This window comes from Rhinoderma darwinii, chromosome 6 (assembly GCF_050947455.1).
Source record: "Rhinoderma darwinii isolate aRhiDar2 chromosome 6, aRhiDar2.hap1, whole genome shotgun sequence".
Lineage (NCBI taxonomy): Eukaryota > Metazoa > Chordata > Amphibia > Anura > Rhinodermatidae > Rhinoderma > Rhinoderma darwinii.
In genome coordinates, this window is record NC_134692.1 from 12,730,567 (window position 1) to 12,851,878 (window position 121,312).

Genomic DNA, 121,312 nt, shown 5'->3' on the forward strand with positions numbered 1-121,312 from the left:
CTTCAGAAATAAAATTCCGGCTGCCTGCACTCACCACTAGAGGGAGCTCACTTCATACTTATTTTGTTATAGAGTACAATGAATAAGCAGTGAGCTCCCCCTGGTGGTGGCTATAGGCACAATGTTTATGCAGGGAATTTGTAGCGCTGTACCGGGAGAAAATGGAGCTCCGACCGCTATGAAAATATATTATGAAATCAATTGGCACAGAATTTTGGAACTATTCAGATTTAAAAAAAATAAAATAAAAATGATCTTCAAGGGTGGACGTTCAATTTAATGGTACGTTCACACGGCCTATTTTCAGTCGTTTTTCAGGCCGTATACGCTCAGAAAAACGGCTAAAAATACGTAGGCTGAACACCTCCAAACATCTGCCCATTGATTTCAATGGGAAAAACTGAGTTCACTTCCCACGGGGCATTTTTTAAGCGGCTGTTTTTAAAAATGGCGCGTAAATAAGAAGTGCATTTCACTTCTTGAGCCATTTTTCATTGGGTCAATAGAAAAACGGCTCCAAAATGGGCCGTACAAAACACTTGATGCTGAAAATCCGGGGCTGTTTTCCCCTCTAAAACAGCTCCGTTTGCCGTGTGAACATACCCTTTAGGGTATGTTCACACGGCGGGGGTCCGTAACGGCTGAAATTACGGGGATGTTTCAGCCTGAAAACATCCCCGTAATTTCAGCCGTACCGGCATGTGCAGGCGCTTGAACGCCGCGTCAATTACGGCCGTAATTAGCGCTGCTATTCATTGGAGTCAATGAATAGCGGCTCCAATTACGGCCAAAGAAGTGACAGGTCACTTCTTCTACGCGGGCGTCTATTTACGCGCCGTCATTTGACAGCGGCGCGTAAATATACGCCTCGTGTGAACAGACAAACGTCTGCCCATTGCTTTCAATGGGCAGATGTTTGTCAGCGCTATTGAGGCGCTATTTTCGGGCGTAATTCGGGGCAAAAACGCCCGATTTACGTCCGTAAATAGGCCGTGTGAACATACCCTAAGCCTTGTAAGGAGACGGCAGTGCTATAAATGGCACTTGATGGGTGTGGAATTTTCACAGGGTTCCGAAGTTTTATGCTGCTGGTGACCACCCCTGTCGGAGCGGTGATGGAGGCCATTGGTTATCACCTAGCGTTTTTAGATCCAGTTAAAACGGATGACGACTTTTATGGCTTTTCTGTGGTGGTTTGAAATGCAGGAAAATAAATGTTTGCAAATATTTTCCGCTGTTAATGGGCTTTTGATAGAGGCAGGAGAGGAGTCCTTATGGCCGAGTGATCAAAACTGCGCTGAGGATTGTGACTCGACAGGATTAACGATGACCAATTAAAACCAAGCCGGAAGATTCCTGGAAACATGTCCCTTTTTTTCCTTCTGCTTTTTCTTAGAATTGTTCATTTACAAGTTGAATTACAGATAAGGTGAACGTTGCGGCACAGCACAATATGTACAGTAAATGTCCTTTGATCCATAGCGATGATATGTCAGGTGATTGCTGTATCGGTGATATCTATGGACATCTTGTCAGCGCACATGGAGGAAAAATAGGAGCGGATCCATAATTCAGACGTACAACTGGAAACTAATTTGTAACAACGTTTCCCCTTAAGTCCCCATGACCATTAGGCCAAATTCAGACGAAAGTAGGGAAACTCGGACGTGAAAAATGGCAGTCCCCCCCGTGCGAGTCCCGTTTTGACGGATCCCCATAGACTTGCGTCTATGGAGGGATCCGTGAAAACAGGACATGTTCTATCTTTCAACTGACCCTTTATATGGTCCGTTGAAAAAACAGCCGTGTGAACAGCCCCATTGAAATACGTGTGTCTGTGTGACAGCCATTGTTTTAGCGGCCATCACACGGATGTTTACCACAGTCGTCTGAATTCGGCCTTACAATTTTATTTTTATTTTTTTAGTCCCACTAATGGGACATCTGACTTTCTGATCGCTGATATAATACATTGCAATACTTCTGTAACTGCTATTTATGTTCTTTAGTTCTGGCTCCTTTTTAGGGTGGATTCACACACGGCAGATTTTGTTGCAGAAATTTCTGCTACTAAAGTCCGTTCGACTCATCCGTTCCATTGCAGAAACAAACCCGTTCAGATGAATCAAACTGATTTTCAGTCGCAATTTTCTGCAACACAATCTGCTGCATCTGACGAAACCCTTAGTTCTGCTCCATTAGTGCACATCTACGGTTGGTGAATCCAGCTGCTCTACCTTTTGCTAGACAAAGATTGTTTGAAATCCAATTTAATTAGTAGCTCTATTTATCCTCCATGCTTTACACTGCAGCTCTGCTTATTTAGATTGACTGCTGTGTATAGGCACAAGCTTAGCAGAAAGTCATGGAGAGTTGATTTCTATTAGAGCAAGGGGATAATGATGATAAACTACAAGCAACTCAACCACCAGCGAGAAAAATATACAATCAAGATAAATGTTAGATTTTTCCTAGTTTTACATAACGAGAAAGGGAGCGAAAGGCTGAAGCTAAATGCCAATTGACTTTTTTTTTAGTTCTCCAATAATCAAACCAGATAAGTTATGTAGAGTCACAGGAAGCCAAGCGCAGCAATGCCAATAAAGCCGCTTCTAATGTCGCTGCAGAGCTGGAATAGTAATTCTTTCCAGGCTCCAAAATTAGATTCCTTTTCCAGAACTAACATCCTGCTGGTGTCTTGCCAGGTGCGTAGCGTCATTGACTCATGGATCTATATCTTAAAATACTCATCTATAAGGGATCGTGCACATGTATGTCGAGCTGTATTAACTGTAATGTCCCCAATTGTGGGGTTATAGGTCATATACGGATGTAGCAGAGCTGACTTTGTTATATGGCACAACTCGTGGTGATATCAAAATTAATGATATTAAAGTAGAAGGACTCTAATAAGGGTATGTGCACACACACTAATTACGTCCGTAATTGACGGACGTATTTCGGCCGCAAGTCCCGGACCGAACACAGTGCAGGGAGCCGGGCTCCTAGCATCATACTTATGTACGATGCTAGGAGTCCCTGCCTCGCTGCAGGACAACTGTCCCGTACTGAAAACATGATTACAGTACGGGACAGTAGTTCCACGGAGAGGCAGGGACTCCTAGCATCGTACATAACTATGAATCTAGGAGCCCGGCTCCCTGCACTGTGTTCGGTCCGGGACTTGCGGCCGAAATACGTCCGTCAATTCCGGATGTAATTAGTGTGTGTGCACATACCCTTAGCAAAATACATCTGAAAATCCGGAGCTGTTTTCAAGCGAAAACAGCTCCTGATTTTTAGACATTTTTGTAGCAACTCGCGTTTTTTGTGGCGTGTTTTACGCCCGTTATTGGAGCGGTTTTTCAATGGAGTCAATGAAAAACGCCTCCAAAAACTTCCCAAGAAGTGACATGCACTTCCTTTTCGCGTGCGTCTTTTTATGCACCGTATTTTGACAGCGACGCGTAAAATTAATCCACATGGGAACAGAACACCGTAAATCCCATTGCAAGCAGTGGGCAGATGTTTGAAGGTATAATGGAGCCGTTTTTTCAGGCGTAATTCGAGGCGTAAGCGGCCCGAATCACGTCTGAATTCAAGAGAAAACCGCTCCTGATTTTAAGACAATTTTTAAGCCACTCGCGATTTTCACGGCCGTTTTTGGAGCTGTTTTCTATAGAGTCAATGAAAAACAGCTCCAAAAAACATCCTGCACTTCTTTTTCTCGGCCGTTTTTATTTATTTTATTTTTTCAAAAACGGCCGTGTAAAAAAACGTGTCATCGGAACAGAACAACGTTTTTCCCATTGAAATCAATGGGCAGATGTTTGGAGGCGTTCTGCTCTCGATTTTTTGGCCGTTTACGGCCTGAAAAACGGCTAAAAACACTCTGTGTGAACGTACCCTTACAGGGAGACATAAAGTGTCTTCAGGTCCACGGCCCTAAAACTGAATTACATTATTAAAAAATGTTTCCTTTAAAATTGACTCTCTGCCCTGAGCTACACAAAAAAATTGCAGTCCGAAATAGTTGGATTTTTTTTCCCTTCTCCAGCATATTGGGCCTTCAGTGCTCTAAGGAAGGGTAAAAAATTCCTCCACGTAAACCACTGACTGCAATAGCATCAACAAGACATTATCGATTAGGATCTATTCACATGGTGCGCTGAATTACAAACCCAGCTCTGCTACATCCTGTAGCGTAATTTGAAGAATTTGGTCCTGATCCAAAAACTTTACCGGTGGCCCCCCAACCAGCAGCCCAAGTAAGACCGCAAACTATGCCCTCCCTATAGCTATGTCCTTGGCTACTTCTGCACCAGATGGGATCAGCAACTATGCAAAAGCGAAAAAATCATAAACGTGTTTGATGAAGCCCTATTATCTGCTGCAATTTTTGTTTGTTTCTATGGATGAAATGTCACCCTATTCATGAGATTATACCCAGAGGTGGGGCTGTTATAACCACAGCAAGACCCTACACCCATATTAATCACCCATCTGAGGCCCATCCCCCGAGCTTTACAGCGAAACAATAATTACAATATATAATACATGGAGGGTTATTGTAGTAACTCGGTCGAGATCCAGATGAACAAATGAAACTCATTTATAAAGCCGTCGTTACTGGCGGCGGTGGAGAGCTCAGCTGCGGAGCGGCCCGAGGCTTTATGTGATGAATCAATGGATGAAAGAGAATTTTGTAAAATTTTGCGTATATCGGGGTCAATAAAATACATTGAGGAAAATTCAACAAAACTTGTGCAAAGGAAAAGTATAACAGTTGCACATAGCAACCAATCAGGTCGCTGATTGTATTGTCCAAAATTAGGCTTGAAGGACCCAACATGATTTGGGTAAGTGTGATCTATGCGCGTCAGACAGGTGACCTATCCATGGACCCTCGTGCGCCTAGAACAGGCTAAGTCAAGTTATTCTGCTGGTTGCTGTTGGAAACAGTCAACAAGCTTGTTGTCAGCCATATTCCTGTAACGCAGGGGGACAGTTAATTTTTCCTAAAAGACAAATTACCAGAGCATGCTGCATGTAGACATTGAAGAAGCAGGGAATGCTGGGGGATTACAGCTCTGAAGTTTGCAGAATTGTGAGGTCTAGGGTATTTAAATCTAATCTTTGATATGATAATTCTAAGGTTTACCTACTCTTTTTAATTTACAACCAATCAGGGAGCACAGCTGAAAAACCCTGAAAGTCAGAGAGAAAAAAATGAATACAAATGAATTTAAAGGGACAGATAAAATATACAGGAGTTATCAATATACTGCCAGAGTGTGGATTTGCTTCATTTCCAATTCTCTGCACTAAGTGACTGCAAAGCGCAACAAACTTACTTAAAACAGTCAAGACGAAGAACTTAATGAAACATTCATATCCGCTACTGATGCCGTCAGATCTTCAGAATTTAGTTGATGCCCTCCTCGAAGACACATTGCAGAGACGAGGCCTGCCAGGGATTTACATAATGATTGGGTGACCCAGTAACGCTGCGCAGAATGTCATCACTTCCAGAATCCATGGGATGATTTCCATTATTTCTCCGTATGACAATATTACAATGCGCCAGTTCCTAATTCATGGAGGATGAAAGAAGAAAGATCCACATAATACACAGTCAGGAATTGTCAGATTGTCCCAACCACATATAAGGTGACATGTGAGAACACTCCCTGTTATAAATAATACTGCACTGATACAATGTAACGAGATACAACATTGTAATAATACTACAGACCATTATAGGAAAAGTTTTGTAGGCATTCCTCTAACTTTACACGTATTACCATGAGGTGGAGGCAGTGACTGTGCCGCTTTTACTAATATACACCGATCAGCCATAACATTAAAACCACCTGCCTAATATTGTGTAGTCGCCCTCGTGCCGCCCGTACAGTCCTGACCATCGAGGCCTGGACTCCGCTGATCTCTGAAGGTTCCTGTGGTCCCTGGTACAAGACGTTGGCAGCGGATACTATAAGTCCTGTAAGGTGTGAGGTGCGGCCTCCAGGGATCGGACTTGTTTTTCCTGCAGATCCCACAGATGATCAATCGGATTGTGATCTGGGGAATTTGGAGACAAGTCATCACCTTGAAGTCTTTGTCATGTTCCTCATCATTCCTGCAGTGTGACGGGGGCAATATCCTGCAGTGTGACGGGGGCAATATCCTGCAGTGTGACGGGGGTATTATCCTGCAGTGTGGCGGGGGCATTATCCTGCAGTGTGGCGGGGGCAATATCCTGCAGTGTGACGGGGGCAATATCCTGCAGTGTGGCGGGGGTATTATCCTGCAGTGTGACGGGGGCATTATCCTGCAGTGTGGTGGGGGCATTATCCTGCAGTGTGGTGGGGGCGTTATCCTGCAGGGTGGTGGGGGCGTTATCCTGCAGTGTGACGGGGGGCAATATCCTGCAGTGTGGCGGGGGAGTTATCCTGCAGTGTGACGGGGGCATTATCCTGCAGTGTGACGGGGGCAATATCCTGCAGTGTGACGGGGGTATTATCCTGCAGTGTGGCGGGGGCATTATCCTGCAGTGTGGCGGGGGCAATATCCTGCAGTGTGACGGGGGCAATATCCTGCAGTGTGGCGGGGGTAATATCCTGCAGTGTGGTGGGGGCATTATCCTGCAGTGTGACGGGGGCAATATCCTGCAGTGTGACGGGGGCAATATCCTGCAGTGTGGTGGGGGCATTATCCTGCAGTGTGGCGGGGGCGTTATCCTGCAGTGTGACGGGGGCAATATCCTGCAGTGTGGTGGGGGCATTATCCTGCAGTGTGGTGGGGGCATTATCCTGCAGTGTGGCGGGGGCAATATCCTGCAGTGTGACGGGGGCAATATCCTGCAGTGTGACGGGGGCAATATCCTGCAGTGTGGTGGGGGCATTATCCTGCACTGTGGCGGGGGCGTTATCCTGCAGTGTGGCGGGGGCGTTATCCTGCAGTGTGGCGGGGACGTTATCCTGCAGTGTGGAGGAGGCATTATCCTGCAGTGTGGCGGGGGGGCATTATCCTGCAGGGTGGCGGGGGGGCATTATCCTGCAGTGTGGCGGGGGGGCATTATCCTGCAGTGTGGCGGGGGGGCATTATCCTGCAGTGTGGCGGGGGGGCATTATCCTGCAGTGTGGCTGGGGCATTATCCTGCAGTGTGGCGGGGCATTATCCTGCAGTGTGGAGGGGGCATTATCCTGCTGAGTGGAGGGGGCTTTATCCTGCTGAGTGGAGGGGGCTTTATCCTGCAGTGCGGCGGGGGCGTTATCCTGCTGAGTGGAGGGGGCATTATCCTGCTGAGTGGAGGGGGCTTTATCCTGCAGTGTGGAGGGGGCTTTATCCTGCAGTGTGGAGGGGGCTTTATCCTGCAGGGTGGCGGGGGCATTACCCTGCAGTGTGGCGGGGGTGTTATCCTGCAGGGTGGCGGGGGCGTTATCCTGCAGTGTGGCGGGGGCATTATCCTGCAGTGTTGCGGGGGCGTTATCCTGCAGTGTGGCGGGGGCGTTATCCTGCACTGTGGCGGGGGCATTATCCTGCAGTGTGGCAGGGGGCGTTATCCTGCAGTGTGGGCGGGGCATTATCCTGCAGTGTGGGCGGGGCATTATCCTGCAGGGTGGCGGGAGCATTATCCTGCAGTGTGGGCGGGGTATTATCCTGTAGTGTGGCGGGAGCATTTTCCTGCAGTGTGGCGGGGGCATTATCCTGCAGTGTGGCGGGGGCGTTATCCTGCAGTGTGGCGGGGGCGATATCCTGCAGTGTGGCGGGAGCATTATAATGCAGTGTGGCGGGGACATTATCCTGCAGTGTGGCGGGGGCGATATCCTGCAGTGTGGCGGGGGCGATATCCTGCAGTGTGGCGGGAGCATTATAATGCAGTGTGGTGGGGGCATTATCCTGCAGTGTGGCGGGGCGTTATCCTGCAGTGTGGCGGGGGCGATATCCTGCAGTGTGGCGGGGGCATTATCCTGCAGTGTGGCGGGGGCATTATCCTGCAGTGTGGCAGGGGGCATTATCCTGCAGTGTGGCGGGGGCATTATCCTGCAGTGTGGCGGGGGTATTATCCTGCAGTGTGGCGGGGGCGTTATCCTGCAGTGCGGCGGGGGCATTATCCTGCAGTGTGGTGGGGGCATTATCCTGCAGTGTGGTGGGGGCATTATCCTGCAGTGTGGCGGGGGCGTTATCCTGCAGTGCGGCGGGGGCATTATCCTGCAGTGTGGCGGGGGCATTATCCTGCTGAAAGAGGGCACTGCCATAAGGGAATCCCGCTCCCATGAAGGGGGCACTTGTCTGCAGCAATGTTTAGGTCGGTGGTACGTGTCACATCCACATGAATGTCATGGACCAAGTAATTCCAGCAGAACATTGCCCAGAGCATCACACTGCCCCCACCGGCTTGTCTTCTTCCCATAATGCATCCTGGTGCCATCTCTTACCCAGGTCAGCGACGCACACGCACCCGACCGTCCACATGATGTAAAAGAAAACGTGATTTATCAGACCAGACGCCTTCTTCCATTGCTCTTTCCTCCAGTTCTGATGATCATGTGTCCATTGTAGGCGCTTTCGGCAGTCGACAGGGGTCAGCAGGGGGCGCTCCGACTGTTCTGCGGCTACACGTCCCCATATACAGCGAGCTGCGATGCTCTGCGTGTTCTGAGACCTTTCTATCATAACCAGCAGTAACTTTTTCAGCAATTTGCGCTACAGTATCTCTTCTGTGGGATGGGTCGGACGGGCTAGCCTTCACTCTCCACACGAATCAATGAGCCTTGGGTGCTCATCACCTTGACAGAACCCCAATGGACCGCATTATAAGTCATTTTGGAGTGGGTTATAAGTGTCTCCTGACGCCTCCACATACCTCCAAGGGAACATAGAATTAGGCATGGTGACCTACAACATGTCGAATCCTTGTTTTATGCAACAGAAGACACCAGGGGAGACATTAGACTGTCAGCACTATGTATGGCCGCCTTATTTTACCCAAACATTATATGACGCCGTTACTGGGCAGGGGGCCCCATTACAGTTTTTACCCAGGGGCCTCCTTCAAGTGAGATGCAGCCCTGGTTTCAGTGACGTTTGACCGATCTGTTACCAGGAGGCACTAAACAACCTTCTTCCTGCTGATCTCTTCCTGGAAATCCTCCAGCCACACGTCACACAGGAGTCGGACTGAGACATGTGGAGATTACTGTCAGGCCGAGTCTTCTTGTAGGGTATTTGAACCTTCAAAGGGAATTTCCTACAATAGGCATTTAGTTTATATGAGGTTATTGGTTAGGCCATAAATGCCTGTTCAGTGCGGGTCCATGAGAATTGATAGATATAGATAGAGAGATAGATAGATAGATAGATAGATAGATAGATAGATAGATAGATAGATAGATAGATAGATAGATAGATAGATAGATAGATAGATAGATAGATAGATAGATAGATAGATAGATAGATATGGGATAGATAGAGATAGATAGATAGATAGATAGATAGATAGATAGATAGATAGATAGATAGATAGATAGATAGATAGATAGATAGATAGATAGAGATAGATAGATAGATAGATAGATAGATAGATAGATAGATAGATAGATAGATAGATAGATAGATGATAGATAGATAGATATGAGGTAGGTAGATAGATAGATAGATAGATAGATAGATAGATAGATAGATAGATAGATAGATAGATAGATAGATAGATAGATAGATAGATAGATAGATAGATAGATAGATAGATAGATAGATAGATAGATATGGGATAGATAGAGATAGATAGATAGATAGATAGATAGATAGATAGATAGATAGATAGATAGATAGATAGATAGATAGATAGATAGATAGATAGATAGATAGATATGAGGTAGGTAGATAGATAGATAGATAGATAGATAGATAGATAGATAGATACATAGATAGATAGATATGAGATAGATAGATAGATAGATAGATAGATAGATAGATAGATAGATAGATAGATAGATAGATAGATGTGAGCTCCACTCTTGGCTTGTAGGGGACGTGGGCGGGACCAGATGACGGAGGGGCGTGGTTTGGGGCGCAGTCTCTGCCGGTCGCTGTCACTCAGTCTCCGCTGCTGCCGCTGTCCGTGGTGCTGGAGCGGCCGCGGTGCTGATCTCCCGGGGGATCTGCGTTTTGGGGTCACTATGTTCCCCGTACTATAAGGCTGCACTGGTGCCAGAGGGGCCCCTCGTACTCAGGGATGAGGCTCTCTGCAGGGACCGTGCTCTGTCTCCTGCTCATCACCTGCTGCTGCCACCACAGGGGCCTGGGGACCCGGAGTCACGGTGAGTACCGGCGGGGGGGTGGGGGGGATTATATCACCAAATTATAAGCCTGGCTGCTGCAGAACATCTTTAGAATCCTCCCACTGACTGTATATACAGAGTTGTTTATGTGAATGATCCACAGAGCTCAATGGAAACTGCTCTGTAATAGAAAACACCGCCCCCTATAGACCATGCACTGTCTACCCCGGCTGGGGGCTTCTTAAACTTGAGCATCAGCGTTTTTGTTGTTGTTATTGTTATAATTATTATATTATTCTGGACGGTGATGATGATGATGATGATGATGATGGTGATGATGATGATGATGATGATGGTGATGGTGGTTATGATCTTGACTCTTCGTCTTCTCTCCTGCTGCCACCACAGGGACCTTACACCCCTACATCCTCCTTATGCTGCTTTTCCCTCATTTCTTGCTTGGCTGCTGCAGAACCTCTTCAACTTGCAGCTGCCACTCCTCACTTGCAGCCACTACAGGAACCTGAGAACCCCAGATGCTCCATATACATTGGGCTCTCATATCCTCCCTACCCCCAGACTTCTTACTTAGCTGCTGAATAACTTCTTTAAGATTCTTCTACTGACAAAATGTACAATGTGGTTTATGAGAGTATTTCATGCCTCTGTGGGGAACAAATAGTGTCCCCTATAGATGAGACTTGTTTTGGGGGCTCCTTACACTTTGTGATGATGATGATGATGATGATAGGGAAGGCTTGTTGGCACATGGGTGTAGCTACCAAGATATCAGGCAAAGCTACTTCTATGGGGCCCAAAAGTCAATGGAGCCCAAACTCAACTAAGAGATGAGGGTCTTTACTTTTCTTGGACTTCCTCGCTGCTGGAGTGGGGCCCTATTCCAAGTTTTACTATGGGGCCCCATGATTGCTTCTGATATCTGACTCTGGAGGACATGGGGATGAACTTGGTGTAAGATCATATACAGAATAATTATAAGGAAATGAGAATGTCATTTAGTATGTGGATATATTGGCATAAAGTGACATTATTTCTATAGGAAACACATAGAGAACAATTTATAATCTTCATGATATGATGGCGAAAGGGAAGACGTGTTACCAGTGTGAGATTAGTGACGGCCATTATAGCCTGATGTATAGGGAAGGACACTTACAACCAATATACAATATATACATGACAGAGAACTACTGGGCTGTTGATCAAATGGTCATTCATGTAACATCTATCCTCCCTGCCCCCTCCACTATTAACATGTCTGTTCAGCTTTTCCAAACATGCCTGTTATTTCCAAAGAGTAGGGTATAAGTGGCTGCCAGGTACCTCTGATGCCGCTTATCTCAGGGGACAGAGAGGATCAAGATACCTGTGACATTAGTTGGGCTGCACCAATAGAGAATTGCATTGAAATCACTGCCCTCGCACTAGTACTTTGGGGGTTAATGGGAATAATGGTGCCCACCGGTTCAGCTTTACTAGGACATTCTTGTCTTTGTGACTGGTTTTCCTTTAAGTGATACAAACTCTAAATAGTTATTACACATGAATTATTAAATATTTACACTCCGTACTAAACAATGTACTGCATATACCCAAAAAAGATGTCTTGCTATGTTTGATCCCATGCCACTTGTAATAAACAGATGTAGCAAAGCTGATGTTGCCCTTTAACTGTTGTCTGTGTGCATCATAATAACTCACTGATGTCAGATAAGAGAGTAGGTTTTGCAGCAGTCCTATGTAAAACCGGAGATAATGCATACTGATGTCATGAGTTGTGCCAAATGACAAACTCATTTATACTATTTATAACACACTCAGCTCCACTACATTGATAGTCTCAACCTCTCCTTCTGATATATGTTTTAATGTGACATGCAGCATCAGTCTAAAGATGTGACCGATGACATGAAGATGAATTATACATCACATGTTATCCCTTTGATGGGGAAACACTTCTCTATTCTACTTCTTTTCCTTGCTGGTGGTTTAGTTATTTGTAGTTATAATCATTTTTTCTCTCCATGCTCTGACTTCCTGTTAAGCTTGTGCTTGTGCAATGTGAATAAGCAGTGTAGCAGTGTAAAGCATGGGGGATATAGTAGCAGCCTAAGCCTCTAAAGAAACAAGATTTGGGTTTTAGACTACCTTGGACATATCTGATAAGGGTTTGGGTATCTAAGCAGTGCTGCTCCCTTTGCATTTACATTGGCTGATCAGAATATCGGGTCAGGGTTGAACAAGACCATTTGGGCAGAGGGTGCCATAGCCCCTTGTTAAGGTAGAGCGTTCTTTAGAGCAGGGCCTGCAAAAATAGGAAATGCAACTGATCCTGGCTATAGTGGATCATATAGGGGCTGATGAACTGGGCCCAGATCCTTCTGCCTCTCGTGAGGGTTAAATCCAGTGTTGGTAAATCTGCTTCATTGTAACTTTTTGACTTTCTGTCCTGCCATATAGAATATCATCACTAATCTAGGACCAAGTAATGTGGTTACAGTGGAAATTCTTATAAATTATAAATTCTGTAGTTTGATGAATCACTACAGCTAGGGCTGCACGGCTATAACGCGGCCAGGACACATCACCTGTTATTTTGGGCTGTCCCGGCAGCAACATAAAACTGAAAAGCTCAAACTTATCTGCAATTCTACATTGTATCTGCATTGTGTCACAATTCCTCTCCATTTTCAAGATCTCTGCTTTCTATCAGTAAATAGAAATGTTCTTTTTTTTTTTACTATCAAAGGTGGAAAATCTGTACAGACCTAACACTGAGAATTTGTTACAATTGTATCCAGTCTAGACAATCCTCTGTGATCTAAACAGGCTGGACTATAGATTGATACATTGTAGCAAACTATCAGGACAGGAGAGAGATATGCGCTGCTGATATAGACTGGATACAATTGTAACAAACCCTCATGTGTGATGAATATTAGGTCTGTACAGGGTTTTAGCTTCTGGATGTAAACATGAAAGTTTTAATTCACTGTCAGCAAGCAAATACCTTGAAATGGTGGGGAATTGAAACACAAAGTATTTTAGAAAGTTGAAGATTTTTTTTATTATATATGAATGATTATGTTTTATTTACATAGAACCCTATTACTAATTGTATCATCTGAGCTCTATATTTACAGGCACAGGTATATAGGGGCATGGAACGTTGTCTCCATCATAGTAATATAGATCCATATCATTATTCCCCATAATGAAATTTCCCTTCTAACCACCATAACAATTTGAGGGATTAAATCAGGGAATTATTATGTAGGTCAGATTATGATCAATTCCAATGTATGAAACCAGTATGACCATTTAGCTACAGTGTTTGCCGGGCACGTTTGGTATATATGCCAGGGTGTATACATGAAATGTGTCTGTAGCCTTCTATGAGCCCAACTAATGACAAAACAGTGTCCCGTTAGTGGTCCTATGTTGGCATACCTTTTCTTTAGTTTATTGAAATGGGTAGTCGACTTCTTTTTTCTAATACAAAGATCCCGCAAAAATACTGTACCTTGCAGTATATATGTGTTTTTTTAACAATGAAAGTCAATGTGCGCCGCATGAAACTGATGGCTTAAAGCTTCATATATACAGGCCATAGGTTTGGTGTATATATTGGGAGGTTTGCAGTGTGAACAGAGCCTAATATATAGTGATTATTGTTCTGAACTCTCGTTACATTCGATCCCCTGCCCAGTGATGCTGGAAAACACCAGGAATTTTTATTTCATGGAAACTTATTGATAAACCCCAGAACCTAAAGTATAGCATCCAAATGACTGCAAAACCTACATCTCCCAGTGCAGGCGTTGAGTCTCACAGTCCTATGGTCATTTACAAAATCTATGGCCTATGTGCCAACTTGCAGCACTACGCACCCCATCATCCCTGGCCTGCCTGTATTCTATATTATTTGCCTCTTTTCGTTGTTGATGTATCTATATAATATCTTGATATTAGTAGAAATTAATGTAACCTGAACATGAGAATAATTTCATATAAGCAACTTGTATCATATCGAACCTTGTATCACATGAGCCACAATATACAGGTATCCCACCCCCTACCCATCTTATAGCACAGTGGATTCCGTATTGTATATGTTCCTTTTCTTAATTGCATAATATCCTTATAGCTTAAACAGGGGAGCTCAAAATTGCCATTCGTTGTTTGTATATATATATATATATATATACAGGGTGGGCCATTTATATGGATACACCTAAATAAAATGGGAATGGTTGGTGATATTAACTTCCTGTTTGTGGCACATTAGTATATGGGAGGGGGAAACTTTTCAAGCTGGGTGTTGACCATGGCGGCCATTTTGAAGTCGGACATTTTGTATCCAACTTTAGTTTTTTCAATGGGAAGAGGGTCATGTGACACATCAAACTCATCGAGAATTTCACAAGAAAAACAATGGTGTGCTTGGTTTTAACGTTACTTTATTCTTTCATGAGTTATTTATGTCATTATGGGTGTCAGGACCGAGCATTCCTAGATGAACAGTTTCCTGGAAAGTGGATTGGTCGTCGTGGGCCAGTTGAATTGCCCCCTAGGTCTCCCGATCTGACCCCCTTAGACTTTTATCTTTGGGGTCATCTGAAGGCAATTGTCTATGCTGTGAAGATACGAGATGTGCAGCAACTGAAACTACGGATACTGGAAGCCTGTGCTAGCATTTCTTCTGCGGTGTTGCTATCAGTGTGTGAAGAGTGGGAGAAGAGGGTTGCATTGACAATCCAACACTATGGGCAGCACTTTGAACACATTTTATAAGTGGTCAGAAACTTGTAAATAACTCATGAAAGAATAAAGTAACGTTAAAACCAAGCACACCATTGTTTTTCTTGTGAAATTCTCGATAAGTTTGATGTGTCACATGACCCTCTTCCCATTGAAAAAACTAAAGTTGGATACAAAATGTCCGACTTCAAAATGGCCACCATGGTCAACACCCAGCTTGAAAAGTTTCCCCCCTCCCATATACTAATGTGCCACAAACAGGAAGTTAATATCACCAACCATTCCCATTTTATTTAGGTGTATCCATATAAATGGCCCACCCTGTATATATATGCGTGTGTTAAATATTTATATGTGCGCGTATGTGTGTGTGTGTGTATATATATATATATGGGTGTGTAGGTGCGTGCGTGTGGTTGTTTGTATGTATATATGTATATACATATATATATACATATGTATATGTATATGTATATGTATATATATATACACACACACACATATGTGTCACGTGTGTGAAGTGTATGTTGATTCAGATGCTGACGTTACTCATGCCTGGTTTTCCACCCCCTCTTCCTCCTGTGACTCATCCCACGTCAAATATTGAAGATGGCCTTTACAATTGTTAGTATTCTGCGTAGCACTTGTGTGGGTGGTCATACCACCATTTATTATCCCCCAAAGTCCTACATGGGGAGATTAGGTGCTTTAGCTCATTCCAACTTCATTATCTTGTCATCGTTTTATACAAGGAGATCATATGCAGATACTACCTTTGCCTATTCATTGCAATAATCATTAGTTCTCAGTAAGAACAGCCAGGGGTTGTATGTCATGGTTGGAAAAAGATGTAGCAGAGTTTAATGTGTGCCCAGATCTATCTGTAGTTGTACAGCAATGAATGGATAGATGATAGAAACAAGGAAATATTGTATCCCTGTTTTCTGGGATTTTCGTCTGTGTATTCTGCCACCGCTCCTCTCACATTCATCTGACGTCAGTGAGGCCAATCATCTGCTACGTCAAGTAGAGATGGGAATAGTCTGACATATGAAGAAGCTCTGGTAATTCAGCTGGAAGGTCTCTGAGGATTTCAGACACAGATTCTCACCCCCCCCCCCCCCCCCCTCCCATCAGTTTTTGGTTTTACTGTGTCAATGTTCTTGTTGATCTGGATTCATGTCATTATTATAGGATTCAGTATTTTGTGGGGTTTTTATAGTGAAAGGACTGAGAATCTTCAGCCATAGATGAAAGCTTGTGAAGGTGGAGAGAGGAGAATGGATGAGGTGTGGGAAAGAAGATGAGCAGTATATAGTGTGAGTATAGGATGAGGAGATGATTAGTGTGTAGTATAGGGATGAGGAGATGATTAGTGTGAGTATAGGATGAGGAGATGATTAGTGTGTAGTATAGGGATGAGGAGATGATTAGTGTGTAGTATAGGGATGAGGAGATGATTAGTGTATAGTATAGAGATGAGGAGATGATTAGTGTGTAGTATAGGGATGAGGAGATGATTAGTGTGTAGTATAGAGATGAGGAGATGATTAGTGTATAGTATAGGGATGAGGAGATGATTAGTGTATAGTATAGGGATGAGGAGATGATTAGTGTGTAGTATAGGGATGAGGAGATGATTAGTGTGTAGTATAGAGATGAGGAGATGATTAGTGTATAGTATAGGGATGAGGAGATGATTAGTGTATAGTATAGGGATGAGGAGATGATTAGTGTGTAGTATAGGGATGAGGAGATGATTAGTGTGTAGTATAGGGATGAGGAGATGATTAGTGTGTAGTATAGGGATGAGGAGATGATTAGTGTGTAGTATAGGGATGAGGAGATGATTAGTGTGTAGTATAGGGATGAGGAGATGATTAGTGTGAGTATAGGATGAGGAGACGATTAGTGTGTAGTATAGAGATGAGGAGACGATTAGTGTGTAGTATAGAGATGAGGAGACGATTAGTGTGTAGTATAGGGATGAGGAGATGATTAGTGTGTAGTATAGGGATGAGGAGATGATTAGTGTATAGTATAGGGATGAGGAGATGATTAGTGTGTAGTATAGAGATGAGGAGATGATTAGTGTGTAGTATAGAGATGAGGAGATGATTAGTGTGTAGTATAGAGATGAGGAGATCATTAGTGTGTAGTATAGGGATGAGGAGATGATTAGTGTGTAGTATAGAGATGAGGAGATGATTAGTGTGTAGTATAGGGATGAGGAGATGATTAGTGTGTAGTATAGAGATGAGGAGACGATTAGTGTGTAGTATAGAGATGAGGAGATGATCAGTGTGTAGTATAGGGATGAGGAGACGATTAGTGTGTAGTATAGGGATGAGGAGATGATTAGTGTATAGTATAGGGATGAGGAGATGATTAGTGTGTAGTATAGAGATGAGGAGATGATTAGTGTGTAGTATAGAGATGAGGAGATGATTAGTGTGTAGTATAGGGATGAGGAGATGATTAGTGTGTAGTATAGAGATGAGGAGATGATTAGTGTGTAGTATAGGGATGAGGAGATGATTAGTGTGTAGTATAGAGATGAGGAGATGATTAGTGTGTAGTATAGGGATGAGGAGATGATTAGTGTGTAGTATAGAGATGAGGAGATGATTAGTGTGTAGTATAGAGATGAGGAGATGATTAGTGTGTAGTGTAGAGATGAGGAGATGATTAGTGTGTAGTATAGGGATGAGGAGATGATTAGTGTGTAGTATAGAGATGAGGAGATGATTAGTGTGTAGTATAGAGATGAGGAGGTGATTAGTGTGTAGTATAGAGATGAGGAGACGATTAGTGTGTAGTATAGGGATGAGGAGACGATTAGTGTGTAGTATAGGGATGAGGAGACGATTAGTGTGTAGTATAGGGATGAGGAGACGATTAGTGTGTAGTATAGGGATGAGGAGATGATTAGTGTGTAGTATAGAGATGAGGAGACGATTAGTGTGTAGTATAGAGATGAGGAGATGATTCGTGTGTAGTATAGAGATGAGGAGACGATTAGTGTGTAGTATAGAGATGAGGAGATGATTATTGTGTAGTATAGAGATGAGGAGATGATTAGTGTGTAGTATAGAGATGAGAAGATGATTAGTGTGTAGTATAGAGATGAGGAGATGATTAGTGTGTAGTATAGAGATGAGGAGATGATTAGTGTGTAGTATAGGGATGAGGAGATGATTAGTGTGTAGTATAGAGATGAGAAGATGATTAGTGTGTAGTATAGAGATGAGGAGATGATTAGTGTGTAGTATAGAGATGAGAAGATGATTAGTGTGTAGTATAGAGATGAGGAGATGATTAGTGTGTAGTATAGAGATGAGGAGATGATTAGTGTGTAGTGTAGAGATGAGGAGATGATTAGTGTGTAGTATAGGGATGAGGAGATGATTAGTGTGTAGTATAGAGATGAGGAGATGATTAGTGTGTAGTATAGAGATGAGGAGGTGATTAGTGTGTAGTATAGAGATGAGGAGACGATTAGTGTGTAGTATAGGGATGAGGAGATGATTAGTGTGTAGTATAGGGATGAGGAGATGATTAGTGTGTAGTATAGGGATGAGGAGATGATTAGTGTGAGTATAGGATGAGGAGATGATTAGTGTGTAGTATAGGGATGAGGAGATGATTAGTGTGTAGTATAGGGATGAGGAGATGATTAGTGTGTAGTATAGGGATGAGGAGATGATTAGTGTGAGTATAGGATGAGGAGATGATTAGTGTGTAGTATAGGGATGAGGAGACGATTAGTGTGTAGTATAGGGATGAGGAGATGATTAGTGTGTAGTATAGGGATGAGGAGATGATTAGTGTGTAGTATAGGGATGAGGAGATGATTAGTGTGTAGTATAGAGATGAGGAGATGATTAGTGTGTAGTATAGGGATGAGGAGACGATTAGTGTGTAGTATAGGGATGAGGAGATGATTAGTGTGTAGTATAGAGATGAGGAGATGATTAGTGTGTAGTATAGGGATGAGGAGACGATTAGTGTGTAGTATAGGGATGAGGAGATGATTAGTGTGTAGTATAGAGATGAGGAGATGATTAGTGTGTAGTATAGGGATGAGGAGACGATTAGTGTGTAGTATAGGGATGAGGAGACGATTAGTGTGTAGTATAGAGATGAGGAGATGATTAGTGTGTAGTATAGGGATGAGGAGATGATTAGTGTGTAGTATAGGGATGAGGAGATGATTAGTGTGTAGTATAGAGATGAGGAGATGATTAGTGTGTAGTATAGAGATGAGGAGATGATTAGTGTGTAGTATAGGGATGAGGAGATGATTAGTGTGTAGTATAGAGATGAGGAGATGATTAGTGTGTAGTATAGAGATGAGGAGATGATTAGTGTGTAGTATAGAGATGAGGAGATGATTAGTGTGTAGTATAGGGATGAGGAGATGATTAGTGTATAGTATAGGGATGAGGAGATGATTAGTGTGTAGTATAGAGATGAGGAGATGATTAGTGTGTAGTATAGAGATGAGGAGATGATTAGTGTGTAGTATAGGGATGAGGAGATGATTAGTGTGTAGTATAGAGATGAGGAGATGATTAGTGTGTAGTATAGAGATGAGGAGATGATTAGTGTGTAGTATAGGGATGAGGAGATGATTAGTGTGTAGTATAGAGATGAGGAGATGATTAGTGTGTAGTATAGGGATGAGGAGATGATTAGTGTGTAGTATAGAGATGAGGAGATGATTAGTGTGTAGTATAGAGATGAGGAGATGATTAGTGTGTAGTATAGGGATGAGGAGATGATTAGTGTGTAGTATAGAGATGAGGAGATGATTAGTGTGTAGTATAGAGATGAGGAGATGATTAGTGTGTAGTGTAGAGATGAGGAGATGATTAGTGTGTAGTGTAGGGATGAGGAGATGATTAGTGTGTAGTATAGAGATGAGGAGATGATTAGTGTGTAGTATAGGGATGAGGAGATGATTAGTGTATAGTATAGGGATGAGGAGATGATTAGTGTGTAGTATAGAGATGAGGAGATGATTAGTGTGTAGTATAGAGATGAGGAGATGATTAGTGTGTAGTATAGGGATGAGGAGATGATTAGTGTGTAGTATAGAGATGAGGAGATGATTAGTGTGTAGTATAGAGATGAGGAGATGATTAGTGTGTAGTATAGGGATGAGGAGATGATTAGTGTGTAGTATAGAGATGAGGAGATGATTAGTGTGTAGTATAGAGATGAGGAGATGATTAGTGTGTAGTGTAGAGATGAGGAGATGATTAGTGTGTAGTGTAGGGATGAGGAGATGATTAGTGTGTAGTATAGAGATGAGGAGATGATTAGTGTGTAGTATAGAGATGAGGAGACGATTAGTGTGTAGTATAGAGATGAGGAGACGATTAGTGTGTAGTATAGGGATGAGGAGACGATTAGTGTGTAGTATAGGGATGAGGAGACGATTAGTGTGTAGTATAGGGATGAGGAGACGATTAGTGTGTAGTATAGAGATGAGGAGATGATTAGTGTGTAGTATAGGGATGAGGAGATGATTAGTGTATAGTATAGGGATGAGGAGATGATTAGTGTGTTGAGTTCTGTTAACCTGTGAGTCCTGCTTTCCCTGCCCACTCATACAGAAAGCCTAGTACTAGTATGTGACATGTGGTTAAGGGTTAAAGATTCCCATGCAATGACTCTTGGGTGGTAGGCAACAGCTGACACGTGAGTATGGGCCCCTATATTGGACTCTTTAGCCTGGGCCCCTGACTACAGTACCACCTCTACTGCCTTGATGGTGGCCGTGAAAGCAGGACTCGCAGGTCTCTTTATGAATCCTGCCAACATTTAAAGGGATAATTCAGGATTAGAAAAAAACATCTACTTTTGGTCAGAAACAGCACCACTCTTGTCCATGGCATTGTAATTTATCCCCATACTGCAATTCCTGACACGGTCCATGGACAGGAGGAGGCGCTGTTTCTGGAAAAACAGTAAATCTCTTTTTCTAATATCGGACAAACTCTTAAAACAATAATCATAGAAAACTATATATTTCCAAGCTTAGCCCCACTTTACACTTAGGGTATGTTCACACGGGCCATTTTCAGCCATTTTTCGGGCCGTTAAACCCCCCCCCCCCCCCCCAAAAACGGCTAAAAATGCAGGGGCCGAACGCCTCCAAACATCTGCCCATTGATTTCAATGGGAGAAACGGCATTCCGTTCCCACGGGGCATTTTTTACGTGGCCGTTTATAAAAACGGCCGCGTAAAAAAAGCCTCATAAAAATAAGTGCATGTCACTTCTTCAGCTGTTTTTGGAGCCGTTTTTCATTGACTCAGTAGAAAAACAGCTCCAAAAACAGCCATAAAAAACGCCGCAAAAAACGCGAGTTGCTTGAAAAACGGCTGAAAATCATCTGTTTTCCCTTGAAAACAGGTCCTTATTTTCAGCCGTTTTTTGTTAAGCGTGTGAACATACCCTTATGCTCAGTCCATGTCTCATTTTTTTAGGCACGTTGGAGGTATATGTTGGCAGTATTCTACAAAGCATGCCCCTGACGTATGCTTCCGACATATGCCACTGTATGGCAAACAGTGGCATACGTCGGCCATTGAAAAAAATGTATGCCACGTAGTATACGTTTTTTTTTTTTTACTGTGTTCAACTGCATAGAAATGTGTGGTAGACCAAGCTTTTATATACGGTTAGAAAAGAGGTATGCCAGCCCAGTATATGTCAAAAGGGCACTTTTTTGCCATACGCTGGGTGCATCGACTGCTAAGGGCGTATACACAGACTCCGACGTGCCTGAAAAACGAGATATGACCTGACGCTTATGTGACATTGTCTCTTCACACTTTCTGTTCTGTGTTTTCCCCAGGTTGCCTCTTTGATCTGCGGGTTTGTTCTAAGGAGGAGGTTTGTGTACAAGGTAAGAATCCAAAACACAAGCATGAAAATCCATATGAAATGAGTTCAAATAAAACTCCGCCTAAAACTGAAAACAAGTCGGTTAACTAATGTGGTCTGTATTGAGGCCTAATGATCATATGCCCTAAAAAGTGATAACCATTATTCTGATGATGTCATCGCACCAGCATGTGTAGTCATTAAAGAGGACCTGTCGCCTCTCCTGATGTGTCTATTGTAGTAAATACTTGTATTCCCCATGAAATAACAATTCTGGAACATATTTTCTTAGAACTCAGTTTTGTGACATTCCTCTGTTATTCCTCCTAGAAACATGAATAAATTCCCCTTGTCAAAAGGGTGTTTCCCTACAGTCTCATTGTCAGCACTGATTGGACAGTGTCAGTCTGTGTTGGGACACACCCCCAACTGGTAATCCCGACTTGTCAATGTATTCATACATTTCCAGGAAGAATAATATAGGGACAGCACAACATAAAGTTCAAAGAAAAAATCTGGAATTGCTATTTAATGGGGAATACAATTATTTACTAAAACAGACATGTCAGGAGAGGTGACATGTTATCTTTAAAGGTAAAGCCGATCATATCAAGTGACATGAAATGTATACCACTCCAATGTCAGCTTTATTGTGGTCAGTTGTTGGGCTTTAGGGGGGCCTTGGAATGGGATTGTGGGCAGGTGGTGTAGATCCTCAGCCTATTGCCCCTCTGTTTCTGCGTAAATTAGGCACAACTTGTTGTCATTGGCATCCTGTATGGGTATAATCAATGTACAGTTTTCTAATTACTAGAGTTGCAGTACCAGAAAAAAAAATGTGAAAACCGTTTTCTAATATCTTACTCCTATGCTGAGATATGAGCACTTGAAGTTACAGGCCTAAAGCTGGAGGCAGCACTTCTGAGAGAGTCTGATTTCTGTCAGGTGCAGTGTTGTCATGGAGACATTGTGTAGATTCGTAAATGTACACACATAACTGCCACTATTTACATCAGGTGGAATATAGATATTGTTGTATGTGGTTTTTCGAATCCACACCAGGTGTCCATGGCAACACAGCACCTGACAAAAATCAGAAGCTCGTCATCAAAATATCTCAGTAGTGCAGCCTCAGGCTTTGGGCCTGTAAATTCAAGTAATCATATCTCAGCCTAGAAGTAAGATATTACAAAACAGTTTTCACATTACGAATGTAGGCAACCAGGCCCTTTTGGTAGGTCTCCTTCAATTGGGGGAGATTCTGAAGAAGCATGTTTTTAGAATACCTAGCCATTTGCCGTATATGCCAAATCCCATGCATCGCTAATGTTATGCCTTATGATTTCAGATGGCTTGTTTGGTCAGTGCCGTGATCGGTCTGAAAGGGATGTGGACCCGTTCCAGGTGACACCGGGTACACTGCAGCAGCTGCAGGCGGTACTCCGTCGACTCACAGCAAAAGGTAGATCAAAATAAAAATCCTTATTAGAAGCGGTTATTAGACTTCAGATTATAAATTTTCTGATTACATTGGAAATGACAGGACTCTCCATCTCAAGGCTCACTAGGCCTGTCGTTCTTAATGCTTTATGATTAATGGCCAAAGTCACTGCTGTCTCAGTTATTTTCATACTCTTATTATTTGATGTCTCCCTTCATTTAAAGATCCCATTTGGTCAACTCACACTTACAGTATTTTTAGGGAAACTGCATAAAAATGAATTCCCCTAATACAGTGATCCCATACCTGTGGCTTTCCAGCTGTTGCAAAACTACACCTCCCAACAAGCTTGGAGTTGTAGTTTCGGAACAGCTGGTGGCCAGATGTTGGGGATCACTGCCATAATAGATACTCATAATCATAGACGCATTGCAAATCCATAAGCAGAATACATTAACCCTAACAGTAATTTTCTGGGAATAGGGAAACTTGATTATTGGGGTAGGTAATCCTATTCTTCAATTATCGACAACCCCAAAATCGAGTTAATCTGATCCTTGAAGTCTCTTTGTGCAGGGTTGTCATGGAAGGATGAGGTAACGCAACGTGTGATGGCTCATGAGATGGGACGAATCCCACAGCATAAGTCCTTGGAACCACTTGACTTTCTGGATGAGGACAGGTAAAACAAGGGTAAATTTGTACGAGAATATTTGGTGAATATTTTATGAAGTTGGGTTCACTTATATTCGTGGTGGGAAGGAACATGCACTACTAAAATCTAAAAATCTAAAAATAAAAAGTGTGAAAAACATATCATATCCCAGGGGGAAGAGCTTCCCAGGCTAGGAGAACTTTGAATGCAACACATTGCTGTAGAAGCATTATGGTCCCAAATTTCTGCATAATTTATAACACGGGTAAAACTGATCGCAAACTTGGTCTCCTCGATCATATACGAGATTATAGAACATTATCTAAAAGGATCAATAATGGTTTGGTAGGAAATATACTTATATATCATTGGAGAGGAAGTTGAATCTCAGTGTCAGGCAGCTGCTGCTACAGCCACTGCAGTATTTGTATGTATTAAATCTGTAGAGGTGTAGATGATATCAGGGTGTGTTTAAGAATAAATACAGCTCTAGTACTATCTTTTGAAGCAAATATGATTCAATACAAAGCAATTCTCACACAGTGAGGGCCGGCCAGGGCCTCTACTTACTTCATTTTGTACATGTATGTAGAAAGATAATAATTATATTACAACCGTTGTATAAGGAGTTTCAAAATCTTTCTGTTTTAGGTCTTCATTACCCCTTTCATCTGGACGGTCAATTCAGCGACTTACGGGGGCAGGTGCAGTTCCACTGCAGAGATGGAGCAATCAAGCGGATACCCGGCAGTACTTCAGACCTCGGGTTTCTTCATCAGATTCTTCACCTCTGACACAAAGGCTTCCTGGAAACTTCAAGCAGAACATATCTCCTCTGTTGGATCGTTACTTGACATACTTCCTGCTGTCTTTACAGTCTGCCAATCCTCAGGTGGGCACCAGCCTGGGAAACGAATAAACGTTTATTGTATGTAGTGGTTATATTGTAGGGTACCGAAGAAGTTTGGTACAAAAGCAGATGAACTGCTATAAGAACAGTAAGACATAGAGAACTGCTTATTAGTAGTTTTATTATGTCCAGAGAGTCATTGGAGCATTGTCCAGAAGCCACTGTGCAGGTACCTGCTGGCAGTAACTGAGAAATATCCTACATTTTGAAAGTCAGCATTACAATATGAGTTTAGTCTGGTGAGCAGCTAATACAGAGCTCCAAATCCGCTGTATAGACATTGAATTCGATTTTAGAATTCTTGCTATCTGCAGCCACCACTAGGGGGAGCTTAGGAGGTTATTGCATAGTGTTTAAACATTCAACTCAATAATAAAACAGTATGCAGTAAACTCATAAGCTCCCCCTAGTGGTGACTGCAGACAGCAAACATTTTGTCATTAAACTTTATGTCTATGCATTTGGAGCACTGTATCAGAAAAACATGGCTCTGACCGCTAAAAAGATATATTAAGATATTAATCAGTAGAGAATGTTGGACCTAAAAATGACTTGATGAAAAAGGTGAATATTTTCTATAAAGTGGATGTAAGGTATGGAAATAATTTTAATTTGAAAGAAGCTGAATGACGGGGTCCCACTACCTGTAATATATGAATCTACCTGGTAGCAGCTATACACTGTGGCTAATAGAGGAGGGTCCCAAACAGAAGACATCTCTATAATAAATCAGACTGGATAGATAGATAGATAGATAGATAGATAGATAGATAGATAGATAGATAGATAGATAGATAGATAGATAGATAGATAGATAGATAGATAGATAGATAGATAGATAGATAGATAGATAGATAGATAGGATAAAACTTAAGTAACTTTGTAAATACATTGTAGAAATTGCCATGTACTTATCCAGGGCTACAGCCTTTATTATAATTAAGACCTACCTTTACATTTCTGCTGGTTGCCCCTGGAATTAGTCAGCAGGTTTGTCGACAGCCACGCCCCTAAAACTGTGAGAAGCAGCTCTCCAAAACTGAGAGCAACTAAGTTTACCAGATAGGACATCCTCTCCATGGTGGCTGACCTAGTTTGTATGCACAACCCCTGACAGCAGAAGTGGTTGATACCCAGCAAAGTGCAGTATACAGAGAACATAGAGCTGTATATAAAATGTGTCCTGTACAAAGCAGATCAAATGGATACGGGACCTTTAAAGCTCGGCCAATCTTCCGGCCATCTTATTGTCTTGTGTTTTAATTTCCGAGAGCTCCAGCTATGAAGTAACATAATACTTTTTACTGTATATGGCTTCCTGTTCGCAGTCGGAGTTTGACTTGCCGTATCTCTCCTCCATCTTCCAAAATAAAAACTAAAAGAAAGCGCAGAACATATTGTTGTGATGTGACTCCGGGGAGAACCACGGCTTCCAATGTGCAGGCAGATAATCACTGGATGAGTCATTTCCACCGCAACACTTTCTGCGTAGACGCTCCATAATGAAAAAACACAATGGGGAACATTTAAGATAAATGTCACATCTACGTGATATTGAAGTATTTCATAGAAAACCATGGGGAAATGTATCAATTATCACACAAGTCTGGATCCTTTTAAATGTCTGAGGTCCTCATAGACATAAGAACTTTATTACTAAAATTAGGACCATTCAGGATTAACTTAATTTACATTTCAAGTGAAACCATATCCATTGCTTTTGTTTAGTGCAAATTTACCATCCACACTCAAAGAGGTGTTGAGAGATTACATATACAGCAATTCCGTCGTTCCTTCATTTTTAGGTCCAACACACAGTACTGATTAATTTCTTATTATCTTTATAGGGGGTTAATGCTCCATTCTTCTCATAGATAGCTCCAAATGTCCTACAAGCTGTAACAAAAGGATAAAACTCTATCTCCCTGCAGCCACCACTAGAGGGAGCTTAAGAGCTAACTGCATACTGCTTAGACATTGAACTGCCCCTAGTGGCGACTGCAGGCAGCCAGAATCACAATTTATCATTTACAATATTTCCGAAAAATCTTCCGGTCGATCCTTTCCAAATCCCCCGCCACAAGAAACACAATTAAAATTAATAAATTCCTGGCAGGGCTTCAGATTTTCTGCTGAATAGAAATGACAGATCTTCACATGGAGGTTGTCACACAATGACCTCTGTCACTAATTCACGGCCTAAACATATTCAGGCCACCGCAGAGAGATAACTTGAAGATCCTGGGCCCCAATGCAAAATCTGTACCAGGTCCCCATCTACCATGTACCATTAAGGCCTCATGCACACGACCGTATTTTTCATCAGTAATTACGGACCCATTCATTTCTATTGGCCACCGTCACCTTTCAGTATTTACACAGATGGGTGTCCGTGCTGAAAAAACGATAGAACCCGTCCTATTCTTGTCAGTAATTACGGCAAGGACTCTCCCATAGAAGTCTATGGGAGCTTCCGTAAATACGGGCGGCTACGGATGTGCATCCGTAAACCGTCCGTATTTAGGAAGCGTTGCTATGCAACATGCTGATGACATCATATGTACCCTTCCAATTTTTTGCTTCATACCAAAAAAAAAAAAAAACACAGTGGAAGCCTTCCTTGTGTTACTTTATGCCAAATCCTTGAAAATCTTGGTAGTTGGTTACCAATCTCCCCCCTAAACCTTATAGGACAGAGGGTTGAAGTGACCCTTGGGCGAGCTTCCCCTCCATCATTTGATAAAGAGGAAACCTACGCAGGTTCACACTGTCCATAGGAAAAAGTAATGGGGTCAACCTAAGCTGCCCCTGCCTCCATCCTTGGGCCCCATCGTAACCCCAGAGGCTGCACCCCGGTATCCAAGGAATAATAAGGGTCATATGGGATACTAAATCTGGTGATTCCAATAAGGGTGGTTGTCGGTCATCCTCTGACCTCAGGGTCTTCATTGGGTCTTGCAGAATCTGAATATCAGTCTCATGTGAACCTCTTATTGTCTCTAGCCAAGCTATCAGGACCTGACCCGTGTGAGGAACCCATCTCAACATGTCTTTGCTGCTACTCACACCTGGCCAGAAGGAACCAGGAGACTTATCTACGGGAGGTATGAGGGCGGACGGGACACCCCGCCGCTGCCCCTTCAGGTGCCCAGTGACATCGATCATTCGTGGTCAGAATTAAGGAGGAAGCTTCCCCGTGACAACCTGGACGCCGGCCCCGCAGATGATATATCAGAAAGTTCCGAGAGGATCGAGAGGATGAGCCAGATCAACCGCATGCCGGACGCTGAGCTGATTCGTCAATCGGAAAGTCGAGAGGAAGGCGGAAGGACATTCAGAGGTCATTACTCCGAGACTTATTTGGCAGATTACAAACATTTGTATGGTGCCAGCTAAGTATTATATAGGGAAATATCACCAGTAAGGTTGGAGTCTTCTTCTGTAAAGTTGTTAAAACTTCATCTCATTTCTTAGTTCATCTGTTTCTGGGAAAGCTGGGTGACAGTCAATATACCCACCTTGTCCCTCAGCTGATAAGTTTGACTAGTTCTAATGGGACCATAGGATATATCCCTGCATTAATAGGAAGACTTGATGTTCAGGAGTTCAAGAAAGCTTGGTAGGGGGTCGTAATGGTAATGCTCTTGATACACTAGCCAAGGCATTGTGGCTTGTTTGCGGCCCTACATCCCCAGCCATGGGTCACATGCCGCACCAGTTGCCCCCTGGCTGTGCCCCTTGTGTAAGGGTGGCAATACCGGTTGTCACCCAGCTTTCCTAGAAACATAAATAGAACAGCTTGAAAGTAGAAGCTCATGGACTTATATCGCACATACCACGTATAAATGAATGTGCAATATTCTTTATAGTCTCGAACTGTGGCATTTTTAATCAGAAAGGGCTGGTCAATGTATATCGCGTTATTCTGACTATAGGGGGCCCATACGCGTGGCAATTACGCGTTTACGGAGCCTGTACAGCGGCCCACGGAGTCTCTACTGCTCCATATCACGCGTCACAGTATGGTGCCTACCTTTAAATGATCTATAATATGGCAAGAAACATGCCACAATTTTATTTCTTGCAGATTCTCCTAAAATCTTTTGGGGAAAAAAAACCTCTGCGGCCCATAGAATTGTACGGGCGTCATATTACGGCTACAGACAGACCACGCAAATCTATAATAGGACCGTACAGATCAGTAATATGGTCACGTACTTGGGGCCTTTAGTTTAAAAATATGCTCAAATTCTGGTGGGTCTTGGTCCTTTGTTTCTTCCATCTGACCTTGGGTACATCTTATCATCCAGTGCGCCTTATAATCCGAGAAATAAGGTGAAAGGTCCGGGGAAGATACAATAAACCCTTGTGATTATCAGCTGATATTGATGGTGGGATCTGCGCATACATTACTCTTCTTGCACAACTCATTACTCATGGCTTTGTCTGGACGGAGATATTGAGTGATCCATCTTATGTGTCACAGGTTCGATTGGGATTCAGAACACAGCGGAGGTTCAATCAGCGCCAGAGATGTTAGAAGCGCAGGGCTTAGCTGGCGTGCTGGAGAAATACGGTGTCGACTTGAAGCAGCTCAGTGAATCTCAGATGGAGCAACTGCTCCAAATGCTCCAATCAGATGCTCTCCAAAACCAGGGTGAGAATGTCAAAGGTCTCCTGATTCATGAATATAATGTCAGAACTACAGTAAAGACTGACACTAGCACAGTCAGAGCAGTATATTATTTATATCAGAGCTATTTCAGGAGCCCCATCCCCACCCCTATACAGATAATCACACAATTTGTTTAAAAAAAATCCATCCTTCCATTTGTATTCATTTTTCAAGTGTTCCCAGAATTTCATACACTGCAAAATACTCCTTTCTTGAAGCACCTATGGCAATTCTTATCTTATTCATGAATATAATGTCAGAAATTCAGTGAAGACTGACACTAACACAGGCTGAGCAGTAGGATGACTACATAAGGCTAATGAATATAACTCTGCATAAAAAAAACATGTACATGCCATTTTGACAACCTTAGGTTTATGGGACTTTATGACTTTTGCAGGAACAAGAAGCGGAGACAGAAGCCTTCCAAAACGAGTGAGTGCACTATTATCACGTGGTCAGAAATCTTCCCATAATACACTGCAAATGTAGCACAGCTAAGTAATTTAATGATATCACAATATGATTTGGTTGTTGTTCAGTAGTCTGGCTGTGTAGTCTGGACCGCCCCCTCAGACTAAGACAATCATGGAGGCGGTCCTGACTACACAACCCAACTACTGAGCAACGACTATGTGTTTTTTTTTTATTATTTAAAGGAACAATACGGGGGAAAACTGAAAGACTGTGTTATGCCTAGTGCAGGACTGAAGAGGGGACGAGGCATGACACTGTTCTCTCTTCGAGCACCTTTGTCATGCACCCCCTTTCCCCTCAGGCCCTAACATAGGGTATCTATTTTCCCTGGAGTTTTCCTCTAAACTCTTTCTCCTGCGATATCTTCTTCTAGTAAAACAAAACTAAAAAAACTACTGTAGTCCGTAAAAAAAAAATCCTTGCCAATTTAAAGAAAACCGCCCCACACAAAAACAAAAAAAATAAGCAGTAAATTGTTTTTGACTGATCCTCTTTGGTCAACTTGTTAGTATTTGATTCTGTTACTTTTATATTATTACCTGCATGGGAATGTCTATCATTTTTAAAGGAATTGTACTGGATTTTGAAGACCGCAGCGTGCTCATTCCGTGAAATGCGCAGCAAAATGCGCACATAAAATGCTTGTGTTTTTCTGCGGAAATGCTGCGTGTTAACCCAGCCTTAGGCCCCATGCACACAACCGTAGAATTTGTCTGTAATTACGGACCCATTCACTTCTATTGCCCACGGACACCTTCCGGTATATTTATGGTAAGGTGTCCGTGCCGTAGAAAGGCTCCGCAAAAGATAGGACATGTACTGTTTTTTGCTTTTTACTGACCATGCTCCCATACTTTATATGGGAGCATGGCCCGCAAAAGTGGGTGGCTGTCCGCGGCCGGCCGTGCCCGTAATCACAGACTGTGATAACGGGCACGGTCATGTACATGGGGCCTTAGGCCCCCTGCACATAGGACGGAAATGCTGCTGGAATTTCTGTGCAAAAATTCAGCAGCGTTTTACAGTAGCAGCAAAGTGGATGACATTTGAACAATTCTCATCCAGACGCTGCAGAAAAAATATGCAGAAAACATGTACGTAAATCGACCTTCGGTGCGGATTCTCAATCTGCAGGATGTTCATTTATCTAGCGTAAATGCTGCCGAATTCCCGCACGAAAATTCTGCAGCATTTCCATCCTGTGTGGATGTGGATTCTGAGCTGTTATGACTTTAAGGGCTTATTTAGACGAACGTGATATACGTCCGTGCAACGCGCGTGATTTTCACTCGCGTCGCACGGACCTATGTTAGTCTATGGGGCAGTGCAGACTGTCAGTGATTTTCACGCGCCTCGCACGGACCTATGTTAGTCTATGGGGCAGTGCAGACTGTCAGTGATTTTCACGCAGCGTATGTCCGCTTCGTAAAACTCACGACATGTCCTATATTTGTGTGTTGTTCGCGCATCACGCACCCATTGAAGTCAATGGGTGCGTGAAAATCACGTGCAGCACACGGAAGCACTTCCGTGTGACGCGCGTGATTCGCGCAACAGCAGTCAAAACTATGAATGAAAACAGAAAAGCACCACGTGCTACAAACATACAGAGTGTCATAATGATGGCGCCTGCGCGAAAATCACGCAGCCACGCAACATATACGCTGCTGACACACGGAGCTGTTAAGTACCTTTTGCCCACGCAAAACGCCGCATTTTTTGCACGCGCAATACGCACACGCTCGTGCCTTACAGTGCTAAACAGAGGGACATTTATCAAAACTGGTGCAAAGAAAAAAAGTGAAGTAGTTGCCCATAGCGACCAATCATCTTTTGCCTTTTATTTTGCATAGGCCCTTTGTAAAATGAAAGCAGCAACCTGATTGGTTGCTATGGGCGGCTACTTCACTTTTCTTTTGCACCAGTTTTGATAAATGTCCCCTTGGTTTGGTCCAGATTTATCAAAACTGTCTAACAGTTTCAACCAATCACAGTGCAGCTTTCATTTTTCCAGAGCTGGTTAAGAAATGAAAGCAGAACTCTGATAGGTTGTTATGGGCAACAGGGACAGTTTTATTGTTAAACACTATCGAATAAATCCGCGATATACGGGCATGTGGTTATTACTCACTACATTTCTTAGGCAGATTCATGAGCCTGAAATCTGGGTGACAGCCCCATGAGTGACCCTATTGGTTATCACCCAGCTTTCCTAGAACACCAGCCATGTTAATGTGCTATGGATATAAAGGATTGTCGCATTTCTAAGTGTTTAGAGCTGATGAAATTGCGGCATTACCGTGACTTGTGCAGGTCCTCCAAGACATGGGCGCTTTGCAAAGATAGAAGATATTTCGGCCATGATGGAGACCGTCATATGACTTTTCCCTCCATAGCGAACCATTGAGGTCTGACGTAAGTTACAGTAGTGCCACGGTTTTACCGAAAAGTGTTGGTTACTCCGTGGAGCCTAAGGTCATGTTCACTTGGCGTATTTTGTAAGAAGAAAAATAACGAAGCGTAATACGTCAAATTAATGTGGACGCATTTGATTTGAGGGTTTTTGACCGCGCTTTTTTCATGCGTTAAGCTTCCTATTGAATTCAACAGGATACACCACGTGTAAAACGCGCCAAGAATTGACATGATGTTTTTTTTTACATGACATGTAATTACATTTTTACATTTGGAAAAACCAAGGTGTGGGCACTAAGGACACGTTTTTTCTGGTGCGTAAAACGCGCCGAAATACACGTAAAAAAACAAACACGTGTGAACAGGGCTTTAGCCATAGGCAATTGCGGATAAAAATGACGGTCATGTGCATGAGGCCTAAGGCCCTGTTCACACGTTTTATAAGATACTGACCTATCAGAAACTGACCCATTCATTTCTAGCAGCCACGGACACCTTCCCGTATATTTACGGATGCGTATCCGAGCCGTAGAAACGACCCGCAATAAAATAGTAAATGCGCTCCTATACTTTTTACAGTGGGCACGGTCCGCAAAAGCAGGTGACAGTCCGTGGCCCCACCGCGTAGTATTTACGGACCGTAAATACTGCACGGTCGTGTGCACGAGGCCTTAAATGACGATGATTTTTCCTTCTCAGATCTCAGAAGGAGAGATGCAGCATTCCTCTGGGGCTCAGCCACCCTTCCCACCTCCAGACATTATTTCAAGGGACATCTCTCCTGCCCCTGTGGGACAAAATGCTGATCAGCGTGACGGGGACAACCTGATGAGCGCCACCCCCGCCTCTATCACCACCCACCTGGCACCTGATGCACAGACAATGGGAGAGCAACAGTCTCATGTGCTGGCCGCCATCAACGACGGGTCCCAGAAAAACCTGGAGAAGAAAAGTTACCAAGAAACTGGAGGGATCCCTGATGATTCTGAGCAGAAAACCCAAGAAGCTACTGAAGACTACGGCTACATCCTCACAGATCAGAAGTAAGTATCTGCGATGTCACCCAATATCAAGGCCGGGAGAAGGGAAAGCGGCAATTAAGAGGGAGGAACGTGCGAAAACTCCAGTAGTCAACTCATTGATAAAGAGCATGTCCCTCTAAAATCACAGATGATTAATAATTATCCATGAGACCGACGTGACTTTAATGTCGCCGTTTTACCGCGCTCACAAAAATCGAGGCAAACACTGTGCCAAAAATAATTCATGTAAATAGACCCTAATGTATATTGTTGGAAAAGCTGGCTGACCAGGGGTGGTCATTGGAAGAGTCCACCACCTCGAAACTTCTAAAATTGTAGATATCTGCAGCCGCCACTAGGGGGAGCTCACTGCATACAGGTTTATACAGCTTCCATTGAGTTCATAACCCTTATTGCCCAGGAGCCATGGCAATGCTCGGTCCACCCCTATGCTCGAACATCAAAATGTGTAAGCGCCCGAAAGTTTTTAAAAACTTATGCCAAGAAAAACTTTATGTCATTATTTCCTGCTCTTGGTTTGATAAATCCCCTCACCCCGATTTATGGAAATGTACTCATAGCTAAGAATTATTACAAGCAATTGGAATATTTTTGAACTCTGCATGGAGGATGGGGAGACAATTTTATGCCCAATAAATGCCACTTTCACCTCAACCCTGCCTTGAATGATTATGAGAGTCTGCCATTTTAGCGCCAATAAGTGTGCTTAATTATCCAGGGGAAGATGATGGGGGTTTAAATCTATAATTGAATGGCTTGTACACAATTATGGCTGCTTTTAAAAAAAACAAAAAACAACAAATAAAAAACAGCGCCACAACTGTCCACAGGTTGTGTGTGGTATTGCATCTCAGTCCCATTTACTTCAATGGAGCTGAGTTGCAGTACCACACACAACCCGTGGACAGATGTGGTGCTGTTTTTGCAAGGAAGCAGCCATGATTTTTAAATGCTAATAGTAGGCCTCTAGGGGGCAGTATGCTACAATTAGGGCACTTTGTAACAGCTTTTTTGCATCATTGTAGTGAGCCAGTTAAAAAAATCTAATTCACACAATGCAGCCGAGCACCTTGTGGGTCTTAGGGCATACTTGGCATACGGCATATGACACATGGTCCGCATATTTATTTTTTATTTTTAATGAACTTTTGGTTCCTAATACACATTTTGATGAAACAGGCATAAGCCCAGTTGTTACTTCACAGCGACCTCTTTTGTGGGTCCCAATGCATTATTAGGTGTAGTACCGCTAAGTGGCCAATGCAGTCGCAACACAGAACCTGTAGGGGGAGCAGCACAACCACAACCCAGCTGCAAGACCAAGCCCCCCTTTAACTTGAATCCCCTGTGCCCCAAAGCAAAAGCTGTAACAGAGCTACAGCCCCCCAACGATCACATCATTTGTAGTACTGGTTTCATATGGGACAGAAGGAACATTTGGGCCCCCTCAGGCTCCAGGGCCTGGGTGCAATGCAACCTCTACACCCCTATTGTTATGCCACAGGTTTTAGACGACTGCTATAGAGGTAGAAATGTTTTAAAGAGCGTCATAGATGATATTATATAACTTAGTAGGCGATCACTGATTGAGGGCACTAACCTCCAGTAACATCTATGGGGGTGGGAAGGTCACTTAACCGTGGGAAGGGCCACAGCCCTGGGCTTACCTCCACCCCTCTGCCTTTCTCCGTAGGCCTCTGAGCCTGTATAATGGGGTTCGTCTCTTGGATATCCTGGCCCGACGCTTCCACATGTCCACTTCCAGCTTCATCAACATCAGGTGAGGAAGAACAACCTATGATACGTAGCTCTAGACAGACGCGATCATCTAAAAACAGGACACACTACGAGAAAGGTCCAGATATAAGAGGTCAAGGCTTGAGTTACATGTTCTGGTCGCCCCAAAGTCAGATCGGATCTAGAGATGAGCAAATCTGTGAAAATTCGCCAATAATAAAATTTTCCTATGACGGAGCCGTAATACCCGCTATATAACACTATGGAGGCTAAAATAAGGATCGGTATTAAAGTATTTCAGGCTCTGTAATAAGCCCGATAACAAAACTAATCTCCATAAGCTCATCCAGATCCAATCAGTGTAGTAATCTCACTCTAAGGCCTTATTCACACTGACGTGTCCGTTTTGCGCGATCAAAAGTTCCGTGTGTCAGCAGCATATGATGCGTGATTTTCGCACAGCCGGCATCATGATGACTCTCTGGTTTTATGTTTAAGCACGTGGTGCTTTTTCTGTTTTCATTCATAATTTTGACTACTGTAGCGCGAATCACGCACGGCACCCGGAAATGCTTCCGTGTGCCGAGCGCGAGTTGCACGCACCCATTGACTTCAATGGGTGCGTGAAGCGCGAAACACGGGCAAATATAGGACATGTCGTGAGTTTTACGCAGCGGACATACACTGCGTGAAAATCACTGACAGTCTGAACGGCCCCGTTCACTAACATAGGTCCGTGCGACGCGCGTGATTTCCACGCACGTATTATACTTTCGTGTGAATAAGGACTTAGGGGGAGTTCACACTTGAGTTTTTTGACGCGGAAACCGTGTCGAAAAACGCGCCAAAAAATGGCCAAAAATGCCTCCCATTAATTTTCAATGGGAGGAGGAGGCGCTCTTTCCCGCATGCGGAAAAACCATCTCATGGGAAAAAAACAACATTCCCTATCTTCAGGCGTTTACGTCTCTGACCTCCCATTGACATCAATGGGAGGCGGAGAAAGCGTATTTCACTGCGTTTTTGCTCAATGGCCGCAGGCGAGAAACGGTAGAAAAGTATACACAGCCTTTATAGTGGACCCGTCACTTTTCCCAGTTTGGGTAAACAGTTATATTCCCCATGAAATAAATATTCCAGAACATATTCTCTTAGAACTCTGTTTTGCCATTCCTCTATTATTCCTCTTAGAAATGTATGAATAAATTGACAGCTGGGTGTTACCATTCCCCTTGTCAAAGACTGAGCACTGATTGGACAGTGTCAGACTGGGTACGGACACACCCCCAACTAGTAATGCCCGGTTGTCAGTTTATTCATAAATTTCTAGGAGGAATAACAGAGGAACGGCACAACATAGATTTCCAATAATAGATGCTGCAGAATCGTTATTTTATGAGGAATACAATTATTTACTGGCGTGTCAGGAGAAGCGACAGATGGGACATTATATTGATAAATCAGACCTGCCGCATCTCCACATCTTTCTACCTCATATCAAACACCCAAACTGCACCAAATTCCACTGCAAACACATATCATAAATAGTATTACAGACCCCCAAAAACTGTTTATTGCTCATATTGCATCATTCCCTCCCACTTTGGGGTTTCCTGCAAGGTGAGTGAGTTAGGTTGCCTAGCAACCACAACTTCCTGTCTGCGTGACCACCATTGGTTTTCATGTAGCTACAAATAATGAGGTGGTCATAGGAATTTTTATCTGCCGTACAATAGACTGCTTTTCCATGGTGCAAATGTGAAGGTCCCTCTCACTCAAGCAAGAAGAAGCCATCGTGTCGCTTCAGGATAGAAAAGATAGACAAGATGTACGGCCATTTATCTGATGTCTGTGTATTGAGACAGAAGTCTGGAGGGTTATTCTCTAGCAAGTGGAGACTATAAATGTAACTTTACTTTATTGCCATGCAAGTTGCCCCGCAGCTTTTGCACTTCGGGCCGGGTGCCCCCTTCACTTAGATCTCGAGAGCTGCAGATTTGGAGTCACAATATCCACTGTGAAGTAGGTTTTATAACAGAGGTTGGGAGCGGGGAGGAGACGTGTGTGAAAGTGCACCCCAAACTCAGGTGCCAATAATGCCCCCTGCCCAGGGGCGTAGCTAGAGGCTCATGGGCCCCGATGCAAAAATTCTTACTGGGCCCCCCCCCCCCCCCGCAAACTTCTCACGGCCGACGGTCCGCAGCTTTCAGCTGCATCGCTGGGTCTCCTAAGTGACCCAACAATGCAGCACTAGCAGCCGGGGGCGTCACTAAGGCTGGGTTCACACACCCTATTTACGGACGTAATTCGGGCGTTTTAGCATTGAATTACGTCCGAAAATGCGGCTCAAAAGCGTTGGCAAACATCTGCCCATTCATTTGAATGGGTCTTACGATGTTCTGTGCCGACGGTCATTTTTTTTTACGCGCCGCTGTCAAAAGGCGGCGCGTAAAAAAGACGCCCGCGTCAAAGAAGTGCCTGTCACTTCTTCAGACGTAAATGAAGCCGTTTTCCATGGACTCCATGGAAAAACAGCTCCAATTACATCCGTAATGGACGCAGCGAAAGACGCCTGCACATGCCTTTATGGCTGAAATTATGGTGCTGTTTTCTCCTGAAAACAGCACCGTAATTTCAGCCGTAACAGACGCTGCCGTGTGAACATACCCTCAGGGCTTAAAATGTCAGGGAAAATAGCCCCAATACATATGTGTCCGCCCCAAAAAAAGTGTGTATAGGAGACAGCATAGCATATCTATAGCACTACGACCCTATAAACTATGGATAGGATTAGATACAGTGGCTCAGCAGACAGTATCACACATGATAGGATTAGATACAGTGGCTGGGCAGACAGTATCACACATGATAGGATTAGATACAGTGGCTCAGCAGACAGTATCACACATGATAGGATTAGATACAGTGGCTGGGCAGACAGTATCACACATGATAGGATTAGATACAGTGGCTGAGCAGACAGTATCACACATGATAGGATTAGATACAGTGGCCCAGCAGACAGTATCACACATGATAGGATTAGATACAGTGGCTCAGCAGACAGTACCACACATGATAGGATTAGATACAGTGGCTCAGAAGGCAGTATCACACATGATAGGATTAGATACAGCTGCTCAGCAGACAGTATAACACATGATAGGATTAGATACACAGCTCAGCAGACAGTATCACACACGATAGGATTAGATACACAGCTCAGCAGACAGTATCACACATGATAGGATTAGATACAGGGCTCAGCAGACAGTATCACACATGATCGGATTAGATATAGGGCCCAGCAGACAGTATCACACATGATAGGATTAGATACAGTGGCTCAGCAGACAGTATCACACATGATAGGATTAGATACACAGCTCAACAGACAGTATCACACATGATCGGATTAGATACAGGGCCCAGCTCGCTGACATTGCGGCTCCAGCGCTGGACCCAGGATAGGTAAGAATAATAATTTTGCTTCTTTATGTGTTACTGATTATTTTTGTGTTTGTGTTTTTTTTAAAGGTTCGGTTGTTGGACTTCGGATACGAGGACTTCAATGACGGCGTTTTTTTTATTCTCAATAAAATGGTTAATGAGGGTTGTTTTTTTATTTCAATAAAATATTTTTTCTATGTGCTTGTATCTTTTTAAACTTTATTATCACCGCCTTAGTAATGGCCGCCGGCTGATTGACAACCTCCATTACTAAGGCGGGGCTTAATGTTAGCCGGTGCAGAGGCTACACTAACCCCCATTATTACCCCGGTACCCACCGCCACCAGGAGCACTGGGAAGAGCCGGGTACGAACCAGTACCCGACCATCTGTAGTGACGGGCAGGCAACGGGGTGGCCGCAGGCTGGTAGTATTAGGCTGGGGAAGGCCAAAAACAGTGGCCCTTCCCACCCTTGTAATGCTGCCTGCTGCTGCTGTGTTGCATCTGGCTGGTTATGAAAATTGGGGGGGACCCCACATCGTTCTTTCCAATTATTTTTTTAAATGACGTGGGGTCCCCCCCATTTTTCATAACCAGCCAGATACAATAAAGCAGCAGCAGCCTAGCATCACCAGGGTGGGAAGGGCCACTGTTTTTGGCCTTTCCACTCCTGATGCTACCAGCCTGCGGCCACCCCAGTGGCCGACCATCACTACAGATGGTCAAGTACTGGATCGTACCCGGCTCTTCCCAGCACCCCTGGAGGCGGTGGGTACCGGGGTAATAAAGGGGGTTAGTGTTAGCCTCTGCACCGGCTAACACTAAGCCCCGCCTTAGCAATGGATGCTGTCAATCAGCCGGCGGCCATTACTAAGGCGGTAGTAATATAGTTGAAAAAAAAACACAAAGACATAGAAAAAATATTTTATTGAAATAAAAAAAAAAAACCCACACAACCCTCATTAACCATTTTATTGATAATAAAAAAAAGCTGTCATCGAAGTAATCCTGGAATCCGACGTAGTCCAACGACCGAACCTGTAAGAAAACACACAAAAAATTATTAGTAACACGTGTGTTAGGGTTAGATACAGGGCCCATGTGTGATACTGTCTGTGGGACCCTGTATCTAAGCCTACCACAACGTAGGCTTAGATACAGGGTCCAGCAGACAGTAATCTTATACAGTATAAGTTTACTGTGTGCTGGGGCCCTGTATCTAAACCGACAGTGTGGTAGGCTTAGATACAGGGTCCCACAGACAGGATCACACATGGGCCATGTATCTAAGCCTACCATGTGATTGTCTTAGATACAGGGCCCAGCAAACAGGATCACACAATCTGTGATCCTGTCTCATGGGCCCCCTAAGCCTGCTACATCGTAGGCTTAAAAGGGTTGTGCAGTCCCTAAACATTGATGGCCTTTCCTCAGGATAGGCCATGAATAGCTGATGTGTCTGGGTCCGACTTCCGGGACTTTCCTGGTTCCGGATCGCAGCGGAGGTCCTGACGTCACAGCGCTATGCGCCGCGCACAACATCGAGAGGACAGAACTTCTGCCGCGGCTGAAGAGGAAGGTAAGATTAGTTGCCCTGACTGGCGGGGTCCGACTCCCGGGACCCACCAATCAGCTGTTTTGAAGGGGCCGCTGCACTCGTACAAGAGCTGCTTCCCCTTCATTTCACTACTTGCTCACACTGTGAATCGCCGACACCGATTCACAGTGTGACCGGAATGAAGGGGAGCAGCTCTCGTACGAGTGCTGCGGCCCCTTCAAAACAGCTGATTGGCGGGTCCCGGGAGTCGGACCCCGCCAGTCAGGGCAACTAATCTTACCTTCCTCTTCAGCCGTGGCAGAAGTTCTGTCCTCTCGATGTTGTGCGCGGCGCATAGCGCTGTGACGTCAGGACCTCCGCTGCGATCCGGAACCAGGAAGGTAAGGTCAGTCTGTTACTATAGTAACAGGGGCCCGCGGCCCGAGTTACTATAGTAACTTTTTATTGATGTGGTGCGGGGGGCTGTGGGCCCCCCTGGCTTCGGGGCCCGGTCGCAATTGCGACCCCTATAGCTACGCCAGTGTAGATATGAGATAGATAGATATGAGATAGATAGATATGAGATAGATAGATATGAGATAGATAGATATGAGATAGATAGATATGAGATAGATAGATAGATAGATAGATAGATAGATAGATAGATAGATAGATAGATAGATAGATATGAGATAGAGAGATAGATAGATAGATAGATATGAGAAAGATAGATATGAGAAAGATAGATATGAGAAAGATAGATATGAGAAAGATAGATATGAGATAGATAGATAGATAGATAGATAGATAGATAGATAGATAGATAGATAGATAGATAGATAGATAGATAGATAGATAGATAGATAGATAGATAGATAGATATGAGATAGATAGATATGAGATAGATAGATATGAGATAGATAGATAGATAGATAGATAGATAGATAGATAGATAGATAGATAGATAGATAGATAGATAGATAGATAGATAGATAGATAGATAGATAGATAGATAGATAGATAGATAGATACTTTGTCTGTTATGCTAAACTGTCAGCCCTGAGGTGTGACTGCTCAGCATGACAGACATACACACACACACACACACAGTGAAGGGGTTAAGAGCTGGATTACTAGTTGCTACTTACATCTGCTGTGGGGTCAGAGAGCAGCTGGTACTGCAGGGGAGCAGCAGACACGCACACCATCTTCTTGCTGTAGCCATTCCTTTCCCTCTGAACAGGTCACGAGGAAGAGGGAAACAGCAAGAAGTGAGCTGATTGGGTGGACAGTACGGTGGGCGGGGCTGGGTCTCGTAAGATGAGTGGATTCATCTATCATTCATTTTCCACCCTCTTGTTCCCCCTCCACGCAATAACTCTCTGACAGCTGAGCTGCCACCAATGCTTTAAGCTACATTGCTGGGTCTCTTTTGTACCACAGCAGGGACCCAGCAATGTAGAGTAATCATTGCAGCGCTAGTGTGGTGAGGGGGGCCTGCGGGCCCCCCTAGCTACGGGGCCCGGTCGCAGTTGCGACCGCTGCGACCCCTATAGCTACGCCACTGCCCCTGCCCACTTCCCTGTCCTCCTGCCGTTATCAGAGAAGAGATTTCCAGCATGGGCGTAACTATAGCCGGAGCACCAATAGCAGCTGCTAAGGGGGGCCAGAGGCTAAGGGGGGCCAGAGGCTAAGGGGGGCCAGAGGCTAAGGGGGGCCAGAGGTAAGAGGGGCTAGTCAAGTGCCAACATTACTTTTGTGGGGAAAAACATCTCTCTCTCTAGCTCTATCCCCTGTACTCGTGTCTGCAGCTTAATTTACCATCATCTAGGTGGTGGGGACTCATCCCAGTCTTTGTTAGGGTATGTTCACACGGCTTATTTACGGACGTAATTCGGGCGTTTTACGCCTCGAATTACGTCCGAAAATGCGCCTCGATAGCGTTGGCAAACATCTGCCCATTGAAAGCAATGGGCTGACGTTTGTCTGTTCACACGAGGCGTATATTTATGCGTCGCTGTCAAAAGACGGCGCGTAAATAGACGCCCGCGCCAAAGAAGTGTCATGTCACTTCTTCAGACGTAAATGGAGCCGTTTCCCATGGACTTCATGGAAAACCAGCTCCAGTTACGTCCGGAATGGACGCGGCGTTCAAGCGCCTGCACAAGCCGTTACGGCTGAAATGACGGGGCTGTTTTCTCCTGGAAAAAGCCCCGTAATTTCGGCCGTTACGGACGCTGACGTGTGAACATACCCTTAGGGTATGTGCACATGCAGAGTCAAAAACGTCTAAAAATATGGAGCTGTTTTCAAGGGAAAACAGTCCCTGATTTTCAGACGTTTTTTTCACTGCGTTTTTTACGGCCGTTTTTGGAGCTGTTTTCATTGGAGTCTATGAGAAAACGGCTCCAAAAACGTCCCAAGAAGTGTCCTGCACTTCTTTGACGAGGCTGTAATTTTACGAGCTGTCTTTTGACAGCGACGCGTAAAATGACAGGTCGTCGGCACAGAACATCGTAAAGCCCATTGAAAGTAATGGGCAGATGTTTGCCGACGTATTGGAGGCATTTTTTCAGACGTAATTCGAGGCGTAAAACGCCTCCATTACGTCTGAAAATAGGTCGTGTGAACCCAGCCTAAGAGTATTCAACAGTGCCCCAATAACATTGCTATGCAGTGCCCCAATAACATTCCTATGCAGTGCCCCAATAACATTGCTATGCAGTGCCCCAATAACATTCCTATGCAGTGCCCCAATAACATTCCTATGCAGTGCCCCAATAACATTCCTATGCAGTGCCCCAATAACATTCCTATGCAGTGCCCCAATAACATTCCTATGCAGTGCCCCAATAACATTGTTATGTGGTGCCCAAATAACAGTACTATGCGGTGCCCCAATAGCAGTGCTCGACAGTGCCCCAATAGCAGTGCTATGCAGTGCCCCAATAACAGTGCTATGCAGTGCCCCAATAACAGTGCTATGCAGTGCCCCAATAACGGTGCTATACAGTGCCCCAATAACGGTGCTATACAGTGCCCCAATAACGGTGCTATACAGTGCCCCAATAACGGTGCTATACAGTGCCCCAATAACGGTGCTATACAGTGCCCCAATAACGGTGCTATACAGTGCACCAATAACGGTGCTATACAGTGCCCCAATAGCGGTGCTATACAGTGCCCCAATAGCGGTGCTATACAGTGCCCCAATAGCGGTGCTATACAGTGCCCCAATAGCGGTGCTATACAGTGCCCCAATAGCGGTGCTATACAGTGCCCCAATAGCGGTGCTATACAGTGCCCCAATAGCGGTGCTATACAGTGCCCCAATAGCGGTGCTATACAGTGCCCCAATAGCGGTGCTATACAGTGCAGTGCCCCAATAACGGTGCTATACAGTGCCCCAATAACGATGCTATACAGTGCCCCAATAACAGTGCTCGACAGTGCCCCAATAACAGTGCTCGACAGTGCCCCAATAACAGTGCCATGCAGTGCCCCAATAATAGTGCCATTCAGTGCCCCAATAACAGTGCTATACAGTGCCCCAATAACAGTGCTCGACAGTGCCCCAATAACAGTGCTCGACAGTGCCCCAATAACAGTGCTCGACAGTACCCCAATAACAGTGCCATACAGTGCCCCAATGACAATGCCCAATAACAGTGCTATACAGTGCCCCAATAACAGTGTTTGACTGTGTCCAATAACAGTGCTATACAGTGCCCCAATAACAGTGCCCCAATAACAGTGCCCCAATGACAGTGCTCCAATAACAGTGTTATACAGTGCCCCAATGACGGTGCTATACAGTGCCCTAATGACGGTGCTATACTGTGCCCCAATAACGGTGCTATACAGTGCCCCAATAACGGTGCTATACAGTGCCCCAATAACAGTGCTATACAGTGCCCCAATGACAGTGCTAGACAGTGCCCCAATAACAGTGCTATACTGTGCCCCAATAACGGTGCTATACAGTGCCCCAATAACAGTGCTATACAGTGCCCCAATAACAGTGCTATACAGTGCCATACAGTGCCCCAATAACAGTGCTATACAGTGCCCCAATGACAGTGCTCGACAGTGCCCCAATGACAGTGCTCGACAGTGCCCCAATGACAGAGCTCGACAGTGCCCCAATAACAGTGCTATACAGTGCCCCAATAACAGTGCTATACAGTGCCACAATAACAGTGCTATGCAATAAGGGTATGTGCACACGCAAACTTAAAAATGTCTGAAAATACTGAGCTGTTTTCAAGGGATAACAGCTCCTAATTTTCAGACGTTTTTTGAGCAACTCGCGTTCTTCGCTGCGTTTTTTACGGCCGTTTTTGGAGCTGTTTTTCAATAGTCTATGGAAAACGGCTCCAAAAACGTCCCAAGAAGTGTCCTGCACATCTTTTTCGCAGCCGTTTTTTTATGCGTAAAAAAACGCAGCGAAAAATGCTCCGTCGGAACAGAACGCCGTTTTCCCATTGAAATCAATGGGCAGATGTTCGGAGGCGTTCTGCTTACGATTTTTCGGGCGTTTACGGCCCGAAAAATGGCAGAAAATAGGTTGTGTGAACATACCCTTACTGACCATCGGAAAAGACAGACATACACCTGGTCAATTATCCAGGCAGCCTGTACAGGTGTACACTCCCTCATCCAGTCAGCCGGGGCAGTGAGTATGCGCGCTCACCCATGCAGACAGTCAGGACAGGCGGATGTTCACTCCCTTTCATCTTCTGAAGACCCTCCATGTTAGAATTTGATCTAGAAGCCTGAAGATGTGACCGGAAATACTGTTACCTGCCATAGCACTGGGAACTATGGGAGCTGATGTGGCCTTGAGAAGAGACGGGGGCTTCAATGGGTGGTTTAAGGTCAGGATCACACACACGCAGTTTTGATGCAGTTTTAAGTACAATTTTTGTAGACACAAAAGAAAGGAGAAACATAAGTCTTTTCTTTATACCTTTTCTTCCTTTTGGATCCACTTATGGCTAAAAATATTGAGCCAAAAACTGCACCGAAAACTGCATCAAAACCTGTGTGTGTGATCATGGCCTAAAGATTTGATTAGACAAAGCAGGCTGAATAAAGTGCACGTTGCCCTGGGAAGATAGACCCCCACTAATACAGCATGTGAATTGAAGGCTCGCTGGGATAGGACCTGATAATGATGACTGACAGGCAGAGCCAGCTCCATGTTTATGTGAGCCCTTGACCGGCAGAGTGACCGTAGGCCCTCTGTGCACGCCACACTATACCATACAGATGTACATAGCATAATGTAGCAGAGCTGAATAGGTCCTTTGACTCAACTCATCGTGTCAATACCTGATTTTTTTTTATAGGTCTGCAGTTAAACCTCCGGAGCGATCTTAACTCATTGCAGAATAATGGTGCACAAAAAAAACCTACAAAGTCAAACAAATTGAGCTCTGCTACATTTTTCATTTACCCTATATCATTTTGGTAAAAAAAAAAAATGACGCTTTATAAAAGATATGTAGTCCAGGTATTTTGAAAGTACTTCTGAGAGTAACTTTGATGCTCCTTTTATCTTTCTACAGTATGGCAGGATCTGCTGTGACATTCAGGATCAGAAAAAATCGCCAGAACCTAACACTAACAGATATTACCGACCATGCAAGTGAGTCAATTCTGTGTTATCCTTCTTATTTTATACACAAAAAAAAACAAAAAATAGAATATACATTTAATTGTCCCTGCAAAACTTTTGTCATTCTGCTGTGCTTGATGGATTTTAGTTAAGAGATTGCAGTACCGGCAGACTGCCACATGGTGGCATACAGAGCTGGCATTTTCTCATAATCTGCATGTGAAATTGGTGATGACACAAAAATCCTCTTATTAATGAACTTGCTAATTACAAAGTTGTGATCTTAAAGGGTAAATGCCAAATTTTTAACAGGGCGCCACAACTATCATGCGCTATTTGTAGCATTGGTTTCCTCATATTGGGCAGAGAGACCTTATTAGGCCGATTGTTTATTTAATTGATGTAAAAGAAGAACTTTTTGCATTTTGGATGTCCCCGTCTTTCAGATCTTCATTCCAGTAAACTCTCTTCCTCTTTCAGTGGCTCTGAAGTCAGACCTGCAAACTGCGACGGGTGTGAAAATTGTCCAGACGGGCATTGGACAGGTGAGGAAGACTCCGATTTATATACCCAGATCTAGAAATGACGTTTTATATTCATTACATTGATGACATCAACTCTTGACGAGTATATATTGTGTCGGCGGATGTGCAGCTCTGGACTTAAAAACAATATATAAGTCTGTATCTTTGGGCATTGCTCACCTAAAATGTATTTTCTTTTCACTCTTGGCCATAAGGGCACAGATACAGTCAGTGACTCCAGTTTAGCTGCATTGTCTGATGGAGTTTGAGGTAGTTTGAAATCCATCTATTGCCTCATCATGGTCTTAAACTACTGCTCTGTCCCTCCCTCATGCTTTACACTGCAGCTGTGTGTTTAGATTGGCCGCAGTGTCAGTGCATGGAGCGCGGATTACCAGGATATGAAATTATGAGGCAATTGCCAGGAGTAAGGTGAGGTAGACGAGCCTCTATAAAGGGGGTTCGCTTTCTCTTTAAAAAGTAATTTCCCAATATTTTAATACAGTAAATCAATGAGACCTGTTAGGTGCTGGATTATGAAATAAAATAATAACACAAAATCTACTACTATAACATTGTCTTGTAATCAGAGTGCCGGTTTATCAGACTTTCTGGATTATCAGATTTGCTGGATTATTGGATACTGTTTTGTGTGAATATTTAGTTTAAAGGGGTTATCCCGAGAGATCAGATTGATGGGCTATCCTGGGGATAAACCATCAATATCTGATCGGTGGGGGTCCGACTCACGGTACTGAGCTCAGATGAGTGCTGCTGCCCCTTCAAACAGCTGATTGGCACAGGTGCCAGGAGTCAGAACCTCACCGACCAGATATTGATCCATTTTTTCCCGTGCAGATAACCCCTTTAAGATTAATCCAATGAATGTCTATAATAAAGGGGTCACAATAGTAGACAGTCAGGATTTCTGGCTGGGTTGCTCTGAGAATGGGCACCTAGAAGGACATGGTAAGTGGGCAACTGGGCATTGGACAGCCGGGCTGAAGAGATCTAAACCTAGAATGGCCTCTTTGAACAGATCACTCCCAGAGCGCCCCTCATGCTGGCACCACACTCACTCTCATATAGACGCTGGGGGCGCCTTTTTGGTCCAGACCTATGATAGGACTCATTCCAGCTGCTATGGGGCCGAGCAACAGAGGTGAGGCGCAGATGAGGAGTGGAGACCAAAATAATCACAAGCCATTCATGTTCTGATGGAGCGAGGCCTCATCCATAGTTTTGCCATCGGGCCCCATGCTTACACCCATGGCTGAAGAAGGTTCCATTGATCAGTCAAGTGGTGGAGGTCCAGCAGGTAGGACCCCCACAATGGGTGACCATTTGTAACTGATTCTCCTCCATTGAAATTAGAGATTTCCATAACCGCCATTGAGAGGGACAATACGACAATACATGCACAGCCCCCTCTCCTGTGAAAATGGGAACCAAGACCCCGTTGTTCACAGGATACAGGTTCCATCTCGGGTCCCTGCTGATTTGACACTATGACACGTCTGATTGACAATCCCTTAATCTGATTGAGGGTTATTGTCCACACAGGACTCCTGAGATAATCTGACATCATTTGTTTCCAAACTGGATAAAATCTATTATGACCTAAATCAAATCTTTAGGGGGAGTTTATATAAAAATGATATCCCCACCCCCTCCCTTGCAGCTAATTCTGAATACAGGCGTCTACGTAATGACTTAATCGCACCTGCTAAACATTAACGTTCTACACAACAGAGCGGATACAAATAAAACCAACATGAGACCACAACCTAGACAACTAGTAAGGGTATGTTCACACACACTATTTACGGACGTAATTTGGGCGTTTTAGCCCCAAATTACGTCCGAAAATGCGCCTCAATAGCGTCGGCAAACATCTGCCCATTCATTTGAATGGGTCTTACGATGTTCTGTTCAGACGATCATTTTTTTTAAAAGGCGGGGCGTAAAAAAGACGCCCGCGTCAAAGTGCATGTCACTTCTTGAGACGTAATTGGAACCGTTTTCCATGGACTCCGTAATTGACGCAGCGAAAAGCGCCTCAACATGCCATTACGGCTAAAATTACGGTGCTGTTTTCTCCTGAAAACAGCCCCATAATTTCAGCCGTTACGGACGCTGCCGTGTGAACATACCCTTACATTACAGCGTCCCAGCTAGAGATGTATATTAGATGTAGTGGAGCCAGAAATGTTGGGTGTAATCTGCAGATTTGGGGTCTCTTTTCCTTCGCTGTGTTGGCCTCTGTAAATCCACATTTTGGCTCCATTTCACACGGATTTCAGCGCAGATTCCGAGTCAAACTCTACATCAAATCTGATGACAGTCCACATCCCATGCATGTCAATGTTGGTTCCGCAACCCTGTTCACATTCTACGGAAAATTTCTGCGCGTATTTTTGTCTACACTGTGGAAAAAATAGGGAAAAACTAGCATGCTACTTATTTTTGCGGATTCCACGCAGAAAAGACGAGGATTAGCCTCATTGATTGACAATGGGGATAATCCTCATGCGGATCTGCAGCAGATGTGGTCATGTTTCTGGTGTGATGTCATATGCCTCCTTTCTGCTGTTCTCCCTCCCCTCTCACAGCATGCACCTCTCACACACAAAGAGTGATTGCAGCTGCATCCCCCTCCCCTCCTCTCCTCCATGTATTCTAGTTATTTTTTTTATACTATAGAGGCTGTAGGGGGAAAATAACTAAAGGATGCTGGAAGGGGAGGAAGATGCAAATTTCCACGACTAAGATATATTACACGGTTTCATATATTCACATGTACTAATGATTTATTGAAGTGATACAATGAAGGGGTATTTTATGGAATAGCTGGTATCTTCCAGTACTTGACATCTGATTATTATGACGTTGTGAACATTTGAGCGATGGCATTAACATACGGCAATTACTCTAAAACGGTCATTACTAAAAGCTGATGAGTGAGCGGGACATTCGCCACTATATGGCCTGTCTGATAACACAGATTATTACACCATGGCCAATTAAAGGGGGTCATCTGACAATAAGGCAAATCCTCCCTCACTGCTGCTTACCAATAGTCACTATAAGGCCCGTATATTCACCAGGCCATAGTGAAGCAATGTCTTAAAGCAGAATTTGGACAAAACTTTTTTTTTTCCCATTTTAAGGTCCCCACCCCCCAAAACAGAAAGATCAACTTTTCTACTAATCTCATACAACCCCTATAATCTGCTTTCTGAATAGCTTACTTTGCTACTAAGGGGAATAATAATATTATATCAAGGGATTGTCATTTAAGAGGTTGACTAACATATTTAGCTAAATTCTGGTTACCAGCACCTGCCTCTAGAGGGAGCCCGCTGCATGTAAATTTATACATCTCCCAAAGAGTTCACTTAACTCTATGACTGTGTGACGGTAAGCAATGGATATGGAGCTCGGTGTCTGAAAAGGATGCTACGACCCCTATAAAGACGTACACCGCGTTCCAAATTATTATGCAAATGTTATTTTTCGCTGATTTTCCTAAATAGTTGATGCAAATGACAGTCAGTGTAATCTTCAAGCATCAACCGTTGGAGTATAATGCGAATTTTATTGAACAAATCTCCTAATGATAACAGATTTTTTGTTAGAAGTAAAAAACTCAAAATGCTTCACATTATTATGCACAACAGAGATCAAAACATTTTACAGGTTGTAAAGAGAAATAAAATGGTAATTTGCTGAATTTGCAGCATCAGGAGGTCATATTTACAGAAATCAAAAGCTCTTTCAATCAAAAAGAACTTACCAGGCCAAGTTACATGTAACATAGGAGCCCTTCTCTGATATCACCTGCACAGCACAAGTTACATGTTACACAGGACCCTCCTCTGATATCACCTTCACAATTCTTGCATCCGTTGAATTTGTGAGTATCTGGACAGTTCCTGCTTGAATATCTTTGCAGGATGTCAGAATCGCCTCCCAGAGCTTCTGTTTTGATGTGAACTGCCTCCCACCCTCATAGATATTTTGCTTGAGGATGCTCCAAAGGTTCTCAATAGGGTTGATGTCAGGGGAACATGGGGGCCACACCATGAGTTTCTCTCCTTTTATGCCCATAGCAGCCAATGACACAGAGGTATTCTTTGCAGCATGAGATGGTGCATTGTCATGCATGAAGATAATTTTGCTACGGAAGGCACGGTTCTTCTTTTTCTACCACGGAAGAAAGTGGTCAGTCATAAACTCTACGTACTTTGCAGAGGTCATTTTCACACCATCAGGGACCCTAAAGGGACCTACCAGCTCTCTACCCATGATTCCAGCCCAAAACATGACTCCGCCACCTCCTTGCTGACGTCTCAGCCTTGTTGGGACATGGTTGCCATTCACCAACCATCCACTACTCCATCCATCTGGACCATCCAGGGTTGCACGGCACTCATCAGTAAACAACACTGTTTGAAAATGAGTCTTCATGTATTTCTGACCCCACTGCAACAGTTTCTGCTGGTGAGCATTGTTTAGGGGTTGCCGAATAATAGCTTTATGCAACCTTGAAGTTTGCGGGACTCCAGAGGCACCAGCGGCTTCAAATACCTGTTTGCTGCTTTGCAATGGCATTTTAGCAGCTGCTCTCCTAATCCTATTAATTTATCTGGCAGAAACCTTCCTCATTATGCCTTTATCTGAACGAACCCGTCTGTGCTCTGAATCAGCCACAAATCTTTTCACAGTACGATGATCACGCTTAAGTTTTCTTGAAATATCCAATGTTTTCATACCTTGTCCAAGGTATTTCACTATTTCACGCTTTTCGGCAGCAGAGAGATCCTTTTTCTTTCCCATATTGCTTGAAACCTGTGGCCTGCTTAATAATGTGGAACGTCCTTCTTAAGTAGTTTTCCTTTGATTGGGCACACCTGGCAAACTAATTATCACAGGTGTCTGAGATTGATTACAATGATCCAAAGAGCCCTAAGACACAAGACCACCCATGAGTTTAATTGAAAAACTAATAATTAAATGTTTATGACACTTAAATCCAATGTGCATAATAATTTGGAACACGGTGTATTCTGAAACTTTATAGCATGGACATTTTATGAAAATGAATTGGTCAAAGAGTTACTTTCCCTTTAAATAACCACTTCACACACCGCAACATAATAGTACAGCGTTGGGAGTGGATGTCAGCTGTAACATACGCTGTCACCCTGCTGCCACCTCTCGCGGTTAGTCCCTGTGTTAGTCCCTTAAAAAAAAAAATGGCTTCGTCAACAGAAACAGGCTTGTTTAATTTGGTGGCAACAAAACAAACAAAATCGCTGCGTTCTTAAAGAGAACCTTTCACCTGCCCAAACATGTGCAGCTGAGTGCAGCGTGTAATGGGGAGGGCTGCACAAATCCTGGGCACTTTAAATTTTTTTCCTATTCTCCTTCGTTATTTAGATATCGGTGCCGTTATATTTGGCGGCTGACAACAAGAGCTGGAGAGAGGAGTACGCACCTCCGCCGCTGTCATGTCCTGGTGTCAACTGCAACTACATCCTCAGCACACAGATACAGTTGAATATAGTAGTGGAGCAAGGAGCTGTCAGCTCCCTGCTCCACTATTCACTATGTAACGCCTGCCGTGAGCGGCGGGTAAAGAAGACACGATGCAGTGACGTTATCACGCTTGTCTGCGATGAGCCACACACTGTGTGTGGGCATTATACTGTTTGGGGAGGCACTATGGAGGCATTATACTGTGTTTAGGGGCACTATGGGGGCATTATACTGTGTTTAGGGGCACTATTGAGGCATTATACTGTGTTTAGGGGCACTATGGGGGCATTATACTGTGTGCAGAAGCATTATAATATGTGGGGAGGCACTATGGGGGCATTATACTGTGTGTTGTAGGCACTTTGGGGGCTTAATACTGTGAGGGGGCACTATTAGGGCATTATACAGTGTTTAGGGGCACTATGGGGACATACTACTGTGTGGGGGGCACAATGGGGCATTATATTGTGTGGGAGACATTTTACTGTGTGTGTTGTGGGAACTATGGGGGCATTATACTGTGTAGGTGCCACTATGGGGTAATTATTCTGTATGGGAGTATAATGCCCCCATAGTGCTATGTGTGAGGGCACTATGGGGCATTATTCTGTGTAGGTGCCACTATGGGGTAATTATTCTGTATGGGAGTATAATGCCCCCATAGTGCTATGTGTGAGGGCACTATGGGGCATTATTCTGTGTAGGTGCCACTATGGGGTAATTATTCTGTATGGGAGCACTATGGGGGCATTATACTGTGTGGGAGGCATTTTACTGTGTGTGTGTTGTGGACACTGTGGGGGCATTATACTGTGTGTGGTGGACTATACTGTAGGGGGCACTGTGGGGGGCACAATACTGTGTGGGAGACATTTTACTGTGTGTGTGTTGTGGGCACTCTGGGGGCATTATACTGTGTGTGGCGGACTATACTGTAGGGGGCACTGTGGGGGGCACAATACTGTGTGGGCTGAACTGGGTGTGTATGGATGGGGATCAGGCGAGGTTAGAGTCGTGACTTATTGGGGAAAAAATGTATCCAATAATCTATAAAATTCCAATAATCTGTCATCTCTGGACCTTAATGTGCACGATTATGGAAAAGTCCAATCTATCAGAATGTAAACAATCAGACATGATCATTTATATATATATATATATATATATATATATATATATATATATATATATATATATATATATATATATATACACATATACAGTTAGGTCCAGAATTCTTTGGACAGTGACACAATCTTCATGATTTGGGCTCTGCTGTCACCAGATTAGATTTGAAATGAGACATCTGAGATGCAATTGAAGTTTAGACTTTCAGGTTTAATTCAAGGGGTTGAAAAAAATATCCGGTGAAATATTTAGGAATTGCCGCCATTTTTCTACACAGCCGCCTCATTACAGGGGCTCAAAAGTAATTGGACAAATTAACATTACCAGAAATATAATGTTGTTTTAACACTTTGTGGAGAATCCTTTGCAGCAATGACGGCCTGAAGTCTGGACCCCGGAACATCACCACACGCCGGGTTTCCTTCCCTGCGACGCTTTGCTCGGACTTTACTGCAGCGTCTTCACTTGTTGCTTGTTTGTGGGTCTTTCTGCCTTAAGTTTTGTCTTATGTAAAATGCTCGATCGGGGTAAGATCTGGTGACTCGGCCATTGCAGAATATTCCACTTCTTTGCCTTATAAACTCCTGAGTTGTTTCGCAGTATGTTTTGGGTCATTGTCCATCTGTACTGTGAAGCGACGTCCAATCACCTGCTGCATGTGGTGGAATCTGAGCAGAAAGTAAATCCCTGAACACTTCAGAAATCATCCATCTGCTTCTGTTTTCAGTCACATCATCAATAAACACTAGTGACCCAGTGCCTTTGGCAGCCATGCATGCCCATGCCATCACACTGCCCCCACCGTGCCATCACACTGCCCCCACCGTGCCATCACACTGCCCCCACCGCGCCATCACACCGCCCCCACCACGCCATCACACCGCCCCCACCGCGCCATCACACCGCCCCCACCGCGCCATCACACCGCCCCCACCGTGCCATCACACCGCCCCCACCGTGCCATCACACCGCCCCCACCGTGCCATCACACCGACCCCACCGTGCCATCACACCGACCCCACCGTGCCATCACACCGACTCCACCGTGCCATCACACAGTCTCCACCGTGCCATCACACAGTCTCCACCGTGCCATCACACCGTCTCCACCGTGCCATCACACCGCCCCCACCCTGCCATCACACCGCCCCACCATGCCATCACACTGCCCCCACCATGCCATCACACTGCCTCCACCATGCCATCACACTGCCCCCACCATGCCATCACACTGCCCCCACCATGCCATCACACTGCCCCCACCATGCCATCACACTGCCTCCACCATGCCATCACAGTGCCTCCACCATGCCATCACACTGCCCCCACCATGCCATCACACTGCCTCCACCATGCTATCACACTGCCTCCACCATGTGTTGTTTGGTAAAGTCTAATCCGGCCTTTCTATATTTGAGGCTGATTAATGGTTTGCACCTTGTGGTGAACCCTCTTTATTTGCTCTCATGAAATCTTCTCTTTATGGTAGACTTAGATACTGATCCACCTACTTCCAGGAGAGTGTTCTTCACTTGGATAGATGTTGTGAAGGCGTTGTTTTTCTTCACCATGGAAAGGATTCTGCTATCATCCACCACTGTTGTCTTCCGTGGACGTTCAGGCCTTTTGGAGTTCATGAGATCACCAGTGCGCTCTTTTTTTTCAAGAATGTATCAAACTGTTGATTTGGCCACTCCTAACATTTGTGTGTTTCTCTGATGGATTTCTTCATTTTTTTCAGTCTAACGATGGTCTGTTTCACTTGCATTGAGAGCTCCTTTGACCTCATGTTGTGGGTTCACAGCAACAGCTTCCAAATGCAAATACAACACCTGGAATCAACTCCAGACCTTTTACCTGCTTAATTGATGATGGATTAACGAGGGTATAGTCCATGCAGCCCATTAAATAGCTTGTGAGATAATTGTCCAATTACCTTTGGTCCCTTGAAAAAGAGGCGGATACATATTAAAGAGCTGTAATTCCTAAACCCTTCCTCAAATTAGGATGTGAATACCCTCAAATTAAAGATGAGAGTCTGCGCTTTAAGCCCATAGTGATTATATAACTGGATATTCAATATGTTTTGGTAAACAGCTAAACTGCCAAAACTGTCCCTGTCCAAATAATTCTGGGCCTAACTGTTTTCTCCTTTTGGGCATGAGGCCTATTCTGAGTTTTACTATGGGGTCCCAGGATTTCTGTATACGCCCCTGGTAGAATGTATCCATGTCCATCCAAAGCCCATACTGGACTAGATGACATAGTGATAGCTGAGATGACAGAGTTTATACAATAATGTGTGGTATATTGCTGCAAATAGAAGAGATCGCAGGACCATCCCCCCATCCCTCCGTGATCACATGGAAATCATCACTAAGTCGCCATGACAACCCTTTTTAGAAGTCACATTCCTGTATTGGGCTGATTGCATAATATATAATAGTGACCAGGACTGATCAATAAGATTCTAGATACATCTCCTGAAAATCAGTATTGGTCTAGTGACCTAGGAAAATTACCTTCTGTCTGTGGATGTGAAGAAAAAACCTCTGGAGACTGTATGTCAGTTATTCTGGATGTGACAGCTCTGGATTCTGTATGTCAGTTATTCTGGATGTGACCGCTCTGGATTCTGTATGTCAGTGATTCTGGATGTGACAGCTCTGGATTCTGTATGTCAGTTATTCTCTATATGACAGCTCTGGATGCTGTATCTCAGTTATTCTGGATGTGACAGCTCTGGATGCTGTATGTCAGTGATTCTGGATGTGTCAGCTCTAGATGCTGTATGTCAGTGATTCTGAATGTGACAGCTCTGGATTCTGTATGTCAGTTATTCTCTATATGACAGCTCTGGATGCTGTATGTCAGTTATTCTGGATGTGTCAGCTCTGGATGTTGTCTGTCAGTGATTCTGAATGTGACAGCTCTGGATGCTGTATGTCAGTTATTCTGGATGTGACAGCTCTGGATGCTGTATGTCAGTGATTCTGGATGTGACAGCTCTAGATGCTGTATGTCAGCGATTCTGGATGTGACAGCTCTGGATGCTGAATGTCAGTGATTCTGGATGTGACAGTTCTGGATGCTGTATGTCAGTGATTCTGGATGTGACCGCTCTGGATGTTGTATGTCAGTGATTCTGGATGTGACAGCTCTGGATGCTGTATGTCAGTAATTCTGGATGTGTCCGCTCTGGATGTTGTCTGTCAGCGATTCTGGATGTGACAGCTCTGGATGCTGTATGTCAGTGATTCTGGATGTGACAGTTCTGGACGCTGTATGTCAGTGATTCTGGATGTGACAGTTCTGGATGCTGTATGTCAGTGATTCTGGATGTGACCGCTCTGGATGTTGTATGTCAGTGATTCTGGATGTGACAGTTCTGGATGTTGCATGTCAGTGATTCTCTATATGACTGCTCTAGATGCTGTATGTCATTGATTCTGGATGTGACAGCTCTGGATGCTGTATGTCAGTGATTCTGGATGTGACAGCTCTAGATGTTGTATGTCAGTGATTCTGGATGTGACAGCTCTGGATACTGTATGTCAGTGATTCTCTATATGCCTGCTCTAGATGCTGTATGTCAGTGATTCTTGATGTGACAGCTCTGGATACTGTATGTCAGTGATTCTGGATGTGACAGCTCTGGATGCTGTATGTCAGTAATTCTCTATATGACAGCTCTGGATGCTGTATGTTAGTGATTCTGGATGTAACAGCTCTGGATTCTGTATGTCAGTGATTCTGGATGTGACAGCTCTGGATACTGTATGTCAGTGATTCTGGATGTGACAGCTCTGGATGCTGTATGTCAGTAATTCTGGATGTGACAGCTCTGGATGCTGTATGTCAGTGATTCTGGATGTGACGGCTCTGGATTCTGTATGTCAGTGATTCTCTATATGACTGCTCTAGATGCTGTATGTCAGTGATTCTGGATGTGACCGCTCTGGATGTTGTATGTCAGTGATTCTGGATGTGACAGCTCTGGATGTTGTCTGTCAGTGATTCTGGATGTGACAGCTCTGGATGTTGTATGTCAGTGATTCTGGATGCTGTATCTCAGTGATTCTGGATGTGACAGCTCTGGATGCTGCATGTCAGTGATTCTCTATATGACCGTTCTAGATGCTGTATGTCAGTGATTCTGGATGTGACAGCTCTAGATGTTGTATGTCAGTGATTCTGGATGTGACAGCTCTGGATACTGTATGTCAGTGATTCTGGATGTGACAGCTCTGGATGCTGTATGTCAGTAATTCTGGATGTAACAGCTCTGGATTCTGTATTTCAGTGATTCTGGATGTGACAGCTCTGGATGCTGTATGTCAGTGATTCTAGATGTGACAGCTCTGGATGCTGTATGTCAGTGATTCTGGATGTGACAGCCCTGGATGCTGTATGTCAGTGATTCTGGATGTGACAGCTCTGGATGTTGTATGTCAGTGATTCTGGATGTGACAGCTCTGGATGTTGTATGTCAGTGATTCTGGATGTGACAGCTCTGGATGTTGTATGTCAATGATTCTGGATGTGACAGCTCTGGATGTTGTATGTCAGTGATTCTGGATGTGACAGCTCTGGATGTTGTATGTCAGTGATTCTGGATGTGACAGCTCTGGATGCTGTATGTCAGTGATTCTGGATGTGACAGCTCTGGATTCTGTATGTCAGTGATTCTGGATGTGACAGCTCTGGATGCTGTATGTCAGTGATTCTGGATGTGACAGCTCTGGATGCTGTATCTCAGTGATTCTGGATGTGACAGCTCTGGATGCTGTATCTCCGTGATTCTGGATGTGACAGCTCTGGATGCTGTATGTCAGTGATTCTGGATGTGACAGCTCTGGATGCTGTATCTCAGTGATTCTGGATGTGACAGCTCTGGATGCTGTATCTCCGTGATTCTGGATGTGACAGCTCTGGATGCTGTATGTCAGTGATTCTGGATGTGACAGCTCTGGATTCTGTATGTCAGTTATTCTCTATATGACAGCTCTGGATGCTGTATCTCAGTTATTCTGGATGTGACAGCTCTGGATGCTGTATGTCAGTGATTCTGGATGTGTCAGCTCTAGATGCTGTATGTCAGTGATTCTGGATGTGACAGCTCTGCATTCTGTATGTCAGTTATTCTCTATATGACAGCTCTGGATGCTGTATGTCAGTTATTCTGGATGTGTCAGCTCTGGATGTTGTCTGTCAGTGATTCTGAATGTGACAGCTCTGGATGCTGTATGTCAGTGATTCTGGATGTGACAGCTCTAGATGCTGTATGTCAGCGATTCTGGATGTGACAGCTCTGGATGCTGTATGTCAGTGATTCTGGATGTGACAGCTCTGGATGCTGTATGTCAGTGATTCTGGATGTGACCGCTCTGGATGTTGTATGTCAGTGATTCTGGATGTGACAGCTCTGGATGTTGTCTGTCAGTGATTCTGGATGTGACAGCTCTGGATGCTGTATGTCAGTAATTCTGGATGTGTCCGCTCTGGATGTTGTCTGTCAGCGATTCTGGATGTGACAGCTCTGGATGCTGTATGTCAGTGATTCTGGATGTGACAGTTCTGGATGTTGTATGTCAGTGATTCTGGATGCTGTATGTCAGTGATTCTGGATGTGACCGCTCTGGATGTTGTATGTCAGTGATTCTGGATGTGACAGTTCTGGATGTTGCATGTCAGTGATTCTCTATATGACTGCTCTAGATGCTGTATGTCATTGATTCTGGATGTGACAGCTCTGGATGCTGTATGTCAGTGATTCTGGATGTGACAGCTCTAGATGTTGTATGTCAGTGATTCTGGATGTGACAGCTCTGGATACTGTATGTCAGTGATTCTCTATATGCCTGCTCTAGATGCTGTATGTCAGTGATTCTTGATGTGACAGCTCTGGATACTGTATGTCAGTGATTCTGGATGTGACAGCTCTGGATGCTGTATGTCAGTAATTCTCTATATGACAGCTCTGGATGCTGTATGTTAGTGATTCTGGATGTAACAGCTCTGGATTCTGTATGTCAGTGATTCTGGATGTGACAGCTCTAGATGTTGTATGTCAGTGATTCTGAATGTGACAGCTCTGGATACTGTATGTCAGTGATTCTGGATGTGACAGCTCTGGATGCTGTATGTCAGTGATTCTGGATGTGACAGCTCTGGATGCTGTATCTCAGTGATTCTGGATGTGACAGCTCTAGATGTTGTATGTCAGTGATTCTGAATGTGACAGCTCTGGATACTGTATGTCAGTGATTCTGGATGTGACGGCTCTGGATTCTGTATGTCAGTGATTCTCTATATGACTGCTCTAGATGCTGTATGTCAGTGATTCTGGATGTGACCGCTCTGGATGTTGTATGTCAGTGATTCTGGATGTGACAGCTCTGGATGTTGTATGTCAGTGATTCTGGATGTGACAGCTCTGGATGCTGTATCTCAGTGATTCTGGATGTGACAGCTCTGGATGCTGCATGTCAGTGATTCTCTATATGACCGCTCTAGATGCTGTATGTCAGTGATTCTGGATGTGACAGCTCTGGATGCTGTATGTCAGTGATTCTCTATATGACCGTTCTAGATGCTGTATGTCAGTGATTCTGGATGTGACAGCTCTAGATGTTGTATGTCAGTGATTCTGGATGTGACAGCTCTGGATACTGTATGTCAGTGATTCTGGATGTGACAGCTCTGGATGCTGTATGTCAGTAATTCTGGATGTAACAGCTCTGGATTCTGTATTTCAGCGATTCTGGATGTGACAGCTCTGGATGCTGTATGTCAGTGATTCTAGATGTGACAGCTCTGGATGCTGTATGTCAGTGATTCTGGATGTGACAGCCCTGGATGCTGTATGTCAGTGATTCTGGATGTGACAGCTCTGGATGTTGTATGTCAGTGATTCTGGATGTGATAGCTCTGGATGCTGTATGTCAGTGATTCTGGATGTGACAGCTCTGGATGTTGTATGTCAATGATTCTGGATGTGACAGCTCTGGATGTTGTATGTCAGTGATTCTGGATGTGACAGCTCTGGATGTTGTATGTCAGTGATTCTGGATGTGACAGCTCTGGATGCTGTATGTCAGTGATTCTGGATGTGACAGCTCTGGATGCTGTATGTCAGTGATTCTGGATGTGACAGCTCTGGATGCTGTATGTCAGTTATTCTGGATGTGACAGCTCTGGATGCTGTATCTCAGTGATTCTGGATGTGACAGCTCTGGATGCTGTATCTCCGTGATTCTGGATGTGACAGCTCTGGATGTTGTATCTCCGTGATTCTGGATGTGACAGCTCTGGATGCTGTATGTCAGTGATTCTGGATGTGACAGCTCTGGATGCTGCATGTCAGTGATTCTGTATGTGACAGCTCTAGATACTGTATGTCAGTGATTCTCTATATGACTGCTCTAGATGCTGTATGTCAGTGATTCTGGATGTGACAGCTCTAGATGTTGTATGTCAGCAATTCTGGATGTGACAGCTCTGGATGTTGTATGTCAGTGATTCTGGATGTGATAGCTCTGGATGCTGTATGTCAGTGATTCTGGATGTAACAGCTCTGGATGTTGTATATCAGTGATTCTGGATGTGACAGCTCTGGATGCTGTATGTCAGTGATTCTGGATGTGACAGCTCTGGATGCTGTATGTCAGTGATTCTGGATGTGACAGCTCTGGATGCTGTATGTCAGTGATTCTGGATTTGACAGCTCGGGATGCTGTATGTCAGTGATTCTCTATATGACCGTTCTAGATGCTGTATGTCAGTGATTCTCTATGTGACGGCTCTGGATGCTGTATGTCAGTGATTCTGGATGTGACAGCTCTGGATGCTGTATGTCAGTGATTCTGGATGTGACAGCTCTGGATGTTGTATGTCAGTATTTCTGGATGTGACAGCTCTGAATGCTGTATGTCAGTGATTCTGTATGTGACAGCTCTGGATACTGTATGTCAGTGATTCTCTATATGACCGTTCTAGATGCTGTATGTCAGTGATTCTCTATATGACCGCTCTAGATGCTGTATGTCAGTGATTCTCTATGTGACGGCTCTGGATGCTGTATGTCAGTGATTCTGGATGTGACAGCTCTGGATGCTGTATGTCAGTGATTCTGGATGTGACAGCTCTGGATGTTGTATTTCTGGATGTGACAGCTCTGAATGCTGTATGTCAGTGATTCTGGATACTGTATGTCAGTGATTCTCTATATGACCGCTCTAGATGCTGTATGTCAGTGATTCTGGATGTGACAGCTCTGGATGTTGTATGCCAGTGATTTTGGATGTGACAGCTCTAGATGTTGTATGTCAGTGATTCTGGATGTAACAGCTCTAGATGTTGTATGTCAGTGATTCTGGATGTGACAGCTCTGGATGCTGTATGTCAGTGATTCTGGATGTGACAGCTCTGGATGCTGCATGTCAGTGATTCTCTATATGACTGCTCTAGATGCTGTATGTCCGTGATTCTGGCTGTAACAGCCCTGGATGCTGTATGTCAGTAATTCTGGATATGACAGCTCTGGATGTGGTATGTCAGTGATTCTGGATGTGACAGCTCTGGATACTGTATGTCAGTGATTCTCTATATGACCGTTCTAGATGCTGTATGTCAGTGATTCTCTATGTGACGGCTCTAGATGCTGTATGTCAGTGATTCTCTATATGACCGCTCTAGATGCTGTATGTCAGTGATTCTGGATGTGATAGCTCTGGATGTTTTATGTCAGTGATTCTGGATGTGACAGCTCTGGATGCTGTATGTCAGTGATTCTGGATGTGACAGCCCTGGATGCTGTATGTCAGTGATTCTGGATGTGACAGCCCTGGATGCTGTATGTCAGTGATTCTGGATGTGACAGCCCTGGATGCTGTGTGTCAGTGATTCTGAATTTGACAGTTCTGATTCTCTATATGACCATTCTAGATGCTGTATGTCAGTGATTCTCTATATGACCGCTCTAGATGCTGTATGTCAGTGATTCTCTATGTGACGGCTCTGGATGCTGTATGTCAGTGATTCTGGATGTGACAGCTCTGGATACTGTATGTCAGTGATTCTGGATTCTGGATGTGACAGCTCTGGATGCTGTATGTCAGTGATTCTGGATTCTGGATGTGACAGCTCTGGATGCTGTATGTCAGTGATTCTCTATGTGACGGTTCTATATGCTGTATGTTAGTGATTCTGGATGTGACAGCTCTAGATGCTGTATGTCAGTGATTCTCTATATGACCGCTCTAGATGCTGTATGTCAGTGATTCTCTATGTGACGGCTCTGGATGCTGTATGTCAGTGATTCTGGATGTGACAGTTCTGGATGCTGTATGTCAGTGATTCTGGATGTGACAGTTCTGGATACTGTATGTCAGTGATTCTGGATGTGACAGCTCTGGATACTGTATGTCAGTGATTCTGGATTCTGGATGTGACAGCTCTGGATGCTGTATGTCAGTGATTCTCTATGTGACGGTTCTATATGCTGTATGTTAGTGATTCTGGATGTGACAGCTCTAGATGCTGTATGTCAGTGATTCTCTATATGACCGCTCTAGATGCTGTATGTCAGTGATTCTGGATGTGACAGGTCTGGATATTGTATGTCAGTGATTCTGGATGTGACAGCTCTGGATGTTTTATATCAGTGATTCTGGATGTGACAGCTCTGGATGTTTTATATCAGTGATTCTGGATGTGACAGTTCTGGATGTTGTATGTCAGTGATTCTGGATGTGACAGCTCTGGATGTTGTATGTCAGTGATTCTGGATGTGACAGCTCTGGATGTTGTATGTCAGTGATTCTGGATGTGACAGCTCTGGATACTGTATGTCAGTGATTCTCTATATGACCGCTCTAGATGCTGTATGTCAGTGATTCTGGATGTGTCAGCTCTGGATATTGTATGTCAGTGATTCTGGATGTGACAGCTCTGGATGTTTTATATCAGTGATTCTGGATGTGACAGTTCTGGATGCTGTATGTCAGTGATTCTGGATGTGACAGCTCTGGATGTTGTATGTCAGTGATTCTGGATGTGACAGCTCTGGATATTGTGTATCTGTTATGTTGCAGTCTGTGCAGTTGTCCCTGTCTCATCTTATTGATTACAGGTTAATGTGGGGGAAGGGCTCTCAGTGGGGACATGGGGGGGAGGTGTCGTCCAGCTGCAGGAAAGGGGGGTGAACATGGCTGGTGTCATTCTGCCTCTGGGTGGGGGAGGGAGGACGCCTGCGAGAGGACTCACGCCTCTTTTCAGTAACATGGAGCTGTTGTCATGGTAACCTCTTTTGATGTGACAAGTGCTGTGATTGTGACGGAGAAGCTGATGTTCTAAGGAGCTCACGGTGGCAGAGAGAGGGTACAAGAGACCCCCATCCCACACCCACACACCCTGCCTGCCGCTCCCATCCACCTCCTCCATCACTGCTCTCCATCCCTCCCTGTGCCTCACTTGCCCGTCTTTTGTGCCCTCTCGGTATTGTCCATCCACCCTCATCATCCCATCCTTGAGAGCCTCTCATTCGTTGCACACACAGCCTCTCCTAGTCGCCTCGCTCACACTTTTCCCAGACCCCCGTCCTTCCCGCTTCTTCCCATTCCATCTCTAATTCCTCCATTTGTCCCATTTTATTGTCTCCCTCTATTTGCGTCTCTTCCTGTGGGCCCAGAGCTTTGTGTGTGTGACATGAATAACGCGCGGGCCCCTAAGATCCCAGTTTTGTCACCGTCCCCCTCCCCTCCCCTTGGAGAAGTAAGGAGTAAGGAGGCGCTCAGGTTGACCTGTCCTCAGCTGCCATTAGGTAAGTTCTTCGAGAAGAGCTCTTCTCCACTTCTGTCGGGGCGGGTCGGGTGTTGCCTCAAGATGGAGAGAAGCATTTTTTGCATTATTGTATATATTTTTTTCCATGGCGCTTCTCTTACCAATGTTCTTTTTGATTACCAAATGTGATCGATATTGCGCGGCGCCGTGTGGGCCCTTTTAGCTTGAGATGGGGTTAATGCACATGAAGCAATCTTGGGTTCTATGTTCACGTTGACCTTGAAAAAACCGATTAACCTCCAGAGCTTGCCGAGTCTGGATTGCAAGCTCTGTGGGCACAGCAGTGTCCATTGGAAATGTAAATGCAGGCCTGGGCAGCAGAGTGGGTGATGTCACGGTCATTGGATGTATTATGTATACAGATATAGGATACTAGTCCAGTATATATATATTAATGTCGGAGTCTGTACAGCCTGTTGTTTCCACCATTGCACAAAATATTCTATAGAGTGTAATATGTGTCAAATATCAGCAGAAGAGCCGGTCATGTATCAAGGTTCGGTTTCTTGTATCTAATCTGAAATCACATGATCGTAGAATTGTATCGGTTTTTGGATTGTTGAGATTGTGCCGTTTCATTTGTATCGGATCTGATTCAATGCTACAAAATATTCTAAAAGCAAAAATGATAAGGCTTTCAAAAAGTGGCAAAAGTGGCGGAATCTTTCAACCATGATGTGTATATTTAATGTTTTTGGATATTTTTGTCTCGGGGCCTTCCACCTGCCATGGCAATAAGTTCCTTTAGATTAGTTCTTCTGATATGATCGTTCTTCCGGATCACTTATACATTTTGACAAAAATATTGCAAACTGTTTCCAAAGACAAAGAGATGCAATACTCTGCACCTGTTGGAAATAGTGGGTGTCCCTGTATTGCATGGACATTGGTGGTCCTCCAAAGTGGCAGACGTTCGTGGCTCACTACTCTGGCTAGTACATATCAAGGACCCCTTCTATTTTCTATATGTGACCTCATAACAAGTGCTCTATTCCTAATAAAATAAAAGGCATGAGGGTGTCCAAACCCAACCCATGCCCATCCTCTGCCAAAACGTGGCCTAAAACCTGCAGAAATGTAGTAACACCAAGTAACCCTTTGCAGGACTCTACTGTAGTCTACTCCTCAGGTTGATGTATATCTTCTGAACTGGTGAAACAAATCTACAGTCTTAACCCTTAAATGTAAGTAGTATCTTAAGATCGGTTAGAACAGTGGTCTCCAACCTATAGGTCTTCAGCTGTTGCATAATGGGAGTTGTAGTTTCCCAACAGTAGAGAGAGCCATAGGTTGGAGACCACTGGGTAAGGCCCCATGCACACGACTGTAGTTTTTATCCGTAATTATGGATCCGTAATTACGGATAATCTGCAGACCCATACATTTCTATTGGCCACGGACACCTTTCCGTACATTTACCGATGTGTGTTCAGGCCGTAGAAATGATCCGAAAAATATAAAACATGTCCTATTCCTGTCCGCAATTGCAGCGAAAAACTCCCCCATAGAAGTCTAAGGCTGAGTGCAAAATTGTGGACAGCTACGGTACTGCATCCCTAGCCGCCTGTAATTGCAGAAGCGTTGCTATGCAAAAGCAGGGGATTGCCCAAAAAAATGGAGCCTGAGCGATCATGTGACCTTTTCAAGGGGTTGGGATTTACTGGTGACATTAGTTGTAGCCTCCCTTTTTTTTTTTGCGGATATGTAACGGACCATATTTGCGGACAGATATGCGGATGACTTGCGGATGACTACGGATCGCGTGCATGGGGCCTTAGAAGATAGGCAGGTTCCTCATTAACCATCAATGTTGAGTTCTCCTTGGACTGTGTACAATTTTAGACAAAGGTCAACCCAAAATATCATCACTCCAGAACTCCGATATATTTCTTATAGCCCAATCATATGTTTCGCAAGTCTTGTACTGTAGACTGACATGAGACGTTCGTTGGGTAAATCATTTCTGTGCATAAATAACTATAATAGACAGGAAGAAACCTGAATGAATATGAATTTTTTTCATATTCAATGCAGGATGTGATATTCAGATTTTGAAATTATCAGTTTTGCATTAAAAACAATATGAGGATTCTGACAAATCTGATTACTAATACCAGCTGAGATGGGGGATGGTATGGTGTGAGTTCTATATGAGGTTGTCAGGCAGCATGTCCATAGCAACCAGTCTGCCTTATATTACTCAGGTTGAATAGAGATCTAGGGCACAGAAGACCCAAGGACGTTTGGCGATGCTTCTAGTACACTTTTCCCTGTCTTTTATTGCCTTAGTAATCAGATTTTCAGAAACATAAATATAGGTGGAGAATATCCACGTCCAGGTCATAACGTAGGTTACATGAATCCTGTGTCTCAATAATCCAGAGATCTTGTGTCCGCATTATAGAGCGCCACTGTATTCCATATACAAGGCTGTTACAATGGTCCGATGTCCTGGTATAAACACAAGAGACTTTCTTTTTTACATATGTTAAGTCTATTTAATGAAACCTAATGAAATATTATCCTATATGAATAATTTCCGGGAATAATCGGTGTTCTTTCTTCGTACACAGAGGAGCAATGCCACCACCACATTCCCTCATACCTCTCACTTTGGGGACACTTTCCGATTTGTTCTCCTCATCTTTATCGCACTGGCCTGCATAGCTGGAATTGTCATCGCCTCTGCTGTTATTTTCTGTCTAAGACAACATGCCAAACAGCGGGAAAAAGAGCGGCTTGCAGGGCTTGGGCCCGAAGGAACCGGAGACTCCACTTTTGAGTACCAGGTAATATTCTTATACCTAGGGGGCAGTAGTATAGTAGTTATATTCTTGTATATAGGGGCAGTATCATAGTAGTTATATTCTTGTATATAGGGGGCAGTATTATAGTAGTTATATTCTTGTATATAGGGGGCAGTATTATAGTCGTTATATTCTTGTATATAGGAGCAGTATTATAGTAGTTATATTCTTGTATATAGGGGGCAGTATTATAGTAGTTATATTCTTGTATATAGGACCAGTATTATAGTAGTTATATTCTTGTATATAGGAGCAGTATTATAGTAGTTATATTCTTGTATATAGGAGCAGTATTATAGTAGTTATATTCTTGTATATAGGAGCAGTATTATAGTAGTTATATTCTTGTATATAGGAGCAGTATTATAGTAATATTCTTGTATATAGGGGGCAGTATTATAGTAGTTATATTCTTGTATATCGGAGGCAGTATTATAGTAGTTATATTCTTGTATATAGGGGCAGTATTATAGTAGTTATATTCTTGTATATAGGGGCAGTATTATAATAGTTATATTCTTGTATATCTGAGGCAGTATTATAGTAGTTCTATTCTTGTACATAGGAGGCAGTATTATAGTAGTTATATTCTTTTATATAGGGGGCAGTATTATAGTAGTTATATTCTTGTATATAGAGGGCAGTATTATAGTAGTTATATTCTTGTATATAGGGAGCAGTATTATAGTAGTTATATTCTTGTATATAGGAGCAGTATTATAGTAGTTATATTCTTGTACATAGAGGCAGTATTATAGTAGTTATATTCTTGTATATAGGGGACAGTATTATAGTAGTTATATTCTTGTATATAGAGGGCAGTATTATAGTAGTTATATTCTTGTATATAGGGGCAGTATTATAGTAGTTATATTCTTGTATATAGGGGGCAGTATTATTCTTGTATATAGGGGGCAGTATTATAGTAGTTATATTCTTGTATATAGGGGGCAGTATTGTAGTAGTTATATTCTTGTACATAGGGGGCAGCATTATAGTAGTTATATTCTTGTGTATAGGGGCAGTATTATAGTAGTTATATTCTTGTATATAGGAGACAGTATTATAGTAGTTAAATTCTTGTATATAGGAGCAGTATTATAGTAGTTATATTCTTGTACATATGAGCAGTATTATAGTAGTTATATTCTTGTATATAGGAGCAGTATTATAGTAGTTATATTCTTCTACATAGGGGGCAGAATTATAGTAGTTATATTCTTGTATATAGGGGCAGTATTATAGTAGTTATATTCTTGTATATAGGAGACAGTATTATTGTAGTTATATTCTTGTATATAGGAGCAGTATTATAGTAGCTATATTCTTGTACATAGGGGGCAGTATTCTAGTAGTTATATTCTTGTATATAGGGGCAGTATTATAGTAGATATATTCATGTATATAGGGGCAGTATTATAGTAGTTATATTCTTGTACATATGAGCAGTATTATAGCAGTTATATTCTTGTATATAGGGGCAGTATTATAGTAGATATATTCATGTATATAGGGGCAGTATTATAGTAGTTATATTCTTGTACATATGAGCAGTATTATAGCAGTTATATTCTTGTATATAGGTAACAGTATTATAGTAGTTATATTCTTGTATATAGGAGGCAGTATTATAGTAGTTGTATTCTTGTATATCGGGGGCAGTATTATAGTAGTTATATTCCTGTATATAGGGGGCAGTATTATAGTAATTATATTCTTGTATATGGGGGGCAGTATTATAGTAGTAATAGTCTTGTACATAGGGGTAGTATTATAGTAGTTATATTCTTGTATATAGAAGGCAATATTATAGTAGTTATATTCTTGTACTTAGGGGGCAGTATTATAGTAGTTATATTCCTGTATATAAGGGGCAGTATTATAGTAGTTATATTCTTGTATATGGGGGGCAGTATTATAGTAGTTATATTTTTGTGCATAGGGGGCAGTATTATAGTAGATATATTTTTGTGCATAGGGGGCAGTATTATAGTAGATTCTTGAACATAGGGGGCAGTATTATAGTAGTTCTATTCTTGTACATAGGGGGCAGTATTATAGTAGTTATATTCTTGTATACAGAGGGCAGTATTATAGTAGTTATATTCTTGTATGTAGGAGGTAGTATTATAGTAGTTATATTCTTGCATATAGAGGGCAGTATTATAGTAGTTATATTCTTGTATATAGTGGGCAGTATTATAGTAGTTATATTCTTGTATATAGGGGCAGGATTATAGTAGTTATATTCTTGTATATTGGAGCAGTATTATAGTAGTTATATTCTTGTATATAGGACAAGTATTATAGTAGTTATATTCTTGTATATAGAGGGCAATATTATAGTAGTTATATTCTTATATATAGGGGGCAGTATTATAGTAGTTATATTCTTGTATATTGGAGCCGTATTATAGTAGTTATATTCTTGTATATACAGGGCAATATTATAGTAGTTATATTCTTTTATATAGGGGGCAGTATTATAGTAGTTATATTCTTGTATATAGGGGCAGTATTATAGTAGTTATATTCTTGTATATAGGGGCAGTATTATAGTAGTTATATTCTTGTACATATGCGCAGTATTATAATAGTTATATTCTTGTACATATGCGCAGTATTATAATAGTTATATTCTTGTATATAGGGGCAGTATTATAGTAGTCATATTCTTGTATATAGGAGGCAGTATTATAGTAGTTCTATTCTTGTACATAGGAGCAGTATTATAGTAGTTATATTCTTGTACATAGGAGCAGTATTATAGTAGTTATAGTCTTGTATATAGGGGTCAGTATTATAGTAGATTCTTGAACATAGGGGGCAGTATTATAGTAGTTCTATTCTTGTACATAGGGGGCAGTATTATAGTAGTTATATTCTTGTATACAGAGGGCAGTATTATAGTAGTTATATTCTTGTATGTAGGAGGTAGTATTATAGTAGTTATATTCTTGCATATAGAGGGCAGTATTATAGTAGTTATATTCTTGTATATAGTGGGCAGTATTATCGTAGTTATATTCTTGTATATAGGGGCAGGATTATAGTAGTTATATTCTTGTATATTGGAGCAGTATTATAGTAGTTATATTCTTGTATATAGGACAAGTATTATAGTAGTTATATTCTTGTATATAGAGGGCAATATTATAGTAGTTATATTCTTGTATATAGGGGGCAGTATTATAGTAGTTATATTCTTGTATATAGGAGCAGTATTTTAGAAGTTATATTCTTGTATATAGAGGGCAGTATTATAGTAATTATATTCTTGTATATAGGGGGCAGTATTATAGTAGTTATATTCTTGTACATAGGAGCAGTATTATAGTAGTTATATTCTTGTACATAGGAGCAGTATTATAGTAGTTATAGTCTTGTATATAGGGGTCAGTATTATAGTAGTTATATTCTTGTATATATGGGCAGTATTATAGTAGTTATATTCTTGTATATAGGAGCAGTATTTTAGTAGTTATATTCTTGTATATAGAGGGCAGTATTATAGTAGTTATATTCTTGTATATAGAGAGCAGTATTATACTAGTTATATTCTTGTATATAGGGGCAGTATTATAGTAGTTATATTCTTGTATATAGGGAGCAGTATTATAGTAGTTATATTCTTGTATATAGGGAGCAGTATTATAGTAGTTATATTCTTGTATATAGGAGCAGTATTATAGTAGTTATATTCTTGTATATAGGGGGCAGTATTATAGTAGTTTAATTCTTGTATATAGGAGCAGTATTATAGTAGTTATATTCTTGTATATAGGGGGCAGTATTATAGTAGTTTAATTCTTGTATATAGGAGCAGTATTATAGTAGTTATATTCTTGTATATAGAGGGCAGTATTATAGTAGTTATATTCTTTTATATATGGGGCAGTATCATAGTAGTTATATTCTTGTATATAGGGGCAGTATTATAGTAGTTATATTCTTGTATATAGGAGCAGTATTTTAGAAGTTATATTCTTGTATATAGAGGGCAGTATTATAGTAGTTATATTCTTGTATATAGTGGGCAGTAATATAGAAGTTATATTCTTGTATATAGGAGGCAGTATTATAGTAGTTATATTCTTGTATATAGGGGGCAGTATTATAGTAGTTATATTCTTGTATACAGGGGGCAGTATTATAGTAGTTATATTCTTGTATATAGGGGCAGTATTATAGTAGTTATATTCTTGTATATAGGAGCAGTATTATAGTAGTTATATTCTTTTATATATGGGGCAGTATCATAGTAGTTATATTCTTGTATATAGGGGCAGTATTATAGTAGTTATATTCTTGTATATAGGAGCAGTATTTTAGAAGTTATATTCTTGTATATAGAGGGCAGTATTATAGTAGTTATATTCTTGTATATAGGGGGCAGTATTATAGTAGTTATATTCTTGTACATAGGAGCAGTATTATAGTAGTTATAGTCTTGTATATAGGGGTCAGTATTATAGTAGTTATATTCTTGTATATATGGGCAGTATTATAGTAGTTATATTCTTGTATATAGGAGCAGTATTTTAGTAGTTATATTCTTGTATATAGAGGGCAGTATTATAGTAGTTATATTCTTGTATATAGAGAGCAGTATTATAGTAGTTATATTCTTGTATATAGGGGGCAGTATTATAGTAGTTATATTCTTGTATATAGGGAGCAGTATTATAGTAGTTATATTCTTGTATATAGAGAGCAGTATTATAGTAGTTATATTCTTGTATATAGGAGGCAGTATTATAGTAGTTATATTCTTGTATATAGGGGGCAGTATTATAGTAGTTATATTCTTGTATCTAGGGGCCAGTATTATAGTAGTTATAGTCTTGTATATAGGAGGCAGTATTATAGTAGTTATATTCTTGTATATAGGGGGCAGTATTATAGTAGTTATATTCTTGTATCTAGGGGCCAGTATTATAGTAGTTATAGTCTTGTATATAGAGAGCAGTATTATAGTAGTTATATTCTTGTATATAGGAGGCAGTATTATAGTAGTTATATTCTTGTATATAGGGGGCAGTATTATAGTAGTTATATTCTTGTATCTAGGGGCCAGTATTATAGTAGTTATAGTCTTGTATATAGGAGGCAGTATTATAGTAGTTATATTCTTGTATTCTTGTATATAGGGGCCAGTATTATAGTAGTTATATTCTTGTATATAGGAGGCAGTATTAAAGTAGTTATATTCTTGTACATAGGAGCAGTATTATAGTAGTTATATTCTTGTATATAGGGGCAGTATTATAGTAGCTATATTCTTGTATATAGGGGCAGTATTATAGTAGTTATATTCTTGTATATAGGGGGCTGTATTATAGTAGTTATATTCTTGTATATAGGGGGCTGTATTATAGTAGTTATATTCTTATATATAGGGGTAGTATTATAGTAGTTATATTCTTGTATATAGGGGGAAGTATTATAGTTGTTATATTCTTGTATATAGGGGGCAGTATTATAGTAGTTATATTCTTGTATATAGGGGGCAGTATTATAGTAGTTATATTCTTGTATATAGGAGCAGTATTATAGTAGTTATATTCTTGTATATAGGGGGCAGTATTATAGTAGTTATATTCTTGTATATAGGGGGCAGTATTATAGTAGTTATATTCTTGTATATAGGGGCAGTATTATAGTAGTTATATTCTTGTATATAGGAGGCAGTATTATAGTAGTTATATTCTTGTATATAGGGGCAGTATTCTAGTAGTTATATTCTTGTATATAGGGGGTAGTATTCTAGTAGTTATATTCTTGTATATAGGGTCAGTATTATAGTAGTTATATTCTTGTATATAGGAGGCAGTATTATAGTAGTTATATTCTTGTATACAGGGGGCAGTATTATAGTAGTTATATTCTTGTATATAGGAGCAGTATTATAGTAGTTATATTCTTGTATATAGGGGCAGTATTATAGTAGTTATATTCTTGTATATAGGGGCAGTATTATAGTAGTTATATTCTTGTATGTAGGGGCAGTATTATAGTAGTTATATTCTTGTATATAGGAGCAGTATTATAGTAGTTATATTCTTGTATATAGGGGCAGTATTATAGTAGTTATATTCTTGTATATAGGGGCAGTAGTATAGTAGTTATATTCTTGTACATAGGGGGCAGTATTATAGTAGTTATATTCTTGTACATAGGGGGCAGTATTATAGTAGTTATATTCTTGTACATAGGGGGCAGTATTATAGTAGTTATATTCTTGTACATAGGGGGCAGTATTATAGTAGTTATATTCTTGTACATAGGGGGCAGTATTATAGTAGTTATATTCTTGTATATAGGGGTAGTATTATAGTAGTTATATTCTTGTATATAGGGGGCAGTATTATAGTTGTTATATTCTTGTATATAGGGGGCAGTATTATAGTAGTTATATTCTTGTATATAGGGGGCAGTATTATAGTAGTTATATTCTTGTATATAGGAGCAGTATTATAGTAGTTATATTCTTGTATATAGGGGGCAGTATTATAGTAGTTATATTCTTGTATATAGGTATATAGGGGCAGTATTATAGTAGTTATATTCTTGTATATAGGAGCAGTATTATAGTAGTTATATGCTTGTATATAGGGGGCAGTATTATAGTAGTTATATTCTTGTATATAGGGGCAGTATTATAGTAGTTATATTCTTGTATATAGGAGCAGTATTATAGTAGTTATATTCTTGTATATAGGGGGCAGTATTATAGTAGTTATATTCTTGTATATAGGGGCAGTATTATAGTAGTTATATTCTTGTATATAGGAGGCAGTATTATAGTAGTTATATTCTTGTATATAGGGGTAGTATTCTAGTAGTTATATTCTTGTATATAGGGGGCAGTATTATAGTAGTTATATTCTTGTATATAGGGGGCAGTATTATAGTAGTTATATTCTTGTATATAGGGGTAGTATTCTAGTAGTTATATTCTTGTATATAGGGGGCAGTATTATAGTAGTTATATTCTTGTATATAGGGGGCAGTATTATAGTAGTTATATGCTTGTATATAGGGGTCAGTATTATAGTAGTTATATTCTTGTATATAGGAGGCAGTATTATAGTAGTTATATTCTTGTATACAGGGGGCAGTATTATAGTAGTTATATTCTTGTATATAGGAGCAGTATTATAGTAGTTATATTCTTGTATATAGGGGCAGTATTATAGTAGTTATATTCTTGTATATAGGAGCAGTATTATAGTAGTTACATTCTTGTATATAGGGGGCAGTATTATAGTAGTTATATTCTTGTATATAGGGGCAGTATTATAGTAGTTATATTCTTGTATATAGGAGCAGTATTATAGTAGTTATATTCTTGTATATAGGGGCAGTATTATAGTACTTATATTCTTGTATATAGGAGTCAGTATTATTTCTTTTTCTCTACATGCAGAATTTATAGGTTTTGTCATTAGGATTTTTTTTATATAATTTGACAAAATCACAAAGAGAAATCAAATATCTTACAAATCAATTTATGAAACAAGAAGCCCATTGCCAAGTTTGTACATGAACTTCATTAAACATTTTGGCATAGGGTTATTTTGGAGTTAATAATAGTATTTTTGGAATTTTCCTGATGGTCTTAGAATAGTTTACCAGGTAATTCGTGGCTCTCGGGTTATTAAAGCGTTACTTCTATATACACCTTCGCCACTTCTTACGATTTAGCCCTGACAGGCAGAACTTCTCGCTGTGTTCCTTGTGTCTTTCTTCTGAGCGCAGGATCTTTGCCGGCAGCATATGGCTGGAAAATCTCTTTTCAGTCGCACAGAGGGATCTGGAGCTGCGGCAGAAAATTCCCGTGTCAGCAGCGTGTCTTCCCAATTCAGTGATGTCCCACAACCGAGCCCCAGCTCCCACAGCAGCACTCCATCCTGGTGTGAGGAGCCCGTACAATCCAACATGGACATTTCCACAGGTCACATGATCCTGGTGAGTGAAATCCGTAGAGAAACAGTTGGATTGACATAATAGATCGCTCACTGATTATTGAGTTTTTAAAGTCTATCTGATCTCCATTTGTTTTATAGTTAAATGTGATCTATTGTTCTGTGTTATCAGCCATTTGGCTGGGTAAAAGAGGACTGCAGTGTTCTTCATTGACATGAAGTCTATTAGCAGCTCATCTTTTGTGAGTTGTGCACCTTTGGTACATTTTCGATGTTATTATGACCCTTCGCAGGCATACATGGAAGATCACCTGAGAAATCGAGACCGTTTAGCCAAGGAGTGGCAAGCCCTGTGTGCCTATCAGGCCGAGCCAAGCGCCTGCTCGACTGCGAAGAATGAAACCAACCTGAAGAAGAACAGGAATCCAGATTTTGTACCCTGTGAGTGCCATAGTCAGATTTTATCATTCATCCTGACCACATGACCTGGACGATACTTTTAGGCAGGAACCCCCCAATCACCTAATCAAAGGCTCCCTTTATATTGGGATAACATATCTGTATTTATTTAAAGCTGATTATTTGTCACAATTATACCTACTAAATGACCCCCAAAGTGTGATCACTCCCTCATGTTTATAAACTGGGTCCTTATGGTTTCTCAGGAGTCAGGACAGCAGGGAATTGGGGGAGGAAACACATGTGAAATATAGAAATGGGGAAGAGCATGTGACGAGCTATTTACTATTCCACTGATTGGCAGATATGAGATAGAGAGATAGATAGATATGAGATAGATAGATAGATAGATAGATAGATAGATAGATAGATAGATAGATAGATAGATAGATAGATAGATAGATAGATAGATAGATAGATAGATAGATAGATAGATATATGAGATAGATATGAGATAGATAGATATGAGATAGATAGATATGAGATAGATAGATATGAGATAGATAGATATGAGATAGATATTAGATAGATAGATATTAGATAGATAGATATTAGATAGATAGATATTAGATAGATAGATATTAGATAGAGAGATAGATAGATATGAGATAGATAGATAGATAGATAGATAGATAGATAGATAGATAGATAGATAGATAGATAGATATGAGATAGATAGATAGATAGATAGATAGATAGATAGATAGATAGATAGATAGATAGATAGATAGATAGATAGATAGATAGATAGATAGATATGAGATAGATAGATAGATAGATAGATATTAGATAGATAGATAGATAGATAGATAGATAGATAGATAGATAGATAGATAGATAGATAGATAGATAGATAGATAGATAGATAGATAGATAGATAGATATGAGATAGATATTAGATAGATAGATAGATAGATAGATAGATAGATAGATAGATAGATAGATAGATAGATAGATAGATCGATATAGAAGTATTTACTAGTTACACCATTGACAGAAAATCTGAGAACCATTTTGTGCTAACGTAATGCCAACATACAGTGCCAGATAACAGTTCCATATATTGCCCACATCGCACTGCCATACATTAAACAAGTAACAGAATTCTGCGTTTCCTACATGAAACCACCAAACACTGAATGCATGGCAGTGCCACTGGGCGCTCACATATAACTACCATGGAGTGCCATCCTAATAGTGTCATAAAATGAACACATAAATGTACCGTACAACGCAGCGCCATATAGTGTCCAAATAACCCCTCCATTTAATTGCGGAATCACCAGGATTGATGTCTGGAGCAGGCTGAGCCCGGTGATGCCCTTATACCCACGCTGCCACGCTATAATCTGGGCCTGATCACATACAGAAATTCTATTTAGATTTAAACCAATTGGCGCTATTATATATGTTGTGCTGATTTATTACATGATACGGAGTCGCTGTTCCATTCTTATATAACTGCTGTCTCTCTCCTATAGACGACCACGCCCGAATAAAACTGAAGAGTGAGAACAACCCGTCCCGCAGCGATTATATCAACGCCAGCCCGATTGTACGTAATATTCACGGATTGTTCCTGTAAATCAGAGATAAGTGACAGGTTGTTCTCCAGCTGCTGTGATGATACAACCCCAGCAAGTGCCGCCGCCGCCAGGACACGATGTTCCCCAGGAAATGCCTACAAATTGTTCTGCCCATTATTTATATGGCTGATGTATAAACGTAACCGCACTGAATTCATCTCAAGTAATAGTTTAACATTGGAATTCATTTAAATTCAGATAGATAGATAGATAGATAGATAGATAGATAGATAGATAGATAGATAGATAGATAGATAGATAGATAGATAGATAGATAGATAGATAGATAGAGAGAGAGAGAGAGAGAGAGATAGATAGATAGATAGATAGATAGATATGAGATAGATATGAGATAGATATGAGATAGATATGAGATAGATATGAGATAGATATGAGATAGATAGATAGATAGATAGATAGATAGATAGATAGATAGATAGATAGATAGATAGATAGATAGATAGATAGATAGATAGATAGATAGATAGATAGATAGATATGAGAGATAGATAGATAGATAGATAGATAGATAGATAGATAGATAGATAGATAGATAGATAGATAGATAGATAGATAGATAGATAGATAGATAGATAGATAGATAGATAGATAGATAGATAGATAGATATGAGATAGATAGATAGATAGATATGAGATAGATAGATAGATAGATATGAGATAGATAGATAGATAGATATGAGATAGATAGATAGATAGATATGAGATAGATAGATAGATAGATATGAGATAGATAGATATGAGATAGATAGATATGAGATAGATAGATAGATAGATAGATAGATAGATAGATAGATAGATAGATAGATAGATAGATAGATAGATAGATAGATAGATAGATAGATAGATAGATAGATAGATAGATAGATAGATAGATGTTAGATAGATGTTAGATAGATAGATAGATGTTAGATAGATAGATAGATGTTAGATAGATAGATAGATGTTAGATAGATAGATAGATATGAGATAGATAGATAGATAGATAGATAGATAGATAGATAGATAGATAGATAGATAGATAGATAGATAGATAGATAGATAGATAGATAGATAGATAGATAGATAGATATATATGAGATAGATAGATATGAGATAGATAGATATGAGATAGATAGATAGATAGATAGATAGATATATATGAGATAGATAGATATGAGATAGATAGATAGATAGAGAACATTACAGAACTTCACATGACTCTATATATTGTATTCTATACCATAGTTGGAACATTCTCCAGATTTTATTTGATATGAACAATTTCCAGGGCTGGAGGGTGAATTAGATGATTAGATATTTTACATTAGTTTCTCCTATAACAATATGAATCTCTTTATTAGATTGAGCACGACCCTCGTATGCCCGCTTACATCGCCACCCATGGGCCCCTTTCTCACACCATTTCTGATTTCTGGCAGGTGAGTACTTAAGATGAAGGGGTTATTACTTTACAACATCCCTAGTCTATAATATGGCCCATAAGCTACACGGCAGCGGATCAGGTATCATCACCCGCAATCACTTCTCTCCTCTTCATTTGTAGATGGTTTGGGAAAATGGCTGCACGGTGATTGTTATGCTGAGTCCCCTGGTGGAGGACGGAGTAAAGCAGTGTGATCGCTACTGGCCTGATGAAGGTTCCTCTCTCTATCACATCTATGAGGTCAGTCAGGCCCTGGTTCAGTATATTCACGCCCCTAATGATCTCAAATTCTTGCTGTCTGCAGTCGCCACTAGGGGGAGCTTAGGAGCATACTACTTATACAACTCCCATTGACAGCAATAGTAAACGTGTATGCTGTAAGCTCCCCCTAGTGGTGGCTGCAGGCAGACAGAATTATATAATTTAACTCCATGGAGGGAATTATTCAACCTGACGTAGAAAAGTTGCAAAAGAGCCCAAAATGCAAATTGTGTCTTGTGGTGTTTTTACGCAGCCCTATTTTTTTTTTAATAGGGGCGTGGCTTCCCAAAAGAGGACCTGGTCATAGCGACCCGACAAATTAGTTATAATCTATACCAGTAAGCTATAGTAGAAATCTACGCCAGCTCCTAGCTGCTGAAGATTTCACTCTGTTGGCCATAGCAAGGTAGAGGGTCGTGTTGGGCCCTGTACCTTGCCCCCCCCCCATCAGACTGATGACGTTGAGTGCTTCATCGCATATAAAAGCCTGACGCTGCTCGGCCTCTGAAATGCCGGTCTTAATCAATTCCCTTCTATGTCTATTTAGGGGATTTAGAGCTCTGTATCAGGAAAATTGAGCTCTGACCGATAAAAACATATTTTATAAAAGTGAATCAGCGCAGAATGTCAGACCTAAAAACAACCTTGTTAAAGGGATTGTACAGGATTAGGGGGGATTCACACGAGCGTGTATTCGGTCCGTGCGGGCCGCGTGGTTTTCACGCGGCACGCATGGACAATACAAGTCTATGGGGCAGTACAGACAGTCCGTGCTTTTTGCGCAGCGTTTGTCTGCTGCGCAAAAAGCGCGACAGGTTCAAAAACTCTGCGTATTTCGCGCATCACGCACCCATTGAAGTCAATGGGTGCGTGAAAATCACGCGCACCACACGGAAGCACTTCCGTGGGACGAGCGTGATTCGCGCAACAGCAGTGAAAAGGATGAATGAAAACCGAAAAGCACCACGTGCTTTTCTGTTTCCGAACATCCAAACGGAGTGTCTTTGCGATGAGCGAAGCCGGACAAGCGTACCGAACTTCACCGGGTTCGGCCAAACTCGTTTTGGCCGATCCCGGCAAAAAAATTATCGGTACGCGACGTCAGGAGATAGTCACTGTCCATGGTGCTGAAAGAGTTAAACTGTTTCAGCACCATGGACAGTGACTTGCGATCCCAAAATACATTAACCTGTAAAAAAAAAACGAAGTTCTAACTTACCGATTACTCCTGTCTCCTTCCTGCAGTCCGACCTCCCGGGATGACACTTCAGTTCAAGTGACAGCTCCAGCCAATCACAGGCCAAGCACAGGCTGCAGCCAATCACAGGCTGCAGCGGTCACTTGGACTGCTGCGTCATCCAGGGAGGTGGGGCCCGATGTCAAGAGAGGCGCGTCACCAAGGACGCGTCACCAAGGACGCGTCACCAAGGCAACGGCCGGGAAGTTCTCGGTAAGTAGGAACTTTATCTTTTTTTTTTACAGGTTTTTCGCTGTTGTGTTCGGCATTCACTGTCGAGGGTGCTGAAAGATTTAGCTCTTTCAGCACCTTGGACAGTGACGGGCGTTGACAAGCCTCATCTCTATGATGCCGGCTGCGCGAAAATCACGCAGCCGCGCATCAGACACGCATGACACACGCAGCTGTCAAATGGTTTTTGCGCTCGCAAAACGCTGCGTTGTTTGCGCGCGCAAAAACGCAACGTTCGTGTGAATCTCCCCTTAGAAAAACTTGACTGCTTTCTTCCAAAAATAGCACCACAACTGTCCACAGGTTGTGTCTGGTATTGCATCTCAGCCCTATTTAATTCAATGGAGCTGAGCTGCAATACCAGCCACAACCCGTGGACAGGCGTGGTTCTGTTTTTTTGGAAGAAACAGCCACATTTTTCTAATCCTGGATAATTCCGTTAAGGTGGAGATTCCCTTTAAGGTACATGTTACTGGTGAATTATTAGAAATATTACAAATCAAAATTCTTTGTCCTGCACTTGTTTTCTTATATTCTTCTTCCTCTTTGAAGGTTAATCTGGTGTCTGAGCATATCTGGTGTGAAGATTTCCTGGTCCGCAGTTTTTACCTGAAGAATGTCCAAACCCAAGAGACTCGAACTCTTACACAGTTCCACTTCCTGAGCTGGCCAGCAGAGGGCGTCCCCAGCAGTACTCGCCCCTTGCTGGACTTCCGCAGGTGAGTGCCCCAGTCTCAAAAATGGTTGGGGTCTTGCTGTGTACATGGATGGGACAAGAAGGGACAGAAGATCATTGGGAATACCAGAAGAACACAAAAGACCAGATCCTACTACTGGGTCGTACCATATGCTGCAGCAGGGGAGGACTCAGATAGCAAAGGGCCCCTGTGCAAGAACTGTGTTTGGGCCCCTTACTTTCCAAGTGCTGGTCATAGAGCAACTCCCTGAAGACTCAAAATGGCGCAGCTGCTCCTGTGATATGTTCGCCCCTTTTTACGGCGTTAGCGTATATTCACACGTTGCAGTCATATTGCGTTTTTTGCCGTGATTTTCACGGTGATATATGACCGCAAAATGTGAATACGCCCTTAGTGTTGTACAAGTTGCTAAATTCTGATAGATGCTTCAAGGGCTTTTCCAGTTTTGCAACTTTCCAATATACTTAGTGGTGTGATTCCTTACACTTTTCAAGATCTCTGCTTGCGGTCAGTGAATGGGCACATTCCTGTTTACATCTCTGATAAACCATACAGACATAATAATCCTCACAGTTGAAGATTAGCTACAAATTGTATCCCGTCTAGAAAATTATGTGTGAGATAAACAGTCTGGAAACATTTTACCTTCACTGATACATTGTAACAAACTAGAAGGACAGGAGAAGGGTTTGTGTTGCTCATAGCGGATTCTCTAGACAAGTATAACAACACCTCAGTTGGGAGTATTAGATCTGTACAGGTTTTCAGCTTCTAGGGTGTAAACAAGAATGTTCCTATTCACTGACAGTAAGCAGAGATCTGGAAAATAGTGAGACATTTTAACACAAAGTATATTAGAAAGTTTTAGAGATTATTGTACGGGTTAGATGAAAACTGGGGAACCCCATGCAATGACTGGGATGCTGATAATAGATTTCGGTCTTGGGATTGCGCCGGTTTACGGCGACGCTTTTCTGTATGTCGTTTGGTCACTTGTTTGTTTCTTCGCAGACATGATGGTGCTTTGAAGTTTGCAGCGTCTTCACTTTCCTCCTTGTATCAGCTCCCGGCTGCTCTTGTCATTTTTGTGATTTGCAGCTTGTAATTTTGGTCTCAGTTGCATAGTCACAAAAGTGATCATGAGCAGGTGAGACGCGCCACCGCCAGCAGGCACCGCGCCCTGCCCTCATGTCTCACTGCTGGAAATGGGCAGAAGGGGTCACTATAGAGTGAAGGGGTATGGCTGCCTCCTCTTTTCCATAGGAACTATAAAGTTTAAGCCATCGCCCCCCCTAAACTTGGACTCTTAGAAAACAATAAAGTGGAGGAAACTTACCAAAGGGTGAAACCACCTTACAAGGGATGAGCAGGGGTGTCCATGAGTGTTTGTAGCATTATTACTACTTTCTTCCTTTAATCCTCTGTTCTCCAGATTTAGACTGGTCACAGAGGTATTAGCTTCACTCCCGGCTGATGAGGTGTCCAGTGATGTAAACTTATTCTCTTGTGTTACAGGAAGGTGAACAAGTCTTTCCGAGGACGATCCTGCCCCATTATTGTGCACTGCAGGTATCAGTATAGTGAAGCCGCAAAGTCTTCCATAGACATACACTACAGGTGCACTGCTCTGCTGTAACCCAGTACAAACAGTACAGGTGCACAGCTCTGCTCTACTATAACACAGTACATACACTACAGGTGCAGAGCTCTACTATACTATAACACAGTACATACACTACAGGTGCAGAGCTCTACTATACTATAACACAGTACATACACTACAGGTGCAGAGCTCTACTATACTAGAACACAGTACATACACTACAGGTGCACAGCTCTACTATACTAGAACACTGTACATACACTACAGGTGCACTGCTCTGCTATACTATAACACAGTACATACACTACAGCTGCACTGCTCTGCTATACTATAACACAGTACATACACTACAGCTGCACTGCTCTGCTATACTATAACACAGTACATACACTACAGGTGCACAGCTCTGCTATACTATAACACAGTACATACACTACAGGTGCACAGCTCTACTATACTATAACAGTACATACACTACAGGTGCACTGCTCTGCTATACTATAACACAGTACATACACTACAGCTGCACTGCTCTGCTATACTAAAACAGAGTACATACACTACAGCTGCACTGCTCTGCTATACTATAACACAGTACATACACTACAGCTGCACTGCTCTGCTATACTATAACACAGTACATACACTACAGCTGCACTGCTATACTATAACACAGTACATACACTACAGGTGCAATCTGTACATAATATGCACTGATAAACAATGTATAATTCTTCCTTCTAGTGACGGGGCTGGTAGGACAGGAACCTACATCCTCATAGACATGGTTCTGAATCGCATGGCTAAAGGTGAGAGAACAGTGAATCTCTAGAAAATCATGATGTTTCCCCATTAATAGTGTTCATGGTGACTTGATTGGTTAAATTACACTGCTCTATCAGCATATTGTGGCTTGTGAGCTGCATCTTTTTTTCATGCTCATTTTCCCTACAGCACCCCTAAAGGTACAACGGAGCATTACATTACATCCATAATAAATCACTTTTGAATGAGTCCTCCAGCAGCTAATCTCGGCTTTTGGCTTCAGCTAATGTGGGGGGTAAATAAGAAATGGCTCATGATTTTATAGAGGTTTATATCATGTATGTCTCCATCTTGTTGTGTGTAGGAGTTAAGGAGATCGATATTGCTGCCTCACTAGAACATGTCCGGGACCAGAGGCCAGGGATGGTGCGAACCAAGGTACAGACTTATCGTCCTACACACAATGTGCATGGAGAAGATATATTAATGCTGCTTCTCAGCCAGTCGGCTGAGAATTGTTCTAAAGAGCCCCCCAAAGTCCTAGTCAAGGCCAGGGTCTATAAGGGTACATGCCGCACATTAAGCAGAACGTATCTCGCAGCTGATTGGCCAACAGGGATCACTTGACCAGCTATCCATCTTCTAGAAAGCTGGTCATGTGATCAACATTATTGATTTACCATATTGTCCCTGATCAGGAGTTGAAGGAGGGGTTATTATTAAGAGTATTTAATTGATTCCTTAATTTAATTAAAGGAACACTCCAGGCAACATTGGTACACTTTGTTATGCCTAGTGCAGAGCCTGCGGGAGGGGGGGGGCATGACATTAGGATTTAAAGAACAGCAAAGATAGTTTCTGTGTCATGCTCCTCCCCCTCAGGCCCCGCACTAGACATGACACAGGCTATCCATTTCGCCCGGAGCGCTCCTTTAACTTCTTTCTGGTGACTTATACTCGGCCTTAGAGATTTTTGCTGGTAGTTTCTAACATGATTTTCTTACCTGTTGTTTCTAGGATCAGTTTGAATTCGCCCTGACGGCAGTGGCCGAAGAAGTCAATGCGATTCTTAAGGCACTGCCGCAGTGAGAAGGTGGTGACCCAGGTTCTCCACTCAGTGTTGTGACCTGGACCTGCGTTCTGGAGATGGCAGCTCGATCCGTCCTCAAATACCCATTCGGTGTTCTCTCTGCTCATCATGCCAGGGAGCCAAGGCTGCCCTTCCATGCCCTACTGCCTATCTGCCTTTCCAAGCTTTTATCCCAGTACTGCCTGATTTCTAGCCCAAAATTTGCTACCTCGTCCCCCATGCTTCACTCCTAAGCTGCTAGTACCTCATTATTATGTAGTCACGTCTGTTTATGTTCTTGCAGCAAATTGGTTCTTAGTCTCCTAAGCTCCCTGGGGTGAAATCTCTGGATTTAACCTATTTCAAGGGTCCTACATCAGTAAAAACAACAGTGTACTCCGTTTTATATTTCTTTACCCATTTATATTATGAGCACTTTGTTAAAAACATATGTACTTCTATATAGAGTTGAGTGAAGCAGGGAAGCTCGATCTGGTGGAAGCGTGCAAACTATAGTGATATGCAGATGATATGTTGTGTATTACATACAGTGATGCCTCTTCCACAGACAGGTTTAATGTATACTGGGGAAATTCAGGTAAATGCATTTAAAGGGATCACATATAATAATTTTACGCAAGCAACTTTGTACTCTTTTAACCCTACAGGGGTTCGGGATTCTCCAATTTTATGTAACAAACGCTTAATCATTGTACAATGAAAAATTCTGCCACTTTTTAATATTTGTGTTTCAATTTCTCTATCTCTGCTTGCTGTCAGTGAATGGAAATCATTTTCTTTGTATCTAGGTTAAAAACCTGTAAAGATCTAATCATTTTCACAGCTGAGGGGTTGCTACAATTATATTTAGTCTATACAATCCCCTGTGAACTAAATACATCAGCAGAACAAATCTATTTCCTGCTCTGATAGTGCTACAATGTATCAGTGCAGGTGAAATGTATCAGTCTAGAGTCCAGGATATGTAGCTCACAGAGAATAGGAACATTTTTGTTTACATCCCATTCAGAGGATAAAACTATGTACAGACCTAATACTTCGCACAGCTGAGAGTTTGTTACAGTTGTATCCAGTCTAGACCAGTGTTAAAGACTAGTACCACAGCTCAAATAGATGACACCAAAGTACCTCAAAGGCTGTGATCATAAACTGTAAACAGTCTGGACTCTGCACTGATATTTTGTAGAAAATTTTTAGGCCAGGAGAGAAATTTGTTTGCGGATGTGTTTAGCTCAGGGGATTGTGTAGACTGGATACAATTGCAACAAACCCTCAGCTGCGAGTAGGACTAAGCGTGCGCAACTTATTCTCTGGACGTAAACGAGAATGTTTCAATTCACTGACAACAAGAAGAGAACTTAAAATAGTATTTAATTGTATCCAGTCTAGGCAATCCCTGGTGAGCTACATCACCAGCACAGATCTCTCTTGTATTAGTTCTGTCCAGCTTATCATCCGGAGATGTAAACATGATGGTTTCCATTCACCAGCAGAAAGCAGAGGTTTTAAATTGAAACACAAAGTATATTAGAAAATTGCAAAATTGTACCTTAGAAACTTTTCTTACACATTGATAATTTATTTCCATCAAATCGGAAATATGTGAACCACAACAGCTGTAAAATTCAAGATGGGAACCCAAATTGTTGCCTGGTGTCTGGTGAGGGGGCACAGAGCAGTGACCCGTGATGCCTGGTCCTCCGATCCTGTCACATTCTGTCCTATCTTCTCTGTATCTGGATATGCTGCATTCTCCGGTGGGGAGGCACGTTTGAGACGAGGTAGCCCTTTCACTGCCCAGCCTTACACCTCATTTTGTTTTCTATTTCATTCCGCCTCATAAATCATTGCCAAAAAAAAGAATCATTTCTAGAGAAATATAATAGACTTTAATTTTGTATATTGATGTGAATAAAGTAATTGTGTTGGGTTTGTGCAAATGCAAAATGGTGTCGTTTGTCTTCAATTTCACTTGGGTTTAGATAGATCTGATAACAGGATGGGGGGGGGGGGGATTGTCAGGGATGAGGATGGATGGGCACCAGCTATGGAGCATTCACCAGGTACGAGCTATGTGTAATGACAGAGCGCCATCAAGTCACTTTGTTGCATTGGTAACATGAATGATCCTTCATTACATCTTTCAATAATATCATCGGCTAAGTAGCATACCCACCATAGTGGCAGTATAGGGCGTGTGGCAAGTGGGGGGCTGGCAGTGTACTGCTTGCTGTAAAATTGTCATTGTGTCCACCTCAAGTCACCACTAGATGGAGCTCACTGCACACAGATTTATAAGAGTTCAGTACTAGGTGTATAAATCCATTTGCAGTGACCTCCCTCTAGTGGTGGCTACAGGCAGCCAGAATTTTTCAATTTATCAGTCAAAAAAAACAGCTCCCCTCTAGATATTTTTACATTAAATCAGCACAGAATTTTTTTTTACCATAAAAAACAGACCGGTGGACATTATAGGGGTTGTCCAGCCACAAAATATTTTTAAAAACAGCTCAGAATGGTGTACACAAAAAAAAAATAATCATACTTACCGTACCGATACCCCACCACTCCCCTGGCGCTCCCGTTTCTGCCGCTGGCCGATCCCCGCCAGTCTCTGTACTTTACTCTGAGCTGTTCTATAAAATTATTTTTTGTGGCTGGACAACCCCTTCCATGTTAATAAAGCTGTAGTACATTTGGTGGAGCTCGCAGTGGAGAGTGGGGCTCATTCTGCATTTCGCTAGGATTTCTACTTATGTCCCAGCATAACCTTGTGCTAGAAGGCTAAATTTACCACCTATACCATCATCATCTATGATACAGTTGTTAGCGCAACGCCCCTTTACTCTTCAACCACGAAGAACTTCATCAGACCTGCCACCAGAGGGCAACCCTGAGCAGCTTTCCATGTATTTTGTGCATATTGCAAGATCCAATGACCCCTCGGGATATGGTAATTCAGGATTTCTGAATATCGAGATCCCTTGTTATAGTCTGCAGTTTTCTGAAGCAGGTGCATATCTTTCTCCCTATATCCAGTGCAATAGGTCATCATTATATTAGAAGAACACAAGCAGATGAATATTAAAAGCCGTCAGGTTTAATTTCGATGGATTGTTCATTATATACATGTTCCCATCCCCTTCATAGTTAATAACGTGATGAAATCTTAACCCTTCGAAATTCCAAAGTCCACGATTATCATGTTTAATATATCTCAAAGTAAATAATACGGGACACACGTTCCCATTTCCGTATCTTGTCCAGTATATAAATATGTATTACACACGCAGCCACGCTCCTTATGTAATGTCCCTTGGGTCCAGCCCCTTTGAAATCCGCACGTACTATCCCCCTCCCCTCTGGGTATCCAAAAAAAAAAAAAAAGAAGAAGAAAGTCTCATTCCAGTGTAGTGCAGAATATGGGAAGGAAGGGGGAGGGGGTCCCCTGAATCTGTCAGGGTGGTAGAGCCCATATGCCAAACCTGCGCAGAGGAAAGGTGCAATGTGTCGGGGGGGATAGGTGGTCTGTGCTCCCCTCGCACCCCCCCAGCCAGCGATGGTAACAGAACTGGATGTGAATCCATTCTCAGAACACACCTAGTGGGAAAAGCAAGACATTCAGTAGGCAATTCATGGGGCGGCAAGTCATTAATCAGCAATTGGGAAAAGCGAAGAGACAGATTCTAATCCCAGCCGATAAAAAGACGAGCGGCGGCCACTTTTTTATGCTGCTCAGTCATTAATGACTACACGGACTCACCGATATCTAATCTAAATCTGGTCACACAGTTATCTCCCCTGAAGCCCCCATATAAATGCTGACCAGTTATGTTTATTGCCATGGGTAGACAAGATAAGCGGCTACCAGATCAATTGTCGCTTATCTCCTGAGGACTAAAGAACCCAAAGTATTGAAAACAAAATATGCCGATCCTCATTTTCCCTGATATATCAGACATCGAGGGACAATCAGGCTGCCCCCATACACATTAGATTATTGGCTGTTCCCGTCTATATTTATCGGATGGGTTTATGGTATTTGGCAATTATTATTACATCTATGGGACGTCAGAACAGTTATCACTCAGGCTTGGTCGTCAATGGTAAATACAATGATCGTAGCGATTAATATCATCTGAGACGTCTGAGTTCAGAGGTTGGATTTTTCTATTATCTGGCAGCCGCTTATCACACCCCAGAGAATCACATGCACGTTTATCCAAGTCAAACGTACATGTCAGCGGGGGGAAATTGGCCGGGATTATAGATTTCTATGGTCTGCAATGCTGGGGTGACAACGCTCTGTCACCCCTGCATTGCACCATATATTTCTATGGGAAAGAGGGCAACGGTCTGTAGTCCAGAGATGCAGCATGTGTGAAACAACCTAAACATCTGAGGGAGTCACCAGCAGCTCGGGTGTAGCCTGCAGCAAAGACGACGCAGACAAGGATAACTCCCATCATTGTCATTAAAAATCTCCGCTACACTGCAAATCACATTATTATTATCTGGGGGGGGAATGGAAAAAAGATAAAGGCAACTTTGATGACTTTGGGTTAGGCTAAGCCCAAATTGTGATCATTGGCACAAAAGTATAGCAAGGCCACAATGGCGCCAGAAGACGGCATTATTTCCGGTTCCTGGGTGATCTCAGTTTGGATACATGAATGTATATTGTATATTTACACTGGAACTTTACAAGTCATTTGGCAGTTTAGCAGGAAACACATCCCTGACCAACATGGCGATAGAGCGTCAGGAACCGGCGAGAATGGAAGTGTCGCAGCTACGTGAAGATGGGCAGATGCGGGTGGCAGAGATCAGATACAGGAGGCAGTGCAGCGACAAGCAAGGGGAGAGGCTTAGGATTAGGAACATCGAGTCGTCTCCTAAGTGGCTTTTTAAAAAACACAAGCTCATGGTTTCTGTGCAGGCAATGCTCTGCTGGCTTAACCCTCTTAATGCTGGAAGAACAAGCACTGCAATACTCTGCAGGGGTAAATTCTGTCTTTCCTTGGCTGAATGATGCATTAAACAAAGTAACGCAGGTTCCATGAGAAATGAGGACGAGAATCACTAACAAATGCAGCATCTACTCTTCTTTTTATCATTTTTGTTCTCGTTTTTTGGGTTACCCTGTTCCTTCCAACTTCCTTCAACTTTCTCTGAGTGTCCTGCCCCCTGCTCTACTGCCTCTCTTTCTGGTCTTCGAACTTCTGCCTGCTGGTGCATCAGCTGATCTGCCCCCTGCTGGTGCCTCAGCTGATCTGCCCCCTGCTGGTGCATCAGCTGATCTGCCCCCTGCTGGTGCATCAGCTGATCTGCCCCCTGCTGGTGCCTCAGCTGATCTGCCCCCTGCTGGTGCCTCAGCTGATCTGCCCCCTGCGTCTGTCCTCTCCCTGTTCTCTGTTTACTTCGCACACCTGCTCGGTGTTGCCCCGCGGCTTCCATCTCGGAGAGGCTGTACGCCATTGCCAGCTGCAGGTCCTCGTCTTCATCGTCGCTGTCCAGCACCAGGTAGGTTGGGGACGCACTCTGGACGGTGGATGGAGACTCCCTGGTTTGGGTGGTGGTGGGAGTTGGCACATTCTTCTGATCCCTTTTGCTCATCTCCAGTGCAAGAGCAAGTTCATCTTCTACCCCTGCAAAATTCAGACACGTAAGAGACAAAATACTCTAAAAATACATGTACACAAATACCAGGACATGGTCACGTACAGTGTAACTATAGGGGTAATCTGGTCCAGAGCATTGCAGGGGGGAGTCCTGCAGAGAACGGATCCCACCTCAGAGGACCCAACGCCGCGGCCATCGGAATCTGTGGGATGCTGCGTAATGCAGAAAACAAGCAGAGCCCGGCTCCCCGGATTATGAGCGGTCCCAGCAGTGGGAACCCTCACTATCAGCTAACGGTCAGGGATCAGATGAATAGAAAAGGGGTTGTCCAAATCTGTCAATGCCTTTTAAGTTTCACTGTCAAGCGGCCACTAGAGGGAGCAAGGATTATTGTTCAATAAGAGTTGTATGAATCTCTTCAGTTTGCTCCCCCTAGTGGCAGCTTTGTTCAGCAGAAATGTACATGTTTAACAAATTTGTACATAGAGCTGAGATTCCTATTAGAATATAGAATCACGGTTATCAGAGCAAAGGGGGGCATTTATTTATGTAAAAAAATAACGGAATCAGAGACTCTGTATAATGACAGAATTACCTGTCCGCAGCAAGGTGAGGTGCTCCCTGGTCTCCCTCGCTGTATTATCTAATCTTTCCTCTATTGCTATCTTCAAGCAGCCAATACTTCCCACTTCTGCTGCGATCATCTCATGGCTAGTTAAACCTGCTTTACTATCATATAATAGAACTATAGAGATGGTTACAAGAATGAGGATTTCCTATGTGTACATTTCTACATAGGGCGGCTTAGAAATGAGTTCTAGTATTCCTCGTAATGTCTGTGGTGGTTTAGTGAATTTTAGGGGCGGATATCTGTACTGGGGTGATGAAAGGGTTAGTCATAAAATCCTTTGTGATCCAGGGTGGTTAAGGGTTAATGCATAAGATCAATGGGGGGAGCCATGTTGGGTTAGAGGGTAAAATCTGACATTTCTGGTGGTTTACGAGGGTGAAGTTAATTAATGGTATTATCTGTTGAGGTCTAGTCTAATGCCGAATGATAAAATGATGGCTACCAGAAACTACCACTAGGGGGAGCTCTCTGAACTCCCATTGAAATCAATACCAGCTGTATAAATCCATAAGTAAAGAGCTCCCCCTACTGGTAAAATGTTATAATTTAACCCAATAAGGACGCAGCTATTTTGGGCCTTGAGGACACAGAGATTTTCTTCATTTTTTTCATCACTGCGTTGAGAACCATAACTTCTTCATTTTGCGGGAAGAGCTGTATTTATTATCATCATTGTGGTGAACGTATAATAAATTGAAAAACTTTAATACATTTCTTTTGGGGGTGGAAAGAAAACAGCAAGTATGCCATTGCTTTTTTTGTTCACATCCTATAAATGGCGAATTAAAGGAATTTTGCTAAAATTACTTTTAACCACAGATTTATCCTTTGAGGCTATAAACTTCAGGCTGGGCTTTAGCGCCACCTAGTGCTAAAAAAAAAGTGTATAAAGCAACCATCAAGTCAACCAAAGTAAATCACAGCGGTCGCTGGATCCTAGAGCTTCTCACAGATTCATGATATTGATGCCATAAATTCCATGTGAGACATCGGGTCGACACCCTAAACACCCCAAAGGTCCCCGAGAAATCTAGAGTGCACATTCTATTGGCCTTTTATTACAGCGCTGTTTGGTCACTGCAGACATTCATTTTCAGAAGTTTATGGTCGATTCTCAACACTTCTTACCGTTCACCCGGATGGACGTAAGCTGCCCGTCCTCCTCGACCTCCACCCGTTCTACGCCATTTTCTACAGTCCTGTAGGGACGGACGATTATGCGATTAGTAAACACACTGACAGGCGCGCGCGCGCGCGCGCTATACTCATCATTAAGCAGAATGGTCACATACAGCCTATTCACTACAAGGTTGTGACTGGAGGTACGAGACCTGTAACGCCTCACGACTCAGCACATCTCAACTTCGTCACTGCGCAAGTAGTAAGGCGTTACATGCGGATTTTGGGTTACATGCAGACGTTGCCGCAAGTTCGTTGAGATTTTGCATTGAAATCGGTGACAGAAAATATCAGTCTGGCCTTATTCAAATTTCCTACAGTATCCACGACTGAAATTCCAGGCGGATTTGCAATTCAATGTCTCTTGGATCTGTATGACGATTAGCCCCGGATTTTACGCTCTCAATATATGACGTCACTTTTTTTTTTTTTCAAAAAGCAGATTTTAAATCTTTACAGAAAATGTCCACAATGTCTGTACAGATGCAAATGTCCCATTAGGCGATGTTCACACTGCAAATGAAAAACAGCCGTAAAATACGGAGCTGTTTTCAAGGGAAAACCGCCTCGGATTCTCAGCCATTTTTTATGCATCAGGCGTTTTTTTAATGCGTTTTTTACGGTCCTTTATTGGAGCGTTTTTTCTATGAAGACAATGAAAAACGGCTCCAAATACAGCTCAAGAAGTGACATGCACTTTTTTTTTTTACACGCCGTTTTTACAAACGGACGCGTAAAAAAACGCCCCGTGGGAACGATATGCAGTTTTTCCCATGGACAGCAATGAGCAGGTGATTGGAGGCATTCAGCCCCCGTATTTTCAGCCATTATTCGGGGGGTTAACAGCTAAAAAGAAGCCGTGTGAACATACTCTTACAGTCTATGGGAGGCGGATTTCGGTGCAGAATATGTATGAAATCCAGAAAGCGTGAACGAGGCCTAAGGGGAGGAACACACGCCGAGGAATCAGGAAGAACACGCTGCTTAAAACTACACAGCAAATCCGCCCTGGTAGCCGCAGAGAATTCCGTCTGTAAAACTCCGCTGCGGAAATTCCGCACCAATAAAAACATGTAAACTGACCCAGCAGTAGTCATGGCGACGCGTTTCCCTCTCTTGTGAGCGCAGCCCGGCCTCCTGTGATGACGCTGTAGTCCATGTGACCGCTGCAGCCTTTGATTGGCTGCAGAAGTCACATGAGATGAAACGTCATCCCAGGAGGCCGGGCTGCGCTCAGAAGAGAGAATCGCGTCGCTAGGACTATGGCCGGTGTGAAGTATAAACTTTATTATTTTCAAGTTAAAAATATTTGTGATTGGCTGCAGCGATCACATGGGATGAAACGTGATTCCAGGAGGCGGGGCTGGAAGAACAAGAACAGAATTCTGGGTAAGTATAAGATTTATTTATTTTTTAATCGCTTTGTTGCGAGTTTTACCATCACATTGAATTTAATGCGGAAAACCCACAACAGAAGAGAAGCATAAATGGACACGCTGCCGCGTCAAAAACCGCACTGCATGTAAATTCATGAACGATATTTTTCGGCATATTTTTTCTACTGTGTGTAAAGACATACAGCGTACGATTGCAGAGACTGAACCAGCAGGGAATGCACAGAAATCTCAGCAGTAGATTTGCACGTTGGAGCGCTAGATCAGAGGTTGAACTATGGATAAGGGCAAACTCACTTTCTGGTTGTTATCTTCTTTCCGTTAACAATTTTAGTTGTGGTGGAGACCGAGCAAACGTTTCCAGTTACCGCAAACCCATCACTTCCAAAAGACGAAAAGGATGAGAAAACTGTAAAGAAAAATTCACAGGACTCAAAAAACAAAACGTTAAAGGGGTTTTCAAGATCTCGGCTTTCTGTCAGTGAATATTAACATTCTTCTTTACATTTAGAGGCTGATAACTTGTCCTGACTTGCTCCTGCTTTCACAGTTGATGGTTTTGTTACAATGTATCAGTATAGATAAGAGCTATTAGACAGGAGTCCAGGACAGGAGTGATATTGTAGAATCGTCTGTCACATATTCACCATGTACCTCATGGGCCAGCAACCTTCGGCAGAGCCTTTGGCTGCTAGTGCATGCTGGGAGATGTAGTTTCACAGGAGCTGGAGCACCGAAGGTTGCCGACCCCAAATGTACCTATTCACTGTATTGCAACTATGAAAAATTTGAAGATTTTATGGCACCCCCACGAAACAATGACATTTAAAGGGATGCAGTATACGTCCAGGATATTACTCATCAGATAATATATCAATATATAGAAAAAAATATAGATAAAAACACGGTTCAGCTTTACCTCTGCTACCTGGAAATACGTCGGTAAAGAATGGCGCGGAACTGGTGTGCCGCATCTCATCGCTGTGCATTCCAGGGAACAGGAAGTCATCACCTTAAAGTGACAGGAAGTTGTAATGGAGCATACTCAACACAAGGTGGCACTATGAGTTTTGTTAAACTACTTATTACCTTGCAATAGGTTTATATATTCCTATAGTACTATCAGTTATACTCCTGTTCTGCTCTTCTTTGAATGTAGTCACACTGAGACAATGCCAGGCAGCGCCATGTTGTATCAGGCCACAATTGAAGGCTTTGTGCACCTAACTTTTTCTAGAAATAATCTCCTACAATTTTATGTATGCAGCTCCTATGCAGAACTATGTGTTTCCGTGGTTACAGACTACAAACCAAGCCATATACTCTGATCCTGTAGTCATCTGTTACTCCCCTGCTGCATTTTCTTAACCAGAAATCACAACTTGCACAGCAACGTCAATGTGAGAGAGGAAAGGGCACAGGCACGCCACATAGAGAATTAATTTCATAAATGTCAGAGAAAACAGGTCTTCAAAAGATTATTCTGGCCTCTCACGGTGACATCACCAGCCCTCCCCAGACAACCCTATATCTTCACCCTGTGACACCATCATTTTTTATAACCTTGTCCCCTCACTCTATGGCATCATCAGCCACCCCCCAGATAAGGCTGCCCTCTTAAATTGTGACATCAGTCCCCACAGGTAAACCCTTCACTTTCTGATGTCATTAGCCCTCCCCAGATAACCCTGCCCCCTCAATCTGTGACATCCTAAGTCCCTCCCCAGATAACCTTGCCCCCTCACTCTGTAACATCACCAGTTTTTCCCAGATGACCCAGCATATACACGATGACATCACCTCCCCCCAGATAACCCTACCCACTAAATCTGTGACATCATCAGGACTTCCTAAATAATCTTTCCCCCTCACTTTGTAACATCACCAGATTTTCCTAGATGACCCTGCCCTACACTCTGACATTATCAGCCTTCACCAGATAACCCTGCCCCTACAATCTGTGACATAATCAGCCCTCCCCAGGTAACTTTGCCCCCTGTGACATCAGCCCTACCAGTAAGAAATATTATTTTCTCTAAAAAAGTATTTCAAAGATACGGCATGTCACATCCTGATGAGAGTCTCCCTTATTAAAGTACAGATCTGTATGACGGGGTCAGCGAGAAACGTGAAGGATATCCACGTCCTATCTGATCCCGGTCTCATTTTCCTGCCAATATAAAGTCTTGCTATTGGATTCCGAATCAGCATCTTGAGTTTCTAATCTCCTTCGGTTTCATACCGAGCTGAGACCTTACTAAAGAATCATCCGACCAAACAAGATGATCCTAAACCAATACTATAGTGTAAAAAAAACTGAAAAGACCCAAATACACATACTTTCAGAATCGATTGTAATGAAGGAACTGGAATACATGAACTTACCAAAGAAATCTGTGAAAGGGTCTCGGCCACCAAAGAATTCTCTAAATACTTCCTCAGGGCTCCGGAATGTATAGGTGAAACCTTGGTATCTGGAGTTGGATCTTGAAGGTTCTGGGAATAAATGTAAACAAGAAAAAAAAAGAATCTTCAGATAGAGATAAAACGCTAATACCTGTACATGTTCAGATTCTTGTATATAGGGGCAGTGTTATAGTAGTTATATTCTTGTATATAGGGGTCTGTATTATAGTAGTTATATTCTTGTATATAGGAGCAGTATTATAGTAGTTATACTCTTGTATATAGGAGTAGTATTATAGTAGTTATACTCTTGTATATAGGAGTAGTATTATAGTAGTTATACTCTTGTATATAGGAGTAGTATTATAGTAGTTATACTCTTGTATATAGGAGCAGTATTATAGTAGTTATACTCTTGTATATAGGAGTAGTATTATAGTAGTTATACTCTTGTATATAGGGGCAGTATTATAGTAGTTATACTCTTGTATATAGGAGTAGTATTATAGTAGTTATACTCTTGTATATAGGGGCAGTATTATAGTAGTTATACTCTTGTATATAGGAGTAGTATTATAGTAGTTATACTCTTGTATATAGGAGTAGTATTATAGTAGTTATACTCTTGTATATAGGAGTAGTATTATAGTAGTTATACTCTTGTATATAGGAGCAGTATTATAGTAGTTATACTCTTGTATATAGGAGTAGTATTATAGTAGTTATACTCTTGTATATAGGAGTAGTATTATAGTAGTTATATTCTTGTATATAGGGGCAGTGTTATAGTAGTTATATTCTTGTATATAGGGGTCTGTATTATAGTAGTTATATTCTTGTATATAGGAGCAGTATTATAGTAGTTATACTCTTGTATATAGGAGTAGTATTATAGTAGTTATATTCTTGTATATAGGGGGCAGTATTATAGTAGTTATATTCTTGTATATAGGGGCAGTATTATAGTAGTTATATTCTTGTATATAGGAGCAGTATTATAGTAGTTATATTCTTGTATATAGGGGGAAGTATTATAGTAGTTATATTCTTGTGTATAGGGGCAGTATTATAGTAGTTATACTCTTGTATATAGGAGAAGTATTATAGTAGTTATATTCTTGTACATAGGGGCAGTGTTATAGTAGTTATACTCTTGTATATAGGGGGCAGTATTATAGTAGTTATACTCTTGTATATAGGAGAAGTATTATAGTAGTTATATTCTTGTACATAGGGGCAGTGTTATAGTAGTTATATTCTTGTATATAGGGGGCAGTATTATAGTAGTTATATTCTTGTATATAGGGGGCAGTATTATAGTAGTTATATTCTTGTATATGGGGGCAGTATTATAGTAGTTATATTCTTGTATATAGGGGGCAGTATTATAGTAGTTCTATTCTTGTATATAGGGGGCAGTATTCTAGTAGTTATATTCTTGTATATAGGGGTAGTATTATAGTAGTTATATTCATGTATATAGGGAGCAGTATTATAGTAGTTATATTCTTGTATATAGGGGCAGTATTATAGTAGTTATATTCTTGTACATAGGGAGCAGTATTATAGTAGTTATATTCTTGTATATAGGGGGCAGTATTATAGTAGTTATATTCTTGTATATAGGGGGCAGTATTATAGTAGTTATATTCTTGTACATAGGGTCAGTATTATAGTAGTTATATTCTTGTATATAGGGGCAGTATTATAGTAGTTATGTTCCTGTACATATGGGGCAGTATTATAGTAGTTATATTCTTGTACATAGGGGGCAGTATTATAGTAGTTATATTCTTGTATATAGGAGCAGTATTATAGTAGTTATATTCTTGGATATAGGAGGCAGTATTATAGTAGTTATATTCTTGTATATAGGGGGCAGTATTATAGTAGTTACATTCTTGTATATAGGGGGCAGTATTATAGTAGTTATATTCTTGTATATAGGGGCAGTATTATAGTAGTTATAGTCTTGTATATAGGGGGCAGTATTATAGTAGTTACATTCTTGTATATGGGAGGCAGTATTATAGTAGTTATAGTCTTGTATATAGGGGGCAGTATTATAGTAGTTATATTCTTGTATATGGGAGACAGTATTATAGTAGTTATATTCTTGTATATAGGGGCAGTATTATAGTAGTTATAGTCTTGTATATAGGGGGCAGTATTATAGTAGTTACATTCTTGTATATAGGGGGCAGTATTATAGTAGTTATATTCTTGTATATAGGGGGCAGTATTATAGTAGTTACATTCTTGTATATAGGGGGCAGTGTTATAGTAGTTATATTCTTGTATATAGGGGCAGTATTATAGTAGTTATATTCTTGTATATAGGAGCAGTATTATAGTAGTTATATTCTTGTATATAGGGACAGTATTATAGTAGTTATATTCTTGTATATAGGGGCAGTATTATAGTAGTTATATTCTTTTATATAGGGGCAGTATTATAGTAGTTATATTCTTGTATATGGGAGGCAGTATTATAGTAGTTATATTCTTGTATATAGGGGCTGTATTATAGTAGTTATATTCTTGTATATAGGGGCAGTATTATAGTAGTTATATTCTTGTATATAGGGGCAGTATTATAGTAGTTATATTCCTGTATATAGGGGGCAGTATTATAGTAGTTATATTCTTGTATATAGGAGCAGTATTATAGTAGTTATATTCTTGTATATAGTGGCAGTATTATAGTAGTTATATTCTTGTATATAGGGGGCAGTGTTATAGTAATTATATTCTTGTATATAGGGGCAGTATTATAGTAGTTATATTCTTGTATATAGGAGCAGTATTATAGTAGTTATATTCTTGTATATAGGAGCAGTATTATAGTAGTTATATTCTTGTATATAGGGGCAGTATTATAGTAGTTATATTCTTTTATATAGGGGCAGTATTATAGTAGTTATATTCTTGTATATGGGAGGCAGTATTATAGTAGTTATATTCTTGTATATAGGGGCTGTATTATAGTAGTTATATTCTTGTATATAGGGGCAGTATTATAGTAGTTATATTCTTGTATATAGGGGCAGTATTATAGTAGTTATATTCCTGTATATAGGGGGCAGTATTATAGTAGTTATATTCTTGTATATAGGAGCAGTATTATAGTAGTTATATTCTTGTATATAGTGGCAGTATTATAGTAGTTATATTCTTGTATATAGGGGGCAGTGTTATAGTAATTATATTCTTGTATATAGGGGCAGTATTATAGTAGTTATATTCTTGTATATAGGAGCAGTATTATAGTAGTTATATTCTTGTATATAGGTGCAGTATTATAGTAGTTATATTCTTGTATATAGGGGCAGTATTATAGTAGTTATATTCTTGTATATAGGAGCAGTATTATAGTAGTTATATTCCTGTATATAGGGGGCAGTATTATAGTAGTTATATTCCTGTATATAGGGGCAGTATTATAGTAGTTATATTCTTGTATATAGGGGGCAGTGTTATAGTAGTTATATTCTTGTATATAGGGGCAGTATTATAGTAGTTATATTCTTGTATATAGGGGCAGTATTATAGTAGTTATATTCTTGTATATAGGGGGCAGTGTTATAGTAGTTATATTCTTGTATATAGGGGGCAGTGTTATAGTAGTTATATTCTTGTATATAGGGGGCAGTATTATAGTAGTTATATTCTTGTATATAGGGGGCAGTATTATAGTAGTTATATTCTTGTATATAGGGGCAGTATTATAGTAGTTATATTCTTGTATATAGGAGCAGTATTATAGTAGTTATATTCTTGTATATAGGGACAGTATTATAGTAGTTATATTCTTGTATATAGGGGCAGTATTATAGTAGTTATATTCTTGTATATAGGGGGCAGTATTATAGTAGTTATATTCTTGTATATAGGGGGCGGTATTATAGTAGTTCTATACTTTTATATAGGGGGCAGTATTATATCAGTTATATTCAGGGGGCAGTATTATAGTAATTATATTCTTGTATATAGGGGCAGTATTATAGTAGTGATATTCTTGTATATAGGAGCAGTATTATAGTAGTTCTATTCTTGTATATAGGGGGCAGTATTCTAGTAGTTATATTCTTGTATATAGGGGGCAGTATTATAGTAGTTCTATTCTTGTATATAGGGGCAGTATTATAGTAGTTATATTCTTGTGTATAGGGGGCAGTATTATAGTAGTTATATTCTTGTGTATAGGGGGCAGTATTATAGTAGTTATATTCTTGTATATAGGGGCAGTATTATAGTAGTTATATTCTTGTATATAGGAGCAGTATTATAGTAGTTATATTCTGGTATATAGGGGGCAGTATTATAGTAGTTATATTCTTGTATATAGGAGCAGTATTATAGTAGTTATATTCTTGTATATAGGAGCAGTATTATAGTAGTTATATTCTTGTATATAGGGGCAGTATTATAGTAGTTATATTCTTGTATATAGGGGCAGTATTATAGTAGTTATATTCTTGTATATAGGGGGCAGTATTATAGTAGTTCTATTCTTGTATATAGGGGCAGTATTATAGTAGTTATATTCTTGTGTATAGGGGGCAGTATTATAGTAGTTATATTCTTGTATATAGGAGCAGTATTATAGTAGTTCTATTCTTGTATATAGGGGCAGTATTATAGTAGTTATATTCTTGTGTATAGGGGGCAGTATTATAGTAGTTATATTCTTGTATATAGGAGCAGTATTATAGTAGTTATATTCTTGTATATAGGGGCAGTATTATAGTAGTTATATTCTTGTGTATAGGGGGCAGTATTATAGTAGTTATATTCTTGTATATAGGAGCAGTATTATAGTAGTTATATTCTTGTATATAGGAGGCAGTATTATAGTAGTTATATTCTTGTATATAGGGGCAGTATTATAGTAGTTATATTCTTGTATATAGGGGCAGTATTATAGTAGTTATATTCTTGCATATAGGGGGCAGTATTATAGTAGATATATTCTGTAGATATATTCTTGTATATAGGAGGTAGTATTATAGTAGTTCTATTCTTGTATATAGGGGGCAGTATTATAGTAGTTATATTCTTGTATATAGGAGGCAGTATTATAGTAGTTCTATTCTTGTATATAGGGGGCAGTATTATAGTAGTTCTATTCTTGTATATAGGGGGCAGTATTATAGTAGTTATATTCTTGTATATAGGGGGCAGTATTATAGTAGTTATATTCTTGTATATAGGGGGCAGTATTATAGTAGTTCTATTCTTGTATATAGGGGGCAGTATTATAGTAGTTATATTCTTATATATAGGAGCAGTATTATAGTAGTTATATTCTTGTATATAGGGGGCAGTATTATAGTAGTTATATTCTTGTATATAGGGGGCAGTATTATAGTAGTTATATTCTTGTATATAGGGGCAGTATTATAGTAGTTATATTCTTGTACATAGGGGCAGTATTATAGTAGTTATATTCTTGTATATAGGGGCAGTATTATAGTAGTTATATTCTTGTATATAGGAGCAGTATTATAGTAGTTATATTCTTGTACATAGGGGGCAGTATTATAGTAGTTATATTCTTGTATATAGGGGGCAGTATTATAGTAGATATATTCTTGTATATAGGGGCAGTATTATAGTAGTTATATTCTTGTATATAGCAGCAGTATTATAGTAGTTATATTCTTGTATATAGGGGCAGTATTATAGTAGTTATATTCTTGTATATAGGGGCAGTATTATAGTAGTTATATTCTTGTATATAGGGGGCAGTATTATAGTAGTTATATTCTTGTATATAGGGGGCAGTATTATAGTAGTTATATTCTTGTATATAGGGGCAGTATTATAGTAGTTATATTCTTGTATATAGGGAGCAGTATTATAGTAGTTATATTCTTGTATATAGAGGGCAGTATTATAGTAGTTATATACTTGTATATAGGGGGCAGTATTATATGTATCTAACTTAAATAAACTAAACGCAATTTGCAAGAAATAGTATAAAGGTATAAGATGCGTCTTTACTTTTGGTTAGGATAATTTCTATTTTATTTATAGAACATTATACACAAATAAATATATTTTAAACTCTGGCAGATAAGAGGGAGACTCACCAGGACCGGAGAATCCGGCTTTACCATGTCGGTCATAAGTTTCCCGTTTGTTCACTAACAAAAAAAAGAAATTGTCACGTCTTATGCAATATTTATACTAGCGTCATGGCTTTTTTATAACAAAGGGGTAGTCCGCTCACAACAACCCTCGTGCATATCTCTATAGGATATACAGTATGTGTGTCATGGGAAAAGCATCCAACTCGGACCCCCTCTCTATTAGCCCATTTGATTGGGTAGCAAAATACAACATTTAGGATAAATTTGTGGCTGCCAATAGTAATAACAGAGGTTCAGCAGCCGGATACGTGGAAATTAGCTAATTTGGGAGGAGGGCCTGACTTAAAAGTGATATCCCGATGAAACAACTCCGTTGAAAAAAAACCCACCTAATTAAAGGAACACTCCAGGCAAAACTGATACACTGTTATGCCTAATGCAAGTTCTGAGGGGTCGGAGCATGACGCAGGAATCCAAAGAACACCAAAAAGAGAATTTGTGTCATGCTCCGCCCCCTTAGGCCTTGCACTAGACAGCACAATGTGTCAGTTTCTGCCCAATGTGTTCCTTTAATAATTTTATACTGATCAGTCTTGTTCACACAATTATTCGGATCGAGCAACAGGAGTCTCAGATAAATTGCATATTCATTACTGCAGAGCAGGTCCTTTCCTGGTGTAAGATAACCGTACCTTCCAGCCATCCCAAATTGAGCGGGACAGTCCGGGATTCCGGGCTCTGTCCCGGGTGGCCGGGGATATGTCGCGCTGTCAACTGTACCTGCGTCCTCAGGACGCAGATACAATTGAACCCAATTCTGAAGCAAGGAACCATCAGCTCCCTGCTTCAGAATTTGTTCAGAGCGGAGGAGCAGTGGTAGTGCCTCTGCTCGTTGAGGAGTCCCCCAGGCACAGCGCTACTAAGTACTGTGCTCGGGGAGGCTCTTGACGTCACTGTCCATATGTGGACAGTGATGTCAGTGGCTACTCCTTGAGCGGAATCCCTGTTGCCGATGATCTGGCCGGGGATTCCACTCGTAGAGTAAAGCCCTGAGGTCACTGTCCATATATGGATATTGACGTCAGGGGCTCTAGGAATCGTCGGCTAGAGTCAGCAACTGGGATTCCGCTCAAGAAGTAGCCCCTGATGTCACTGTCCATATATGGACAGTGACATCAGGGCTTCCCTCTAGGAGCGGAATCCCCAGCTTATGCTCTGGCTGGGGATTCTGCTCCAAGAGGGAATCCCAATGGCAAGATCTACAAAGGGGGGGGGGCGCTATCTTCGAGGGGGGTATGGCACTATCTACATGGAAACTGTGGCACTATGGGCAGTTAAGCGGGGCATTATACTGTATTGGGGCAGCTTTTGGGACATTATGCTGTATGGGGCAGCTATGGTGGCATTTGTGTGGGCATTATATAGTATAGGGCAGGTATGGGGGAATTATGCTCCATCGGGGAATTTGTTTGGGCATTATACTGTATGAGGGCATCTCTGTGGACATTATATGGCACGGTGGCAGCTATGGTGGCAACTATTTGGTATTATACTTTGTCGGATGCACTATGGGAGTATGATACTGTGTGGGCTGAACCGGGTGTGTATAAGCGGGGATTGGGTGGGATTAGAGACATGGCTTGAAAAAATAAAAAATAAATAAATGATGCTGCGCCCACCACATCGGTTGTCCCTCTTTGTGATACTTGAAAGTTGGGAGGTACGTGACAACGTCTAGAAATTCTGGTGAACTCAAAACGCCCAATAACAGAGATTTTCCAAAATAAAGAATCTTAGAGCAGCAAAGCTGATCCTTCCCCGTGTGCCGTATACAGGTGAAAGAGTGAATATACACTTCATAACTAATTCAAAGTAACAGAAAAATCTTTACCATCTGATAACACCTCATAGGCTTCCGCAATATCTTTAAACTTCTTCTCCGCAAGCTCCTTGTTATCTGGATTCTTGTCTGGGTGCCATTTGAGAGCAAGCTTCCGATACCTGAGGGGCCAAGAAAAATACAAACAGAAAAAGCACAATTTTAAAAATTAATTTAATATACAATTCTAGAAATAGAAGAGAATATAGAATAAAACATATGGGGCAGTATTATAGTAGTTATATTCTTGTATATAGGAGCAGTATTATAGTAGTTATATTCTTGTATATAGGGGGCAGTATTATAGTAGTTATATACTTGTATATAGGGGGCAGTATTATAGTAGTTATATTCTTGTATATAGGGGGCAGTGTTATAGTAGTTATATTCTTGTATATAGGGAGCAGTATTATAGTAGTTATATTCTTGTATATAGGAGGCAGTATTATAGTAGTTATATTCTTGTATATAGGAGCAGTATTATAGTAGTTATATTCTTGTATATAGGGGCAGTATTATAGTAGTTATATTCTTGTATATAGGGAGCAGTATTATAGTAGTTATATTCTTGTATATAGGGGGCAGGATTATAGTAGTTATATTCTTGTATATAGGGGCAGTATTATAGTAGTTATATTCTTGTACATAGGGGCAGTATTATAGTAGTTATATTCTTGTATATAGGGGCAGTATTATAGTAGTTATATTCTTGTATATAGGGGGCAGTATTATAGTAGTTATATACTTGTATATAGGGGGCAGTATTATAGTAGTTATATTCTTGTATATAGGGGGCAGTATTATAGTAGTTATATTCTTGTATATAGGGGGCAGTATTATAGTCACTGGCGTAGCTATAGGGGTCGCAGCGGTCGGAATTGCGACCGGGCCCCGAAGCCAGGGGGCCCACGGCCCCCCGTACCACATCAATAAAAAGTTACTATAGTAACTCGGGCCGCGGGCCCCTGTTACTATAGTAACATACTTTCCTTACCTTCCTGGTTCCGGATCGCAGCGGAGGTCCTGACGTCAAGCGCAGTGCGCAGCGCATGACGTCACCACGCTATGCGCCGCGCACAGCATCGAGACGACAGAACTCCCGCCGCGGCCGAAGAGGAAGGTAAGGTTAGCCCTGACTGGCGGGGTCAGACTCCCGGGACCCGCCAATCAGCTGTTTTGAAGGGGCCACAACACTCGTACGAGAGCTGCTCCCCTTCATTCCGGTCACTTCATTCCGGTCACACTGTGAATCGGTGTCGGCGATTCACAGTGTGAGCGAGTAGTGAAATGAAGGGGAAGCAGCTCTCGTACGAGTGCTGCGGCCCCTTCAAAACAGCTGATTTGCGGGTCCCGAGAGACACATCCGCTATTGATGGCCTATCCTGAGGATAGGCCATCAATGTTTAGGGACTGTACAACCCCTAAGCCTACGATGTAGCAGGCTTAGGGGGCCCATGAGACAGGATCACAGATTGTGTGATCCAGTCTGCTGGGCCCTGTATCTAAGCCAATCACATGGTAGGCTTAGATACATGGCCCATGCGTGATCCTGTATCTAAGCCAATCACATGGTAGGCTTAGATACATGGCCCATGCGTGATCCTGTCTGATGGGCCCTGTATATAAGCCAATCACATGGTAGGCTTAGATACATGGCCCATGCGTGATCCTGTCTGCTGGGCCCTGTATATAAGCCAATCACATGGTAGGCTTAGATACATGGCCCATGCGTGATCCTGTCTGCTGGGCCCTGTATCTAAGCCAATCACATGGTAGGCTTAGATACATGGCCCATGTGTGATCCTGTCTGATGGGCCCTGTATATAAGCCAATCACATGGTAGGCTTAGATACATGGCCCATGCGTGATCCTGTCTGCTGGGCCCTGTATCTAAGCCAATCACATGGTAGGCTTAGATACATGGCCCATGTGTGATCCTGTCTGCTGGGCCCTGTATCTAAGCCAATCACATGGTAGGCTTAGATACATGGCCCATGTGTGATCCTGTCTGATGGGCCCTGTATATAAGCCTACCACACTGTAGGTTTAGATACAGGGCCCAGCACACAGTAATCTTATACTGTATAAGATTACTGTCTGCTGGACCATTTATCTAAGCCTACGTTGTGGTAGGCTTAGATACAGGGTCCCACAGACAGTATCACACATGGGCCCTGTATCTAAGCCTAACACACGTGTTACTAATCATTTTTTGTGTGTTTTCTTACAGGTTCGGTCGTTGGACTACGGCGGATTCCAGGACTACTTCGAAGACGGCTTTTTTTTTTGTTATCAATAAAATGGTTAATGAGGGCTGTGTGGGTTTTTTTTTTATTTCAATAAAATATTTTTTCTATGCCTTTGTGTTTTTTTTTAAACTATATTACTACCGCCTTAGTAATGGCCGCCGGCTGATTGACAGCATCCATTGCTAAGGCGGGGCTTAGTGTTAGCCGGTGCAGAGGCTAACACTAACCCCCTTTATTACCCCGGTACCCACCGCCACCAGGGGTGCTGGGAAGAGCCGGGTACGATCCAGTACCTGACCATCTGCAGTGATGGTCGGCCAGTGGGGTGGCCGCAGGCTGGTATTATCAGGAGGGGAAAGGCCAAAAACAGTGGCCCTTCCTACCCTGGTGATGCTAGGCTGCTGCTGCTTTATTGTATCTGGCTGGTTATGAAAAATGGGGGGGACCCCACGTCATTTAAAAAAAAATAAAATAAAAAATAATTGGAAAGAACGATGTCGGGTCCCCCCACCCAATTTTCATAACCAGCCAGATACAACACAGCAGCAGCAGGCAGCATTACCAGGGTGGCAAGGGCCACTGTTTTTGGCCTTCCCCAGCCTAATACTACCAGCCTGCGGCCACCCCGGTGCCTGCCCGTCACTACAGATGGTCGGGTACTGGTTCGTGCCCGGCTCTTCCCAGTACCCCTGGTGGCGGTGGGTACCGGGGTAATAATGGGGGTTAGTGTAGCCTCTGCACCGGCTAACATTAAGCCCCGCCTTAGTAATGGAGGTTGTCAATCAGCCAGCGGCCATTACTAAGGCGGTGATAATAAAGTTTAAAAAGATACAAGCACATAGAAAAAATATTTTATTGAAATAAAAAAACACAACCCTCATTAACCATTTTATTGAGAATAAAAAAAACGCCGTCATTGAAGTCGTCCTCGAATACGAAGTCCAACAACCGAACCTGTAAAAAAACACAAACACACAAAAGTAATCAGTAACACATAAAGAAGCAAAATTATTATTCTTACCTATCCTGGGTCCAGCGCTGGAGCCGCAATGTCAGCGAGCTGGGCCCTGTATCTAATCCAATCATGTGTGATATTGTCTGCTGGGCCCTGTATCTAATCGTATCTTGTGTGATACTGTCTGCTGGACCCTATATCTAATCCGATCATGTGTGATACTGTCTGCTAGCCACTGTATTTAATCCTATCATGTGTGATACTGCCTTCTGAGCCACTGTATCTAATCCTATCATGTGTGGTACTGTGCTGAGCCACTGTATCTAATCCTATCATGTGTGGTACTGTCTGCTGAGCCACTGTATCTAATCCTATCATGTGTGATACTGTCTGCTGGGCCACTGTATCTAATCCTATCATGTGTGACACTGCCTTCTGAGCCACTGTATCTAATCCTATCATGTGTGATACTGTCTGCTGGGCCACTGTATCTAATCCTATCATGTGTGACACTGCCTTCTGAGCCACTGTATCTAATCCTATCATGTGTGACACTGCCTTCTGAGCCACTGTATCTAATCCTATCATGTGTGATACTGTCTGCTGGACCCTATATCTAATCCGATCATGTGTGATACTGTCTGCTAGCCACTGTATTTAATCCTATCATGTGTGATACTGCCTTCTGAGCCACTGTATCTAATCCTATCATGTGTGGTACTGTGCTGAGCCACTGTATCTAATCCTATCATGTGTGGTACTGTCTGCTGAGCCACTGTATCTAATCCTATCATGTGTGATACTGTCTGCTGGGCCACTGTATCTAATCCTATCATGTGTGACACTGCCTTCTGAGCCACTGTATCTAATCCTATCATGTGTGATACTGTCTGCTGAGCCGCTGTATCTAATCCTATCCATAGTTTATAGGGTCGTAGTGCTATAGATATGCTATGCTGTCTCATATACACACTTTTTTTTGGGCGGACACATATGTATTGGGGCTATTTCCCCTGACATTTTAAGCCCTGAGGGTATGTTCACAGGGCAGCGTCCATTATGGCTGAAATTACGGTGCTGTTTTCAGGAGAAAACAGCACCGTAATTTCAGATGTAATGGCATGTGCAGGCGTCTTTCGCTACGTCCATTACGGACGTAATTGGAGCTGTTTTTCTATGGAGTCCATGGAAAACGGCTCCATTTACGTCTGAAGAAGTGACAGGCACTTCTTTGACGCGGGCGTCTTTTTTACGCGCCGCCTTTTGACAGCGGCGCGTAAAAAAAAATGACCGTCGGCACAGAACATCGTAAGACCCATTCAAATGAATGGGCAGATGTTTGCCAATGCTTTTGAGCCGCATTTTCGGACGTAATTCAATGCTAAAACGCCCGAATTACGTCCGTAAATAGGGTGTGTGAACCCAGCCTTAGTGACGCCCCGGCTGCTAGTGCTGCATTGTTGGGTTACTTAGGAGACCCAGCGATGCAGCTGAAAGCTGCGGACCGTCGGCCATGAGAAGTTTGCGGTGGGGGGGGGGGCCCAGTAAGAATTTTCGCATCGGGGCCCATGAGCCTTTAGCTACGCCCCTGATTATAGTAGTTATATTCTTGTATAAAGGAGGAGTATTATAGTAGTTATATTCTTGTATATAGGGGGCAGTATTATAGTAGTTATATTCTTGTATATAGGGGCAGTATTATAGTAGTTATATTCTTGTATATAGGGGCAGTATTATAGTAGTTATATTCTTGTATGTAGGGGGCAGTATTATAGTAGTTATATTCTTGTATATAGGGTGCAGTATTATAGTAGTTATATTCTTGTATATAGGGGCAGTATTATAGTAGTTCTATTCTTGTATATAGGGGGCAGTATTATAGTAGTTATATTCTTGTATATAGGAGCAGTATTATAGTAGTTATATTCTTGTATATAGGGGGCAGTATTATAGTAGTTATATTCTTGTATATAGGGGGCAGTATTATAGTAGTTATATTCTTTATATAGGGGGCAGTATTATAGTAGTTATATTCTTGTATATAGGAGCAGTATTATAGTAGTTATATTCTTGTATATAGGGGCAGTATTATAGTAGTAATATTCTTGTACGTAGGAGCAGTATTATAGTAGTTATATTCTTGTACATAGGGGCAGTATTATAGTAGTTATATTCTTGTATATAGGAGGCAGTATTATAGTAGTTATATTCTTGTACGTAGGGGCAGTATTATAGTAGTTATATTCTTGTACATAGGGGCAGTATTATAGTAGTTATATTCTTGTATATAGGGGCAGTATTATATTAGTTATATTCTTGTATATAGGGAGCAGTATTATAGTAGTTATATTCCTGTATATAGGGGCAGTATTATAGTAGTTATATTCTTGTATATAGGGGACAGTATTATAATAATTATATTCTTGTATATAGGGGCATTATTATAGTAGTTATATTCCTGTATATAGGAGGAAGTATTATAGTAGTTATATTCCTGTATATAGGAGGCAGTATTATAGTAGTTATATTCTTGTATATAGGGGCAGTATTATAGTAGTTATATTCTTGTATATAGGGGCAGTATTATAGTAGTTATATTCTTGTATATAGGGGCAGTATTATAGTAGTTATATTCTTGTATATAGGGGGCAGTATTATAGTAGTTATATTCTTGCATATAGGGGGCAGTATTATAGTAGTTATATTCTTGTATATAGGGGGCAGTATTATAGTAGTTATATTCTTGTATATAGGGGCAGTATTATAGTAGTTATATTCTTGTATATAGGAGCAGTATTATAGTAGTTATATTCCTGTATATAGGGGGTAGTATTGTAGTAGTTATATTCTTGTATATAGGGGGCAGTATTATAGTAGTTATATTCTTGTATATAGCGGCAGTATTATAGTAGTTATATTCTTGTATATAGCGGCAGTATTATAGTAGTTATATTCTTGTATATAGGGGGCAGTATTATAGTAGTTATATTCTTGTACATAGGGGCAGTATTATAGTAGTTATATTCTTGTATATAGGGGCAGTATTATAGTAGTTATATTCTTGTATATAGGGGTAGTATTATAGTAGTTATATTCTTGTATATAGGGGGCAGTATTATAGTAGTTATATTCTTGTATATAGGAGCAGTATTATAGTAGTTATATTCTTGTATATAGGGCGCAGTATTATCGTAGTTACATTCTTGTATATAGGAGCAGTATTATAGTAGTTATATTCTTGTATATAGGAGCAGTATTATAGTAGTTATATTCCTGTATATAGGGGGTAGTATTATAGTAGTTATATTCTTGTATATACGGGGCAGTATTATAGTAGTTATATTCTTGTATATAGAGGCAGTATTATAGTAGTTATATTCTTGTATATAGGGGGCAGTATTATAGTAGTTATAGTCTTGCACATAGGGGCAGTAATATAGTATATACAATATAAATATAGTATAGAATAAAATCTAAACAATATTTAGTGAAACCTATGTAACCTGCATGTGTCTTTGTGCGATGTCTGAGTCTGGTTATGGGGCAGTCTGGTTTATGCATAATATCTGATATATCGATTACTATACAACTAATCATGGAGACTCTGGAAACTTACGCTCGTTTAATATCTTCCTGGGTGGCGTTTCGGGGAACTCCCAGCATTTCATAATATTCTCCCATGATTGACAGGTAATTGTCTAGAAAGTACGGGAAAGGAAAAGTTTAGAAATGCTTGTTTCTTACCAGTCTTACATGAGGAGATATATACATACACATACACATACACACACAGATTGGTGATTCAGATACCGAAATAGCAGGTGACAGAAGCTCCAAATTCCCCTACAGCTACGACCTTCCACTCCTCATCCCACCCGGCAAATGTGTTATTTCAGGAAGCAGAAAGCAGATGAATGCAATTCCTGTCCCTCCATAAGTGTCTTCAGGTATTAGTCAGAGTCATCTACCGTTTCAAAATTGGATGAATTCTGTTACAGTCAAATTTTGTATGGATTAGTTACTTATTTCTGTTATTCCACAATACTATATTGAAGCATGTCTGGTCTGACTCTTGAGCAAAGACCCAGAATGTACTGAAAATAGTTTAGAAAGAGTTTTTACTGAAAAACACCATGTTAAATACTTACATTTATGACTGAACAAGCATCTATTCACACTCAATGTAGGATTGTAACACAATGGCAATTTTTTTTGTTTTTCTTATACAGTGAATACACAGATATGCACTATACGGTTTACTAAATGATTTGTAAACAGTTTTCTATATCGAGAACTATTTCAATGCTTTGTTGTGTACCCTTTCATGACTTGCGGATAAAATAAAAACCTTTGATTTACAAAAATAAATAAATAAAAAAATAAAACAGATGAATTGTAAATTTTCCAGTTGACACCCTCGGAAAAACAAACAATGAAATAACACGGAAGAAATAAAATAATATAATGTATATAATATACAAAGATCAACTATGAAAAACGCCTGCATGCCGCTGGACAGGTCCAATTTAAAAGGGAAATAAGAATATACACGGTACTTTATGACTTAAAGAGGCTCTGTCACCAGATTTCTCTGTGTGAAATGGCTGATAACAGGGAACAATAGATAAGTCCATTTGCTATTGCTCCCTGTTATCAACAATTTAAGGCAAAGCAGAGGTAGACTGTGGTGTACTTTAATGGGATGACATTACCTCACATATCCCCAAATCTAAGAACCTCCATAGTTAGCGTTATGTCCCCCTCACCCCACAACCATTGTGGACGTCTTTTGCACAATAGGAATGATTGGTGGGGGCACAGAGGTTGGCAGGCTCGCCTGGCATCCTGTGCCCTTTTCAGTTATTAATGAGTGAAACTGGAAGCTGCAGGTGACACCTGAACATGCAAACCCGACCGCAGGAACACAACGTCAGACTCTATTTTTACCATCAGGGACAACAATGAGAATAATGGGGCCACAGATCTCCACTCTATAAAACCATTCAGCAGAAGTCAGACACTTTATCTTGCATTTTCTAAGCGTGACGTCGTTTGTTTTCCATTCCTAAACTTCCTCTGTGTCGCTCCGATAACGCACTAAGCAGCTTTCCTACATGGCTACATGCGATCAGAGACATCCCTGTAGGACTCTAGTTAAAAGGGGACTTTTCGGTGGTCTTAGGGGCCCCCTGAAAGCCTTTGCAGTGGAATCAATCACCTGTCTAGAAGTAATCAATAGAAATTTCCCTGCCTCCTAGGAAAACAGGGAACCATAGGAAGTCCATTGGTTTGTGATCAACTATGAAGTTTTTTTTTAATCCCGCACTAGCTGTTACTATGGCGGTACTGGTCATTAAAAAAGGGGCATACACAGCAGGAACCTCCATTATTTTCCAAATCTCATTCATGGCAATTGATGTAACAACTGCAAAAAAACATTATTTTATTAAAAACGTCATTATTCGGGTTGGAGAATTTTCGTTCAAATGAAACATTTTGAAATCGTGTTGAAATGACTCCACCAGCAGAATAGCGAGTGCAGCTCTGGAGTATAATACAAGATATAACTCAGGATCAGTACAGGATAAGTAATGTAATGTATGTACACAGTGACTCCACCAGCAGAATAGCGAGTGCAGCTCCGGAGTATAATACAGGATATAACTCGGGATCAGTACAGGATAAGTAATGTAATGTATGTACACAGTGACTCCACCAGCAGGATAGTGAGTGCAGCTCTGGAGTATAATGCAGGATGTAACTCAGGATCAGTACAGGATAAGTAATGTAATGTATGTACACAGTGACTCCACCAGCAGAATAGTGAGGGCAGCTCTGGAGTATAATACAGGATGTAACTCAGGATCAGTACAGGATAAGTAATGTAATGTATGTACACAGTGACTCCACCAGCAGAATAGTGAGTGCAGCTCTGGAGTATAATACAGGATGTAACTCAGGATCAGTACAGGATAAGTAATGTAATGTATGTACACAGTGACTCCACCAGCAGAATAGTGAGTGCAGCTCTGGAGTATAATACAGGATTTAACTCAGGATAAGTACAGGATAAGTAATGTAATGTATGTACACAGTGACTCCACCAGCAGAATAGTGAGGGCAGCTCTGGAGTATAATACAGGATGTAACTCAGGATCAGTACAGGATAAGTAATGTAATGTATGTGCACAGTGACTCCACCAGCAGAATAGTGAGTGCAGCTCTGGAGTATAGTACAGGATATAACTCAGGATCAGTACAGGATAAGTAATGTAATGTATGTACACAGTGACTTCACCAGCAGAATAGTGAGTGCAGCTCTGGAGTATAATACAGGATGTAACTCAGGATCAGTAATGTAAGTACATAGTGACTCCACCAGCAGAATAGTGAGTGCAGCTCTGGAGTATAATACAGGATGTAACTCAGGATCAGTACAGGATAAGTAATGTATGTACAGTGACTCCACCAGCAGAATAGTGAGTGCAGCTCTGGAGTATAATACAGGATGTAACTCAGGATACTAGGATTAGTAATGTATGTACACAGTGACTCCACCAGCAGAATAGTGAGTGCAGCTCTGGAGTATACTACAGGATGTAACTCAGGATCAGTAATGTAAGTACACAGTGACTCCACCAGCAGAATAGTGAGTGCAGCTCTGGAGTATAATACAGGATGTAACTCAGGATCAGTACAGGATAAGTAATGTATGTACACAGTGACTCTAAAGGAGATGTCTAGTTTAGAGAACACATTTTCATTTGCCCTATTTGGGAATTCTAAGTTTTAAAGATGGGAGGATCCTTCATCTATTAGAAAAAGTGGAGACCAGCTACAAAGAGCGTCTCTTGTTCCGGAGGACCCAGACAGTTTGTGCATTACACAAACACATTGATTTCAATGAGAACTGTGTAATGTGTTATTTCACCTGTGATGGCGCTGCAGACAAATTGAACACTTACTGCTATGCTCCCTGACAGATTACTGCTGATCGCTGGGGGTCGCAGCAGGGGGAAAACTATGATCACCTTTATCTTAAAAGACACTTTAACAAAAAGGGATTTTTCAAAAGTACACAACCCATTTACCCTTTATTTTAGGCACACATGACAAAATCTAAGCAAATATTTCCATACAGATGAAATATAAGAGACTAAGGGTATGTTGAAACGCAAACTCAAAAACGTCTGAAAATACTGAGATGTTTTCAAGGGAAAACAGCTCCTAATTTTCAACGTTTTTTTAAGCCACTCACGATTGTCGCTGCGTTTTTGGAGCGGTTTTCTATAGAGTTAATGAAAAACGGCTCCAAAAACGTCCCAAGAAGTGACCTAAACTTATTTTTCGCAGCTGTTTTTCAAAACGGCCTCGTAGAAAAACGGTCCGTCGGAACAGAACGCCGTTTTTCCCCATTGAAAATAAATGGGCAGATGTTTGGAAGCGTTCTGCTTCCGATTTTGCGGCCGTTTACAGCCCGAAAAACGGCCGAAAATAGGCCGTGTGAACATACCCCGTGTCTACATACAATGACATGACAACCCCTCAGCATTGCCCTGTACCATCGATGCACAAAAAGTTTCATGTTCTGTATTACATCTGTGATGCATTTACGTTAACTCTTCATAGTCCATGCTCGGTGCTTTGCAATACAGTTTTACTATTCATCCTGAAATCTCACCCTTATACCGAGTCAGATGCCAAAACCATGTAAAACTGAAGGCAAGTCCTATTTATGGGATGTCTGCCCAACCAGACAAAACACAAACTAGCGAGGCAGCTGCTATTGGGAACCTGGGACTTTCTGGAGGATGTGATAGATATTAAAATAAAACCCTTCGGGGGTGCGAGTCTTATTTTTGAAGTAATCGTAAAAAAAAAAATATTAACGGCTTTTACAAAAATAACCAAAAGTATCGACCACAATAAAATGACTCCTGTAAATACATTCTTAGAAGGCACACCACATACACAGCGACAGGCTGGGGGCCCCATACCTAAAATAGGACCATCTTCAATGCTGGGTCATAAGACCAGAGCAGCCATCTGAGTGGGGGCCCGATCCTCTACATGGCGATCCCAAGGAGGGGATGTTTCTATACAATAAATGGGTTTTCCAGCCAGTAAAAATTGATGCACTGCCCCCCCCATTCAAAACTGCTGATTGGCGGGTCCCAGGAGTCAGACCCCGACCGACCGATCAGCTATTGATGGCCTATCCGGAGGATAGCCCATCAATTTTTACGGCCTGTAAAACCCCTTTAATTGATGGACTATATACATTGATCTCTATGTACAAGACTGGACAGCACTCATTCAGGACCCAACTGGCTATACATTTCCGAAATGTAATGTTCCAGACATTGAAATGAATGGCCAACAATGTAATACATGGCCAAGTTGAGTCCCTTTGAGACACTTTGGCTATTAAAAGCGGATCCTGAGCAGGGGACCCCCGCTATAATGTCCATATGCCCTAATAAGGAGTAAGAATAGGGAATGTCTTAATGAGACAGTCCCTTTAAGTGACATCACTGTGCAGGATTGGTGATGTCACTCGCCTCAACCTGTCATCCCAGCCAAGTCTAGCCATGGGCCACGGACGGAACGTACTCACTTCCATAGAATGTAAACAGACACCATCCCCCTCTGTGCAGTCACGGGCCCCCACATTAACACTTTGGGGCCAAATGGCAACATAAATGAGGGTGATAAGATGTAATGCACAGGTGTCTCTGCTATATTCCTGTATTCCTGGACATTTTGCAGCAGTGATACATAGTATTATTAAAAGATGAACACGGAAACTAATGCAGATTCCTAAACTGGTCGGAAAAGCAAGAAAACCAGTGGGTAATTCCCCCTCCCCCTCCTCAGACACCCAGTTACCAACTCTGAAAAATATTTTCTTTTCATTATGGACATATTTGGTAAAAATAAGAGTAACATGCCATTCCTGCAGCGCAGACCTGCGGCAGCGCTATTGTAAGGATGCGGCATCCTACACAGGAAAGTGCTGACAAAGGCAATACGTTTACAATGGAGAAGCTTTTTGGCAGAGATAAGGGGCACAGAAGAGTGACGGGCATTGTGGGTAACACGATTACCATAATTAAAATACAATTTCGGATAAATACTGTATAGATGTTTACTAAACCGATACAAGAGAACAGTTCAACCGAAGTCAACTGATTGGAAACCTTGTTACACAGCAGATAGCAAATATTATATTATACACGTCATGTCGGTAAATAATACTTGTATAAACTTCATTTTCTGATGTCAGATCCTGACAATTACACAGAGACGAGCGGCACTGCATAGGCACTGCTTATCTCTTCCTGCAGCTGCAGTCTGTCACAGATTACTTTGCAGGAAACTCCTTCTCCTATGTCGACCACTGATTGACTGACATGTAGTGCTCCCTCTATGGCCAAGAAGAGGTTCTTCAGTAGCTGCACTGTTAATTATATAGTTGTGTCCCAGCTGCTGCAGAACATCATAACACACTCCTTAGCTACTCCAGATCATCATAACACACCTCAGCTGCTGCAGAACATCATAATACACACATCAGCTGCTGACAAACATCAGTACATACCTCAGCTGCTATCGAACATTACAGAAGACACCTCAGCTGCTGCAGAACCTCCTACTTCCCACCCTAGCTGCTGCAGAATATCATGATATGCACTTCAGCTGCTGCAGAACATCATAATACACACCGCAGATATTGTAGACCATCTTTATTAAGGATGTGGGAGTTTGAGATCAGTCAACCAAGGATGTACAGGAATCTCATCCTTAGGGCTTATTCACACGAACGTGGGGAAACTCAGAAATGAAAAACGGCAGTTTTTTTACGTCCGAGTTTCACCTGTGTGGGACCTGTTTTCACGGATCCCCATAGACTCGAGTCAATGGAGGGATCTGTGAAAATGGAATAAAATAAGACATGTTCTATTTTTCAACGGCCCCTCCACACGGTTGGCTGAAACAACGGCCGTGTGAACGGCTCCATTGAAATACATGCGTCCGTGTGACAGATGTTGTTTTAAGAGACATCACAAGGATATATTCAATGTTCGTGTGAATAAGCCCTCACTCTTAAAAAAAAAAGAAGTTCTGCAGCAGCTGAGGTGTGTATAAAGTATAGAGAATATTGGGAGTCACCTCAGGGTTCTGAAACCTGTATAGACATATATATATATATATATATATATACTCTGCCTGAAGCCTCGTGCTGTGGAAAGGTCACATTATCCCATATATTATGTTACATCTGTGATCACATTAGATTATTGAAGAGCAGCTTTCCATGCAGCAGAAGATGAAACCTTCCATTTTATTATAAAATCACATCACATTATAGATCACATTATAGATCACATTATATTTTATATTATATTACATCACATTATAGATCACATTATATTTTATATTATATTACATCACATCACATCATATTTTCACAGCAGAAGACAAGCCCTTGTAAACACTTACCCCCTTGAAGGTCTCCTCACAATACGAGGCCGATCACTCGGATGTTTTGTAGCAGCTGCTGAGAAGACTTGGAATGTGAGTAGATTCCTCCGATCCTGATCCAGCGTCAGGCCATAGTCCGGCTGTTCTTCTAGACGCTCCTTAATTCCTTAAAGAAATTAGATTGTGAGATGGCTCTGGAGGAAGCCACAACAACAGAATCCACTGAACACCCCCTCACCCCGCTTGGGTGGCATGTTGCCCATGTTAATGCCTAATCTCCTCCTGCAGATAATCCTTATGTAACAGTCTGCTAATCCCAGCTGCAAACCAGAACTGTAGATTATCATCTGTGAAGTTCCCTGACCCCCTGCAGTGACCCCGGACCCCCCACCCCTCACATAGTGAAAACACAAAACTCCACTGCATAACGGTTACATTGTATCAGCACCTCTTAACCCTTTACTGACATGAGCCCCGCCTCCTTCCTGATGACTGTTTCCACTTTTTATAGTCACTCCTGATGTTCTCCAGTCCCCCCCAGTATCACATAATACAAGCATTACTGTATCCGTTTAGTGTCAGCCCCCCATTAACTCCTTACTGGCAGGAGTCCAGCAGCATCCAACCCATTATCAGTTACAATTCTGCACTGGTGGATGATGGTGTAACTGGTAAATATTTGCCCCCTGACCCACCTATCACAGAGTGGTGAGGGCACTCTATGCCAAAACTGTTACATTGTACCAGCAGCTGTTAACCCTTTACTCCCCAGAGGGTGGCTAAACTGCTATCACATAGTGGCAGCGCAACAAAAAAAAAACAACAAAAAACTGTTACTTTGTATCAGGACCTATTAACCCCTAAGGCTACATGCACACAATGCAGAATTTGGTGCAGAAAACCTGCATCTAAACAGGTAAACGCAGGTAAAATCCATTCTTTGACGCGTTTTTAGGTGCAGTATTTATATTTTGATCCGGAAATAGGTGCGTTTTTTTAAGCTGCGGATTTTAGGGTGTTATTTTAAAACTAGTCAGATACTATTGGAAAAGCAACATAAATTAACATGCTGCGCAGGTCAAATTACGCGGGAAAAAAATTCTCGCTTACTTGGCTGGAACTGTACGTAATATTGATGGTGTGCATTTGGCCTGACTGGTCACATTAACAACCCTGCACCCATTATGTTCTACCAATTTCTACCCCCTCCCATCCAGGTCTGTCCGGAGTAAATTTTTTACCCAATATTTATACATGACTGTTGCAAAGTTGCTACAATGTATCATCTCAGTGACGTCACCATTCACCCCAGGAGCTAGTCATTCTTACGTCACCTTTAGTCCTGACCAATAGACCCTGTTCTGTACTGGAGGATAGTAACTTCTGTTCTGACTGAGTTATAATCTCCTGCTCGTCCTGTCCGTCATTCTCCTCGGTTGTACTCACTTCTGCGGCTTCTGCTGCTACTTGACCGTCTCTAGGAGGGTTTTTGTCGCGTGGATGTTATATCAGCTCGCCTGTGACGTCACCGTCAGCTGAGGAGAAACGTCCAGAAAATACCAGACGAGACTTTACCATTTGATAACCAATCAGCGCTCGGTCTCCGCCTCTCTAACGCATATTCCGATCGTTGATTGGCTAGGCTGGGGAAGGGGGCGGGGACAGGAGTTCTGAAGAGTGAATACGGAGAAACATGGACGAGGAGCGGCGGCTGCACTTATAATATCCAGTGTTACCTCCCTGATGTTTTATGGGTACACTGTGCCCGTCATGTGGGCATTGCTACATTTTAGCGGTCACTTATAAATGCCACATTGAAATGCAAGTCACTGTATTATGAGATGTTCTGCAGCTTTCTAATATACTCTTGCGTTTTGGTTCTTTTTTATTTTCACCATCTCTGCTTGCTGTCAGTGAGCTGGGACCTCCTATATTAACCCCTGGATACACCGATTTTGTTTTTTATTTCGTTGTTCCAGCGTTTCTGTTGACATGTTCGGGTCTGTGCACACGCAAACTCAAAAACGTCTGAAAATACGGAGCTGTTTTTAAGGCAAAACAGCTCCTGATTTTCAGACTTTTTTGAGCAACTCTCGTTTTTCGCTGCCGCTTTTGGAGCTGTTTTTTCAATAGAGTCAATGAAAAACGGCGCAAGAAGTGACATGCACTTCTGCGGGCTACCAAAACGGCCACGGAAAAAAACGCCCCGTCGGAACAGAACGCTGTTTTTCCCATTGAGATCAATGGGCAGATGTTTGGAGGTGTTCTGCTTCCGATTTTTCGGCTGTTTTTCGGGCGTTTCCGGCCCGAAAAACGCCTGAAAATAAGCTGTGTGTGAACATACCGTATCGTTTTAGGGCTTGTTTTTTTGCAGGACAAATTGTAGTTTTTAACGGTACCATATAATGTACTGGGAAACTGGGCTGGAATGGGAAAAAACAGCAATTCCTCCATTGTTCTTTGGGTTTTGTTTTTACGCCGCTTTGCCGATGCAGCAGTGTGAGTTGTTTTTTTTTTCGCGGGGCGAGCTGACGTTTTTATTGGTACCATTTTGGGGTACATAAAGGTTTTTGATCCCTTTTTGTTCCATTTTTTTTTTGGGGGGGGGGGGGAGGCGAAGTGACCATAAAATAGCAATGCTTGCCTTGTGAATTTTTTTTTTGTTCACCTGGCGGCTTAAATAACGTGATATTTTAGTAGTTCAGACTTTTAGGGTATGTTCACACGAGGTGATTACGTCCGTAATTGACGGACGTATTTCGGCCGCAAGTACCGGACCGAACACAGTGCAGGGAGCCGGGCTCCTAGCATCATACTTATGTACGACGCTAGGAGTCCCTGCCTCGCTGCCGGACAACTGTCCCATACTGAAAACATGTTTACAGTACGGGACAGTTGTCCTGCAGCGAGGCAGGGACTCCTAGCGTCGTACATAAGTATGATGCTAGGAGCCCGGCTCCCTGCACTGTGTTCGGTCCGGGACTTGCGGCCGAAATACGTCCGTCAATTACGGACGTAATCACCTCGTGTGAACATAACCTTACAGATGCGACGACACCAATTATGTTTACTTGTTTTATTGCTTATGTAATTTTGTGAAAAATTAGGAAAAAAATGGTTTTTAGAAATTTGTTATTTACATTTTTTTTATCATTTAAAAAATCTCAGGCTGTATTTTCATGTTGCGGTCAGAATGTGTTTTTTCACAAAATCGCAGCAAAACTTGTGTATGTTAACACTATGGGGGCACTATACTGTGTTTGGAGAGGCACTATGGAGGCATTATACTGTGTGAGGACAATATGGGGCTTCATTCTTTGTGGGGGGCATGTTACGTTCTGGGAGGCACTATGGGGGACATTATATTGTGTAAGGGGAACTGTGGGGGCTTGATATTGTGTGGGGCACTAATGGGGCATGATACAGTGTGATGAGGCACTATAGGGACATTATACTATGTGGGGGGTACTATGGCGGGTATTATACTGTGAGGACACTGGGGCTTCATACTGTTTGGGGGCACTATGGGGGCATGATACTGTATGGGGGCATTATGATGTGAGAGGGCTTTATGGGGCATAATACTGTGTGAATGACATTATGAAGGCAGGATACTGTGTGGGGGGCACTATAGGGTCATGATACTGTTTTGGGGCACTATGGGGGCCTGATAGTGTATGGGGGCTTGATTTTGTGTGTGGGGCACTATTGGGGCATGATATTATAATGTCCCTATAGTGCCTCCTCACACTATCATGTCCCAATAGTGCCCCCCACATAGTATAATGTCCCTATCGTGCCCCCCACATAGTATAATGCCCCCATAGTACCCCCCACATAGTATAATGCCCCTATAGTGCCCCCTCACACTATCATGCCCCCATAGTACCCCCACATAGTATAATGTCCCTATAGTGCCTCCTCACTATGTGGGGGGGTACTCTGGGGGCATTATACTGTGAGGACACTGGGGCTTCTTACTGTTTTTGGGCACTATGGGGGCATGATAATGTGAGGGGGCTTTATGGGGCATAATACTGTGTGAGTGGCATTATGAAGGCAGGATACTGTTTGGGGGCATGATACTCTATGGGGGCTTGATATTGTGTGTGTGTGGGGCACTATTGGGGCATGATACTGTGTGAGGAGGCACTATAGGGACATTATAATATGTGGGGGTACTATGGGCATTATACTGTGTGAGGACACTGGGGGCTTGATAATATGAGAGGGCTTTATGGGGGCATAATACTGCGTGAATGGCATTATGGAGGCAGGATACTGTGTGGGGGGCACCATAGGGTCATGATACGGTGTGGGGGCACAAAGGGAACTGGCTGTGTATTTTCAGG

The 121,312-nt window shown here is 41.9% G+C and overlaps 2 protein-coding genes across 9 annotated transcripts; one reads left to right on the forward strand and one right to left on the reverse strand.

Moving 5' to 3' along the window:
- The first annotated feature begins 10,068 nt into the window (after positions 1-10,068).
- PTPRN (protein tyrosine phosphatase receptor type N) lies at positions 10,069-86,012 on the forward strand. Of its 2 annotated transcripts, XM_075829150.1 has the most exons (23): positions 10,069-10,322; positions 21,933-21,983; positions 23,310-23,423; positions 23,979-24,084; positions 24,709-24,949; positions 27,971-28,307; positions 29,454-29,624; positions 30,043-30,077; positions 33,234-33,577; positions 35,271-35,357; positions 45,872-45,951; positions 46,402-46,466; positions 66,530-66,745; positions 74,525-74,734; positions 74,985-75,132; positions 76,632-76,705; positions 78,098-78,175; positions 78,301-78,420; positions 80,462-80,628; positions 82,123-82,176; positions 82,955-83,019; positions 83,340-83,413; positions 83,993-86,012. In XM_075829150.1, the coding sequence occupies exons 1-23, from the start codon at positions 10,238-10,240 to the stop codon at positions 84,062-84,064; spliced, it is 2,994 nt and encodes a 997-aa protein (XP_075685265.1). In that variant the 5' UTR covers positions 10,069-10,237; the 3' UTR covers positions 84,065-86,012. The 2 variants fall into 2 exon arrangements, with proteins under 2 accessions (XP_075685265.1, XP_075685266.1); XM_075829151.1 differs by lacking the exon at positions 35,271-35,357.
- A 1,131-nt stretch (positions 86,013-87,143) lies between these two features.
- DNAJB2 (DnaJ heat shock protein family (Hsp40) member B2) lies at positions 87,144-118,514 on the reverse strand. 7 transcript variants are annotated; one of them, XM_075829159.1, is made up of 11 exons: positions 118,407-118,514; positions 116,979-117,126; positions 110,092-110,173; positions 103,284-103,393; positions 101,393-101,446; positions 95,277-95,387; positions 93,811-93,903; positions 93,189-93,300; positions 91,447-91,517; positions 89,495-89,713; positions 87,144-87,665 (listed from the first exon to the last, which is right to left on the reverse strand). In XM_075829159.1, exons 3-11 carry the CDS (start codon positions 110,154-110,156, stop codon positions 87,655-87,657), a joined length of 846 nt encoding a protein of 281 aa, XP_075685274.1. In that variant the 5' UTR covers positions 110,157-110,173; positions 116,979-117,126; positions 118,407-118,514; the 3' UTR covers positions 87,144-87,654. The 7 variants fall into 7 exon arrangements, with proteins under 7 accessions (XP_075685274.1, XP_075685272.1, XP_075685267.1 ...); XM_075829157.1 differs by adding an exon at positions 110,286-110,464 and having other exon boundaries at positions 87,144-89,713; XM_075829152.1 differs by having other exon boundaries at positions 87,144-89,713.
- Between the last annotated feature and the right edge of the window lie 2,798 nt (positions 118,515-121,312).

Coding starts and splice junctions, on each gene's coding strand:
- PTPRN (XM_075829150.1), top strand. CDS start 10,238: ATGAGGCTCTCTGCAGGGACCGTGCTCTGTCTCCTGCTCATCACCTGC. Junction 24,085..24,708: donor GACTTTCTGGATGAGGACAG/GTAAAACAAGGG, acceptor TTTCTGTTTTAG/GTCTTCATTACCCCTTTCAT. Junction 82,177..82,954: donor CCCATTATTGTGCACTGCAG/GTATCAGTATAG, acceptor TCTTCCTTCTAG/TGACGGGGCTGGTAGGACAG.
- DNAJB2 (XM_075829152.1), bottom strand. CDS start 110,156: ATGGGAGAATATTATGAAATGCTGGGAGTTCCCCGAAACGCCACCCAG. Junction 93,904..95,276: donor CCCTTTCACAGATTTCTTTG/GTAAGTTCATGT, acceptor TGTCACTTTAAG/GTGATGACTTCCTGTTCCCT. Junction 91,518..93,188: donor AAGAAGATAACAACCAGAAA/GTGAGTTTGCCC, acceptor CCGTCCCTACAG/GACTGTAGAAAATGGCGTAG.